This window comes from Halichoerus grypus, chromosome 1 (assembly GCF_964656455.1).
Source record: "Halichoerus grypus chromosome 1, mHalGry1.hap1.1, whole genome shotgun sequence".
Lineage (NCBI taxonomy): Eukaryota > Metazoa > Chordata > Mammalia > Carnivora > Phocidae > Halichoerus > Halichoerus grypus.
Genome location: NC_135712.1, coordinates 177,754,354 through 177,898,532, shown reverse-complemented (window position 1 = coordinate 177,898,532; position 144,179 = coordinate 177,754,354). Strand labels below are relative to the sequence as shown.

The 144,179-nt window shown below is 41.8% G+C and overlaps 1 protein-coding gene across 2 annotated transcripts; it reads right to left on the bottom strand.

The window, feature by feature from the left end:
- Positions 1-34,275: 34,275 nt before the first annotated feature.
- SHQ1 (SHQ1, H/ACA ribonucleoprotein assembly factor) lies at positions 34,276-130,614 on the bottom strand. 2 transcript variants are annotated; one of them, XM_036092960.2, is made up of 11 exons: positions 130,349-130,614; positions 125,525-125,589; positions 122,407-122,529; positions 121,516-121,676; positions 113,378-113,490; positions 107,496-107,623; positions 98,327-98,481; positions 96,493-96,546; positions 93,874-93,997; positions 76,313-76,433; positions 34,276-35,892 (listed from the first exon to the last, which is right to left on the bottom strand). In XM_036092960.2, exons 1-11 carry the CDS (start codon positions 130,489-130,491, stop codon positions 35,391-35,393), a joined length of 1,689 nt encoding a protein of 562 aa, XP_035948853.1. In that variant the 5' UTR covers positions 130,492-130,614; the 3' UTR covers positions 34,276-35,390. The 2 variants fall into 2 exon arrangements, with proteins under 2 accessions (XP_035948853.1, XP_035948854.1); XM_036092961.2 differs by lacking the exon at positions 122,407-122,529.
- Between the last annotated feature and the right edge of the window lie 13,565 nt (positions 130,615-144,179).

Below are 144,179 nucleotides of genomic sequence, written 5' to 3'. Positions count from 1 at the left end.
ATTCCTAGACAGCATCCCATGAAACATCTATATAGTCCTCCATGTCCTGAATATATTGCTATTCATTTAACTGATCCCCTGCTGTTGGACATGTAGGTTGCTTTCATTATTTTTGCAATATTAAAAACAACACTGAAATGAACATTCTTGAAATAAGATATTATGCACTTCCATGGTCTATTTCATTTGGATAAACTCCTAGAAATAGAATTTCTAGGTCAAAAGTTCTACCCATTTTTAAGGTTTTATGTAGGGCCATTGCACCCTTCAGAAAGGGTGCATCTCTCCCCCAGTGATGAATGAATAGTTCTTTCCCCTATATTTACCACCACTGAGCATTCCATGTTCAATTCTTCCAACAATTTTTTATTGAGCACCTACTGTTTTCCAAGCACTGCTGAAAATGACTAGAACAAGTCCTTTTTTTGCTATGCTCACAGATTTTTCCCTATCTTCACAGATTTCATATACACAACTCTGAGGATCTAGTTTCAGTGTGGCCCCTTCATCTCTCTACTTGCCTGTCAGAGAAATGGACAGTCTGGCAAGTGGACCAGGGTTGGGGACAGAGCTTCAGTCTCTGGGACTGTGAAGAGCCCGTTCTTCTGTCCTTCAGCCAGGAACATGCTAGTTCCAACGCCCCTTGTCTCTGCTCTTGTGTCCTCTGTGCCTTGGTCTGCTCTCCTAATCTAAGCCTTCTGCCTATATGTGCGGCAGGAGCTTACAACCCAGACAGGAAGAGGGTTTCAGCGCAAACACCGACTCTGTGTCGGTGAATGAGGCGTGATAACCTGGCTCTCTGACTGAGGATGCTGAGGCTCGGTTTGAGATCCCTTGAAAGAATGCTGTGATCGGCTAGTGATGTCTGCTGCAAACACAGGAACAGAAGAAAATGGTATGTATGCCTATCGATTCTGTTATTTTCTCCATCTCCAGGCTTTGGCTGTCCTTAGCTCAGATTCTGCTGGATTCATGTGCCCTTTTCCTGTACTTCTGCTCTCTTTTGTTCCTTTCTTCTTCAAGCTCTCTTTCTTTGTTTCCGTACTTCACATACATCTCTCATCTCTGTAAATAGTTTCCTACAGACTATATCCTCGTTGTGCTTAGCTTGCCAAGAGAGCTCTCTATTGCTCTCTCTCTCTCACTCCCTTGGTCTTTCTTCCTCTGCCTCTCTGTTCCTACGGATCCTCCACTAAGTTTACCTCTCTGTGTTACCAGAAGCTGTTGGTGGTAAATAATATACCCCAGGCCAACAATACATAACTGATGGACTGACCAGAGGAGGGGCTGTTTCCCTCAGGAAGCCCACTGTTTGGGAAGGAGGGGTCTGGTGTCCTGAGAGAGGAACCAGGAAGCCACCTCACAGGAAACAAAGCACATCATTTATGGTGCTGTGTTCACATTAAAGCATTGCCTGAGTGCCTCACAAGTTCCCAGAGACCAGTAAAATGTCACTTGTAGAATCAACTCCATGCTGCCCCAGGCCTGGGGATAGCGCTGAAACACAGCCCGGTGGGGCTAATGGTCTCTGAGCATAGTAGTACATTCCCATAAATGGTATCCCCTTACTGAGCTCTAACTACGGATCGGACATTGTGCTAAAAGGTCTGCACGCATTATCTTACTGACTCCTGACATTAATCTGGAAGGTAGTTGCCAGTATTATCCCTATTTTACAGATGAGAAAACTCAGGCTCAGGAGTCTAAGTAACTTGCCCCAAATCTCTCTGCCAGGGAGTGGAGGGGCCTCCAACTGGGTCTGTGCAGCTCCACATCATATATTAGTCAATACAATATACACCAATCCCTGGGTGGGGTGGGGGAGTGAAGGAGGGGGAAATGTCCCACCTATCCATCCCAGTGCCCCAAAGAACTGGGAAATAAGGAAGATAGAATCACCATCTGGGAGTTAAACCATATAGTCAGCCCATACGAGATCAGATCAGCAAATGGCAAGGTGGTTCTAAAGGATACTATGGCATCGAGGTCTGTAGGAATGAAAGTATTTGCATATATAAAGAAAAAAAACTGTGTCCCTTTGAAGGAAGCTTAGCTACCACTAGTGGAAGCCTTCAAAAAGAGGATTTAAAAAAAAAGAGGATTTAAAGGATGCCCATCCAAGCACCACCCAGGGGAGGGGTGGGTACACCGAGTCTGCTCTGCCCAGTGGCATACCCTGGTAGGTTACTCGTTCACTAACCCTTTATTCATAGAGCACCTCCTCTGTGCCCACCACCGTGCTGAGCACTGTCCTGGCACTCGCCGAGCTGAGGTCCTCGTCAGGAGGCAGCTTCATTGGGAACTAATGAAGTCGGCGCAGCGGGGCCCTCCAAGAGCCCTTACAGTGCGTTCATGTGACCACACGACTTTGTGACATGTACCAGTGTAAGACATCACAACAGCCATCAGTTAAGGCCACCATCTCCACTTGGATTTCCTCTCTGTATTGAACATAAACATTCCCATTGGTCCCCCGGGAAGCAACCCCCGGGACAAGGACGAGGGCACACTTGGGTTACTTGGGAGGAAACCCTGGCCGGCAAGTGGGAAAGGCGACCAGCGAGGGCAGTCTGCCAACACAGGCCAGCTCCCCAGGTGAGCACTTGGAGCTTAACCCCATGGGGGCCTTTGGGGGACAGGCTGTTTTAAAATAGAGGTTTTATTCTTATTTAGGTATGGGAAGGACAGCAGATCAGCGGACAACTGCCAATGAAAAGACAGATTGTCACCCACGGTCCCAAGAGGATAGGGCATGCCACGCCGTGCTGGGCCACACGAGGAAACACCAGCTTCAGGCAGGAGGCAGAGGATGTGGGAGCTGTGCAGAGCCTCTGTTGTGGTTTCTGCAGGAAAGAATGGGTGAGGCAGGGTGAACAGGCTTATGCCAGGCCGGTTTGAATAGTCCCGGTGGGCTCTGGGACGTAGGGTGGTCCCTAGCTGTCTGGTACCTGGTCCTCAGGGGGTGAGGGCACGTGGATAGTGGATAGTGGCCTGACATGTCAGAACCCAATAAAGGAGGTGGTTGGGGGTATGAGCTCTGGAGCTCTGGACTGGTTGGTCTGCATTTGGATACATCCCAGGGTGAGGGTTTTTGTTTTTTTTGTTTTTTTTTTTAACTATTTGGCTAACCTTGGGAGGGCCAATCCCACCAGGGTCGGCAAGGTCCCAGATGTCAAAACAATGGCAGCACAGAAAATAAAGACACGGCTAATGCACAGGGTACAAACTGGACCGTAGAGCCGTCCCACCTCGGGGGTGAGGAAGCCACTGGCTGAGGGCTTCTGGGGGTGGGGGTGGTGGGAGTTATTTCCCCAGCACTCCTGGTGGGCAAGAGGTTTTGGAGAAAGAAGGAGGTCCTGGTAGCTGAAACGGCTGGAACAATCTGAAATGCCCGGACCTGTGGGATGTGGGCAGGACACCAGCAGCTCTGTTCCCTGCCCCTAATTTTACATTCATAACTGTATATTCTTTGTTATCAAGAAGCCCTCCAACATGGTCTAAACTTTGGACTCTACAAAAGTGGGCCTGTCCCTGTGGGAGACAATCAATATCTGATTGTCATGGGCTGGATTGTGTCCCCACACAAATTTGAATATTGAAGACCTAACCTGCAGCACCTCAGAATGTGATTGTGTTTAGAGAGAGGGTCTTTAAGGAGGTAATCAAGTTAACGTGAGGTCATTAGGGTGGATCTTAATCCAATATGACTGGTGTCCTGATAAGAAGAGATGAGCACCCAGACACATGCAGAAGAAAGGCCACGTGAAGACACAGGGAGGAGGAAGCCATCTGCAAGCCAAACAGAGCCCTCACAAAAAACCAACCCTGCTAGCACCCTGACCTTGGACTTTTAGCACACCCCCAGAACTGAGAAGAAATCCATTTCTACCGTTTAAGTCACCCAGCCTGTGGTAAGTGGTTATGGCAGCCCGAGTAAACTAATATACTCATTAAGATGTGCCAGGCTGGTAACCGTACACGTTGGCATCCAAGAACCTCCCTTTTTACTGGATCTGGTCTTCCGCTGTGGCCGTGGGGTTATTCGACTTCCCACGGGACAGGCCCAGGCGGGGTGCAGGCTACAACACTCTGGAAGGCTCATGTTACTTCTAAAGAGGGCAGCCATCCTCAGCTCCAGCTGCCTGTTCCCACACCTGCTTTAGCAAGAGAAGCCAGAAATCTGCATTCTGTATGAAAACTCCCTATTTCTAAAAGTTGGTCATGAATTCAAACATTAAAAAAAAAAAAAAAAAAATACTCTCCAGGCCAAACAAAACAACTCTGCAGGCTGATTAGATGCGCATCCACAGTTTGCAACTCTAGGCTGTATTTCTTCCTCACGGGGAGCTACCAAGTTCCCATCCGCTGGGCATTTCTATTTCTTGTTGTCACTGAATCACTTGGCATTGGCCCAGGGTTAAAAAATCCCATCTCTGCCACTGACGAGCTGTGGGAGCTTGAGCAGGTCACATCACCTCTTGTGCCTCGGTTTCTCATCTCGAAAGTGCCTGTCCCCAGGGTAGATGAGCAGGGAGGGTCAGAGGCATGGTCCGCTGTCCAGGAAGTGAAAGCTCTTTAGGCCACACTCATCGGTCCGCCTGGTTGGCTGTTGTCGGCCTCCCAGGAATGCTGCCAACAGGCAGGACGGAGTTTCTGAGCCCATGGGGCCGGTGATAACTGAATTTCAAGGTAAACTTCTCCTGGTCATGACCTTGTCAGGCTGCATGCTGTCCTCTCCTGGGGACGACCTGACCTTGAGACACTCTCCTTTCCGGTGTCTGCACGCTGAAATACATCGCTGCTGGCTTGGTCTTAAAGGGTCCATAATGCTGAAGGCTAAAGGCGGGCCCTTGGTCCCTGATAAAATATCACTCTTTAGAACATTCACTTTGATCACTCACTTCCCAGGCATTGGAGCATGATGTCGACGGGCTCCAGAAGGCGTCCGGGTTCTGCTGCTGGACTCACGGCATCACACACATTCATTCTGAATTCCCACCCAGATATGTAAAGAGGGGAAGATACTGCCAAACATCAATCTTGGGAAATGAGACACAAATGAAGCTAATTCTGTCCCCCCAGGCCCACTCCCGCAGGTGGGCTAGAACAGCTGATAGAGCCTGTGTCTACCTTTTTTTGTATTTTTCATAAAGTAAACCCGACACTCGGCCCATGGGTCAATCTGAGAACACAGATAAGAGCGCAGCTTCAACCAGCCAGTTTTTACGTGAATCCACAGAATATTCTTGTTGAGCATTCTGTCTGCAAGAAGGAAGACGGCATAGCCAGGCTTTGGAACTCAGTGGCACCCCTAGCTTGATTATATCCTAGCCAGGTGAGGACTTTCAGCAAGCTACTGAACTCTGAACCTTGGTTTTCTTATCTGTGAAATGGGCCAGCTCTAATGCCTATCTCATCGGTAAGGTAAGAGGAATAAGCAAGGGAATGTGAAATGCTGAACGCAGGGCTGCGCTTAGTTGCTAAAATGCGCCCTGCCGGAGCTAAGCACTTTACATGGATTAAGTCATTTAATCCTCCCAATACCCTGTGCGTATGTACTACCATGGGCTTCATTTTGCCACTGAGAGAATGAAGGCAGCACAGAGAGGTGAGGCAAGTCACACAGCAAGTCGATGGGCGAGCCAGGATTTGCGCCCCAGGGTCGGGTCTCAGTGTGTATACTCTCAACCATAAAGGGAAGGTATTGTTTTCATAAACTACCACAGATTTATTTATTTGTTCAGCAAATAGTAAAATAAGAAATAACTAAAAGTGTGCTGAATATTTTTGTAAAATTCAAGTCCTAGATGTGCTGTGGGCAGAACAAAGAGACCTGACTATGGCCCGAGGGGCAGGAAACACCTTTGTGGTCACAGAACTGGCGAAGCCGAGATGAGAATACAGAGAGTGAGCTAGGACGATGCTGCCACACTGATGTCATCAGCATCCCCCGGAGGGCCTGCTGAACCCCATGCCATTGTGTGCGACTCAGTAGAGCTGGGCTGGGGTCCGTGCCTTTGCATCTCTCCCTCTGCCCCCAACAAGCTCCCTGCTGGTCCGGGGAGCACACTGTGAGAGGAGGAAGCAAAGAAGGGGAGGAAGGTAGAAATGGTTCGGGGAGAGGAGACTGCAAGGCCAGAGGTCTCATCTCCTAAGTGACCCCGACGACGCCTGATAGTGTTCTCCCCATTCTGGCAAGCGAGAAAATCGGGCTTAGAGCAATGAATTCACTTGTCACAAAACTTCACAGTGGGAGAGGCAGGATGCAGAGCCAGGTCCTGGAGGGACAGAGAGGGCCACCCCCAAGAGTCCCCAGGGGCAGCCACGGCGAAGGAGGACCGTGGCACCCTGCTCAGCATCCGGGGCAGTCCACAGCACGAACAGCCTCACGCAGACTTCCCAGGGCCCCTAGAGAGGCAGAGCTGAGGAGAACCCGCTCTGTCCATGTTGCCTCTCCTGCTTGCGGGTGCGGCTCCTGCCCAGGGCTCTCCCCCCGCCGTCCCCCGTGGGGGTGGTGTTTGGAAGCAGGATGCTCTGACCCTTGGGACTCTTTTTCTGCCTCTCTCTGGCTCGTGAAGACAAACAGCTCAGGTTTTTCAGAGCAGGACAGATCCATTAAGAGTGTTCCAGGAGGAACGAAAATCTGGGGAGAGGACAAGGGCACAGACCATATCCCCCTGTGATCCTTGCAGCCTTTTAATTCGAAGCTTCCAGAGAGGAGGCTGGTCTTGCTAAAATCATTACAATAATTCAAAAATTTCAATCTCCTTCAGTAAAAACAACACAAGGCGAAATATTCACATTGTAATCAGACTACTAATGGGTGGTCCGGGGGTTCAAAGTCAGTAACAGTAGTTACTGGACTGGACGGTGGGGGGCTTCCTAAATGCAGTGCCGAATATTTTTTCTTCATTATCTTGCGTAATAACGCAGGGCTGCACTTAGTTGCTAAAATGCACCCCTGCATTCTCGGGGGTAGATGCTTCCTTACCCCATTTTACAGAGGGAGAAACTGAGGCTCCGAGGGATGGGGTACCTTGTTTCAGACACAGTTCACAGTGGCAGAGCCAGGCTCTAGGTTCCCAAAGCTGCAGAATTTTCCCAAGCTGCCATCCTCCTGTATCACACATACCCTTCTTTCTTCTCTCCTCGTCTAGAGCTCAATGGTCAAAAGAGTGGGCACAGTGGACTGAGACCTGGGCTTGAACCCATGCTCCTTGGGCACATATTAGCTGTATGACCTTGAACGTACACCGTCGAATCACACAAAAAAGGGAATTTACAGGTGGTATAACTGAAGAACCCAGGGACAGACCAGCGTTCGATCTGGTCTGATCCAGGGTCTCCGATCTGTTTTCTCCCTCTCCAGCTCTACGGCTCTGCTTCCAGACTGTTGGGTCCATCCTAGATGCAGTTTCCCTTCATGGAGGCAATATGCCTGCTGAAATTCCTACCCCACATCCTCCCAGGTTCCTGTGCATTAGGAAGGTGTCTCAGCCCTAGCAGTCCCAATAGAAGTTGTGTTATGTTTCCGTGGCTCTACTGGGGTGTCTGCTGAACCCTGAGCCAATCCCTGCGGCCAGAGGATCCTGATGAGCTGACTGGCTTGAGCCAAGTCATGAGCTTTAAGTCTCAGCTGGGGATAGAACCACCTCCACAGCACATTTGCTGACAGTGGGGAAAGTGGTGGTTCTTCATGGAAATTAGGGAATAGTTAGCACAAGTCTGAATAGATTCCATATATGCCTGATGAAAGAGCAACTGCTCCATGCCTCAATTTCTCCTTCTGTAAAATGGGAATTATTATAGTGTCTTAACTCAGGCTGTCATAACAGAAGACCACAGACTAGGTAGCTTAAACAACAGAAATTTATTTTCTCACAGTTCTGGAGGCTGGAAGTCCAAGATCAGGGTGTCTGTCAGCCTGGCTGGGTTCTGGTGAGAGCTTACTTCCTGGATCAAAGATGGCTACCTTCTTGCTGTGTCCTCACGTGGCCTTTCCTATGGGCAGGCACGTGGAGTGAAAGATCTCATTTCTTCCTCTTCTTAGAAGGGCACTAATCTCACATGGACACCCCACTCTCATGACCTAATTGAATCCTAATTCCTTCCCACAGGCTCCATTTCCGAATACCAATGGAGGTTACATCAACATAGGAATTTGGGGGGGGGACACAATTCAGTCCATAGCTGTTAGCATCTACCCTATTCAGTTAATGTGAGAATTAAAAGATAATACTGTAAAGTTCTTATAATATTTGGCCCTTAGTAAGTACCAGTTAATAAATAGTAGCTTATAGGTTATACATTTTTTTTTTTATTTAAGTACAATGAAATTCACCTATTTTAAGTATAGCGCTTGATGAATTTTGGTAATTCTGTGCATTGGTGTCACCCCCCCCCCACCACCACCACAATCAGGATAGAGAGAGCACCCTCACCACAGAAGCACCTTCAAGACCCTTTGTAGTTGGGCTGTTCCCATGACTGCCAGGCCCAGGCAACCACTAATCTGCTTCATGTCACTAAAGTTCTGCCTTTTTTAGAATTTCATACAAATGGAATCACGGAGTAGTTTGTCTTTTGTGTTTGACTTCTGGCACTTGGCATAAGGATTTTGAAATCCATTCATGTTGTTATTGTGTATTAATATTTTGTTCCTTTATGTTGACGAGTAATATTCTACTGCATGGGTAGACCACAGTTTGTTTAACCATTTGTAACTGATGGGACTGTTTCTAGTTTTTGGTTATTATGAACCAGCTGCTAAGAGTGATTGTGTACAGTTCTTTATGTGAACATATGTCTTCTCTTTTTTAAAATTTTTTTTAAAGATTTTATTTATCTACTTATTTTAGAGAGAGATTGACAGCAAGCACGGGGAAGTGCAGAGGCAGAGGGAGAAAGAATCTCAAGCAGCTCCGTACTGAGCACAGAGCCCAACACGGGGCTCAATCGCACGACCCTGAGATCATGACCTGAGCCAAAACTGAGAGTCAGACACTCAACCGACCAAGCCACCGGGCGCCCCTGAACATGAGTCTTCTAGACTAAGGTTTATATGGCAGGTTCTCTGGTTTATCTCAGAGTATTCTAAACATGTTTAAAAATTATTTGTACCAATACCTGCTACCACATAAAAACCACAAACTACACGATCCTAATTATGTGGAATGTTGAGAATAGACACACGTATAGAGACAGAAAGTCTGTGAGTGCCTGCCTGGGACTGGAACACGGGGGAAGATGAATGCCTGCTCATAGGTGCTGGGTTTCTTTTCACGGTGATGAAATGTCCTAAAACTGATGGTGGTGATGGATGCACAACTCTGAATATACCAAAAACCACTGAATTGCACACTTTAATGGGTGAATTGTATGCTATGTGAATTCTATTTCAATAAAGCTGTTAAAAATTATTGGTTAAATGAACAAATGATTAAATAATTGGATGATTCCATGTATGAATGAATATTCTTGTTTCTGACTGTTTAATCACTCCAATACCCTTTGGTATTTATTTATAATTCAGCACACGTATTGGATATCTAGTAAGCACCAGATAGGGTGCTAGGGGCAGAGGGATCAAAGACAGACGAGACAGGGATCTAGCCTCTCAAAGATACACACTTGAGAGAGGGAAACGGACTATAATTGCCGCTGTGATTGCTAACCCTGATACAGCACTCACAATGCTATGTTCATTAATAGCTGAAGTCTATATTCTAGTTATAAATATATATCTTTCTTCATCTACTCTTCATAGCCACCCTGGAGGAAGGTACTAGCATTATTTGCACTCTTCAGATGGAAACACTGATATAGAGAGGGTCAGTCACTTGCCCAAGGTTACCCAGCTAGTAAATGGTGCAGCTGGGACTTGAAGCCCAGGAAGGCTGGCTCAGTGTTCATGGCCATGACCGCCGTCCTCCACTGCCCATTCAGGGAGACAGGGCTCCAATGGCAAGCGTCCTAGCCATGGCACAGTGGGAGAGCCAAGGGCACTGTCCCGTCTCCCCTTGGGCTTGTATTCTCAGCCCTGCCTCCGTCTTTACACTCTCTCCCTTCTGGCCAGCCTCTGGCCCTGACCATACCCTGCAGACCCCAAGAAAGGAGCCCCCTAGACCTACCTCTGGCATCAAGGCCTGCCTCATTACCTCTCTGTTTCTATTCCTCTCCCCCAGCAGAATGGAGAGCACCTGTTAGGGACTGAATTGTGTGCCCCACAACTTCATATGTTGAAGCCCTCACCTCCAAGGACACTGTGTTCAGAGATGGGGCCTTTAAAGAGCTAAATTAAGGTTACGTGGGGTCATCAGGGTGGGGTCCCGATCTAACAGGACTGGTGTCCTTACTAGAAGAGGAAGAGACACAGGAGTGTGGTGCACAGGGGAAAGGCCACATACGGACACAACAGGAAGGCAGCCGTCCTGCAAGCCAGGAGGAGAGGCCTCACCAGAAACCAATGCTGCAGACACCTTGATCTTGGACTTCCAGCCTCCAGAACTGAAAAATAAATTTCTGTTGTTTAAGTAACCCAGTCTGTGGTATTGTGTTATGGAAGCCCAAGTAGACTAATACCTCACTACATACCTGCTCCTCTCAGAATGGAAGCAGGCCTGGCCCTGGTGGGGATACACGGTGACTCTGGAGAGGAAAGGTCCGAAACACGGGCCATTCTTGCAAATCTCACCTGAGAGCAGACACTGGATCAGATCTCCTCAGACCAGCGCCGTGCTGCCGGTCTCACACATACCTGAGAGCTGACTGTAAAATGGTCAATAAGCACCATCATTATCAAAAAGTAAATTACATAAGCTTTTATTAAATACATTACATTAAAAATAAAGGCAATAAATACTCAAAACCACCCCTGTCTAAGTATTTTACTATATGTATCTGCACAGTGGATAAACCACAGAATGGTGCACGACTGCACATCTCGTCCCAGATCCCCATTCAGTGACATCACATTGGTAGTGTAAGTTAGGTCAAGGCAGGTGTATTTACACCACAGACGTTGGCAAACACTTTAATTCAGAGCTTGATCTATTGTTGCGTTGATGGTCTAGACTTACGAAAGTGATTGAGAAAATGTCAACAATTAAGTGCATCGTATATATAGATGTTATGTTGTGAATAGCACAAAAATCAAGGGCAAGTTCTTGCAGTATTCAAACACTGCTATCCAGCTCAGCAAAGAAGTCACTCATGCCACTGATGAAAACAAATGTCTTCCCTGTTTTGCTTCCATCTTACTGTTTAACATAAGCAAAATTATCAACCAATATTCATGTTGGAGCTGCATCCGTTTGTCAGTTGCAACTGCTGGTTGGATACTGATATGGGCGTTGGGCAAACATCAACAAAAGCATTTTGTGAAAATCATCTGGCTATGTGGAATGTATAATATTGTCTGTTTAATTTATATTAAATTGTATAGTATGTTTCTACACTATAATTGCATAGAATATTATATTTATTTGTACTAAATGGCTTAGTATACATCACTAATATTAATAAAATGTATAATAAATAGGCAATATGTGTGAGTACATATATACATATCTATGTACTTTGGTGGGGGAGGAGAGGCATTTATTAGGCGTTAAACATTCAGTAGCACATTGTCGTATCAAATCCTCCCTGTTTGAGAAGACTGGGGCCCAAGGAGTGGAGCGTCTGCCCCACATCCCACACCAGGGCTCCCGAGCCCCTACCCGGTGCTGGTGCGTCCACCTCATCACAGCACCCCGTGCAGGTGTGGAAGGGCAATCTAGCGAGACAGGAGTAGTCCCTGGGATTCCATCATTTCTATTTGTTCCTGAAATCCTCTTGGTGCCATACAAAAAGCTAAGCCATAAATCCTAGGAGGTGCATAATTTCATTATTCTTATTATGCTTAATTAAAATAACGCTGAGCCTGGGTTAGTGATTAACTTTCTCTCTACCTCCCTCAGACTCCCATTAGGGTAATTTGTTTCTGAACCCTCTGAACAAACACAGGCCAAGATTTTGATTTTTCCTCTGGCTATTTTGGTTATTCTTTATGATTTCTTTTTTTTTTTTTTAACCCCTCAAGGGCGGCAAATTTATTTGTCAAACTTGTCCATCTTAGTCCTCGAGATGAGACCTACTTGAAAAAATGGAAAGGAAGGAAGGGCAGACAGACTTTAGTTCAAAAACAGTTCTGACACCATTTAGGAAATGAAGAGGCCACGCATACGCTGGAAAAAAAAAAATTCACATTACATATATCTGACAAAAATTAGCATATGAAAAGAATTATTTAATCTCGATAAGACAATCCTTTTTTTTTTTTTTAAAGGTTTTTTTTTTTATTTATTTATTTGACAGAGAGAGACACAGTGAGAGAGGGAACACAAGCAGGGGGAGTGGGAGAGGGAGAAGCAGGCTTCCCGCGGAGCAGGGAGCCCGATGCGGGGCTCGATCCCAGGACCCTGGGATCATGACCTGAGCCGAAGGCAGACGCTTAACGACTGAGCCACCCAGGCGCCCCTCGATAAGACAATCCAATTAAAAATGGGCAAAAGATTTGAACAAACATTTCACCAAAGAAGATGTACTATGGGCCAAAAGGCACATGATAAATGTTCAGTAACATTAGTCATTTGGAAAATGAAAAACCAAGCCACGGTGAGACAATGCTGGACACCCACTTCAATGTTTGAAGTTAAAGAGTTTAATTTCAAGGTAAAATGACCGGCCATACTAAATGTCAGTGAGGGTGAAGAAATCTCCCATACAGCTGGTGGGAATGCAAAGTGGTACAAACACTTTGGGAAACCATGTGGCCGTTTCTCATCACGTTTGGAACAGAGAGCAAGCATACAATGCAGCAATTTCACTTCTAGGTGTGTACCCAAGAGAAATGAAGACATACGTCCACATGAAACTTGTACCTAAACGTTCACAGAAGCTTTATTTCTAAGAGCCAGAACAACCCACGTGTTCATCAACAAGCAAATGGATGAAGACATTGTTGTATAATCATTTAATCAAATACTACTCAGCACTAAGAAAAGGAATAAACTGGGCACCTGGGTGGCTCAGTTGGTTAAGCGACTGCCTTCGGCTCAGGTCATGATCCTGGAGTCCCTGGATCGAGTCCCGCATCGGACTCCCTGCTCGGCAGAGAGTCTGCTTCTCTCTCTGACCCTAACCCCTCTCATGTGCTCTCGCTCATTCTCTCTCTCTCAAATAAATACATAAAATTAAAAAAAAAAAAAAGAAAAAAAAAGAAAAGGAATAAACTGTCAATACAGCAACACGGACGTATCTCTAATACTCAGCATAAAGAAGTACTTGTCGTATGATTCCATTTTATACCACATTCTAGAAGAAGCAAAAGGATAAGGACAGAAAACATCAGGGGCTCCCAGGGGCTGGAGGGAACGGACTAGAGAGCGGCACAAGATAGCTGTACCAGAGGATGGTAAGTTTGCACATCTTGCTTGGGTGATGGGTACATGGGTGTATCCACTTGTCAACTGTATGTCAAATATGGGCATATTTTGTTATATAAAATTTATCCCTCAACAAAATGGATTTTAAAAGTACTAGCTGGGTAACCTTGGGCAAGTTATTTTACTCTTCTGGGCCTCAGTCTCCTCATCTGTAAAATGGTGATAATGACAGTTATAAGAATTAAAGAAAATACATGCAAACACTTAGAACATGGGTGTGCACAACAATATTGGCTTGCTTTCTTTGTTGGTTTTTGATTTTCATTAAACTATAAATGGCCATATAATAGGTATTCATTCATTCATCCATTCAATAAATATTTAATAAGTACCTACTACATTCTAGGTGTTGTTCTAAGCACTAGAAATATGCCAGTAAACAAAACAAAGATCCTTGCCTTCTTGATATTTAAATTCTATTAAGGGAAGACAAATAATAAATAATAAAGATAAAAAATAAATTATATATTAAGTTAGACATTAATAAATGCTGTGGGAAAAAAAGAAAAAATAGAATAGGGTGATAGACAAGACTACTGAGTCAGGGCTCACACAGGTTGCAATATTTTTTTAAGATTTATTTATTTATTTATTTGAGAGAAAGAGAGAGAGAAGGAAAGATAGAGCATGAGCAGGAGGGGCAGAGGGAGAGGAAGAGAGAATCTCAAGCACACTCCGTACTGAGCCCAGAGCCAGACACGGGGCTCGATCTCACGAACCCTGAGATCACAACCTGAGCCAAAATCAAGAGTCAGATGCTTAACCGGCTACACCACCCAGGCGCCCCGCAGGTTGCAATTTTAAGTAGTACAGCCAGAGGAGGTTTTACTGAATAGATGATGTTTGAGCAAAAACTTGAAGGATACATACTTATAAGACAAAGGAAAAAAATACAAGCAGAGAGGCAGGGAAGGAGGAATCATAATTTCCCAATGTAATTATTTGTCAATTGCCTAAAACTGAGGAGCATTCATTCTACAGGGTAGGGTTGGCGGAGGGGGGTGGTCATGCTCTTTCTACTGTACCGGTTTGATCACACTGGAGTATAAACACTGAGAAGGCAACAACGGAAGTGAAGAATGTTTACAAATCACAGGCAGGCCTGTTGACACACTGAATCCCAAACACCTAGATTCAAAAGTCACCTCAACCCCCTACCAGCTACGTGACCTCCGGCTGGGCATTCAACCTCTCAGAGCGATAATGGTCCCCCAGGAGTGCAGGAAGGATTAAAGGAAATACCATAGGTAGGGTCCTAGCATCACTGCGGTGCCTTTCCTCCTGAGAGCCCCTCTGGATCTGTGTTGCTGCCCCACCTTGCACGCACCCCGCCCCCCGTCTGACCACCAACGCTCCAGAAACAACAATTACTGTTCGGCTTTCTCCAGCACCAACACCACTTCCCCGACTTGCCAATTAGCATGTGTAATTTCAACACTTCTCCAACTAGATGATTTTAAATTCATATTCAATAATTTATGGAAATGAATGCTGGTATTTTTCCCCTCCCTTTTTTTTTTTTTAAAGCACTTTAAAGAGATGGCCCCATCTTCTGACACTTGACACAGTTGATGAGCAATCTGCCTGGTGGCAGAGTGGTTCCACATTTGCCGGCGCTCGGCCTCCTGGGGAGACCCAGGAGAAAAGAAAGCTTTCTAAAACATTTCAATTTTAAGTGGAGTTCATTAGTTTAGATCCCATTACAATAAATTATTATCCACAGCTTTAAATCTTAACAAAATGGACACCACAATGATTAGCGTCTTCTCTGTTCGTAGAGGGACCCTATAATAAACCTACACTTGATGATAACAACAGCAGACTAGTCCTCAACCAAACTAGTTATTTGTCCCAAAAGGGAAAGCACCCCCATCTGACAAAAAAAATAGGAGCCGGATCTCTTCATTTCTCAGATGAACATTAGCACTACGTCCACAGGTAATTGTGATCATGGCAGAAGCCGGCTTAAAATCCTCCAGTTTCTCATCACTCTTAGGAGAAAGTTCTGTCAAAGAATAATGTTCCAATGAGAAAAACCCAATTCTTTTTTTTTTTTCCAGTTTTATTGAGAAGTAGTTGACATAGGACACTGTATTAGCTTAAGGTGTACAACATAATGATTGGATATCTGTCTATGTTACAAAATCGTCACCATGGTAAGTTTACTTAACATCATCCAGAGCTTATGCATCTTATAACTGAGAGTTTGTGCCTTCTCATGACCTTCACCCATCTCACCACCCTCCATCTCCTGCCCTGGCAACCATCAGTCTGGTCACTGCTTCTGTAAGTTTGCTTCTTTTAGATTCCACATATAAGTGAGGTCATACAGTATTTGTCTTTCTCTGTCTGGATTGTTTCATTTAGTGTAATGCCCTCAAGGTCCATCCATGTTGTCACAGATGGGAGCATTTTCTTTTATATGGCTGCACCATATTCCATTGTGTGTGTGTATTACACACAATGTATATATACAATTGTGTGTGTGTGTGTGTGTGTATTCTCTTTATCTCTTTATCCATCTCTCTTTATATTCTCTTTATCCATCCATTGGTAAATGGACACTTAGGGTTCATGTCTCGGCTACCAGAAATAATGCTGCAATGAACATGGGGGTGCCTTCAAGAGAGTGATTTCGGAAAACCCAACTGTTACACTGACAAAGAATAAATATGTGTCAAACATTTATTTAACTCATTAATGAGAGAATGAGGGATATGGTAGAGTTGGTTCAAACAGCATTTGATAACGGGGGGTTACGGAAAAGGTATACAGAAGTAAGTTTTAATTTACTTGCTCATCTTTCAAGTTAGAAACAACACTGACTCAAGTCCTTCAGGGTGATGAAGTGATAACCGCTCGGCTTACCTTCTCCACCAGACAGAAACCACTGGATTCTCTGCAGGGCGACAGCCACCTACACACATACACGTCACCTCCCAGAGACCAGCCCAAATGGGTACACAGCAAAATCAGACAAAGACACGGTCCCATAGAGAATTAAGTCCTCCTTGGGTGGGCCTGGTAGATAATGCTCCAGCCTGACACTGAAAGAATCTATAGTCTTCCTTTTTGCTGTGTTTCTATGTTTTGGACAATTTTTCTTAGCAGTTCTAAGTCTTCAACATGGCAGATGAAGTTAGCTTCTTCCTCTTCCTCCAGCCGCATCTGGTCATGCTACCCTCCGGAGACCAGTTCCTTCCCATGGCTGGGCCACACAGCTGCTTCCTTTGATGGACTCACAAACCTCCCCTCTCCCACCTCTACTTAAGGTCTCAGTTAAGTCATTTCCTCGGGGCATCTTCCTAACTCCCCTGGTCAGATCGCCTGTAAATCCTCGAAGGCAACCTTCCATAGGCCTCCCTCTTGGCACTTTTAACAGCTTTGGTTAACCGCTTCATCATGTAGCTGGTGGTTGAAAGTCAGGCTCCCTGACTGGACTAGAAATCCCCTGAAGGTAAGGGTGGGTCTGCTTTACCCATCACTGGACACCTGGGGCAGAGCCTGAGCCGGAGAGACTAAGGCAGAGGGTAAAGGGGGCGGAGGCACCCTTGGCTCCTAGGCCTATGGCTCTGCTCAGGACCCAGAGGCTCCACCCGTGGGGGTCTCATTGTGCCCAGTTCTGCCCAAAGCCTGGCTGAGCCCCCGGTGTTCCAGAAAGTTCATGTGAGGGCAGGCTAACAGGTCACAGGCAGACATGGGACCTCTCGGCCAGGCTGCCTCCCGGGCAAATGGGAGGACCGTGACTCACCTCCGTGGGCCCATCTCTCGATCTGACCTGTGGGCTCTTGAGCGGAACCCAGGAAAGCAGTGTATTCTTCCCGGCACTAAGTCAGGGTGAAGCTCATGTGATTAGGCTGACAGATTGCGACGAGACACCACAGGATGATTGAGGGCTTCCTCTAATCACACCAATTGATATAAATTACTACGTCGGCCGCCCCGAGCGGCATCTGTGGGATTTACACCTCATTAGACCGGCGGTGCCAAGGGAAGCAACAGGGTGAGCCCGGCCCTCCGTAGGAGCCGTGTCTGTTCCAGGCCAACGTGGTAAATGGTGACTGGAGAGTAACATCAAAACCCCCTAGGCACCCCCCAGGTAGTGAACAACGAGCGGCAACGGAGCTGGAGGAGACAGAAACGGAAACAGTCACAGTTCTGTGTTGGGGGGTTTCTGATTTGAATCAACTCTTTACACTTCTGCCAGCCTCCGGCTTCTGTGCTTCCTGAGGTCACGCCGGAGCCCCGAGAACAAGCGGATCGCAGAACCAGGTGGCCTGGGGACAGTGCTGACAAGGACGCGAGGTCTGCAGAAGCAGCGGAGGCAAGAATTCAGCTTTGCTGGGGGCCGTGCCAAGCGTGGCTTGAACCTCCCAGCCTTTCCATCGGCCACCTCAGTAAATAAGCCAGGGAAGAGAGAGCACAGCTGTGTGACAGACACGGCTCCCAGACGAGCCCCCCGCCCCCCAGCCGAGCCCCGGCCCCCCTGGCAAGCCTCCCTCCGGAGCCCAGAGACGTTCCGGGCGGCCACCTCCCGCTCCTGCCAGCCCTCCGGAGGTCCGTAGGATAAAAACAGGAAGGCGGGAAGCCAGGAAACCTGGATTTCCTTATGGGCTTCCAGAGGCGGAGGGGAGGCAGAGAAAGAGGCAGAAAATGAAGCCAGGCCACGGGAAGAGGCACACACAGCAGAGCCAGGAACAGATCCCAGACTTGATGATAAAGTCGGGAGGCTTTGTGTCATGATTATGTTTTAGCAATGCTGGGTGTTTTGGGTTTTTTTTCTGGAAGCAATCCCAGTTTAGACTGTGGGAGGACATGGTCACAGGCGGATGCCTCAGTTGATGGATGGGGACTAGGTCACAGACACTGGCTCAGCGGATTAGATCCAGCAGGACAGAAGTCAGGCTCACCTGGAGGGTGCCTAGGGAGGACGCTACCTCCACCCTGCCCGGATGCCCTCTGCACACAGCTACCACCACGGCAGCTCATCAGAAACACCCGTGACCCTAAAGGAGGGCCCCTGCCACCTGGGACACACAGCCCGCCTGCAGGGCCGGTGCAGGAGCCCCGGGAAGCAGGCCTCATGATAACCGATGGGGCACCGGGATGACTTCCGGCAATGTTCTCTACTGTTCCCCAACTGCACTATAGTGACAACTGTCGTGATGCGCACCTGAACGGTTGGCACCCCTTGCCTGTCTTCTTTACTCCCTCCCAGTGCGTCCTAGGATCACCTCCCAGGAGACTTGCTTGCATGCCAGCATCTCTCTCCAGGTCTGCCTCCAGGAAAACCCAAACCAAAGCAGTGCCTCTGTGCAACTTAGAAAGGGGCCCCCATCGGGTGGATGGAGTCTCAGGGGTGCAGGGCCCTTCTCTGGTCTGATGAAGTCCAACACCAGGGGACCGACAGGCAGGTGACCCGAGGGCTGGCTTTCAACCCCCACCTGACCCCTCTGATGTGCAGCTTCGCCCGACAAAGAAGCCATTGGCGCATCCACCATTTCTCTCTTCCGGGCTTCAGGAAGGAACAATTTACCTGGAACGGACAGCTAATCTACTTTTGAGGCATGCTGGAAATTCTACCAACATACTCTTGAGAGTCTGAACATCGCTAGGAATTCGGGGAGCAAGCATGGTGTGGAAGAAACAGAACAGGGCTTGGGTGTGAGTGCTCTGAGCTCAAATCCTGCCTCTGCCACTCTGGGCAGATCATTTCAACTCTCTGGAGTTTCCATTTCTGCGGCTGAAGAGAGCACATGATTGCTTGAGGCATAAGGTCAGGAAGCCAACAGCAAACACATGTGTGGTGTCTGGCAAGCTGTGTGACAGACACGGCTTTCAGACGAGCCCCCAGCCCCCCAGCCGAGCCCTAGAAAATATCCTTTCAGACTCAGTCCTCCTCATCCCTCCTGTGCCCCCAGTAACATGCTGGACTCCCAAAGTGGTCAGGGCCTGACTGAGACCCATGGGCACGATTCTCTGGGGCCCCTGACATTCACAACCCGCTCAGCCCCACGCTAGTGTTGAATGCTCGCTGCTGTTGAGAGCCAAGAGGTAATCATGTTAACGGAGAGGAGGCTACCGACAAGGTGATGATGACAAACCTAATATCCCTTCTGTACTGACCTCCCCCCACTTCTGGTTGGGCATAGAAAACAGCTCCTTACTCTTCCTTCGCTGAGTAAAGTGATGCATGAACCAAGGCCAGGGGAGAGTACCGAGCCTTCCCTCTTTATTTCTTCACTACTGTGCCCTGAGGCTAACATCCACAGGTGTCGCTGGACTTCTCAGCAGGGCCTAGTGGCTTTGGTTCTGCCCCAGGTCTTCCTCACCTACACGTGCTGATTTGCGGCAGACCTCCTTACCTAAGCACAGACCCTGCCAAGCTTATTTCTGCAATCAAGAGAAACAGCCAATAAGACCTGTGAGAAATAAGACTCTGGAAGCCTGGAGTCCTTGACAGCAGGAAAACACCCTTGTTTTCCTTGACAGCAGGAAAACATCACAGAGGCACTGCTTTGGTTTGGGTTTTCCTGGAGGCAGACCTGGAGAGAGATGCTGGCATGCAAGCAAGTCTCCTGGGAGATGATCCTAGGAAGCACTGGGAGGGAGTAAAGAAGACAGGCAAGGGGTGCCAACCGTTCAGGTGCGCATCACGACGGTTGTCACTATAGTGCAGTTGGGGAACAGTAGAGAACATTGCCGGAAGTCATCCCGGTGCACCCACCCAGGCAAGGGTGTTTTATTCACTAGGACACACACACACACACACACACACCACATGGTCACACAGTCCAGGCCTCATAAACATGTTAGAGACCAGGAAAGAATAAAAGGTATCAGCTTGAAATATTTAGAAAAATATGCAAAATCAAAATGAATAAATGTTTAATTAAATGTCTACAAACATTAGGTCCACTTTGTTCACTGTCGAGTTTAGAATTCATAAAGATTTTATTACATCTGATAAGAATTTGTGATTTGGTTACTTTGTTTTGTGTGAACTTCTAAGTATGCATGATGACTGCTTATAAAATGGAACCAATAATAAATTAAATGAGTTACTATTCATAGCCAAGTAAGTTCAAAAGCAAATTCTAAAAATTATTTTTTAAAAATATATAAATATAAATATATATATATATATATCTCTCTCCCTACATATGACATGGGTACATTGTGATATATAATAAATATAATATACAATATATATATGTATATTATATACTATATATAAATATATATACACATATGATAATGATACACTATAATGTTTGATATGATATATACTGTAGGGTCAGGTTCTAAAACCAAGAGTAACTAGGGCCAATGAAGATCTTAAAATGATTTGCTACATGGCAATAGTCACAACTGTTATTAGTTCACGGGGAACTCTTTACTATGGTATACAGCCTCCGATGAGGACCCCATTTTTTTTTAACCCTGGATATGCAGATTTGAAAGTCAGTCGCTGGTCACTAAAGATGCACACAAATAATTCCCGGTTTATTATTTCAATGGAGGAAAAAGCCATTTTGCCCCTTAGAATTAAGGGATTTGATGACCACCAACCCATATGCCTTCCTCCAGCCTCTTGTCCTACAGATGAGCTGTCACCTATTTCCTCCAGAGATTTCAGGAAGCTGGCTGGGTTCGTCGGCAACTTCAACTCTTTTTAAAAATCTCTGCAAGCTTACTGCGTCCCCCCCTGGGGGAGCCCCTGGAGTCTCCTCTGAGCAGCCAGCTCAGCCATCGTGGCCACCCCGTCCTCCAGCCTCGATTCCCTGAGGGTGAAGCCACCACCGCAAGGCCCATATTCTCCACAAAGCCACTTCCACCCCATCACGGGTCCTGCCAACCTCTTCAGAGCAGCAAAAGATGCGAGGGGCCATTAAACCCAGGCCATTAACAGAGACTGAGGAGAGTGGCACCAGGGAAATCCCCTCACAGCAGGCATCTCTTCGACTTTGGTTTTCATGCCACTTCAAGGAGCAAATTGATTTCAAATGCACACTTTAGAGCCTCTTGCTCACCCCATCGTCTCTCCAATTAAGGCAAAAGCCTCAGGGCAGCTGAATCTTCATTATGAGGAACCCACCAGCAGGCCTGGGTTGGAGGTACCCTGGGCAACTTCTGAGCCCTGGGAGATGCCAGCAGCATGACTGGAGACAGATGGGTGCTGGGTTTGTCGATGAATAATTCACACCCTCTGAGAGCCCTGCTGATACTTGGCATCAAAGAAGGATTCTTTCCAAGCCTGGCCACTGTGCAGATGGGTGGGGGCTCCCGGGCAGAGGCCAGGACAAGCTTGTGAGGGGGTGGTAGGGGGAGGGGGTGAGGAAGCTGCATCCACTGATTGCCCTTAGGATCCCCTTCCAGCATCATGAGCAACAAACAAGCTGCTTTCCCAGGCTGGATGGCAAGGAGTCCTTATCAACTCTGCAAGCCACTCAGCCTGGCTCCTGGAGGGCTGTTGAATGAGACAAGACTGGATCTGCCCACACCCCCCACCCCACCCCCCACTTCCTTGCAAAGCTCTGCTCCTGGATTCCCTCCACCTCCTGGTCCCAACCAGCCCTTAGGAAGTCACTGCCGGTCACATCTCATAGAATCACAGACTCGTAGAAATACAGAGCTCAATTCAAGAAGCATTGGGGGCCTATGACACGCCTGGCACTGTTTGGTGCAGCGGATACAGTGTAAACAAAATAACAAAAAAAAACACATTCTCATGGAGTTTACATTCTTTTGGACAGAATCACTGTGAATCAGTATGATCTAGTCTCCTCTGCTGGAAGAAAAAGGAAAAGGGATCGAGGTCCAACTGTGGGCCTAATGCTGTGCTAGGAGCTTTATATTTCTCATTTAATTCTTTCCCCCAACCACCTGGAAAGGTGAGATTATGATTTCCATTCTACAGAAGAAGAAACAGAGGCCCGAGTAAGTTTAGTAAGATGCCCACGGTGAGAGAGCTAGTAGGGGATAAATCCTGATCTGTCTTCAAAGCAGGTGAAGTGTGTCCCCCAGGAAGCCTCCCCATTTCTCTAGCCCGTACTGTCTCCCTTGAGTTGTGACACCAACATTTAAGAACTGTGTGTGCTTGAGCAAGGGACGCAGTTTTCCCATCTGTAAAATGGGATGGACAGCACCTATCCCCCTGGGTTGCAGGGAAGATGAGAGGTGGTTAGGCCTCTAGAGCCCTTTGCCCTGCGCATGATGCTGGTAAGTGTTCAGTAAATGCAAGCCATCCCTAGCAGTCGTAGCAGTATTTCAATATTTGATGTGAGCTATCTCATAGAAGGAGAAAATGAAAAATTCTATCTAGCAAATCAACCTTAATAAAAGAACAAAAGTCCCCTAAGTCAGAGAGGCTTACTACCAGCATACGGAGTCAGGCCTATAGAAGAAAAATATGGCTACTGTGTTATGAATCCTGTAGATGTCCAACAAGCCACTACCTTCCGACTCTTCCTATCAGAGCTATAGTACCCGACTAGGAGGACCTGTGAATTGTAAGGTGTGCATGTGATCCCCAGTCCTGTGCTGGCCTTGGTGACTGCAGTGAGTCCTGCCCAGAATGGCTTTGGGTGACAGTGCCAGGCACGGACTTCCCAGACTACAAGGGTGGCTCGGCTCAGATTCAGTAAGTGCCATGGGTTCCTTGCTAAAGTATGGGTGGTCGAGAGCCAGGGTTGGTTTAAACTCCATATCACAGCCCCTAGTTTTCCTTAGCCAGGAAAAGGCCACTTTTTTAGCATCTTGCAAATATCTTTTCCACCTTTTGTTGTGTATCAGCTTTTGTTGCCTAAGGACCCACGTTAAAACTGAAGTGTTTTAAAACCTCTATCATTTCTTGAGTTCACGATTCCTCAGGCTGGAAGTCTGGGCTGGGCTCAGCTGGGTGGTTCTTGGGCCAGCCTCATTCTTATGGCTACTGTCAGTTTCCAGAGCAGCTCGGGCTGGCTGGTCGATGGGGCCTCAGCTGGGACAGCTTGCCTGGGCTTTATGTATCATCATCCCACGGGCTACATTGGGTTTGTTCCTATGATGGCAGAAGGGCTCCAAAAGCTGCAAAAGAGATGACAAGCCCCACTGTGCCTGCATCACATGTGCAAACATCCCCAGGGACCAAAGCAGCTTGCTCAAAGTCCAGAGTCAGAGCATAAGGGCACTGAAAATTACATGACAAAGAGCCGAGGGGTTGCTAAGGGGCAGCATCCAACGTCCCAAGAGACCTGGTAAAACCCCTACATTGCTCAGGAAGTATTTGGATACAAGTAAAAGAATCCTACCCATGTCAGCTTAATTAAAAAAAAAAAAAAGGGCAATTTACTGGCTTGGGTAATTGAATGATCCAGGAATGAACTAGCTTCAGGAACGGCTGGACGCTGAGTTTGAAAGGATGTCAGATCTGTCTCTCCATCTCTTTCTCTGTCTTTCCCATCTCCTTCCTTCTCTCCATCTCTGCTTTCTCGTATATGATATTCCTTTTCCAGGAAGGTTTTATCCACGTGATTACAAAGATACTCATCAACAGCTCAAAAATAGCTTTCTTCCTGTACACCGATTGAGAAGAAAAAGTATCATTTCTAATAGCTCTGGCCCAAGTTCTGAAGAGGAATTTCATTGGCTGGCCTTGGGACATCTGCCCATCCCTGAACTAATCACTGTGGCCAGAGAGAGGAACAGGATATTCTGATTGGCCAGACCTGGGCCATGGGTCCAACTCTACCGTGCGATTACACTGTAATTTCAGCCTTTGAGATAGGCAGGGAATAAGCAGCATTATTACAGAGGTCAGGAATGGTTTCCCTAAGAGGATGCCAGGCAGACAAAAAGGTGGCCCAGGTGATTACGGAAAGATGCTTAGGATGACAAGGTTTTTAAAACGCTCAAAGGAAAAAAAATAAAATAAAAAATCAGGAGAAGGTCTCCCAAGATAAGAGGCAATAAGAGTGTATTCATGGTATATAGAAAGAGACCCAACAGTGGGAGAAGACTGTGTTCTATGGTTATATATGTTACATTTTCTGGGAAGGCATCTCTGGTAGGCTATTCACCTCTTGGTGGAAAATAACCCACTGAGACATGCTTGACCTGCCAGGTTATCCATCTCTTGAATATGAAATCTCTCAGGTGATTGGACGCTGGGTTGGCCTCCATCTTTACTGCGGGACCACAAAAAGGGCCACAGCTTTTGGAAAGAGAACCTTGAAGCGGAACTCTACCATTCCTAGTCCTAGGAATGATCAGGGAAATGGAAGGCACTCCCCAGCCTGAAAAAACAATTATGGCCCTGGCTGGCCCCTGTGATAGTTGCGGATGGGTTTCCTTCAAAAGCCGGCTTTGTCCCCTTCCCGTAAGTTTTCCCTCTCCGCAGACTGCCATGCAGGAGCCTCATCCCTCTCATCCCACCTTCCTGCAAAACCTCCCCCAGGAGGGCTTGGAAAAGCGCAGATGCTGTAGGCCTGGTATCCAAGATGCTCCTGGAGAAGTATGCATATCCCATTTCTCCTAACCTGAGAGGTTGGCAAACTTGTTTTGATAAAAGGCAAATTGTAAAATATTTTAGCCTTTGTAGGCCAAGAGGACAACTCACAGCTATTATGTAGGTACTTACATAACAAGAGAGAGAACAAATTTCTACAAGTTCTTTTCAATTGCTTCAAATATATGTATTTTTTAAAAAAACATAGTCCATTTGCAGGCTGCACAAAAACAAGTAACAGGATGGACTTGGCCCTTGAGTGCTAGTTTGTCAACTCTGAAGGAGCCACAAGGCAAGTGGAATTCCTACTGGAAGGGAAGACAGGTACTGTAGGATCTAAATCACAGCCACTGAAAGCAAGAAGGAGGGAGGGATGGTGGGAGAGATGCTGTGAGGGTAGAGTCTGAAAGAGACTGAGGAAGTCTGGAGGGAGAAAGGTGACTCTTTCGGGGCAGCGAGCACAATAAAAGAGTGACAGAGAGCAAGAGAGTGAGGTTATGCAAGAAAGAACAGGAGAAGACTTTACAATATTTGCTCTGCTTTATGATAAAATTCACAAAGGACTGCAGTAAATATTCAATTGCTTTTCAGTTATTGTGGTACTGGGTTTTCTTCCCCTCCTTCTCTTTATGTGATCCACATTTGAGTTTGGGTCCACAACTTTAATGTGGCATTCTATAAGCTACTTCCCAATCCTATAGGGCTAACCCTACCCCTCTGTCCCAATCATCCCAAGCAATCTGGTTGCCATCACATCCTCCCACCTGGGATACACCCCACCCCAATTTCCCTCCACTCGACCAACCTCCTGTTCATCCTTTCTTGGGAGATCTTTCATGACTCCTGGGGCCCCAGTGCCCTGAGTGCCCACCCCGCAAAAGCCTGCGTGCCTCTCAGGTTCCTCGCTTTAAAATGGGACCACCCCTGCCTGTCCCTGTTGAAAGGGAGGCAAGGCAGAAGGAAGCACTTTGCAAACTGTAAAGGACTAGGCACATGGAAGCCGATGGTGGCATTTGGTTCCAATGAGAGCCTATTTTTGGTCATCTTCTCTCTGCCATCCTCTGCAGGTGATACTTCCATGGACACTTAGAGCCAGATCCCGCACACACAGCGTTACTGGGAGGGGAATGATATGCTTGTGATTTGGGGATCTGCTTCGCCAAAGAACAATTTAGTCCCCTTGGGAGGAAGGTGGAGGACGGGAGCGTGCTGACTTCTCTCCTAGAGCCTCCCCGTATTCCAGGTGATTGTTTTTACATATCAGGCAATTCTGAGCGTGCCAGTCTCAATTAAAGACGCAGGTGTCTCCCCTCCCCAGCAGCTTCCAGCCTGCCACCTCCTCGAGCTCGGCTCAGAACTCCATCTGAACCTGTCTCCTATAATTCTTAAATAAAACAGCCCCCTCAGTCGACAGTAATTAAACAGAGACTCCGCCGCGGCGAGCTTGGCATCCGCACCTGCCACCGGGATCCCCTTTCTCCAGGCACCTGCGCTCGGCGGCCATCCGGCCCCGCCCCGGCCCCGCCCCGCCCGCGCGCACGCGCAGTCCGCCCGCGCCCGCCCGCCGCCTCCCGTGGGCGCCTGAGGAACAGATGGAGCAATCATGCTCCTCATTCCGCCAGAAGGGCCCCGCTGCTCTGGGGGGAGTTCTGTGGTTGTAAGACACATAATTAGACACGTCAGTGGACAATGCGGCGGATTAGAGGGGGTGGGCTCGCATAACGGAGAACAGGCCTCCTCATTGATCTGCGGCGCGCCGAAACGCCCGGCGCTCCCACCCACGCCCGGCCCCGAGGGAGCAGGGGCACCGCGATCGCCGCGGGGTGGGGGGCCCGCCTGCTGCCGCCGCGCTCCGGCTCTCCCGGCCCGCTCCGCTCGAGCAGCGTGGGCCGTTGCTCTTCCTTGTTAAACACCGCGCCCGGCTGATTTATGTGCAAAGGATGCCACTTCTGTGGACATGTCACCTGTCAAGTGTCCAAGCACGACAAGGTGGCGGTGGATCCCGCAGTCTGCGCGGTCGAAAAGACAGTGATGGTTTCAGCCCATCCACCCACAGTCCCCACCCCTGCCCCCGAGGTGTGAATGCTTCAAGAAAAGCCCACTAGAGGGGACACACGCTGGAATTCACCCTCCCCCACCCCAAGAGGAGCCAGATGAACTTGAGCAACTCAGGCCACCTCAGTAGGCTCTACAAGGGGCAGCACCTAGTGTTGGGAAAGAGCTGGGGCTGCAAAGGGGAAGTTGGGGTTTGCACGCAAGGCTGCCCCTTGCTGCGTGGGTGACTGGCAAAGTTACTTGGCCTGGAACCTGGTCTCCTGTTTCATGGGAATAATCACCCCACAGACACTTGTGGGGCAAAGTATGTCCGAGCTGAGCTTCTTTGTGAAAATCAGGCTCGTTCAGAGTAGTTGGGATAACTAGGGTGTCTCAGGTGGGTCCTGGGGGAAGCAAAAGCCAAGAAAGTATTATAAGTGCAACCTCAGAGAAAGAGAAGAAAGGAGAGGAGGGCCCAAGGCAGCGAGGAGGACTAGCACTTGTGGAGGGAGGGAGAGAAGGAAGGAGGGAAGGAGGGAAGGAAGGAAGGAAGGAAGGAAGGAATGAAGGAAGAAAGACTGGGCAGGGAGACCCCACACGGCCAGCCATGCAACCTCAGAAAGTCTGGAAGGACAACAGGGAGCCTAGAGCAAAGAGCTTATGGAAGGATCCCACGTTGGGCAGGAATGGCCCAGGTCTAGCACCTGGTTGTGCCCATCAGTGGCTAGGAGAACAGCCTGGAGAGAGTGTGGCCTTCAAGTGAACACCGCATCCCCTTCATGAAGCTGTCAGCTCACCTTGAAGAGAGCTAAGTAGGGCACTGCCACGGCTACCCCCAGCATCATGCGTGGCCACGTGACTGAGACAAAACCAACCACCAGTACATTCCATTTTATTGGCCAGCTGTGAATGCTTCTGAATTTACCTACACAGATCCAATCAGACTGAGTCTGAGGACACTTGCTGGAGACGCTGAGACACAGATAATCTCTTTTCTGACGGATGTTAACAAGAAAGGAGGTAGCTGCAGGGGCTGCTGGAAGCCACCTCGGGATATGGGAAGTGTCAAAATTGGGATGAAATCAACACTTGAGGATGGGAGAGCGGAGAAACTACAAGAAGCAGGGCTTTGGTCCCATCATTGGGCAGCTGGGGTAAGCCTCTCCTAAAATCCATTCTGTGGCTGGACTTCTCAGTTCATGAGCTAATAAACCCTCATTATTGTTTGAAGCAGTTTGGTCAGTTTTCCTGTTATCTATAAGAAAGGCCTCCAATTTGATCAGCAATATGGGACACGGATGCCCTCTGAACTCCACGAGTAAGAACAATCATAGCGTCAAGTTGCAAGGAATTGAGATTCATGAAATGGTGATACGGGGACCCCAGGCTGCTCTGGGACCTCAGGGCAGATATGTTTGAATCTTCATTTCAGAGAGGAATGTGACTTAACTCCATGTGTCTGCATCCTTGGGCGCCCAGCCACTCGCATTTCCTTGACCAGCTGGTGTCTTCATCCTCTCCTTGGTATTTCCTCTGCTACATAGATTCTTCTAGTTCATATTTCTTCTCCTTCCTGAGTTTGTAGGACTGACTCCAGCTCTGCTTTGTGACTTTTCTCAATGCATTTCTCACCCTCAGCAACCACTGCCAAGGGCCTATTATGCTCTGCACTTGCCAGTGCAGATTTCTGAGAACACAATTCTGATTATCCCAGCTCTTGCTTGTTTAGACACCAAAGAGATCCCGATTCCACTGCCTGCAGAGGAGGCTGTTTCTTTAAAACTTCTCAGATGGCCGAAGTATGCTGCCAGAAGCACAGAAGCACCCCTGGTTTAGTCAAGCTTTCCAGGCCAGGAGAAGCCCCAGCCTGCCCTTGGGGCAAGTTCACCCCTGAGGCAGGAGCAGAGCCTCCTCCGGTGGCGGGTCTGTGCCTAGAGAAGAACCGAATGCAGACACAGTCCCTGCTTGACGTGCTTAAAACAAGAGAGGCCTCACATAGACTTTGGCACAAGGCGGAGGCTCACCATGTGACGGCTCTTAGTAAAGTCTAGTCTCATCCCTAATTCAAAGGTGTACTGTCTTTAAAATACTGCCTTTAAAACAGAGCAGCCGCTCCAGAGCTGAGGAAGAGCTGTGAGGAGGCACCTGGACAGGCCAGACGTCCGTGCTGGGCAAACGCACTGCACGACAGGAAAAGTCCGATGATTCCAACTCTGGTTCTCAAGGAAAAGAGTTTCTCTTGAAGCTAAATATGTTCAGTTTAGAGGACAGACTTCGATTCTGAAATGTCCTTTTACTTTTTTGATGTTAACGTGCTTTTATGAAAGAGCGTTTCGGTGGCTGGGTGAGTATACCTATCCAGGTGACTCTTCAACATGGGTTTGAAGTGGGCGTTTCCACTAATACATACAGATTTTTTTTTCAATTAATACAGTACTGTAAATATACTTTCTCTTCCTTATGATTTTTAAATAAAAAGATTTTACTTAGAGAAAGAGCACACGCACGCACATGGGAGTGGGGGGGAAGGGCAGAATGAGAGAGAGAACCTCAAGCAGACTCTGCACTGAGTACCGAGCTGGACCCTGAGATCATGATCTGAGCTGAGATCGAGTCGGATGCTTAACCAACTGAGCCACCTGGCACCCCTCTCTTCCTTACGATTTTAGTAACATTTTCTCTAGCTTACTTTATCATAAGAACACATTCTATAATACGTGTAACATACAAAATACGTGTTCACTGTTATTGTAAGGCTTCTGGTCAACAGTAGGCTAATAGTAAAGTTTTGGGGAGTAAAAAGTTATATGTGGATTTTCAACCCCTAATCTCTGTGTCGTTCAAGGGTCAACCGTATATGCAAAATCAAGTGTTGGCGGCTTTATGTCGGCAGCCCTCTGCATTCCACGGTGTTTTTTTTTTCCTAATTTTAATTTTACAGAATTCCGAACACAAGAATTCTGGAACCCGATGCTCTGTGGCGTAGGAGTTCAGAGGAGGGAAATAATTTCCAGCCAGGAAGAATGAAGGACGACCTTCTAGAGGAGGTGACATTTGAATAGGGCCATGAACGATGGGTGAAATGTCCACCTATGCAAAAAGAGAAAGCAGTGCATGAGCGAACATGTCGAGGTGAGAGTTTAACACAAAGCAAAAATACCGTAAATATTTAACTATGTACTGTGGGAGAGGCGCCCTGAGAGGCACTGGATTGCCAGAGGGCTACTGCATTCAGGAGGGCGAGGGTTCTAGACTGGTGGTCAAACAAATTCTGTAAGCAGGGCTGTCGAGTCACTCTGCCATTCCTGCTTTTTCCCGACTGCTCACTCGAAGAGAGCCTTTGGGAAATGTCTCCCTGGGAAGAACGTGGACCACAGCATACCACTGCCATCACTTAGGGTCCCAGAGACAGAGCCTTGAGCACGCGGGCCTGGCTGGAGTGGGGCTGGCATGGCCAACTCACAGCCCGCAGCACCCCTGAGGCCAAAGGAGAGGACTGAGCAGAGCCTCCTAGCAAGATCCTTCCCGGAGGTAAATCCTTTCTGTTCGGGGTTTTTTTCCCAAGGGCTCAGGCATCCAATTCCACATTCATCCTTTTTCTCTGGCTTATCTTTTCATGACTTTGGAGAGCAGTCTTCCTTATCTAGGAAAACAAATGGGCTCCACAGAGAGCTCAAAACAGCGAAGTCATTTATCTGTCTGACATGTTTCCCTGTTTGTTTTCTCCAGCCTTGAGACAAGAGTTGTGTCAACTGTGGATGGCTGTGCCCCAGTCACTTGAGAGGCATGAATCAATTTCCAGCTGCATTTATCACTTGCTGCCTTAAATCAAGTCTAATCAATGCTTCCTTCATTTGGTATGGATTGCAACTATATATAATGTGCTTGAAGAACGGCCGGGAAAGAGAGCAGATCACAAACAGGAATGCCGTCGGGGATTCCGACAGAATGATGTTAAGGAAACATTTGCAGTTTTTGACTCGCTTTAATGGAGATGCCTGACCAGATTTGTTTATGAAGTTTCACTTCAATCCACCTGACGTGCAGCATCATTACACGACCGATCAGTTGATTCGAGGGGACTTTTGCATATTCAAGTATTTTGTAATACGTTATGAAGATTCGGTATACTTTTGAGTAAGGTTTAATTCCTATATTGTCTTTAACTCATTTCTATTTCCTTTTAGAGGTATCTTTGTCACCACTGACTACAGAGGGCAATTTCTAGTTATAATAAAAATCTCTTTGTAACAAAATAGATATCCAGGGGCCCCTCTGATAAAAACAATTTTTTATGAAGTCTTACAGCGGAGAAAACTTGACCCTCTCTCTCCTCCCTGAAGTTCTTCGTCATAGAATTTGATACCTACAACCAAAGTGGATTTTCCACCAGCAGGTGTGAAAACAGCCCCCCAGCTGTTCAACCAACTCAGAAAGTGGTAGGGAGCAGCCCTGTCTCATTTGTAAATTAATCTTGTGCCAGTGACAGCTGATATGGGCAGAGTTACTAGCACCTAAAACATCATGCCCATGGCAAGGCCCTGGATTATTCTTCAAGGATAATGGGAGAGGAGAGACAGAACGCAGAAAAACAGGTCAACGATAATGCAAACCCAGAAGATGAGGCAGTGCTGTGATTCATTGACATAATTAATATTTCTCTCTCATCTGCTGAACTGTGTAGACTTTTACCACAGGCATGCCTCGGGAGCGATTAACAGGGCTGACTCATTTTCACAGTGCCGGCCCCCCCAGTGACCTGTTGGCAGGTAGCTGAACAGAGCCCTGTTCAGCTCTGGGAAGTCAGAGGAGAGTAATAAACCCTCATGCTGGTTTAATACTGTACAGTTCATCAAGTGTTTTGAATATACAGTCTCATCACCCTTTAAGATAAGCAGGAAAATAGCTCTATTCCCAGATTCAAAAGGAAGGAGGTGGTTCGGAGGTGGGTGTTCCCCCTTGTGGGCTGGCCATCCTTGAGCTCTAGCTCTGGAACTCACCTCCTCACCTCATCAACCCCAAAGCCTTAGTTGCTTCCACTGAGCTCCGACCAGTGGCTGAGTCCTCTCCTGCTCTTTCCCCAACATATTTGTTTCTCCCATCACCCAGGGTTCTTGGGAAGCTCATATGGTTACAGGAGATCCCTAGAGTTGCATGGCAGGTTGTCAAGTTAAAAAAAAAAAAAAAGAATCAAATAAAAGGCAGCACCTTTGGACTTGTTTTGGGTTACAGACGTGGTGTAGTGTTCTTAACTCATCTTAAACAAAGACAGGGTAATGTGATATCACAAAGCTTTAACCCTCTGTGAACATAGGTATAGGTAAAAGAAACATGGCAGACACAGAGTCGAAAATTAAGGCGCCCACTCGTATCCTCTTTGATACTCAGGAGAGTTGTTTAATGAGCTCCTCTGCTCTGAGGATGTCTGGGAAGGATGTTTGCTCATTCGTTGAGAAAGAAAGTAACAGGTTTTTCTACCCATGGCAAACTTCACAGAAGTAGATCCTGTGTAGATAACTAAGTAAGGACAGAGTTGGTAGAAGGAAGAATTTCCATGGCTTTAAACTTTTAGACAAAAGTGGCTCTGCTCAACTTGACGTTAGTAGAAGTGAACGAGGGGAGTAACAGTGCATTTTCAAACTGGCTTCAGGTAATGTGCCACCGAGAAGAAATGCATTTTCAATGGTCATAGGGATTTTGAAGCTCTCCAGGGAGCCCGAGGAAAGTCTTGAACACATTCCGACAAAGCTGCTAGAGTGTTCAGGAGTTAACATGCGTGTCAAATGGCACAGTCACCCCAACTATCCTGTTAATACAACCTGAAATTTATATTGGAAATACAAATACTCGCAACCTATATAAACCTAGAGTGAAAAGGAGCAGACCCTTTCTTGAAATAAAAATGCTACTGAGATTAATACAGATCAGATTTCATTTCATTTCCTCCCTAGAGCAAATTGATTTATTTCATTTGTTCATTCATTCAGCAAATATTTATGGAGCTCTGAGAATATGGGCACTGATGATTCAGTGGTAACCAGACACGACACAGAACCCGCTCCCTGGGAGCTTACACTCAAGTGGGAAAATTCACATTGAAAACATTAATGGAGACTTATACTTCCAATCAAGATGGAATAATAAACACCAGATTTACTCTCCCACCCAACATAACAAAAAAGAAAAACAGGAATAGTACATGTAACAACCGTTTTCAAGACACTGGATGTCAGGCAATGAGAGACAGTGATCCTGAGGGATGAGAAACCAACACAGTGAGCTGCGTTATCGAGCTGACACTGTCCAGGCTGCACGAGCAGGGACTCCAGTGGACTCCCGAGGTGAGGAGACAGAGCTGAGGACGAGCAGAGACCGAGGCAGCCAGCATTTGCAGGACAGAGGACCAGAGAAGAGAGAGCTGCAGAGAAGGACGGATATCTGGAGAGGGCCCCTCTAATACTCACAAGAGTACTTATTGCTGAGACCGTGTCATCCTGGGAAAGCACCGTCTGAAAGCATTAGAGGCAACAGTGCTCAGCATTCACCCAGGTGCCTATTTCCATCACCCAGACTGGAAAATCTGTAGTTCCAGGGGCATGGGAAAATCTTTCCTTCGTACCAGGCAATAGTTCATCCTAGACTGAACACTGTTCCAGACCTGCCTAACAAATTACACAAGCAAGACGTGCAAAGATCAAACTATTGTCGAGTAACTTAACTGCATCCCCAAACAAAGCTGAAGAAGATAAGGCTACATATTCAGCAAGGTGAAATTTACAATGTGTGGCACCCAATTGAAGGTTACAAGGTGTGCAAAGATGACTCATAATGAGGATCTGTATCCAGAATTTATAAAGAACTCTCAAAAGTCAAAAATAAGAAAACAAGCAACCCAGCTTTAAAAAAAAAAAAAAAAAGGGCAAGAGATTTGAACAGACACTTCACCAAAGATTTGTGGATGACAAATAAGCATCTGAAAAGAGGCTCACCAACAGAAGTCTTAAAAAAATGAAAATTAAAACCACTGTGAGATACCATCTCACTCCTATTAAAATGATAAAAATGGTAAAAACAGATCACACTCAGTGATGACAAGAATGTGCAGGACCTGGAAGTCTACTTTACTGGTGGAAACATGAACTGGTACCACCATGTTGGGACACAGTCTGTTAAACATACACCTACCATACGGCTCAGCCATTCCACCACTGGATATTTACCTAAGAGAAATGCATGCATATGTCCGCACAAAGACTTGTACACAAATGTTCGTAACGGCTTTATTTGTAATAGCCAAAAGCTGAAAACAACCCAAATGTCCATCAGTAGGTGAATGGAAAAATCTATCCAATGAAATACTACTCAGATACGGGAAAAAACAAAAACCTTTTTAAAAAATGCCTCTTGAATACATGCTACGTTGACAAATCTGAAAATAATTATAGTGAGTGAAATAAGCCTAATTTTTACAAGAGTACATATTACTATAATTCAATTTACATTAAATCCTAAGAGATGCAAACTAATGTTCAGTGTCAGAGCAAATCAGTGCTTGCTGGGGAATGGAGGGGTGGTGGTACGAGGGGATAGGGGAGAGGGGTAACAAAGGGGGATGAGGACACTTGGGAATGATGGGTAAGAAGAGACTCTTGGCTGCAGTGATGATTTCATTTCGTGCATATATATGTCAACACTAACCAGAGTGTACATTTTAAATACATGCAGTTTATTGTATGTCAAGTATCCCTTGGTGAGGCTACTAAAAATATTAATGGGGGCGCCTGGCTGGCTGATAGAGCTTGTGACTTTTTTTTTTTTTAGATTTTATTTATTTATTTGACAGAGAGAGACACAGCGAGAGAGGGAACACAAGCAGGGGGAGTGGGAGAGGGAGAAGCAGGCTTCTCCCTCCCACCGAGCAGGGAGCCCGATGTAGGGCTCGATCCCAGGACCCTGAGATCACGACCCGAGCCGAAGGCAGACGCCTAACGGCTGAGCCACCCAGGCGCCCCAGAGCTTGTGACTTTTGATCTCAGCGTTGTGAGTTCGAGCCCCATATTGGGTGTAGAGGTTACTTAAAAATAAAATCTTGAAGAAAACCATATGAATGGGCTCTACATTCTAGAGATTCTGGCCGAACTGTTAGTTCATCTTCAATATTAATTATACTTTGGCAAAAATACTTTAAAACTTTATTTTTAAAGTTGTACCAAGGAAACCAACAGGTATCAATATCAGCTCGCTGAAAAACAGTGTTGTATACACTAAGAAAAAGGACAAAGTGAAAATGAAGAATTACCATTCAGTAAAGGAAACCAAATCTGACATAATTCTCAATGGTGGGGAAAACCACTCGGAGTCAATCACTTGGTGTTTGCCAGTCACCTTCCAGCAGCCGAGTCCTTGAGTTCAGAAACTTGAACGGTCGAGTTCAGGTGCTCTCCAAGCTCCTCTATCAGCGGCCCGGACCCTCCAAGAGCCCGGGAGGAGGCAGGCGGCTTTCCGGGACTGCCATCTGAGGTCTCGGTGGCTGAGTTTCTGCACACCCCACCGTCGACAATAAGCAGGGCGCTGCCTCCCTCCAGGGAGGGGCCTCGCAAGGGATCTGCTGTCTCAGATTCACTCCCTGTGAGCTCCCCTTGTTCTGAGTCTGAGCCCTCAGTCTCAGAGGACGTGGTGCTGTCTGCTTCCTCGGAATCACTTGCCTCGGAACTGGAGGAAGGGGTCTGCCGCCTGGAAACGGAACGGGCTGCTTCTACTGCCGTTTCCTCCTCCTGCACAAGAAGAGCTGCGGCTTCCAGCGCTTCCAGGTCTAGTCCCAGCTGGGCCTTTGTCAGCGACACTTCCTTTAAGGCTTCTGCAAGAGCTGCCAACTTTTTGGACCTTGAAAGCCATTTGAATAAGAAATATTAGGACTATTCATTAATTGGCCCAGGAACAACAAAATAAAGTTGGAGCCATACTTCATGTGACACACCAAGATAAATCCAAAAACAGATCAAAGAGATAAATGTAAAAAAAAAAAAAAAATGAAGCAAATAAAGTATTACAAGGAAATGGAGGAGATCCCCTTTATGCCTCTAGAATGAGGAAGCCCTTTCTAACTATGACTTAAAATCCAGAAGCCACAGGGCACCTGGGTGACTCAGTCAGTTAAGCGCGTCATGATCCAGGGTCCTGGGATTGAGCCCCGCATCGGGCTCCCTGCTCAGCGGGGAGCCTGCTTTTCCCTCTCCTTCTGCCACTCCCTCTGCTTGTGCTGTCCTTCTCTGTCAAATAAATAAATAAAATTAAAAAAAAAAAAAATCCAGAAGCCAAAAAAGAAAAGATTGACAAATACAATTAAAAAAAAAAAACTTATTTAAGACAACAACAAAAACCAACAAAACAAAACATCATAAAGTCAAAAGGCTAAAACAAAATTGAGAAAAATAGGCAGCTCAACTCATGTCAAAGAGCAGGGCCTAATCTCCCCAACAGAGTTTTTAAAAATGGATATAACAATTCATCAGAAAAATGGACAAAAGACATAAGGAGACAATTCCCACAAAAGGAAATATAAATTCCTCTTAAACATATGAAAAGATGTTCAACTCCAGTCAAATAAGAGAAGTACAAACTAAAGTCACTCTGAGATACATTTTTCATTTATCACAGTGGCAAAAATCCAAACATTAGATAGCACGACGAGCAAGGCTGTGGGGGAAACGGCACCTCCCTACACTGCTGGTAAGAAATTAAACAGGTCTGACCCCTTGTGAAGGAGAAGTTGGCAATAACTTACAAAATTGAAAATGTACATCCCCTTGACCCAGCAATACCACATCTGGAAATTAAACACATATGCTACAGGACAGAGGCCCAAGGTTATTAATCCAGCATTGTTTTTAATACTCCAAAATGGGAAACAACCAAATGCCCCGATTATGGGACTGGTTAAGTTACGGACACTCCATGCAAAGGAAGGGTCCATGGCTGCATAAGCACGAGTCTGTTCATGGGCTAACCCAGATAAACCGTTTCACAGCAACAACAAAAGGCATGCCATATGTATATGCTACCTTTTATGTTAAAAAATGAGAAAGAAATATAAACACATCTATTTGCTTGTATACTTATCAATAAACCTGGAAAGCTATAGAAAATACTAGCTTACATGGGGGGGAAGAGTGGGGACTAGAAAGGTGGAGGAGGATGATGGTGAGAGGGAGGCTTTTCACTACAAATTATTTTTAAACCTCTGTGAATGTTAATACCTATTCAAAAATTTTAAATATACAAAAAAATAAAATGCAGTACTATAGAGAGCAGCACGAAGTGCTTTTTATTTTTATCAGAACACCATTTCATGTTATGTCAGAGGGTATTTTTCTAAATTTGTAATGTTACATTATACTAAACTTTTTAATTAACTTGGATGAATTAGTTGTTTTCCTTTTGTTATGAAAGAAGTAACGAAAAGTATACCATAGGTGTCCAAAAACCCGTCTTTCCCCAAGAGGAAAATCGGAAGTGATAATGGAAATGGGTGGCAGTGAGTTAAAGTGGTCAGCATGCTGACGTGGCTTCTATGTGTCTCTAAGTTCAAAGGTGAAATGAGCATACAGAACATTTAGTGGCTTTGAGGCACATTGGAGGAGGGTGAGTTCACAAGATAAGGTCACTTCTGGAAGAGTAGTCCATCCCATAGTATTGAGAAAGTGAAGCCTCGTTACACTGCAGCTGAAATAATAACTGGTGGGGCAATGGGAACGAGTGAACAAAGGTGGTATTTTTCACCTACGTGCCTAGATGAGCCCTTTGGTCTCAGAATATGTGGCGTAATAATGACTTTGTGCAGGGAAGCTCTGTCCCCGCTGCGGCCCCTCCATGAGAGCAGTCAGGGCCCCGAAGCTTCACTGCAGTCAGCGTTCTAGGGCAGGTGCAAGGTGCAGCGAGCGGGGGGAACGGCCACGGGCAACAGCCCTCACTGAGGGCAACTTTCTCATATGCAAGGAAACCCCTGAGTGTCAGTGGTAGAATTCCCAGAGCTTAGAAAAAGGAAGGTGGATAGGGTAAAGAGAAAAACTAGGATAAGATCACCTTAAGTCAACTTATGATTCACCTAAGGGTTATAAACTCTGGATGCTCTCACCAGCTTGAGATACCTTGAGGAGCACAGTTATGGAGTAAGATGGTTACATCCATGTCCAAGGCAGGTGTCAATGGTGTCCACCCACCATATATTGTGAAACCTTGATGACCACTGGTAAAGAATTTGGTCTGAGTTAGTAGACCAGTCTGAAACATCTCTGCCCTAAGGCCCTGTCAGCCCAGGAGCTAGTTCACTGCCATCTTTTTCACTGAAGCAGGTCCTCTCGGGGTAGTAACCTGCAGCTTTAAGAGATAAAAAGCAAGGAATCTGGGAAATAAGACCATGCCTCTTACTAAATCATAATATTGGAAACAAAATTTTAAAATAAAAGCTCTTACTTCAGTGACCCTTACATCTCATTCTTATTAGCCACAACAAATACTTCTGACAATATATGGAAGATGATGTTCCACAAACACTTGCTCCAAATGACAACCTAGTGGGTCAGTTTCATCTCTGTCCACATTACAGATGACACAACACAAGCCTGGAGGGGTAAGAGAGCTGATGAAATCTACCCAGCTAAGCAGGCACAGTCAAGACCGGAAACCCACGCCTGAGAGCTCTAGTGTGCTCACTCCTCCACCACAGAGCCTCCCACGAACATCCAGGCTCTGAAAGGTTTCCCATCCTAAGACCACATTCTTCACTTCTCCTCATTTGGAGCTCTATTCAACATCTTCCAAATGAGCAAGTTCTGACAGGCACAGAAGTCTGCAAACACTGATGGCTTCAGCTTAGCAAGCTTCAATGACGTGCACATCTGAGCCTGAACAACAGAGGCTTAGAGCTGGAAGAAAACATCTGGATTATTTTTGTGGATACAGTGAAGAGAGTAGATGTGTCAACTCTCAAGCTGAAACTACCTGGATCTTTGTTATTGTCTACTATACTGTATCTGTCATGTATAACAGAATAAATCTGGATTTCAAAGCCTCTCACCTGTAATCCTGGCTCTTTTCAGACCCGGCATATCCCACATATGTGAGACTAAAAAGGATCTACTCTGACAGGCAGGGAAGTAGCCCAGATGAGCCATGTGACCCTAACAGGACTTGTGCCTGTTACCAGGTAATGTGAATTTTCATCCTTCATTTGTTTCTCACTTTAACTGCTGTATTACGTTTAAAGTAACCCATTTATATAAAATATGTAAAAAAAAAAATCGAGGCACCTCGGTGGCACAGTCAGTTAAGCGTCCAACTTTTGTTTTCAACTCAGGTCATGATCTCAGTGTCATGAAATCGAGCCCCACGTTAGGCTCCACGCTCAGCATGGAGTCTGCTCGAGATACTCTCTCTCCCTCTGCCCCTCCCACTCATGCTCTTTCTCTCTTTCTGAAATAAATACATCTTTTTAAAAAAAATTATGTAAAAAAAGAATTCTATGTTCATTTATGATTCTTCACCATGCTGATTCATCTCTATTTCTTATTAATCCCACTTTTACTACTACCTCAAGCTGGCTAGTTTCCTAAATTATTAAAGTTGTGATAGAAACCTTAAGTTTACGGAAGAAGCATTCTGAATTCTCCACTTAAAGAATGCTAGAATAAAAAGGAATTAAAAATTTCAAAACATCATTGATGTAGAATGTGACCTAATGGTCCAAGGAATGAAAGTTGGGTTTCTTTCTATTCAATTATTTCATGCAGATTACTTAGCAATCATTGTTTGCAAAAAAAAAAAAAAAAAAAAACTATTCATTTGGAGAAAAAAAATTAAGTCATGAAAGAGGAGCTTTTTATTCTTTCAACCACTGGTACAATTAGAGTTGGTTCTAAGTCTGCCACTCCTTGTAAATTCTAGAACCTAACTCTGCAATGGCCCTTTCCATTTCAGAAAGCACCTCATTTAATGTAGTTAGTGGTTTTTCACTGTCACACTCAAAACAGACCAGCTAGTTCATGTCAAAGCTTTGTCGAGTGACATTATTAGTTAACCAGAATGCTTACAAAAACCAGGTACAATCAGATATAAAGTAATGAATACACTGAGTTAGTAGTTGTACTTATGGTGTATATTTTATATCTAAGTCAAGAGCACCTACTTGTTAAGAATGTATTCAATCAGGAGTGAAGAGATTCATCCTTTAAAAAGAGACATGACAAGTGGATCACAGTAATGTCATATTTTAAACAGATACTCAAAACAGGTTTTCCTTAGAAAGTTTTTGGAAATGTAATCCTACCACATAACTTTTAAAAAAGCTTTTATTCTGTTTGTATATGTGAAATAATAACCTATTTGGAGGATTTTTTAAAAATTAAAAACGGCTCTCTGACAAGTTCCAGTAAATACAACTACCAGGAAAGAGTAACAGTAACAGCTGGGAATACGTGCCTTTATCATGGCTAAGCTAACAGAAAATTTCCTCCGTTATTTTATATTTTGGTGATTGAGTTAAAGGGTGAGGGACTGCATGGCCTATGAAAGAGCCAAAACCAAGTGCAAAAGGAGCCCTAAAATGTAGGAAAACCTGGGTATAAATAGAAAGCATACATCCTGTTCTTGTCGTAGAGTTTTGTCTCCAACTATCAATCAACTTTTCACCACTTCCTGCAATAGCAGATCTACTATAAATCTCATAGTAACTGACTAGGTTTCATTTCCTCTGCCAAAACCCACTAACCTGCCAGGCATGACACACTGACACTAGAGCCAGTAACTGATAATGTAAGACAGGGCTCCAGTCAGGCAATTCCACAAACACTTCACACCGGATGATGGAATACACTGACTTGGCCTTTTAATTTCAAAGGACACACACATACACACACCCCCAGTTCCGTCTGGGACAAACAGTACATCAGCTTTCTTTTTAAAGGGTATTGATGATAATGGCATATAATCATGTAACTCCTGTCTACTGAAAAGAACCAGTTCCAAACTTCAGAATCCCCTGCCCAAAACACATATATGGAGCCTGATGTAAAAGATAATGCATTGGTTTTAAGTAGAAGTTGCTAGGGACAGTCTTCTTTTGAAAGCTGCCATGAAACACAAGTACTGACTGATGCACAGATGAACAGAAAATTGTGTGCTGATACACTATACTAGTGAAACCTGCCTCCAGCTCAGTTATTAACAGAAACGATCCATTTCTTTAAACAAGAAGCTACTTATTTAATACAGAAAATACTGCAAGTTATTTAAGCCATACTGAGTTTGGGCCAGTGAAATCACTTTTCACCTTATTTCCAACTTGATGTAATACCTCTCTGGGCCTGGGCTCTGAAAATTAACATGTAGTCTATGGACCAGCAGAATAATTTTCTGAAAATTCCTTGTATTAGTTTCCTAGGGCATAACAAACTACCACAAACTGGTGGCTTAAAACAACAGAAATTTCTTTTCTTACAATTCTAGAGGCTAGAAGTCCCTTCTGAGGCTCCAAGGAAGAACCTCTCCCACACTTCTTTGCTTCTCATGTTGCTGGCAACCCCGGGTGTTCCTTGGCTTGTAGACCCATCACTCCAAATTCTGCCTCTGTCATCACACGGCACTCTTCCCGTGTGTCTGTTTCTTCACGTGCTATCTTCCCTCTGGAAGTGTCTCTGTGTCTCTTCTCCTCTCCTTACAAGGATACCAGTCATAGTGGATTAAGGGCCCACCTTACTCCAGCATGACCTCATCTTAACAATCAATTACTATCTGAAATAACCCTATTTCCAAATAAGGTCATATTCTCAGGTTCTGGGAATTTTGAGGGGATACTCCAACATACTACACCACTTATAGCTGAAACAAATAGACAGTGGAGATGCTCATTAATGGAAGATAAATTAAGACCAAAAAAGGTCACACTTAAGGTAAATCAACATAAAAGGTCAAAATTTAATAGTAAATAGTAACAAAAAAAAGGTTAAGATTTCACCTTCAAAAAAATTACAAACTCACAAGTTCATAAAATATTTAATGACTTAATTTGTAGGTTATAACTGCAACTAAGGTACCATTTCTCCAAATGAACAAAGAATGAACCAAATATTGTTTTGTAACTGTTCTAACAAAATTACAATACAGCGCTGTATGACATTCATCACTTTAAGTCAGTCTTTTACAGCAAATCAAAGAACAAATAATCACCAAGGCAACAACAGTTTTCTCAAGTGTCTTCCAATCATGCGATACTCAAATGATTCCTTTGGCATTTAAAGACTTTCCACTGATGTCACTGTTATTGTAGAGTTTTCTTCTTCAACTATTAGCTAATCCTACGCTTCCAAGCCTCATTGTCAGTGGTTTTGTGTTTCCCTCAAGCACTTTCACTGCCCTTGTGAAGTCCTTGATCTTTTGCCCAATCTGCAATTTATTTGCACTGTACAGTATCGGCGATCAACAAAAAGTCAAACAACAAAAACACTGGCCGGATGGGTGGGTAGGATGCTAGGAAGGAAATGATATGCTAGAATGGGGACTAGATTTATTAAGTGGTTTGATCACTAGTGAATATTCTGTGTTTTGACTATCATCACTTCTCTTTGTAACTCCGTTAAGTACAGAAATTTGAATGAATATTCAGAAATAAGGATCCCCCCGCCCTGGCATGACACACATAAGTAGCTGCACTAGATACACAAACACGCACATATTTTTAGAGCAAAGTAAATGACTTCATATTAAAAAAAAAAAAATTGCTATGGTAATCCCACATACGTTAGAGCATGCCTCAGGTAGGTGAATGAAGGTTTACCCAAATCCAGAGAGGCTACTATTTTTACTTCTTCACTGATTACCCATCTAAGAAATGGAAGGGTGAAGGTGATAAACAGATTTAGAAAGGCACAATGTTCATAAAGAACTGTTTGAAAGAAATGGACTCAATCCCTCCCTGAAATGGTTTTGCATTTATGCCAGATCGAATCAGATTAGCAGAGATGGAAATGTGAGTCCCATCAACTTGCCACCTTTCCCTCTACTCCCCCCGCCCCCAGCAGAACTGCTTTTGCTGAAATATGCTTCACTTTAATCCTCCAAACTGGTGTGCAGAGATGATTTCAAAACCGGCCCCACAAAACTCTGGGCAGTGTGAAACTTGCAGGCCTCCCTTTCCATCCTGGCTTTTAGGAAAGTAAAATCTGTGACCCGCCTGGCATGATGGAATGTACCCAAAGCTCCGACTTGCCTCCCTTTTCATTTTGTTGCTTTTTTCCTTCTTTGACCCCACCTTTAATTAACACCATGTTGTTTTATGCGTGCGCGCGCGCACACACACACACACACACACACACACACACACACACACACACAGAAATCCTTTAAATAATTTCTGGTACAAGGCAAAGAATAAATATGTGATTTTAATGAAACCAAATAGCTGGTTAAGTAAAAAATACACAAAAATGAAAACAAAACAAACAACAAAAAAAAACCCACTTCTGTTGGATAGAAAAGGATATGTGGAAGTGAGGATTATGGGTCCAAGGCTGAGACAGATATATTCTTCTCTAAAATGATTCCGTGAAGCACGACATTTTGGGTATGTCAGATTTGAACAATTCTGACAATATTTCTACATTTCATCTATGTGAAAAGGGCACCCAGTGTTGTTTAGTAACAGAGGTGTAGTATTTTGACCTCTTAGCTGTTCAGATGAAATGGCTGTTCGGATTCCATTAAACTAAGTGGAGGTCAATCAACAAGATGGAGAAGGCATTACTATGAAGGTGGTGGAAGAAAGGTATTATGGGTGGAAATGTGCCCCCCACAAAGATATATTCAAAGTTAGCCCCCAGAACCTGTCAATATGACCTTAATTAGAAATAGGATCTTTGCAGATATAATCAAATCAAGATGAGGTCATACTGGGTTCGGGCAGGCCTGCAATCCAATGACTCCAGGGGACAGGTGTCCTTACAATAGTACCGTATGAGGATACAGAGACAGAGAAGGCCATGTGATAATGGTGGCAGAGACAGGAGTGATGTATCTACAAGCCAGGGTATGTCAAGGATTGCTCACTACCACCAGAAGCTAGGAAAGAGGCATGGAACAGATACCCCCCTAAAGCCTCCAGAAGGAACCAACCCTGTGGAAAACACCTTGATCTTGGACTTCTGGCCTCCAGAATTTTGAGAGAATAGCTTTTTGTTGTTTTAAGCCATCCAGTTTGTGGTCATTTGTTACAGTGGTCCTAGGACACTAATACAGAGGGGTATATAGGGATCGAGACCTTTAGAGCTGAACGGAAATCAGAAAGCATCACATACAACCTCTTGGTTTTACAGATGAAAAAATGACACAAAAAATATCAGCAGCAAGGCACAGAACAGTTTCCTTCACCAATAAAATGCAGAGAATGGATCAGTCTGTTTCTAATTCCCCTCTGAATCTAAACACCATGGTTCTACATTTCTATGTTATGAGCATGATGTTTCCCTGTATAAAAACCTGCAATGGCTTCCCAAAACAGAATAAAATACAAACTCCCCAGTGAGGACAAAGGCCCAGAGATCTGGCCCTTGGGTCCTGCCTGCCTCTCAGTGAGGTCGCCCACCATTCGTGTCCAGGTCACTGTTCCACTGCCCTCTCTCCGTCCCAAGGACACACTAATGCATTCGTGCCTCAAGGCCCTTGACACTTGTTGTACCCTCCTTCTGGAACATTCTTCCCCTAAGTCTTCCCATGAGGGGTCTTACTCATTCAGTACTCAGCTAAAATCCCACCTCAGTCTTAGAAAAGCAGTCTATGTAAAGCAGTGCTCCGGAAGCGATTTCATGTCATGGAACACACAGAAGATGCCATTTGCCTGGCATGACACGGGGTCTGCATCCACCTGCCAGCCTGAATGCTGAGGGGCCTGTATCTTCATTCCCCCAACACCCATTCATGATGCCACGGACCGCCAGCTGGTATGCCCTGCCCTCTGCCCTCCAACTTCTTATGCCCAGACCTACTATTAGGAACTTGGTGAAACAGGACAAGTTTTGAGGTCTACAGAAGTAGAGGTTCTGGATGAATTTTTCAAAAATGTCCTTTTTGTCTCCACTTTCCCATCTTGAAAGCAGAATGAAAATGACTGCTTCCAAATTTCCTGGCATGCTCTGAGAAGGAAAGACCGGGTTAAGCGATTTAATGTGTTTATTTCTTTGTGTGCTTGTTCTAAATGCTAAAATTTTCCTTGGTTACAAAATATAAAGTTAGTGGGCTCTGCTGCTTTCACAATACTGAGACAGGAAAATACTTAAGTGCTGGTATGTTTACCACACGCACAGGCTGAAGCATGCAGCTCTCCAAATTATGATAGGAGTCAAAAACTTTGAAAATTCAAAATATTTATCCACTCACTGGTATGATATACTGTGGAATGTCTTCTTAAACACACATCACCACGGCATGAAGCAGTTCATCCTGAACCATTCTGTGGGTTCTTAGTGACAATCTTGTTCTATAAAATTATTAATTGTCTGACGTATCACATAAGCGCGGCCTCTTCCCATTCACTGGGAACCACGGTTTAACAGGCTCTCTGAAGGAAGTGTGGAACCTTTGCTTTCCTCGGGAGAAAACAGGAACAGCATGATAGGACACAGCTCCGGGACAGGCCGCGCCTCCCCAGGGCCAGGCACAGCACGAAGAGGCCAGCTCCGGGGCAGGCCTGCTGCACCCTCCTCTGCTCTTACATTCCATGCTGTGCCCATCAGGACGACTCACTGACAGAATAAGGGCAGCGACTGAACTTGCCTCCCTTCTGCAGGGAAGACAGAGCTGAAGCACTGAGCTCCTTCCTGAATGTAGACTCACTAGGTTTGTTCCTTGTTGGGCCTGGAAAGCTGTACCCTGCAGGGAAGGAGTCCCGCTGGCGTGTCTTAGCACTGGTCAGCAAAGGCAAGGAGGAAAGTGCTCAGAAATACACCACCTATAGTCTACTCGACACCCAACCTCCCCAGTTCCCCTGCATCACACTCCTTACACAACTACAGGACTAGCTGTGCACCTTCTTAATGTCCTCAGACCAACCTGCTAGATTTTTTTAAAGTTGCCCCAAAGAGACCTTTAAGATTAATGTTGACTTAGAACACTCACAAAAATAACGTTGAAAGAGGGGCGCCTGAGTGGCGCAGTTGTTTAAGCGTCTGACTCTTGGTTTCGGCTCAGGTCCTGATCTCAGGGTCGTGAGATCGAGCTCCGAGTCAGGCTCCACACTCAGTGTGGAGTCTGCTTAGGACTCTTCTTCCTATCCGTCTGACTCTCCCCACCACTCTCTCCCCGCTCCCTCTCTCTAAAATAAATAAATTAAAAAAAAAAAAAAAAAGCTTTATGAAGGAATGAAGCCACACACAGAAGAGTATACACTGTATTATTTCACTTCCACCAAGTTCTAAAACAGGCAAAACCAACAGATGATGACAGAAGTCAGGAGGACGGTGGTTACAGGGTAGGGGTCAGAGAATGACAGTGCACTAAGGGGCACCTGAGGGCCTCTCAAGCATGATTCTTGATTTGGGTGCTGGTTACACAGGTATTTTACCACAACAGAGTTCATTCTTTGTCTACTTATAATCTGTGTGTACTTTGACAAAAATTAGCTTAAAACAACAACCAACAAACACGTGTCCTGGAAAAGAAGTCACAGGCTTCTGACATTTGCTCTGGAAAAGCGGTTGGAGCCTCCTCAAGGAGGAGTGTGTCCTAATGGGGGGGATGCGGGGGACAGGATCACGGAGCCGGCTCCCATTTCCTCTGGGCAAACTGGTAGGACCTCTAATGCAACACTCCTCACTGTAAATGTTTTTTTTAAAAAGGCATGGTGCGTTCTACCAAATACAAAGAGAATCTCAAAGTATGCCTAGAGAAAGATCCATTAGTCATCTCTTTCAATGTGCGAACTATACACAAAAAGATGTTCTCTGCAGAAGTACATAGCTCACTCCTATGGAGGTTATCCCCCAGGTAGTGGTGAAAGCCAGTCTGTGGGGCATTTCAAATAACATTTTTAAAGGCATTTCCCCCCATCCCTCCTCCCCGGACATTTGATCTACAGACCAATCCTAGTACTTTCTGAAATACAAAATAATAATTTCTACTAATTTTCCTTCTACTACTGCTTCCAAAACCCTAAAACAGCTTCATACCTATCAAAAACCTGAAGATGAACCCCCCAAAAGTCTTTATACCGGTTGAATGAATATTTTACTCAAAGTGAGCAATTTTATCTAATTTGTGTAGTATAGAATAAAGCTTACTTTCTTAAAACAGATAAGTTTTTTAAAAAATGAGCATAAAAGGTTTAGAAGACTTCATTCTGTAACTGTAATCCCAATTAAAATTTACACAGCAACTAGAGAAAACTTCCCACCTGGGGTGGGGGGAAACAACAAGACCAAGTCTTTAGATGCTTCGTTTATTATTATTATGATTAGGAAACGGAACAGGTTTTTTGGCTGACCTCAGTCACTTGAGGGTCTTCTGCCTCAATGCCGACATTTTTTTGCCAGGAGAGTATGTTTACCAACACATTTCTCTGTGAAATAATAGAACTGGACATCATGGTCAGATTTTTCAAATCATTTCTCAAAGTCAAGGGATTTCTTTTTCTAATAAACTCCGCCGATGTGTAGATTACATGCATGCATAGATTAACACTCAATGTAAATATTTCTTGTATTGATGATAAAGTCTTAAGAGGAATCAACTCCTCCGCTTTCATTCCGTAAGCTTCCTCTTGACAAAAAGAACTACTTAGCACTCTTCAAACTAACCCTGGGGCTTTACTTTACATTACATGCTGTCCCCTCAGGAGTTACACCATCAGATTGTGGCACTTAATTCTCCTCTCATCAGCCAGAGACTAACCATTTATGCCTCTGGCTAATTTGCTTCTATATAAATGATCCATTTCCTCAAATAAAACTTCTACAGAAAATCCCTAAATTCTACCACAGGTCCACAATGCCATCCCTGAAACCGCTGGACCTGTATGAGTTTTAAAACTTCCATTTGTTTGTTTTACACTTCAGAAAAGTAATTCTGGATCTACACTACTATGCCATATATGACCTAACACCCCCGGCAACAACCTGTAATCAAATACACTAATATTTTTCTGCAGCAAAATGTACTATTAGTCTCTCCAAGTGGACTAAATAAAGATCATAAATAGCCTCATATCAGGTGAGTTCAGGTCAGTCAGGTTTTGCTGCCAATTGCCCTGAACATAAATGTACTTTCAGAACTTTCTGGGTTTCAGAATTGTGCACAAGGGGTTGAGGACCAGAACCAGAAGCGAGGAGACTGGGCTGCAGTTTTTCAGCTCAACTGCCCGGGTCCAAGGTCAGTCTTTTGACAAATATTTATTGAGCACCTGCTATCTGCCAGGTTTGGTGCATATAATGGTGAATGTAAATGCAGTCTCTGATCTGAATATCAGATCATCTCAGTCTGTGGAAGGCAAGAAACAAGTCATCATAGCATGAAGTGAAGTAAGTTTATGAGAATGATTAGCACAGGGTGCCCTGGGAATGTCCAGCTCAGGGGCTTTGAGAGTCTTAGCCACGGAGGAGACAGTCTCTTCCCACAAGAGAATTCTATGCAAAAACCGTTCTGTATTTTAAAATAGGGGCAAGAAGTCCACCAAAGTCCTAATTCTAAGCCCAGATTGATGACTTCAATGCTTTTCTTGAAATTTCAAATACTAAATTCTTTGAGGAAAGAAACATGTATTTCTTCTTCTCTGTCTCTTACTGTGCTGTTCCCTCTACCAATGTTTATAAAGTCTGTCTACAAGGTATAGTAGATTCCCATTATTCACGGATTCTCTACTTGCGAATTTGCCTACTCACTAAAATTTATTTGTAACCTCAAAGTCAATACCCTCAAGCACTTTTATGCTCATTCACAGACATGCACAGAGAGGTGAATGTTTTAGTTGCCAAAGAGCACGTTCCCAGACTTCTTATTTCAGCTCTCAGACTGTGAAAAAACTTTCCTTTTCAAGGTCTAGTGAGTGCCACATTGTTTGCATTTTGGGCTTTTTGATGGTAATTTCACTGTTTAAAATGGTCCCGAACTTACTGTCAAATTACTTTCTAGTATTCTGTTTTAAGATTTACTTATTTGAAAGAGCGAGGGAGAGAGAGAAGGAGCAAGCATGGGTGGCGGGCAGAAGGAGAGGGAGTCTCAAGATGTGTGGCTCGATTTCATGACCCTGAGATCGGGACGTGAGCCAAAACCAAGAGTCGGATGCTCAACCAACTGAGCCACCTAGGCACCCCTTTAGTATTCTTAAGTGCTTGAAGGCTATAATGTGTCTTATGAAAGAAAGTATTTGTGTTAGATAAGCTTTGTTCAGGCTTGAGTTACCATGCTGTTGGCCATGAGGGTCACTGTTAATGAATCAACAATATATAAGGTGCCTTTAAACAGAAACACAGATAGAACAAAGGTACATACTGTTTGATGAAAATGTTGTGACCAGAGACCCACAGGAACCTAACCCTGTATTTCCCCTAGGAGCAAAGGTTGAGTTTGCGAAATCAGAGTTTGTAGCAACTTTATAGAACATAACTACTGTGAATAATGAGAATCGACTATGATTCAGTACTAGCCATGAGACCACAGAGGAAGGACAGCCATTTCGGGGTGAAACGGTAAAGAGAAGGGGGGCAAGAGCAGAGAAGGTTTCCTACAAAAAGGGTAATGTACACACAAACATTCTTAAGGCCCATGAGAGTAGTCCAAGTAAGAAAAGTGGGATGGTTCTGGTGACATGGGAACCAGAGAATCATAGCACAAGACCAACAGCACCATTAGGTCCATGGCTACATCCCTGGACCGCAGGACAGAAAGACAACATTCTACAAGGACTAAACACAACGGACTCTTGAATAACACCGACTTTGAACTGCGCTGGGCACCAACATGCAGATTTTTCTCAATAAATACAATACAGTGCTGTGAGGGTATTTTCTCATCATTTTCTTAGTAACATTTTCTTTTCTCTAGCTTACTTTATTGTAAGAATACAGTGTATAATACATATAACATACAAAATATGTTTAATTGACTGCTTATGTTAGGAGTAAGGCTTCTGGTCAACAGTAGGCTATTTGTAATTAAGTTTTGGTAGAGTCAAAAGTTGTATGTAGATTTTTGACTACATGGAGATGGAGGCAAGGGGTGGGGAAGGGGAAGGTTCAGCAGCCCTACCCCCCCCCCCCCGCCCATGTTGTTCAAAAGCCAACTGTACTCTACCTTGGAATGTGGCAGGAAAGAGAGATGCACGTAAGATCATCTATTTACAAGGGAGCTTGACTCTCAAACTCAGATTCTGAAATATCCATGGTTCTGGATGCTCCTTTTAGCCCTCATTAAATCTTCCAGGACAGAGCTCAGTCAGTTAAGCATCTGACTCTTGATTTCGGCTCAGGTCACGTACTCAGGGTCCTGGGACGGAGCCCCAAGCTGGGCTCCACACTCAGCAGGGAGTCTGCTTGAGGATTTCTCTCCTTCCCCCTCCGCCCCTCCCCTCACCTTTCTTCCTAAAATAGATAAATAAATCTTAAAAAACAAAATCTTCCAGGACAGTAGTTCTTATAAAGACATAGTGAGCCTTCAGAGAGAGTCAGGTGCTGTACCATAAAAACAGACTTCTCCTAATTCCTATCCAGGCCCGTCTGGGACCAGCTTGATCTGGGGGCTTAGCACACACACACAACCCTACTGGGTGCAACCACAGCTCACATGTAAGGAATCAATGTAAAAGTCTGCTAAGACTTAGGGTATTCAACAACTGCCTTAAGAAGCCTTGGAATTGAAAGCCATTCCTGACAAGAGTGCTGACAAGTGTTCAACTACAGAAAATCAAAACTGGGAATGGCTGGTTTTCTTGATGCTTGCTTATGCTATCTCAACAACTACTTGAACTAAAGTGAAAAGTATCTATCAGAACATTCTGAAATGACGGTCCCTAGCCTGTTCAAGGGGAATTTAAAAATATATTTAATAAAGGCAACTGATAACAATGACTAATACCTAATTTCTCTCCTCAATAAAACCTTGCTACTTCAGGGGTAATCCCTGGACCAGCAGAGCAGTGGTATTCGGCACTTGTTACAACTGGAGGATCTCAGGCCCCACCACAGACTTCTTCATCAGAATCTGCATTTTAACAAGCTCCACAGGGGATTTGGATACACAAAAGTTTGATGAGCACTATTCCAGAGAGTTGTGACGGTGTCGAAGTGATAATTATTATCACCACTTTACACTTTCCCATGTAAGAAAATTGCTGACTCACTCTGATCAAACACCTAAAAGGGATGGGAATAGTGTGAGATTGTCTTGTTCCTGGGTCAGTTCTGGAGGGCTAAGCATTTGCTATCACTTCACACATTCTAGAAAGGGCAGCCTGACTATGAGCCAGCCCTCTGTCACTCAAAGCACAAATATAACCTCCAAACCGCATTCATTCACCAACGCTGGTGCCAGGTAAAACAGTGCAAGGAGCCCTACTCCAATGGTCCTTTTGGCTCAAGAGTCATCACCTTGGCCTCTCCTGATCATAAGGCTCATTCTCAGAAACGTTTTCTTTCTCATTCTGCTCTTTTCATTCATTCATTCATTCATTCATTCAGTATTCACTGAAAGTACTAATGTGCCCAAGCACTGAACAAAACAGACAAGAATCCTTGTGCTCATGGAACTTATACTCTTTCATAGGAAAAGACAGACAATAAACACAAAGTAAATAAAATACAGAATGTGCCAGAGAGTATAAGTGCCATGGAAAAGGACAGCTAAAAAGGTGGCTCAGGAGTACTAGGGGCAGGGGATGTTCCAATTTTTATGAGTGCTTCAGGAAGGCCTCACTGAAAGGTGACAAAAGGGACAGCCTGAACCATGGGACCTAGCTTTATTCTTGCTTTTTACCTATTTCATTTTTTCTGGGCTTGAATCTCTAGTCTATTAAGCTCACTACAACACTCACACATAGCCCCTGGCCCCTAGTCCTGAAAGCTACCTGGAATTGCCACACGGCTACTTCTAATCTCCAGATCATGTATGCATGCCTCAGCTACTCCTTCTCGTACCTTTTACCCACCTGAGCCTGAGACCCAACCTACGCTGTCCCAAGTTCAGGGGAAATTACAACAGCTCACCTTGTTTCTAAAAAGAAGACCCATAGGTTTAGCAAAAAAGAAGAAAAATTCTGGCTTAGCCATAATTTATAATACTGCATATTACAAATTTAAACTAGATGTAACTATCTGACAGCTCAAAAACCTATCATTCTACAGCTAACTTATCTCATCTAAGAAAATGTAAAAGATGCCACAGGAAGGCCTCCTGCTCAGCCACCAGGGCAACAAGGAATAGATTCCAGCATTTCAGCCCCTGCTACGTACGGGTGGCAGGGATGACGTTAAAGGCACAATTCTTTCTCCTTTAAGGACCAAGCAAGCCACTTTGTTGAAATCCCCACAATCTCAGATCGGAAGATATCTGAAAGATAATAGAGTCCAGGGCTGTCCAGGACAGCTTTACATAGTGACGGAAAAGCTCTCCATCTGTGCTTTCCAACACGGTAGCCACTAGCCACACGTGGCTACTGAGCATTTGAAATGTTGCCAGTGTGACTGAGAAACTGGATCTTAAATTTTATTTAATTTTAATTAATTAAATTAAAATAGCCTCATGTGGCTTACACAAAATTGGGCCACACAGATCTAATCTAAAGCCCTTATTTTCTTTGACAAAGATGAGGCCCAGACACAGCTCAGGCCACAAGGCTAACCACAGCCTTGAGTACTAATATTCCACACTGGCACCAGGCTGGAGGGTTTTCAAATGGCTTTCAGATGCAGGAGTCCGTCTGATCCTCTCCTCAGCCACATGAGCTAAACACGTCTGTCCACTGTCCCTATTTTCACCGGCGCTCAAAAGCAAACATGTGCCTCATGACAGAGGGTTAACCCCAGGGAAGGCCAGAGCCTCTGCGGTGCAGACCCACTATGTCCTGGCTCACACTGAGGCAGTGATACCATCTGGGTAATTAGAGCTTATTTATGACATGAAACAAGATGCTAGAAGAGGACACTTGCCAGTAAAACCGCTGGAGAATCTTTCCTATGGTGTGGGATCCAATCCTTGTCAAGACAGTTATGCAAATTAGGTCTCCTGGGGTAGTTTTATCAGGCCAGGAACTGTAATTTGTTCCACATTTTAAGGTGGTAGCCAGGATTCTCAAAAATTAGGACTCAACTAGTTTGTTGGCCAGCTCTTTAAAATCCTATGTTCACTTTATCATCAAGACATATAAGCAAAAAGTCTTCTATAATTAGAACTGAAGAGTTGCCAAAGAGTCCCAATCAGACCCAAATTACTACCTAGAAAAATTACTGATTACTAAAAATAAGAATGAAAAAGTGGCTCAAAGATATTATTTGACTAAATATAGGGATACACAGTACAACTTAAACCTCCAGTTAGACGGTTGTTAGAACGAAACCTGTTGGCTGAACAGCGTTTCATGTTCCTACACGAACTGGTTGCAAAAGCCTAATTATGGTTTGATTCAAATGATGTTATCAAATGCTCCCTGCATGGGGCAAGATAGAAATGCTTCTCTCCTTCCATTCCTTCCCAGGGCATCTGCGCTGGTTTTTCTTGGAGCCACCCCACTCCACAGAGACAAATCCCGCCCCACCACAGCAGTTTACAGAAAAGTAGGGACTGCTGTCGGCAGGAGCCCCCCGACACTGGGCTTTGATCCCAGCTGCAGGTCCCACCTGCTGAAAAAGGCAGCTCTTCATTCCCCTGCTCAAAAACACCAGAAATCAGCAGAGATAAGCTGACAGGGAAAACATTACACAAATCGCTGACCCTGCTGCAGGCAGCGAAGAGCTGCCTGGGCTTGGCTTTGATTTTTCCGGAGCTGGAGCCCGAGGGGAGAGGTAGTTTGACTTTCTTCTTTCCCAGTGCAAGGTGCACTCCCGCGGAGCCCCAAGGAATACCAAGTGCAGAAGAAAGGCAAGCAAATAAATAAACAAAACAAGAACACAGGCTAAACCACGGCGAGGGGTACTATGAGCGGCGAGGAAGAAAGATCATATCCCTGGTTAAAAGCAATTCGGTTTTACCGGTTTTTACAAAAAGCTCTGGCTGTGATTTCCGTCGTGCTGTGGTCCTGCCGAGTGAGGCGACCGACTACATGCCGCAAGCCTTCCTTACGCGTTCCTATTGTTCCCTGGGTGTCGGCAGAAGAAAACAACAGGGTAGCTGTCCACGTGCGGGAGAGGCGCTGGACACAGAGCACCTCATGACCAGCAGTTCTTTCCCAGACACGAGCACAGACGACGCTCTTTTTCTAAGCCGCCTATTTGCTGCTTCATGGTCACCCGCGGTTTGCCTTAAGCACGGGGCTCAAAATGAACCATACGGTCTGTTTCCTCCCGTTTCCTCCCCAGCAATTTGAGAGGCTGCGGCAGCTTCCAGAACCGATCCCACTCTAACGTGGTCACTGCTGCCATCCAGGTGCCACAGTTATTGAGTGCCTGGCACTGGCTGTGCATTTCTCGAGTCCTCGCAGTAAAGCAGGGCACGAGCAAAGCAAGGTTCCCGCTTGCGTGGAGCTTGCAATTTGGCAGGAGGCAAGTGCAAGGAACTTCTGATCCAGTATCAGACCCCTTGTCCGTTCAGCCGAGGTCACCAGCTCTGCGGCCTTCCCGAGCCACGCAGATGGGAGTCTAGGGGGGAGGGCGGGGTTCTGTGCCACGGCAGAGAGCACTTGTCCCACATAATGGAGACAGCTGGCCTCAGCTCTAGCCAATTGTTACCATGTGGGGATGAGGGCCCAGCAACTGCCAGAACTTCCGGTATTTCCAGAGCAGCTGTAAATCCAGACTTTTACATCAAATCTTCCCATTTTTAAGTGCTGACAACCAATTCAAAGTTTTTAAAAACTCACTGAGAGCCACTGGCGTGAACGTTCCCATTCTGCAGACTTATTCTCTAACGTATTCTGTATACCCCACCCGTACCTGCCACACCAGTGTGACTGACCAGTTTCTCTCTACTCCCACACCCAGCACACTACTGTGACTTTGGGGATCTGCCACCAGTTGGGCCCCTGCCTTGTACATCCCCTCCTTTCTCTCTGTGCCCCACCAGGCTCCACCTGTCCATCCTTAGTTCCCAGCGCAATCCTCTACGTCCCGAGCCCTATAGACCACAACCAAGTGCCCCGTCCCCAAATCTCGATCTTTCTTCTGAGCACACCGCCGGCAGTGGAACTTCGTCAACAGCGTGTGGAGTGTTATGGGGGGTAGGGTGGTGTCACACGCTCCGGAAAATGACAGGGAACTGACTGACCACAGCAAGGTGGCTACGGGCCCAGGCTCTGAAGACAAACAGGCCCGGGTTATCTCATCTCTCTGAGCCTCAGTTTCCATGTAACCTGGGGCTATCATAAAATGGGGACATAACCCAAATTCACATGACCCATGAAATGAAGAGAGATGAGGATTGTAAAGCACTCGGCACAATGCCTGACATGCAGCCAGCTACTATTATTACAGACTGATTGCCTAATTCAGCCCGTGTTATTGGTAAGCAAGCATTGCATCACCGGCACTTCGTTGTTTACAAACCATTTACTGTGTTAACATGCTCTAATCACACTGCACGCGTCTCCTCATCTAACTCACCCCATTCCGTGAACAGCTGAAGCAGAGTTTAAATGAGTTGTCCAAGGCCATACAGACACAGCCAGCTGGCTCCCATACTCTTAATCCTGATACTCCATGGTCTCTCTACATTCCTAATGGCCAGGGACAACTTTGTGACCTCAACCTTCTCAAATTAAAGGCAGGATTTGGCTCTGTGGACTGTGGCTTAAGATGATCAGGGCCTGGCTTGGGCCAGACTGTATCTGAGAAGTTCCAAGAAGTTCACTTCTCTGTCCGTCTGACCAAGGGCTGTCGGTCTGTTCAACAAACTGAGAATGAAGAGAAGAGAAAAATGCCCAGGAAGAACTGTAAAATGACAGCTGTTATTATGGAAGGCAAAACCTGGGACAGTGGTTACAAGAATAGAAAAGACAGTTTGCTGATCACAGAAAAAATAAGTGGTGACGGAATCAGAATGATGTTTCTAGCCTTCAGCATCCACAGAAAAGACAGAAAAGAGGCAACTATATCCTGCTTGACTTTCAAAAGGTGGAAAAGGAAAGTGATGAATCCAAAGACAGTGAACCCCAAATCCACGAATGGCAGGCAGTCAAGAGGTGACATGGTAGGCTCAGGAGCTGGCGTGGGTGCACGAGAACTGACACCATCCCCCCGACTGGCCTGAGCCGGAGAGTCGTGGGCAGAGAAGGCGCCTGCATTTCAGGACTGCATATCACAATCTCCTGTGGCTTCTCCTTGGGCAGAACACAGAACACGGGGCAGATGATTAAAAAGCTGACTGGATTTACATCTGACCTTACAGGGGAGATCAATTTCAAGCTGAAGGAAAGTAGCTGGTGGAAGAGCACACAAAGTTGTGATGACAGACTTCCTCGCTGAGCATTTCATTCACTGTCACAGGTGAAAGCAGAGAATGTTCGTTCTAATTCCTTAAGGGCAGAAGCCTTATCTAAGGCCTCTTCAATCCCCCAGGGCCTTGCCTTGTGTGTGGCACACAGTAAGTGCTCCGAAAAGGATTACTGAAGGGATTTTAAGAGTCAAGTTTACAAACAGCATTACAGCAGATGGCGGATTCCAGTTCCGAAAAGACTGAACAGGTGGACAGAATAAACCAAATCCAAAAAGGTGCAAATGAACAAGGACAAATGCAAAGTTCTTCAACCACTACCACAGAAGCAGAATTACAGTTAAACAACATCTGTGGCTAAAATGTTAAGGGTTTTGGCTAATGACAAACTAAGAATAGTGTGTTGAGGTTTCCAGCAATGAGTAGATGCGCTCCCAGACTACAGGAACACAGTAATGTTCACAAAAAACCCCGAAAACAACAGCTCAAAGGCTCCTCTCTACTTTCTGGCCAAACCTGGAGTATTTTGTCTAGCTTGAAGGATACTTAAAAAGGACACTGACCTGGGACGCCTGGGTGGCTCAGTCGGTTAAGCATCTGCCTTCGGCTCAGGTCATGATCCCAGGGTCCTGGGATCAAGGCCCACGTCGGGCTCCCTGCTCAGAGAGCCTGCTTCTCCCTCTGCCCCTCCCCCTGCTCACGCTCTCTCTCCCTCTTTCTCTCTCTCAAATAAATAAAATCTTCAAAAAAAAATAAAAAATAAAAAAGGGGCATTGACCAAAAAAAGGGGGGGGGGGCGAGGGCAATATTGAAAAGTAGAGTTTGCCTAAAAAGAGACCAGGAAGGCCGAAGATTTGAAGTTTGGACCTATACGAGCAAATGCAAGACAAAAAAGTTGATCTGGAAGCCTCAGAAGGGATAGAGCAGTGATGCTCTAGATAGCTGAAGACACATTTAAAGAGAGAATGGGACTTATTCTATATGGGTTCAGAATTAAAACTAGTGGGAAGGAAGCCGATGCCAGTCCAAATTAAAGGAGAACTTTTAACCAAGCTAAGGTGCTTCAGAATAGAACAGGCTCCCTCACTCGTTAGTGGGTTTCTAGGCACTAGAGCTCTTTGTGATGAGGCTAAGCAATCACACAGTGGCAACAGTGCAGGGGGAATCAATCCCCAAATAAAGCCTTGCAAATGAGAAGACTGTGCCGGGAATTTCAATTCTGTAAGTGACAGAATTAAAGATGATCATCATCAAGAAAAGTCTTCCAGTGGAGAGATGACTTTGTTGGGGTCAGGAGAAAAAGTTTCAGGCAAAATGTAATATTTCTAATAGAGAAAATGGAATACACAAAAGCAAGGAAAAGCTGAAGTTTATGGCAAACTTGGGAAATGATGAGTTTATCTGTTTGGCAGGAGAGAGACAGGGAGCCCAGTCAACAGAAGTAAGGAATGAAGCATAAAAGATGAGGAAGAGGATAGACAGCTGGGGCTCTGAACCCAGCTCAGGCATTCAGGCTTTTCTCCTGTTGGCAAGGGGAAATCAGCGAGAACTTCTGAGGACAGCCATGATCAAAACGGCATTTCAGAATGATCAGACTGGCATGACTGCAGGAAAAAACAAGAGGGGGAATGAGATTCTGGTGGCAAGGAGAACAGACAGAACACTCTGGCAACAATGAGAAAATATAGGCCTGAGTTAAAGGAAAGGAAGAACAAAAAGAGGAATTTAAATGAAAGACATTGTATAGGAAGAATTAAAAGGACTTCGTGACTCATTCAGTGTGGAGTGGGGAGTCAGACAGACACACTTGAATCAGGGAACCCAGACATGTCAACATGCCTAACAAAAAGACCAAAACCCCCAAAACATCTGAAGTCACAACTGGTTCCCAAATTACTGATCCATCACAGGTTTATGTCAGATGTTCAGAGTATATTTTTCACAAACAAAAAATACAAGATTTCATAATTATCTCTGAATTTGAAACTAGTCACCAAAAGTTTATTGAAGCATGTCTAGAAAAATTAACTCCTCCAAGGACAGAAAGGAGATAGGCCAGGACAATACTAACCAAAACAAAGTTGGGATCTCCATATTAATATCAGACAAAATAAACAAAGGCAAAAAAAAAATACATTATTAGTGATAAAGAAGGCCACTACATAATAAACATTTCAATTCGCCAGGAAGATATAACAATTATAAACTAATAACAATGAATAATATGACTCAAAATATAAAGTAAAAACTGACTATCAGTCTACAGAAAGAAAATGACATGATCACCAATGCAGTAGGAGACTTTGACACAACTCTTCCAGTGCAAAAACTGATACATGAAACAGACAAAACAAATCAACAAGGATATAAAAAGTTTAAATACCTCAACTGACAAGTTTCATCCAATGGACAGAGAACACAGCCGCTAACAATTGGGAGGATACACATTATTTTCAAGCTTTAAAATTTATGAAAATACGAGACATAGAATTAATCTCAACAAATTTCAAAAGAATGGTAAAATTCTCTAACAAATACAAGGACGTTAGAAATCAGTAACAAAGATATCACTATAGGGGCGCCTGGGTGGCTCAGTTCTTGGGCGTATGCCTTTGGCTAGGGTCATGATCCCAGGGTCCTGGGATCGAGGCCCACGTCGGGCTTCCTGCTCAGCGGGAAGCCTGCTTCTCCCTCTCCCACTCCCCCTGCTTGTGTTCTCTCTCTCACTGTCTCTCTGTCAAATAAATAAATAAAATCTTAAAAAAAAAAAAGATATCACTATAAAAAACCCATACACATGGAAAGGAGAAACACACACTTCTCCACATTTCATGAGTAAAATCAGAAAATATCTGAAATGGAATAATAATGAAAATTCAGTTTATTTCAAAACTTGTGAGATGCACACAAAGTAGACACCTGTAGGAAAATGTATAGGCTTAAATGAAGGCTCAAAGTTAATGAATTAAGCATCCAGATAAGACGTCAGGGGGAAAAAAAAGCCTAATAAATGCCCCCAAAATAGAAGGAATGAAATGATAGATAAAAGTAAAAAGTAATGCAAAAGAAGACAAACAAAACTAAAATATCAAAAGAGCAAATATTGGTTCTTTGATTAATCAAATACACTCTCTTTAATAAAAAAGAGTGAAAAGACAAATATTACAATAAGACAATAAGACACAATAATACAATTATTACAATAAGACAATGTACAGACACTGTAGAGAAAACAGGAGAGATAAAATAAGTCAGATAGTTTTCAAAATTTAGATGAACTGGACAAAGTTCTAGAAAAACACAAACCTATTAAAACCAACTCAAGAAGAAACAGAGAACCAGAACAGTTCTAAAACAACTGGAAATTTTGATTGAATAGTTAGAAATCTTCTCAAAAAGAAAAAGTCAAGATGGCTTTTTTGGTGAATTTTATTGAAGAATCAAGGAAGAGATCAATACAATTTATAGAAATTATTTCAGAGAACAAAAAAGGAAAGGAGAGTGCAAAAATGGAAAATTATGAGCCAGATTCTTCTCTCCTCCTTCCATCCTCTTCCTTACTCCCCCATCTCTCCTCTCTCCATCCCTATGTTTCTTGGTGTGCACAATACACAAACATAGTCAGCAAATCAAATCCAGAATCATATTTAAATAATACATCACAATCAAGATGGGTTTATCTCAGGAATGCAAGGCCTAACTTAAGTTAGAAATTTTATAAATGCCATTCATTACATTAACAAATTAAAGAAGAAAAACCTTAAGATGCATCTCAAAAGAGGAGGGAAAATATGCAATGAAATTCACTGACCATTTAGGATCAAAAACTCTTTGCAAACTAAGAATAATGGGAACTTTCCTTACCTTGATAAAGGCTACCTACAAAAGCCTGCAGCAAATATCAAAAGCATTTTCTTAAAGATAAAGAACAAGATAGGGAAGTACATTACCACCATTACCTATTCAGCATTGTGCTGGAGGGTGTGACCAATACCATAAAATGAAGAATAAAGAAAAAGAAAGAATATAAAGATTGGAAAAGAAGGGGCACCTGGGTGGCTCAGTGGGTTGGGTGTCTACCTTCAGCTCAGGTCATGATCCCAGGGTCCTGGGATCCAGTCCTGCATCGGGCTCCCTGCTCCAAAGGGAGTCTGCTTCTCCCTCTCCCTCTCTCTCTCTCTCATGAATAGACAAAATCTTAAAAAAAGAAAGAAAAAAAGATTGGAAAAGAGGAAACCAAACTGTCATGATTTGCACTGCTATTTCCTGTATAGAAAACTGGAGAGCACCTATACATAATAGATAATAGCACAGTTTAGTGAGGTAGCAGGATACAGAAATCAATATAAAAATGTGAAATTAACATTTCTGTATGCCTTAAACAGTTTGAAAGTCATTTAAAAAAAATTATCATTTACATGCAATAATCCCAAAGATGTACAGAGATTTTAAGGAAAATATGATAAAATTTCACTGAAAGACACCAAAGACAACTTAAATACAGAGTCATACCATGTTATGGAAGGAGACTAAATGTTTTGGTCTCCCCAAACAGATTAATGGATTTCAAAGCAATTCCAATCAAAATGTTTTTCATGGAACTTGACAAGCTGATTCTAAGATATAAAGCCATAGTAATTAAGAATGTATGGTATCCGCACTTGACAGACAAGTCAAGCACTGGAACTGAATAGACAACCCAGAAACAGATCCACGTGTATATGTAAACTTGATGTATGGCAGAATGAGCGCTGCAGGATGCATGAAGCAAGGATGGACTATTTAATAAATGAAGCTGGAGTAAGGTGATCCATATGAGAAAAAATGAAACTGGATCCCCTGTCTCATAAAACACACCAAATCAGTTCCAGGTGGACTAAAGACTTAGATGCTAGATGCAAAAGAATAAAAATTTTAGAAGATACTGTATGAGAATATCTTTATGACATCCACATCATAAAGAGTTTCTTAAATGAGAAACAAAAAGCCTGCCTCTAAAGGAATATGCTGATAAATTCTACAACATTAAAATTAAAAACTTCTGTTTATGAAGACACTACAAGGAACCTAAAAGATAAACTACAAACCAGGAGAAAATGTTTGCAACATATTTAACCAATAAAGGACTAGTATCCAGAATACCAGAAGAATCCTAAAAATCAAAAAGAAAAAGAGAGCACTAATGAGCAAGAGGCAATACCACAGACTGACGTCTCACAGAAGGAACATGAATGGCTCATAAACACATGAAAAGATGCTCAGCTTCATTAGTTATCAAAAAATTGAAAATGGAAATGACAAAAGGAACTCTTTCAACACCCTTGCAGATGGTCAAATCTTAAAATCTGAACAAGTATTGGCATTAAGGTTGAACTAGGGAAGTTCTCATACACTGCTGGGTGGGTGAATAAATTGAAATAAATTGGTACCACCACTTTGGAAAACAGTTTGACATCACCCAGTCAAGTCTCACCTACAACCATCCCCTAAATGCTAGCAATTCCATTCCCAGGTATAGAGGTTACTAAAAAAGTGTACACAAGTACACCCCAAAGCATTCACAAAGATGCTCAGAGCAGGGTTTTCCTAACACCCCAAACCGGGAAGGAACCATTCACCAACAAACAATCTAGAGAATAGAAAAACAAACTGCAGTGTATCCAGACAATGAGAAAGTACACAGTAGGAAAAAAAATAAACTATACCACTGTACATCATCATGTAAAAATCTAAGAAAAAGAAAAAAACGTTATGTCAAAAAGGCAAGTAACAGAAAAACACACACACAGTAGGATTCCATTTACATAGTTGAGAAGCAAGCAAAACTAAAACTAAACTGGGGTACATCCAGAGATGGTAAAACCTTAAGGAAAAGCAAGGTAATGATTAACACAAAATTCAGGGTGTGGTTACCAGAGGTGGGGGGGAACATGATTGGGATTGGTCCCACAGGAAGCTCTGGGCAACTGGTCAGGTCATCTATTTCTTTTCTTTTTTTTTAAGCTTATTTATTTTAGGGGCACCTAGGTGGCTCAGTTGGTTAAGCGTCTTCCTTTAGCTCGGGTCATGATCCCAGGGTCCTGGGATCAAGCCCCACATGAGGCTCCCTGCTCATCGGAGAGTCTGCTTCTCCCTCGCTCTGCTTCTCCCCCTGCTTGTGCTCTCTCTGTGTCAAATAAATAAATAGACAGCTTTTTTTTTTTTTTTTAGTAATCTCTACACTCAACATGGGACTCAAACTCACAACCTCGAGATCAAGAGTCGCATGCTCCTTTGACTGAGGCAACCAGGCGCCCCTAGTAATCTATTTCTTAAGGTCAGTGGTGAGTACATGCATGTTCAGTTTCTTATTCTTCTTTAGAGTGTACATACTTTATGTGTTCTTGTATTACTTTATATATCATTAGAAAATATTTTAAGAAAATAACTAAACTCTATAAACACACGAAAAGGCATACAAAAGGTAACCTTCAACAGATACCTGAGCCCAATAGTTCCTTTAAATAATAAAGGAAACAACAGAGACAAAGAAAAAAAAAAAACTAACCTTTATTCTGAATTAGTAACTAATGTACAGATCACCCACAAAGAGGCTAAGTTCTGTACCTGGAAGAACCTCTCTAAGGAAAGCCAAGAATTTCCTTGAGAATTACTTTATGCTAGCCGGGCTCTTCATCCATTCAGCTGTGCAGGCCATAAACCCAGGCATCATGCTCCCCATTGTCCTCTCCATCTCTCCCCAGACCCATTCTAGTTCCTCATGTTACTTCCCTGGTCAGGCCACACTCAGGCCCACAAGCAATTCACACTACTACCCCAGGCATCCTCCCCCACCATCTGCCCCACATCCCTCTCTGGCTGCCCAATGCTCCAAAGATAGAAATTACATTTCCAAACACTACCTAGAAGGGACTGTATGGTCTAAGCTGTGACCTCCCCCACCCCACCTCCCACACATACACCCTTTGTTTTAGCCACCATCTTTTCTTTTGCAGCACTTTCCAAGGTTCTGATTTCACTTTTTGCACAGGTGATTATTTGATTAACAATTCTCTTCCCTTAGACCGTAAGCTCCTCAAGGGCAGGGGCCATGTCTGGTTTTTGCTTACCATCCTAGGCTCAGAATCTTGGCAGGGAATGTTGCACATAGTAGGACCTCATAACTATATGTTGAACGAATGGATGGAAGAACAGATACACAGGCCTAAAGCAGTCACAACCGCCCTAGCCAGCACTGTAGGATAACAGGATCCCAAAAGATGTGAAACAAAGTAGATTCGTGGCCTCACCTCTCATTCCCAAGCCTCAAAGGGACAGCCCATCTTAGATTGGTAGGGGATTCTTGAAAAAATATGATCTGTGGAACAATGTTACACTGTCCTACACAGAGGATGAGAAGCGTTTGTTTAAAAATAAAAACAAATGTTCTCTTACAAACCTGGAGCAAGACTGTATCTTTCTGATAAAAGGTAAGATAAACCCAGTATTTATCTTCTGAACATTTCAGATTTGGAATTTCACCTGAAATCATGGATTATAATAAAGCTTCTGAAAGCTAAGTATGTGTAGTGCTGCTGTGTTCAGAATACAAGCTTTGCAACTTCTTCAGTTTTTAAAGCTTGGTTTTTATAATTAATCCAGTATTTAATAGAGTGGAGAGCCTTTGCCAATAGTTCTATTCAGATAGCTTTAGCTTACACAGCTCATAACTGAAATCCTTTTAACTGCTGTGTCCATTAAAACAAGAATATAGGACATATGCTGACAACTATAATTTTAAACATCAAGTTGAAAATGAAGGCAATTTCTCCCAATAAGAACAAAACCCTTGTTTTCCTGAAGCATTAGGATACTCTAAGGATAGAAATAAAATCTAAATTGGCTGGTGAGCTTACTTGGAATGGCACAAGGGTACTTAATACTACACGTGCAAAGGTGTTTTATTCTTTGCTCCAAAGAGTATCTCTGGGTTCTAGTAAGGTATCAAAAAATGACATACCCAAAGAACAACTCTGGGTATTTATGTGGCCTGGGGTTATAGGCAAGAACGAGTCTGGAGAAAATAAGATGATCAGAGCAGACATCACTTTTCACACTGCACTCTTGTCTTTTAAAGCACACCACAGAATTTTAAATCTGTGATGCAACATATCCACCATAAGACTAACAAAAGTTTAACTAAACAAAGGGCAAATATGTTATAATAGAAGTGTATTCTATTGCTTGATGTGTTCTTATAAGACTAAGAACACATGCATAGTAGACTTCTAACGGTGGTCTTTTTTCTGCTGTGTAATTTCATATAAATAATAAAATGGCACAAGGAAACATTGAAACTCCACATTTGAAAATAATGTCAAATTACCACTTGAGTTAAATGCAAAGTTTATATTTGAGAGATCTCAAACCAGCACTGATGGATTATCTAATTATTCTGTTTATTTCATTTCATTCAGGGCATGAGGGCTTTCTTTTATCATTCCTTTATTTAGTTGAGACTTGCATGCAGACCACTGATGTATGTTTTAATGTGATTGCACCACTTCAGCATATACAGCTTTATATATATGCTGCTTTTTTCCATTTAGCTTTCCAGTTATAATTTTTCATGATAGTAGAACATCATTAACCCTCCTAGACAGTGGGCTCCTTGATGCAGAAATCTTGACCTTAATCTTACCTCCAGCACAGAGTACAATGCTGGCCATAGCCAGGTGCTCAATAAATTTTGGGTTCAATCGGACTCTAAACTCATTTAAAACAAATGAGCCACAGAGAAGAGAAATATTTATAATTATAAATAATTATATTAAATAACTGATAATTATAAATAAAGTATTGATAATTAATAAAGACGTATAAATACTTTAGATGTAGTTTGATCTACAAAACTCTGTTTTCACAGGTGTATCTGCCCATGAAAAAAGGAATAAATCGAATGGCTATACCTGTTTCCTTCAGTCACATCACAGATCACTCAATATGTCTCCTGGTCATGTGCGTAATTTGGGGATGACAGTCTGGAGAACGTCTTGGAACTGATGGTTGAAATACCTTCTTCCTTCTCAACCAGCTTACACACTGTCTCCAGACTTGTGGACAATAGGTGGGTACAGATCCTGGGATGGTCAGTTCTTGAGCCTGACTCCTCGGGGAAGGTGCATGGCATTCCCAACACCACACTCTGGGCCAATACTGCACACCAACAAATAGTTGGCATGCAGGAGATCTAAACGTCCATCCACCTGCCCATCCAAACACCCACACATCCTCTCTCATAACCTCCAACTCACTTGGACTTCCATGTACATAAGTAAACAAGCATGAAGTTATAGGTTTCCTTCATCATTTATCCCCATACATTAACATCTCTGTAAGTAAGAGCATATATCCTTGTTTTATGCTAGGATATGAAGAACAGAACACACACTGCAGGTCTTACGACAGGTTTAGTACTGTGTAAAGAGAAGGTAAAGCTGCTTCTTTTCATTGAAGCTTTTAACTGAATTAGAAAGGAAATTTTCAGTTCAATGACCATTTACTGAATGTCATTAATAAGCGGCATACATTTGGCTAAGGTGCTGGGGTACCAAGTTGAATATGACCTTTGCCCTTTAGAACATTCACAGTCCATATTTCTCTGGGCCCTTTGTCCCTGAGTCAGTAATTAACAACCAAAGCACAAAATCATTCCTCATGGAATCATACATCTTGAGAATAAACCTCTATCACACCCCACTCCTAGACACATGATCGTCTGTTTCAAATTTCATTCTTTTTTTCCTCAAAATGGTAGTTGGGTTTTTGTTCTTCACTGTTTTAAATTAACACAAGAATCCCAAAAGCAAAGACTACATAAGGCCCAGTCGTTTTTGCTTAGGGAAATATGTGCTGCCATCCTGACAAAGGTTCTGCATTCAGAAGTTAGGCTTCCTTTTCTTCCCCAGGCAAACAGAACAGACAACTGAAGCAGGGAGTGAACACTTCACATCTGGCATAAACATCTCAAGCTCCAGTACCTGAGTTTCTATGTCTTCAACTCAGTTCAAGCAGATGGCACAGACCAACTCCCAATTGCCTAGGCAAGACAACCCTCCCCCGCCACGATTCAGAAGAAACGTATGTGCTTCTCTCTGGAAATAAGGATGATCATTCCTCTAAACTTCGGATCAAGTATCCCATCACTAAAAAATGTTTGGTACCCATCAAACATGAGTTTTGCCAGCAATCCATATGTTAAATATTAATGACCTTAATTTCTTTCCTTTAAAATAAACAGATATGCCTATTACAGTCTTCCTCCACTACGAAAAGATGGTTCTCTGTGCTCCATGGGGTAAGTGCACTTCACTTTGGAGGCCAATGCAATAAAAGATTTGGAGAATGTATATATTAAAATCACAATTTTACAACATAACTCTCCAGGAAAAGGAGGTAAGACAAACATAAAATAAAAACAGAAGGGACACCTGAGTGGCTCAGTGGGTTAAGCGTCTGCATTTAGCTCAGGTCATGATCCTGGAGTCCCAGATCGAGCCCTGCATCAGGCTCCCTGCTCAGTGGAGAGCCTGCTTCTCCCTCTGCCCCTCACCCCACTTGTGCTCTCTCTCTCACTCTCACTCTTTCTCTCAAATAAATAAATCTTTTAAAACAATAAAACAAAAACAGAAAACATGATGTGCTTTATGACAGTACCAATTAATCATTAAGTTTAAGAAAAGCACAGAGCTTCTATAAGGAAAAGACAATGCAAATATTTAACAGCTAACATTTTCTTCAGTTTAAACCTTTCAAAAGCCCACACTAAGTAAAAACATTTAAAAATGAATCAGAAATTTGTTGATATCCACCCATTTAAAATACAGTCTGTCAAATTCTTTCAACATTCTGTTGATATCTATTTTTTAAAGATAAAAACCATTTCCTGGAAAGCTGTTTAAATTGAGAATAGTTAGCAAATAATCTGATAAAATTATCTAAAATAAGTATCATGTATCACTTAAAATCTGGAACCATACCTCAAGCAGGCCCGTTCCCCACCCCAGTCCCGACAATATGCTCTGTAGCTCTATTTATTATTTTCCCAGCTTCTATTTATTCAGAAAAGTAGTCAGAGCAGGAAATGGGACAAGTCAAATGATCACAATCAATCTCATCACCTTCACAACATGCTGTGAGTGTAATTAATCCTCTGTTTATTTAGGGGACTTCACACCCCTTACATTAAGGCAGCGACTCCCTGCTGGCTTCGGTGGAGATAATTATGTTATAACAAGGATTGGGTTTCAATCATAATAGGCAGAAGAAAAAGGAAATTGTACTTGAAGTTGACAGTTTTTTTAAAAAGCCTTCTTGTGACTCCATTCAAAGGACGCTCTTGACAAAGCTCTCCTTAAACAGAGCACTTTCCAAGTGCGATAACCACACGTACGCCACATTAATCAACGTAAGCCTCTTCTCTGAATGACACGTGAAGACAATCCAAGCACTGTCACAATTCTACATGAAGCAGAGAGTACTGGTTTACAAAACCAGACTAAATCAAGCCCACCCGAACTCACTTGATCCTGTGAGCATCCTCCAAAGACCTCAGATGGGTGAGCAGGCCTCAGAACAAGGAGGTGAAGGAAAATACCAATTTGCTCACACGGTAGCTAATTATACGCTGTAAAAAGCCCTGGCTCCAGCAAGCCAAAACCAAGGATTTGAGAAGTCTGGAGCCAAGTACCCAGGACCAAAAATGAGTAAGGAGAGAGACAAACCTAATGCCACCACCTAGTCACGGCTCTAAAATGGGCCTGACGCAGGCAAACCTCCTTGTACCAATAATGCTGTGCGTTCTCCAGTTCGGGGCGTGCCAATTTCACCTCTGAAACGCTCCATCTTTTTTTTACAACAACTCACAGGTACACTTTCTCCTCTAATCTCTACCTTAAGAAAATTAATGGGAAAAGATAAAGCCTTGCCAACTCTACATTTACACACCTCTATTTTTTTTATTAAAAGATCATAATGATGATGCCCACAGTACATGCGCAAGTAAAAATGATGTACGAGCTATGTTTCCAAATTTCTAAAAATCCTCAAATATGCCAAACCTTTAGTTTTCAAGGTCTGGATTCTTGATGATTCGAGTATCTGTATGTATTAAGCTCCTGAGGTAGCTTTAGCATCTCAGTAATATTTCACTACCTTTCGAAACCTTTTAAGCTCTTGGATAATCAAAACATGAGAGACACTGAACATTAATGATATGAGTTCCAGTTCTTAGTAAAAACACAACAAAACAAAACATGGTATCCTGGAATAGGAAAAGCCGTTAGGTAAAAATTAAGAAAACCTAAATAAACTATGGACTTCCGTTTCTAAGAATGTATCAATAATGGCTCATTAATGGTGACAAATACACCTACCAATGTAAGATGTTAATCACAGGAGAACTGCGTGTGGGTTATTTGGGAACTCTTTACCATATTTATAATTTTTTAGAAATAATAAAACGATCCTAAAATAAAAAGTTTACCTTTAAAAAAACAGTAGGAGAAAAATTACAAATTAGGAAAACATAATAAGCAAAAAAAAACCCAAAACAACAATAAAACCCCCCCACAAAATTTTTAACATTCAGATATAGAATTCTTTTGTTAGTTTTCTCAATACACATAGTTACAGGTAGCATTCATATCTTTACAGAGTTATTTTAGCCTGAAATCTGTAGGAACATTCATAATCCTATGATTTATTGGCATATTTCTTGTAAGAGAAGTCTAATGAAGAGCGACAGTCCCCAGTGGGCACCGCTGAACTACTGGTGATAAGGTAAAGAACCATTAAGTAAATCCTTTCTATATGAAACCCCATGGAAGGGATACAAGTGAATGAATATTGGCATGCACTAATCTTTTCTTATGGAGATAAAACCCACTGCCATCCAGGATGAATTTGTGGATTTAATTAAAAATAAACAGTAAAACCAAAGAGCAACTTGACATGCCAGAATAAGCATCTTACCAAGAATGATTTCAATTCAAGAGAGGTTTAACTTGCTTGAAATTATGCACAATTGTTCCCTGAAATTTCTATATGCTAATCATTAGCAACTAATGTAGCACTTAACATTTTACCATTTGTTGCAGAAGTAACTTCCGATACAAAAGTAAAACCACACAGTGAGTGCCTGGTTATCATCTGGTATGCCTGAATTCCACAGAGCCATGAAATCAATTTTCTTATCTTTACTCTAAGTATCAGTGACATGGGTGACGGTAAAGTGTCAGGGTTCTTCCTCAGCTATAGCTCAAAATAGCATCATGGACTTACAGCGGTGTCCTCTTAAAGTGTCTGCATGCCCTACATGCCCCCTTCTCGAAGAATGCCACTCACTCGTGACAGAGTGGGCCCTGGCACCATGTGTGTACCACCTCAGAGAGCATCCCCACCCCTCTCCTACTGTGACCAAGGCAACTGGACCAGGAAAAGACACGGACCCATGGCCAGGCCAATCACATTCTTCCTTCCTGGGAATTGCAAGCAAGGAAGGGGACTTCGTAGTTTCTTCTCCTGAAATCAGATACATGTGAACTCAGCTGCGGGACAGCCATTCCCCACGTGCATCAAGAGAGAAGGCTGGCAGGAACTTGCGTGAAGGAGCAACACAAGAGACCACATGTTACCAGACAGTAAGCTGACTGCCGCACTTCTTCAGGACTTGAGCTCATGAGACCCAGCTGCACTCCCTGCACCTGGCTTCCAGAAGATAACCTGTGGGCTCCTAACTAAACTCCTGTTTTTTACTACAAAAGTCTGAGTGCATTTGTCTTGTGTAACCAAATGGAGAAATAAGGATTTCAAATGCAGTCCTCTTACCAAAACACCACCACCCCAAGCTGTGTACTCCCTTATTCATAATAAAGGGACACGACAAGGATAGATAAAACTGATCTAAATGCAGAAAAGCCTCATATCCGTTCTCCCCCTTCCAACACACCATGTCTACAACCAGGAAATCTGTTCATCATGATGCTTCCTGATCATTATGATTATTATGATATTCATATGTGTAACAGTACTATGCAACCAGATGCCATTGTTTATGTTTTGCTATTAATTTATGTCCCTTCTTTGTCCAAACTCTCTTCCATACATCTTTTCCAGCTGTGATCCAAATGTTCTTGACTACTTCTTTATGGATATTCCTTAGAGACCTCAAATCGACATTTCTAAAACTCATCTTCCCTCTGTCTTCTCTTCCTACCTACACCCTCTCTCCGTCTTCTCTTCCTACCTACACCCTCTCTCCACTCTTGTTTAATTTCAGCAAGTACACCTCCAAATGGCCCCATTAACTGGCCAAGGAAAATGTGGATCTCCTCTTTGACGCTTCCCCTTCTCACTCTCCCCAACATCCCGTCATTACTAAGTTCTGGTTCATCCACCTCTCAAATCTGACCAGTCTCCTTCCCTGCTCACTCCCCTGGCTCAGTCTATGCCTTCTGCCCACATCACCTGCAAGCTAGTGAGCCTTTCAGTGTTAAGTCTGAGCTCCACCCCACTCAATTTATTCCCTGTAAGGGGACCTGATGGCTCTTCGCAGAATCTGAATCTCATCACATCACTCACCCAGATACTGCATGGCTTAACCTCTTCAGTTGCTCCATACTCTCCCAGGACAAAGTCCAAGCATCTTTAAGTGGCCAAGGCTCCACATGAACACCTTGGCCTCATTTCTTTCTTCCATGCCTATACCTATGATCCATCCATCCTGAGCTTTTGAGCACTTTAAAAGAACTCTTTAAAAGAACCTACTGTGAAATACTCTTCGCCCCTGCTTCCTCATCTGCACCTGATCTACTCTTACTCATCTTTCGATTCTCAGCTTCAAACTATTCCTTCCAGAAGCTGTTTCCTCTACCCCAAGGCTAGACAATGTGGCTTCCTAAGTGCTTCCACAGCATCCACGCTTCCCTACTGTAACCGCTCGCAGGCTAGAGCACTGAGCTCCCCTCCCATCTGTACTCCCCACCACGAGAGCAGCTGTAACATGGCGTGTCTCTCGTCCACCCGAGCATCCCCATCGCCAACCTCAGTACCTAGCATATATAGTAGGGCTCCATAATCAGCAGTTGAAAAAATAAGTAATTCTCCTTTTACACTCAATGCTGCTGTTCTACCTTGGGATTTGAGTTACCCCCACCCCCATGACTTTTGGCAGATAAATCAAGAACAAGAGAGGGCCCAATCGAAGAGATTTATGCTATTTCCAGGAGCATAACCCTATCCCCTACAAAAGCACATACACAGAAGAAGCAACGGAAACAGTATAAAGCAATGATGAGGTCCTAAGTTTTCTAGAACTTTAAGATTACAGTGCTGAAATGGCTTTATGTTCACTCACACCTGAGGAAACTAAGGTGCAGGATTTAACAAATGAGACAGAATTATTCAGTGATAGAATGATTTCCCTACACAGACTTTGCACCTTTGAGTCCAAAGGACCACCAATAAGATTTGGTGGAGCAAAGTATGCTAAAAAGCAGTGAAAATAATAAATGCACCAAATGTATTTGTCAGGGTAAACTATCAGTTCAATGTAAAATGGCTCAGCACATCAAAGACATTTTTGTTCTTTTCCCCATAACCAACTACCTTAAAAAAACTATATTAGAGAGAAAAGGTGTGATTTAACACCCTCATGACTAGCTCAAACTTAGACTAAAGACAGCCAGGATTTTAGATTTTAATTTCATTTTTTTAAAAAGAACAAACAACCAAAATTTTTCCCATGTAGCTAAAACAAAATAATACCCAATTTGATCTCTCATGTTTCAATATACACCATGCATTAAAACCGTAAGGTATCAAATTTTCTTCAGTGGGCATATACTTCTTTTATAATGAGAAAAAAATTAGTTATTTTTTAAAAAAAACACCATGCTATAGATATTATGTTATAAAGGAAAATGATTTATAGGATACTATTATAAGACAAGTTACAAAATGGTAAGTGCAGTATTATTTTCACTGGTTTAAAAAATGCACTGGAAAATAAGTAGAGAAAATATTAAAATACTAACGCTGGCTGCATTAGATAAAGTGATGAAGTGACCTGCTAAAGTCTTAGAGGCCAATGAGGGAAAACTGGAACATATTTTACAGCTCATGCTTTTCTCTCCCCACTTACATAAAAGGGTGTGAACTTTCAGAGGGTTAGAACTATCCCTGCTACTGATAAATGCAGCTCACCAGGAAAATCAGGGAAGGGCAAAATGTACTGAATGTAGCTGAAAATGTCAATTAAGAGGAAAAAAAAAAGTAAGAGCCAATGCATAGTTTTTAAAGTTTATGCTTTTTTTCTTTTTTTAATGATGAAAAATGCTCTTTTAATTGGCTCTACTAGGTACCTTTCAATTTAATGAAAACTGTGCTCCTAAGGGACTGTGATGGGCCCCAAATAGGTGCTCATTCACAGGGACTTTAAAATTTTAGAGCGGGAAAGAGATAAGCACTTAAATTACTACAAAATGAGGCAGGCATGAGACGTGCCCATACGTTCTTAAACCAAGTGCTATGGGAGCATCCAGGAGGAAGACAAGTGAGTCATTAATTCCTCCTTCTATAGAAAAAGCTCCCTAAAGGGATGGCTTTTTTCTTGTTTTTTTGGTGTTTTTTCCCACATGCCATGGGTAAAGAAAACTGGTTGTCTAGGTGGCCTATCTGGGAAAACATAAAATCCAGACCCAGAAAACCCTGAGACTATCAGACACCTATCTCTTAGAGGCTGCATGACCTCAAGCAAATCACTTCCTCATGCTGCCACCCAGGGAGCATCTGCAGCCGTGACCACTACACTCGAAATTTCCAGGGAAGCTTGTGGTGAAGGATGACAGGGAGCGTTCCTTTTTCTTCTTTTTTTTTAATTTTTTTTTTATTATGTTAGTCACCATACAGGACATCATTAGTTTTTGATGTAGTGTTCCATGATTCATTGTTTGCGTATAATACCCAGTGCTCCATGCAATACGTGCCCTCCTTAATACCCATCACCGGGCTCCAGAAAAATAATTTGCCATCTGTCACTCAGAATAAGAACACAGGACCTTCCGTTTTGAAAATCTGTGAGTATACTCTATGAGACACAGATATCACAAGGAAAAATAACTACACAGTATAGAGCACAACTTAGGATTTAACTGTTGACCGAACTCCATTAATTCAATGTAAGAATGACTTTGCTACCCACATTCCAGCAAGTTTTTGCCAAAGTGAATGTCTGACTGTAAAAATGAAATGCTGTTCTTTGTGCTCATTATAATTTAGCACTTATCTGCTATTTTAAATACAATTTCAGTCTTTATTATTATAATCAAAAACATCAAATAGGGATTAAGGAAAATACAGAACTATTTTAAAATATAAAAATAAGGAGCTAGATTTCACTGGTAAACTAACTATATGGGAAAGAAAGAAACCAGAAGGTGAAAGGTGAGGAAGAAATTCATTATGAAAATCATGAACATTCACTGCAGTATAATTATTTTAGAGCCAAGACAATTCACAGTAAAAATGATATTGGAAAGCTCAATTTTGTTGTGTTTGAAAAATTAAGGATTAAATTAGAAAATGTAATAAAAATCAGGTAAATGAACAAATGTGTTATTTCAAGGGAGAAAAAAATAGGCTCAACTAGAGTTAAAATATAAGATACAAAGTGAGGGGCGCCTGGGTGGCTCAGTCATTCAGTGTCTGCCTTCGTCTCAGGTCATGATCCCAGGGTCCTGGGATCGAGCCCCGCATCGGGCTCCCTGCTCCGCAGGAAGCCTGCTTCTCCCTCTCCCACTCCCCCAGCTTGTGTTCCCTCTCTCGCTGTGTCTCTCTCTGTCAAATGAATAAATAAAATCTCCAAAGTAATCTGAAGAGTTCCTGCTGGTTTCCCTCTCCTGTCTCGCTTCCCAATACATTGTATCTCTTTGAAAAAATTACTGTTATCATAACAATTATTAGGGACCTAAGAATTTCATCTCATTTCCTGCAACTTAAAACCAAGGGAAAAGGAATTTTTTTTAAGCGCAAGGAGGTGTGCTAATCCCCACACGGACATGAGGGCACACACCCTTCCACTTTAATGAAACATGATCTCCTCTCTAGTTAATAAGGAATGCCACAGAGAAAAGAGGCGCTCATAGAAATGGGATCCTCACACAAACCTCAATGCTCATTACATGTTTATAAAATCCTCACCCTGAAGGGAACAAGAAAAACCTAAACCCACACAAATAGACTATTTCAATTTAATTTTATTATGAAAACAACAGGAAGTGGCAGCAGGGTACTTGATAAGCTCAATTAGCAGGAGGATGAAATGAAGTGATGACATGCCATGATGACCTCAGGGGTTAAAGATGCAATTTTCCATCTGGCGAAACCGAGATTTCCACCACAAACACTGCCGCCACCTGCTGTATGGTAGTAGACCTTATGAGAGCAGACCAAACGTTTCTCCTTACAACACACAGAGCCTCGAGTTTTGTCTTATTTCACTCTGCATATAATTGCTTCCCCATGAACAGAGGCCAAAAATAAATTCTATATAGTGGCTCACTCCGAACAGGCACTAAAGGTATACTAAGGCACTCACTGACCAATCACAGCGGTGGGACAACTATCATGATTGTTTTTCTTCTAAGTCAAGAATGATACTGTGGGGGGTGCCTGGGTGGCTCAGTCATTAAGCGTCTGCCTTCGGCTCAGGTCATGATCCCAGGGTCCTGGGATCGAGCCCCGCATCCGGCTCCCTGCTCCACGGGAGGCCTGCTTCTCCCTCTCCCACCCACCCTGCTTGTGTTCCCTCTCTAGCTGTCTCTCTCTCTCTCAAATAAATAAATAAAATCTTAAAAAAAAAAAAAAAAAAAAAAGAATGATACTGGGCCATCATTTTCCAGAGCACCTAAGAAGCCCTCCCATCAAGAGCTCTATTTGTGTGCTCTCAATTAATCGTCTTCTGCTACTGAAATGGATAATTTGGGTATAGCTGTTGAACCTCTTCACAAAATAAAAGTTCACTGCCTTTTTAAACTTCATAGGGTTACCGAGGGAGGCAATGGTAAACACTTTGGGCAAATCTTATATATACCACGTTGGTGAGTGTTCGGTCCCTTAGATGCATGTGTTAGTTACCAAGAATCATGTTATGAAGCTTTGAAGGTTGTCTTTTTTATACTCTGAAGAATGGATTCTGTAAGAAGTGGTTAGCCAGTGGGATGATAGCTGATGAGGTCTGTGCCCTGTGATGTTTACACAGGTGTCCAACATGGCACACACACACACTCACTCACTTACACCCCCCAATGTAAGTAATCTGCAGACACAAGTTTGGATACTCAAGGATGGAACTTTGAGATTTTACATTGGACAGTCAATAACGTAGCAATGAATACTCACAACTGTCTGTCTGCACGCCTATTTGCTAGACTAGAACCATGCTTCCCAGCAAAATGAACTTTTCACCATCTGCACCTCCTCCCGAAGCAAATTTGCCAAGCTCCCCATGTTGATCTTCTTTAAAGCGTTTGGTAGCTAGATGCGGTTTCTTTTTCATTACAACTTACCTCCCAGGCTATTTCATTTGTTTCCTCCTAGGTCAGGAGGCATTCCAGAAATGGGAGCATGTAAAATTCATAAGTAACTCAAAACTTACTTGGCTTTCTGAATCCACACACAGTAGTCTGAGATGTAGAGATCATTCAGAATATAAGCGGGATCATTTTCCTGAAAAATTTTGTGAACATCCAGTAGACACTTTAAAACTGCACTTTTACCTAAAGAAAATTTTTTAAAAAATCAAATCATTCTTAAGAAAAACACATCTGTTTATCTTAAACTGAGAAATTCAGATACTGTAATATATTTATAGCAGTTCAGAACCTTAACCATGTTTTTAGAATATTTTTAACATTCCTTTATTGCATGAAATCTTATCAGTACTATAAAGCCCAAAGCTCTTTATTTATTTCATTAAGAATTATGAGTAAACCTTATGCTCTATTTCTATATCTGAGTAATTGTGGTTACTATAAAAACATATGAAACACAACTAAGTACATTAAGCAAAAAAGAGGAAAGTTTTCCTCACTAAATGAATATTTAAATGCACCACAGAATTATAAAATATTCTTCTAATTCAAGCTTTCAAAACACCATGAAAAAATTATATTCTGTTTTTTAAACTTTTTTATTCTTTATGTCAACATTTTTTGTTAAGGAATTATCTGGTACTAACTTAAGTTCTTGCACCTTAAAGAACTGAAGAAAACACAGACTGAAAACTAAAATATCACAGCACTCATTCAAAAATAAGCTGACAAAATCACTTGGAAAAAAGCCATCAAGTACTAAAGTCTTGTTCAATCTAATTACTTCCGCCTGATTGTTAAATGAACCTAATTTTAATCCCAACGAAAGCCTACAAAAGGAACCTTTGACAACTCAACAACAATTCCCTAGGTGTCCCGAACTTTATAACATTCCCTGAAATGTATTGACTATAAGGCAAATTACTAAATCTATAGTAGCACCACTTCCTTTGATCAGTAAAACACAGCATTTTCAGGTTAACAGTTTCATTCTTATCTTCACAGTCCCAAAACATAAAAATACTGTATATCGATTCCTGAAGATATTGGATGTGCTTTTATCGACATTTCCCTCTTGACTTTTAGACAGGATAAAAGAATCATGAGCTAGCTAATGACATCTCAAGGTGCCAAAACTGTTGCCACTAAAATTTTAACACAATTAACACTAGAAAATACATTTCAAAAGAGCAGGGACTTCTGTTTTAGTGATTTCTTTTTTTTTAAAGATTTTATTTATTTATTTGAGAGAGAGAGCACAGAGGAAGAATGAGAGGGAGAAGCAGACTCCCCGCCGAGCAGACCGCCTGACACTGGACTTGATCCCAGGACCCTGGGATCATGACCTGAGCCAAAGGCAGACGCTTAACTGACTGAGCCACGCAGGTGCCCCATGTTTTATTTAGTGATTAATCCCCACTACCTAGAACAGAACCTTGCAGCATCAGATTTTCAATTTCAATATTTTAAGAATGAATGAATGACACAGTGATCGCGTGCCTTACACCCTCGCAATTCCTCTCATCCCAGGGCCTCATACTGCAGCCCTGAGGATTCTTCCTGGAAACGCCCCTCGCAGCTGCCCTTTCCCCACCACTCCTGGTGCAACTATCCTCACCTGTACTCTCATCGTCTCACACCTGGATTGTAAGATCTCCCTCCTCCCTCACATTGCAGACTCTCTCCTAGTCCTCTGACACACTTCTCCATGCACTTCTTTCCTCATCCCCGCCCCTGCACATGCTTTCAAGGTCCTCTGCTCAAATGGCTCCCACACCCGGATTGCCTTTTTTCTCCACTCCACTTAACGGCATCTTAGCCTGCTTTCACGGCCTAGCCTAAGACTTCACCCTTCAGGAAGCCTGAGCTCACCTCCTAGTCTTCGGAGCTCTTTACTGAACGCTGCAAAGGAACGTGGAAAGGAAACAGTTGATCGTCCCCAGAACCTTCCCTGCTCATTTCACAGAAGCAGAACCTGAAGTTCAAGGTCGTAAGATACTCACAGGATCCAAATTCTGAACCGAATGGCTTGTGGCTAGCCACTGTACTACATTACCCACACGTTCTTGGCCCATTCTGTCGCCAACACATTTTATTATTCTGGAGTTAGAAATTAAGTTCAAAGCAGGGGCCAAGCCTTTTTCAGAAGTTTTAACTATGTGGCTTCCTCACATGCAGATGGGAAGAATGCCAATAAAAACCCCATTGCTCAATTGGTTAAGAGAAACAAATACTTAGAAGGCCTAAAACTACATTTGGTTAAGTCAAGACCAGAACTGTGACTATCAGAGTGGCCCGGGTTAACTATATCATATGACTAGTGTGGACCCCCCACAGCAAGCCTATTTTCATTACAAAGTATGTAATGTTGAAGGCAGAGTTTGATGACAGGAGGCAGGAAATACAATCAAAACTCACAGAAGTGATGAAACCAAGTTAGCCATGTTATCTCAAGAGAAAAAAATCAACAGAGAACTAACTAATGTGTAAGAATTTCTTGAACAGTTTTAATTGCCACAGAGAAGAAAATGTCAGGGCAAGCATATGCCAATTTCTTACTTTCTCTCTCTCCCTCTCTCTTTTTTGGAGGGGAAGCGTCCAGAGAGAAGGAGTTTACTTTTATAACTACCAACTTAAAGTTTTAAAAGTTAAACCATAGGTCTTTACAAAACAAACAAACAACAACAACAACAAAAAAAAGCAAAAGGAAAAAAACACAAAAAACTATTTACTTGAAACTTACACAAGCCCCTCTATAGTGTGACACCCCAGAATCCTGCCCCTCGAGGTCCCATACCTTACTAATATAAGCCGGTTAATAGAAAATGCAGGATTTGGAGCAAGACCTCACAGCAAATAAGTGAGTGAAGAAAAAGGGGCAATATGCTGGCTTGAAGGATAGTGGGAAAAGGAGACTTTAAATGGGGTGGGTTCAGGGAACGACAGGAAAAGATCATTTGGTTGGAGCAGGTGGTTCAAGTGGGGAAATGGGGAGGAGTAAGCAGGTGAGTTGGGAAGGAGTCAGAGTGTGTCACGGGCTGGGGAGACAGGTGTAAGAAGGATGAGGTATGAAGGCCTAAAAGCAGCTGTGGACAGCAGGGATAAGAGGCCCAACTCCAGGGATATTTATTAAGAAGGGTATGGAAGTAAGGTCACATGTTTAATGGAAATCCAAGGCAATCATTACCCTAATGAAATTATATAGCTTCATTTAGCAGACATGCCTCAAGTAAGGTTGTCCCCTTGCTAAGGACCACAAGCAAATTCACATCTTCACTACCACCAAAGAATAATAATAATATAAGAAATGTCAAAAATATTTTTTTTTAATTTAAAGAAAAGTTACATTGTATTTGTACATTTTGACTCCTATTTTTTTTTAAAAAAGACAAATACACATAGGAAAAAAACCTTAAGTGTATTTACACCCAAAGGGTATTAACGTGTCTCTCTGCATGCACTGAAAAAGTATCTAAGTGCCTGACATGTGTCCAGCACTGTTTTACATGCAGGACTACAGTGGCTTACTCTTCTTTGTACTTGCCCCTCTTTTCAAGATTTCCCCACAATAAACATTTATTTGTTTAACAAAAAGTTAGACACACTCAGCTACACAGCCAACCCCTGAAATATTGGCAAAGAATGCTAAAAAATTTTAATTCATATTTAAATTTTCTGTAAATTGTAATTTTGAACTGAGAAGCAATATTTAGATCAGGTAATTTTAGAAAATCACATGCAAGGCAGTTTTGAAAGGGAAAGTTGCGCGCTCTTGGAAAGCTGTGTTTTCACCGTATGTCTCATTCAAACTATTTTCACAGTATGCTATGTGACAAAAAAGGTAAAAGATAACTCAGCCACTGGCAGTTGACAATCTAGAACAATGTAAGTACATTTAAATCATCCTTTCCCCAGCAATGTGGACTGTTACCCCAAGGTCATACTTGGGTCTCTTTTGTTCCCACTCAGCCAGGAGACTTGTGCAGCACGCAGGTTTTTTTACTCCCCTTTGTACTGACTGCTCTTTCTCTCAGGTTGTTAACCACTTCTCTAACAGCTATCAGCAAAGAAAAAAAAAACTGGCCTTGCTCCAAGCTGTCATGCGGCCAGTGGCCAGAAGCCTTCAGGGACTCAAAGCACCTGGCTCCTGGGGGGCTTTATCCAGTTGTGGGCTCGGCACATAGCAGATAGGTATAAACTGCTCAGGCCTAAATCTGAGGACATTTTTCCTGCTCAAAGGCACTAGAGGAAAGTAACCGTTTTCAGCCAGTTCGCCGCCTGGTCCAAAGCAGGAAAAGAGAAGGTGCCTTGCACAGTAACCACGGTAACTGTTTTCACTACAGCAATGCACCAACAGACCTCTCCAAGATGTTAAGTCTCCAGAGTTAGGGATTCTCCAGATTGACACGGTCTTTACTTAAGCCAACCATAACCATGGAAGAAAGGCTTCTGGGACCCAGATCTCTTGTTCACTCGTGAAGGCAGTTTAAAATTAGTATCCTGGTATTATAAATGACAAGTGCCATGAATGTTTTACCTCAGGGAAAAATGACTGTACAATAACAACACAGAGAAACATAATGACAACATAAAGAAAAATATGCATGCCAGTAACAAGCAGGTGGGCAGTAAACAGTACTTAACACATTCTCTGGCTACCCCCTTCACCAGCTTTTCTTTAAAGAGAAGGCAAACTGGGGCACCTGAGTGGCTCACTTGGTTAACCGTCTGACTTCTGATCTCAGCTCAGGTCTTGATCTCAGGGTTGTGAGTTCAAGCCCCACGTTTGGTGCCATGCTGGGCGTGGAGCCCACTTAAAAAAAGAGAGACAGAGAAGGTAAACTAAGAGCAGTGTTTTCCTGTTCTGTACAGATGTGGCATTTCAGGCTAATAGATCTCAAAACAGAGACAAGATTGAGCTATTTTAAATCAGAATCCACTGGCTATTTGAAATTTTCCTGTAGCAGATCAGGTATGGCAATAATGTCTGACAGACAGACCAGCTCATGGTTGGAAGCACTTAAGAAATGGCTCCCATCACTAAGAGATGATCAGAATAGTGGATTTTTTTTTTTTTTTTTGGCTGGCTTTTAGCCAGCGAAAGAAAAATAATGTAAATTGCTAACTCTACATAATAAAAGCTAAATTTCTTTTCAACTCCTGATACGTTATAGCTGCTATGTGGCTGTGGTTTTCTGGGTATCTAGTTCTACCCTTTAAAGTTTTGAGCTATGTAAGACAAGGAGCCAAAAAGAGTAAAGGAAAAAGAAGTGGTTATTTAGAATACCTGAAGGAAAGCACTGCTTGGTCTTTATTTATAAAAATCAACTAAAAATAAAAGCCAACACTGCTATCGTTTTAAGATGGTAAGATATCATTAGATTCCTGGGATTTTGATGAGACCACATTATCAGAAGGGATAACTTAGGAATTACTTGTAACATTAATTTTCATAGATTATTAACCATAAAAACACATGATAGGGTAATTGTGTCAAATTAACCAAAATTACGAGAATCGAAGTGTGGTAATTTGCTTCAATGCCAGGCCCTGTTAGGAAGTAGCTTAAAGTCAAGTTCCTAACAATTAACACAAACATACATTAAATTCAGCTTTATGAATGCTTCTCACACCATTTGACTGTTTTATCCTAAAATTCCTCATATGGTTATTTAGGCTCTTACATTTCAGAGTTGTAATAAGAAACACACAGGAAGCAATAAGAGTTACTATGTTGAGCACAAATTTATGATCCCGTATCGATTTTTTGAACATTTTTAGTTATTAGAAATACATTATTATTATTATAGCCACAAACAAAAGTAACACAAAGCAAACATATACTTTGTAGATGTTCCCTTTGCCTGGAATGCATAACTCCCAAGTCCAACCCTAATTCACCATCAAGTCTCAAATCAGGCAGTACTGCTTCTAGAAATGGGGTCCCAACTCTCCCTCCAGCTGATCTGGGCTCTTTCATAATGCCTGGCACACCCGTCTAATATGGGAGTTAGGAGCTACCCACTTGCTCTGCACCGAGTACTTTACACACATTAAATCATTTAACCCCACCAATTAGGTACTTCCTTGCTCATTTCATAAATGAGAAAGGAGACTCAAGGATATGGAGTTGGCTAAGATTACAGTTATGAAGCAACAGTCAGGGCTTGAAAGTAAGTCCATCTGCCTCCCAGCCACTACGCAATAAATACTGTGTCAATATTTATCACCTGGACAGGTAAAGAACACGGCGGCTCTTCACCTTTCTTCCCTCATCTAGAACAATGTCTAACAAACTGTAGGATCCTGTTCAATAAGGCTGGTTGTTAATATAGTCTGGAGTACATAAAGCCTAAGTTCAGAAACCCTTGGTCAAACTGCTCAGTTAGTGTCTAGTTATAATACCTGTGTGATCTATAGATTAACTTTGTGCCGTGACAAATGTGGAATTCCAATTTGTTCGTGCCTTCCCTTATTATGTCTATTCCCTAACACGAAAGAATGTAACTATGCCAACTTTCTTACATCACTACACCATCAAAAGTTCAAATAATGGATTTAACCCAAGGCTGCCTTTTGCCTTTTCTGCTCTAACAATTCCTGCAAGGTTTGCTGCTTTAGAAGGACAGCCTTGACATTAACTCCATTTGCCTTAAAGTCACCTGTCAAAGCGGTGGTTGTTTCAGTCTAGAAGCATCCAAATTCAAGACAGAACATTAAAAAAAAAAAAAAACCCACCTATATAGTAAGCACAAAGGTAGAAGGTTAAGAAGCTGAAGATTCAAGGAAAAAGGCTCTGGAAACAGTTGCAATCTAAACCTAGATTTAAAAAAAAGAAAAAAAAACAAGGGGCGCCTGGGTGACTCAGTCGGTTAAGCACCCAACTCTTGATCTCAGGTCAGGTCTTGATCTGAAGGTTGTAAATTCAAGCCCCGAATTGGGCTCTATGCTGGGTATGGAGCCTACTTTTAAAAATAATAAATAAATAAATAAATAAATAAATAAATACATAAAATAGTGTTTATAATTTTGTAATTCTGCAGGTAAAATTTTACTTTAACTGTTCCTCCTTATGAATACAGAATGTATCTCAATACCTGGTAGCTCAACTTCAAATAAATTCATCTTGATGTTGTTTTAATTAAAACTATGAGACTGTTTTTCAATAGATATTACTTAATATTCACAGTTCTCTTTCTTTGGATTTAGCTTAGGTTCAAACTGGGAAAACTAAAATTGTACATGAAGTCAGAAAGAAGAAATATATAAGAAGAAAGACAACTGGATCCCTCAAATGGCTCATAAAAGGAAAAAACCAACCCAGTCCTACCAGCCTTATGAGCCCCTTCTGGTGCTTTGATATACTGATGAGTACGTCAAGGGAGAAAGAACTAGCCCTTTTAAAACCCTCCCTGTATTACAGTGAGTGTATGTTCACTGCTAAATGATGTGCACATTGATAATACAGAGTTACGCTTCTTTACATTTTAATCAATGTACAGTAAATATAATTTAGTAAAAATGACCAGGCATCCGTATCTACACGGAAGCTTATTGCGCATTAAAAGGTTACATGAGAATTCTGATTATGAAATTAAGATTTTAGAATTCTGGTCCCAAATTAGAAAAGGCTAAAGAAAGATCATTAAAAAGCCACATATACATAATTTTTGTGCAGTTCTAGCTAATGTCTCTGCAATGTAAAAATGGTAACAATTATAACTGTTCTGTGTGGAACAGTTACGCAGCCCATGGTCGGTCACGGGGGTTGGTCATGGGGGTTGTGGGTCCCCTTGCTCCTGGTGTTTGATCCTTAATCTGAATCTGTTTCCACATATCAACAGAGGGCAGACTTCTTAAGAACTGCTATGGGAAGGAAATGAGACAATGACCATGCAAACACATTACAGATGACAAGGGAAGAAGGACAACAGGTCAGATGGGATCGAGGGCCCCACCTGCTTCTCCCTCGCTACCTGAGAAGCATCTGCCCCCATATTCCTTCCTCCTCCACGCCACCGCAGGCACTCCAGTTCAGACCCTATTACCTGTGCCTAAACTACCTGGCTTCAGGTAAGAATTGTGGTCTCCTCTCTTGTGTGTACCACTAATCTCACCCCCTTCGATGACTGGATCCTCGGTGTTACTGCTGGATGAATCCAACTTTGTGAGCCTGTCACAGACCAACACCACACTCTGCAGTGGTACCTCAGTGAGTAAGGCCCAGTCTCTTCAGCAAGGTACTGCAGACTACCCACAATCCTGGCCCAACACACCATTCACACCTCTTCCCCACAATTCCCCTTCACAACCCAAGCCTCCAGACAAACTAGAGTACTGGCCATTTCTTGGACCTAACTCTTATTTTCCTCAACCTGCTTTTCCTTACCTTCTACTTTCTCAGGGAATACCTTCCTTCATTTCTTTTGTAAATTCCACACATTCTTTAAGTAATAACTACCACTAAGCCTACCTCATTAGACCTATGCTGTTTGCTTCTTCCTTATCAAGCCCTCACTTCTACTCAAAAGCCCACTACTGGGGTCACAGGTCCTGGAATCCTGTGATTCATGCCCTCCATCCTGAGCAGGTTCTGGCTGACAAAGCAACACAAAGTAAGTGGAAAGAAAAGTAAGGGTTCGGGCGCCTGGGTGGCTCAGTCGTTAAGCGTCTGCCTTCGGCTCAGGTCATGATCCCAGGGTCCTGGGATCGAGCCCCGCATCGGGCTCCCTGCTCGGCGGGAAGCCTGCTTCTCTCTCTCCCACTTACCCTGCTTGTGTTCTCTCTTTGGCTGTCTCTCCCTGTCAAATAAATAAATAAAATCTTAAAAAAAAAAAAAAAAAGAAAAGTAAGGGTTCTACCTTGTTTTTGTTTTTTGCTTTTTAAGGTTTCTGGGCATAGTTACTTAGGTAATGCAAGCTATGTCCTAACTCCTTCTGCAATCTACTCCTGAAACACACAAGGTTGAGACTCAACCTCAAACTGGGACTGAAAGAGCAGGGGTTTGGTGCAAGCCCTCAATGCAGCTGGAAACTGGCAGGGGCAAGAAGGTGTGAGAAAAACAGGTCAGCACTAGGAATGCTTGGAGTCGGAATGAAAAACCTAGGGCCCACACAGGTGGACCTGGGCACTCAGCCATGCAATGGCTCTGAGCATATTATTTAGAACCTCTACTTCATCATTAATACTTTCACTTTTGAAAATTTTTATCTTAAAGATCATTGCTTTCTAATTCTTTTGAAGTCCCCCAAACTGGCAATGTTACAGATCCACATGGCAACAACAGGCTACAAATGGGGCATGTATGTTGCCAGCTCACACAGGCCTCATTACTCCCGACTGTCTTAAACCCTGCCATGTCACTCACTCACCCGTCTGGACAAGCAGACATCTCAATTCACTTCCCCTAATGTTGAGGGACCTACTCTTATGGGAACTAGCTAGATCAGCTACATCTCACCCTATGGGCAGGAGAGAAAAAGCTGAAATGATCCCCTTCAACACTAACCAGTATTTGGGACGGAAGGCAGCCAAAGACCTCTGCTCACTCGTGAAAGTCTCCCTTTCAACCTTCTAGATACATATATCTGGAGCAAGGGTAGGATCATTTTTTCTGTAAAGACCCAGAGAGTAAATATTTAGGCTCTGCAGGCCACATAATGTTTCAACTGCTCAACTCTGCCATCATATCCCAAAAGTAGCCATAAACAATATGTAAGTGAACTAGCATGAATGTATTCCAATAAAGCTTTATTTATGGGCATTAAAATTTGAATTTCATATAATTTACATTGTGTCATCAAACATTATTTTGATTTTTCTGTTCAACATTTAAAAATATAAAAAGCATTTTTGGCTCATAGGTCATACAAGATGCATTTGGATTTGGCCTTTGAGTCCAGTTAAGTTATTTTCCTAAGGGACTTTCTCCTTTGCATCTGGTAAATACTCATATTTTGTATCTTTCCTTTGTCTTACCATTACTGTTACATAATAAACTCCTTAAAAGCTAAGGCCAACTCATATATATATTCCTATAACTCTTTGCTGATTCTGTTATGATGCCTTGCACAAAGAAGGAATTTGATTTATATATGTTGCATAAATGTCTCCATTTTTCAGTATTAATTCCTATTTAAAGGAACTCGAAATTGCAAGAATATAATTCTTCCATGTTTTCCAGATAACATATGAAGTACTATTTAATGAACTTCACCTAGGCCTGTTGCTATTACTCTGCAACAGGAATGTGATTCATTAGGGTCAAATAAAATTTTTCCTCTTTGTTCTTCCAAATTTGTCTTAAATATATACAATTTTCTGCCTTTATTCTCTTAAAAAAAAAGTAAACTTAAAGTTACTTCCTTAAAAATTCAGATCAATAAAAACAATCTCAAAACTGACTTTAGATTTATTAAACGAGGCACGAACTATAGAAAAAAATTTTAAGCCATAATATCAAACCACATAACTAACCTGGTTTTCCACATTGCTCAGCTCCAAAACTGCAGAAATGAACAAAACTTATCTTAAATAGTATTGGAAATATAATGCAGATTTCAATTATTTATTGATTTCAATATAGTATTCAATAGTATTGAATAGTATTCAAACAGTATTGGATATATAATGCAGATTTCAATAATTATTTAAGACATCAGCTGATTTTGAGCTATACCCACCAGTAAGCATTACTATGTAAATCAAATTTCCAAAGCACACTAACACAATATTTGAAGTGATTTTTTTGGTAGCAGAATAACCATAAGCTCTTAATCATCTGTGGCAATTAAAAGGCAATTTATTATTTGTAAACCATACAGGAAATGCTGCCCCCTGCAGAGTATTTTAAAAGAACAAAGAATGTTTTATATAAATGTAACCCAGAAATTATCATGAGAGCAACTTTTTAAAATTCTAGTGATCCACAGGATTATTAGAGGAAAAGGAATTCTATGGAGATGACTGGAATTTTACTTTCCTCGCCTTAATGTTTATGCTCATATACAATATCCTTCTATACAGCAGTGTATGTATAAACCTACAAAGGCTCCAATGACGAATAATATAGATAATTAGGAAGAATGTGCCAATTTAAGAGACTGTAAGACACAGATTTTGGCTCTGAGGAAGAGAAGGGAGTAGAAGGAATTTGCTTCGCCACATGGCAGGACAATCCAGGGAGAGAGAGGCCAAGGACCGGCTCAGTCATGACCACACAGCAGAGCCCTGTCCTCCTCTTACTCATTTCAGCTGCAGCGCACATGCTCTGGGGCTCGGAAGCCCTCCTTTCCTGGATTAGTCGGTATGTAAGTGATTAGCAGAAACAGGCACAAATGGCACTTCAATATTTTATTTGAATTCCATGCTATTTAAATTTCCTGAAAGCACTAGGATTGCTCCATTCTTAGAAACATTTTAATTGCAATGGGGAATTGGCGAGGAAATAAAAGCTCAAGAACAATTCAGGAGAGGAAGAGTACAGAGAGTAAGAATTTCCTCCGGATAGGGAGCAGGGAATTAAGCGATAATAATAAAGGAGAGAAACCAATTCTGGTGAACCAGTTAACTCACACAGGAAAGGGAACTAGATATAGAGGCTGTAGGGCAAGTCTCAGGATCAGTCTATCAACTCGAAACTGTCACTGATGAAACCACACTAGTCTAGGAACTTCTTCACACTGTTCACTCATAGTATTTAGAATACTTCCCCCCATCCTTCTGTGCCTAAATACCACTCATCCTTCAAGTCCCAATTCAAATCTCATGCCTTAAATGAAGCTTTCTCTGATTCCTAGTGAAACAGCACCTCTCCTTTTTTGAACTATTTTGTCCACATTTCATGTACTGTACTTATCACCGTCTACTGTGTTTTGTTTTTGACGGACATCTTAGCTCCCCTAGGAGCACATACACTCCCCAAATACAGTACACAAGTCTAATGGATCTTTCCGCAGCGCTCTGTATTTACAGGATACTCTGCACATAATAAATCGCAGTGGGTACTGACAAAATACCGTTGAATGGATAAATACATGAACTCATCAACCAATTAACAAGTACTTTAGAATGACAGGAAACTAGAATAGGAACTGAGAATCAAAAGTCAAATAAGGTAGAGGCTCCCCTCTGTAGAAGGTTACATGTTTTAAATGACAACTTAAAGGCTAGTCCATTACCCTGACTTTATATTTTCATCCAATATATTTCTCCTCTGAACTTATTACAAATGCAGTTTTTAAAAAACCTAAGAGTTGTATAATTCCACGCCCTGCACGAGAATTTAAGCTCCGAGTGTGTGAGTCGCACTTCCCCTGTTCACGAGTATACCTCCAGACCCAGCTCAGCACCTTGACACCGTAACTGCTCAACATTACTGAGTAACTTGCAAAATAATTTCACATAATGTATTTAAGGAGTAAAAATTAGAAGGTCTAACAGTTCTTTAAAATGTCCGTAACAGGGAACTCATAAAAATTAAATACAGATGGGGCACCTGGGTGGCTCAGTCGGTTGAGCATCTGACTCTTGATTTCAGCTCAGGTTAGGATCTCAGAACGTGAGACTGAACCTTGGATTGGACTCTGCGCTGGGCATGGAGCCTGCTTGAGATTCTCTCCCCCACCCCCACCCCCCCCCCGCAACCCTCTCTGGTGCAGGAGATCACACACTCTCTCTCAATAAATAAATAAATAAATAAATAAATAAATAAATAAATAAAGATAAATATCAACACTGGAAAATCCTAGTGATTTCATCTTTTGGTTTTCAAATTGGGGGTAATTTCTACAAGTCAATACAAAGAACTTGCTAAACTGACTTTGGGCTAACCAAAATTCAAATGCTAAAAACCAATTCATCTCCAAGGTTGCAAGAGAACTCAAAATTCACATAATACACCTGCCATACCCCTATTTCTTGGACATTCTTCTTAAAGAAAAAGAGCAGCCCCAAGCCTGTGCTACGGCTCTTCTTGTCTTCCACATTGATTGTGCTATTATATCTATCTATAGAAGAGCCAAGGCAGTCCTTTCTGAAAAATTGATTATTAAGCCCAATAATGACTAATATGTTAGGACTATTAATTATATGAAGCAAAACCAGCTTTTAGTTGGTAACAAGAACTAATCTCGTGAAGGCTATTCCTTGGGTTACAGCCCGCCATGTAACTACTAGTCATCAGACCTCAAACGTTTATACAAAGGTAGGTTTCTGTTGGACTTAAAAACAAAACAGAACCCAGAGCGCCTGGCTGGCTCAGTCGGTAGAGCATGCGACTCTTGATCTCAGGGGTTTGAAATCGAACCCCATGTTGGGTGGAGAGATTGCTTAAAAATAAAATCTTTGAAAAACAAAACAAAACATACACAACCAAAAAAACTAATTTCAAACATATGTTTTCATTAGCCAAAAAAATTTATACAACTGTCTGAACAAGAATTATAATGTTTTCCACAAAATGGTCAATAAACTTAAATTTAAAACACTGAATTATAGTGGTTAAGAGCCCACACTTAAGAAACCAAAAAACTTTTTTATGAAGGAAAATCATGCGCAAAAAGAGACCGCAGGATGGTGAAGTGCCACATACGCATCACCCAACTTCAAGCAGGTACCAACGTGTGGTCAACCTCGTTTCATCTGCACCTGGCCCACTTTCCCCCAAACCTCTGTGGATTATTCCAAAATAAACCCCAGGCTTCACATAATTTCATTTATAACCATTTCAACACTTCAAAAGGCACAGACTTTGAGTCAGATAGACCTGGTGTCAAATCCAGGCTCTACCAACTAATGGCTTTGTGAGCCTGGGCAAGTGACTGAACTTCTCTGAGCCTGTCTTCTACCTGCAAAATGGGGATAGTAATCCTGACTTCGCAGGAGTACAGTACGGACGAAATGAGATAAGCTATCTGAAGAATGGAGCCTAGCGCTGGCCCGCAGGAAACAGTGAATATGATAGATGCAGTTATTATGACTGTACTAGCAAAGTAAGACAGGACTCTTTCTGCCTCATTTCCAAGGAGCCTCACAAAGGACAAAGCAAAGAGCAAGTATATGCATATTTTAAAAAGAGATGCTAACCTCTCTATGCTAAACTTATAGAGACTAACAAAAAAACTGATGATTTATGACCCTCTCAGCCCAACAATGACCTCTAGGAGTTTAAGGAAAAGAGGTCCAGAAGAGCTCTTTGGATAAAACTGTAGTGCTATGGGGTTTCAAGCACCCTCCACAGGGAAGGGGGGGCCGGGACGGGACTATTTTCCTGTCACCCTAAACCAAGAGAAAGGGAGTTTTAAGAGGGGCCCCTAGAGAGTGTAAGTGACCACCCCTAGAAATTGTAGGGGACAGAGACTGGTGTCTGACCCACACCTGATAAAAGCCCCGCATGGAGAAGCAGGAAGGGGCAGCCTGGGGTGGCTGTGTGGAAGGCCTGCCCTGGACGCAAGCAGTACTTCCTGCAATGGCAAAGAGGAGCCCCCTCTCCCCAGGGCTGGCTTCCCAACCTAAGGCAGGCCTGAGATGGGGAAGGGAAGATTTACTTTTTTAATCAAGTTCAAAGGGGACATTTTAAGTACTTAAAAGAAACTCTTGTAACTTAAAGTGATATAAAAATTTACAGAATATCTATATATAAGATAGGTGTGTATGTGATATGATATTTATAGGATATATATTTCATCCAGAAACAATAAAAGAACAGACAAAATGAGTTCAAAGAACTGAGAGAAAAAAACTAAGTTTCCCATGATGTTCAGCACCTTCAATATAATAGTTACATTATATGTTCAAAAGCTGAGCAACAGCAGAGTGAGGAATGCCATCATAAAGATTAATGAAATGCAGATATTAGTACAAATAATAAACTGTATGAAGTGTATATCAAATATTAAACTATGTCACTTCTAAACAGAATAAAATTTCAAGGCATATAAGAAAAGCTGCTCTTTTCATCTCTTTTTTCATTTATAACCACAGCTAAGCGATGCTTCCATCAAGGATTCTACCCACTTCTTCCCAAAAGAATGGAACGGGGGAAGAAGTGAAAGGTGCTCAAGACATAGGACAGAAACAAAAAGTGGAGAGATGATCATGTGGCCCAAGATTACCGATCCAGGGACAGAAACTCCATGCACAAGGTACTGTGTTAAGCACTAGAATAGTACTTAAAGGGGCAAAGCAGGTTTTCTGCCCTTAAAGGAATTTGGATTAGACACGTAGCAACAGCGAGAAATGAATGTACACAGTCTTTAGGGGGTGGGAGAAGAAACACAACGCTGAGACTAGCCCAAGGCCCAGTAAAGAATTCCTGTGAAGGCTACTGTGAAGTCAGGAAAAGCTAATTCATGGTTCTTTTAAAAACTCAAATCTTAAAATAAAATAAAAACTTACATCTTAGTCAACCCACTGTAATGAGATATTCTATAGATTCTGAAGCCTTGCTACACTGGTTTTGAAACCTCATTCCAGTTAAGATCAATATTTCTTAAGGGGGAGAGTTATTCGTTACTTTCAAAAAATGGAAACACTAAACTGACCTTTCTAATAAAAAGTGTGATCGCTGTGATCGCATCTTGAATTATAAGCAGGCACAAATTCATTCTTGGAAAATAGTAAATGCCACAGAAGAGCTACCCCTGCGTCAGTTACAGAGTATCCAAACAAATGAGATTCTTCAATGGCAATAATGACATCCTCGTGCCATCCACATGTACAAACATAGGTTACAACCCTCTTCGCCACAGCTTATGGCATGTATTCTAGACAACCCAGCTCTGTTTCAGCACTAACTAACCATGACCCAAATTAGCCACAGAAGATGCTGTGTACAGTTAACAGAGGCTTCAGATTCATTTTCAGCAGACACACATCCAGTGTGTTACCTAAGGTTTGCTGGGGCTCTCAAGACACAACTGATAAGACTATTTCTTGTCAGATTGATAATGATGAAAAGTTAAGTCTCAATTTCAGTTCTCACCTACAAAAACCGTTTGAGTAATTGATTACCATGTAAGTCAACACAATCAAATTTATTTCTGGTTATGCAATCACAGAACTGATTACTTTTCAAATAAAAATGCAGAGAACCAGATTACTTCCCAGAGTAAAAAGTAGCAACTGTGTGTGTGTGTGTGTGTGTGTGCACGCACACACACACAAACACACAAACACACACACATACACACAGACACGGGGGTTTTGCCAGTTTTCCATCTGGAAACCATGATGTAACAGGATAATCGCAAACTCATTCTCACTGCTTAAATCTGTGAATAATGCGCAGATCATCTAACGTGACTTAAGTAAGAAATTATGACGGCATGTAACTCAAGTTCAACAACCAGTCATTTATAGTAGGTTGATTTTTCAAGGTAATCTTTTGGGATTCAAGAAATATCTTAGAAGGCAAGGAAGAAATAACATGAGAAAAAAACAAAGCAGTTTCTTTCCCACCAAAAAGTTAAGAAAGATCGATTTTTCAAAGGTAGTAGCTCTACAGTCTTATGAACAACAATCCTTCAAAATAAAATACAGCTACCCTAATCCAAGTGGATTGATAAAAAGGTATCTTTCATTTAACTATAATTCATTTTTAGAATTAGAATTATTACTTACCTTAAAAGAATCTACTTCAAACATGATTTTTCCCCCCAGGATAAGAAGGCAACAGGTTACACAGAAGTCAAAGAAAAACATAGGTATACCTCTAGGAGGGACAAAACATTAGAGATGGGATTCTTCCTTTTAAGCCAATGATGTTACCTGGGTGGTAAAGGGAAGAGCTTCCTTACTTTCCCCTTCTTATCCTAAAGTCTGGAAACTAAGCCCCAGAAGTATCTTTATCTAAGGACAAAGGAATGACCAGACTCCCAGAAAAGAATATAAGAAATGACCATAAAGGATGGAAAGCTACTTCTAAATAAATGTGCCAGAACTAGGATGCTATTACCTTCAAAGTCATTACCTTGGAAATTATATACTTAATCCAATGACGCTGTGATAGTCATTCTGGAATTTGGTTCAGAGCTCAGAATGTTCCACACCCTTAAAACTAGTTAATCTTTGTCTTTTCGGGTTAGATTTGGCAATAGTCAAAAGTCCTCAGAGTAGCTGTGCTTTTCTTTGGAAAGTCTTTCCTGACCTCCCAAGTCCAGGTTCTGTGTCCCCTACCCAGGGATCACTTCGTCCCCTGGCAGAGCACCTTTCACTCTACAATGGAATTGCTTACTTGTCAACAGTCCCCCGGGAAAACAGTAAACTGCACAGAAACAGGGAATATATCTTATTATTTATTATTACACCCACAATCCTAGCATAGTGCCCAGAAAACTGCAGGCCTCCAATACTGAATGATGCGATCCACTATCATACAAAATGGTTTGGAATACAGTGTCTATCTTCTCTACTGATCCTTCCAGCATCTCTCTGGAAAGAGTACCATACCTCACTGTGTGACTATCTACCTACAGAGAAGAACTATTACTTTATATACCTGGGGGGAGAAGTGATTGCATTTGATGATTTTCATTACTCATTTATGCACAGAAAAGCAAAAATCACGACATCCTCACAGACTAGTAACTTTTCCACTCTCAAATGTGCAAGCACAAGAATATCTTACCTAGTTGCAATATCTTTATAGTGTCTCTGTAGGCTTTCATCACCAACTTGAAGTGGCGATAAAGTGGGTAGCACAAAACTCGTCTTCCAAAAGACACCAGGATTTCATGAACATTAGTCCAAGTCTGTGAAGTAGAGTTTAAATAAGTAATCATTTCCATATTACATAAACAAAAGGACACAACAAAATATGAAACTACTCTCAATTAAAAACTCTAAGCTTGGATCACCATGAAGCCACGCAAGAAATACAAAACCATGAAATGAGATTCTTTTTATATACCTTACAATAAAATACTTAATTGACGTCTTTGTCATTTCTCATACTTTATCAAGATATCACAAATGCTCCTTAAAAATCACATATGCAGCAGGAAAGTTTTAAAAAGTCTTTTAAGAATTACAAATATGAATCTAAAACACATGGCACTAACAAAATGCAGATGCACATAAAAGACATTGTTAAATGATATATGTTTCATGTTTTTGTCCTTTAGGACCATTCAAGATACTGTAGATGAAAGATGTGGAACTTGTCAGTGAAGTGTGTTCACAGTCTCCCTCTTCTTCTTCTTTTTTTAGTCCTTTGGGCGTGAGTAATACATGGTAAATACATGGTATTTACTTCAGTAATTTGCTTTCACTTACCAAAGAGAAAAGTGATTTCTTGAAAAAAAAGTGTTTTATCTTGAAAAGTATCAAACAGAAACCATCAGCAATTCAAAACTTACACCGCTAGACAAAGGCAGTTTTGTGCAAAATTGTTTTTTAATTGGATTTTGGTTAAAACTGTATTAAAAATGTAACCCATATATAAAACTTAAAATATAACAAGTAAAACTAAGGGAGCAGAATAATTTCCATGTGTATTAATCCTTAATGAATGAGAGATCTGATTAAGAATATCGAGTATCTGACAAAGAACAGCTTCTATCTAAAAATAGAATTATAAACTTTCTAAAAACTCTACCAAAAACTAAATACTTTAAAAAGTTTCACATAGCTCTTAACATCTCTGGCGATTCTAAAGTTATCTCAAAAACAATGAAAATTTCAAATTAAAATCATAAATAGGTGAACTTATTCACGTAGATTTTAATAACTTGAACTATGAAATTATTTAGTCACCAACTACTTTGTTTTCAACCTAAGTAACCAACGCAATCATTACAAAAACCAGTTTCTCCATTATATGCTGATCATGGCAATAAGGAGAACCCAAGTGAAGTCTAGAGAACAGTGATCCTCCATCTTTAATATGCATATGAATCCCTGGAGACCTTGCTACAGTTTCTGCTTCAGTGGGTCTGGACTGAGATTCTGTCCTTCTAACAAGCTCCCAGCCCAGGATGCTGGTCAAGCCGCTGGTTCATGGAACATTCTTTGGAGTAGCAAAATTCTCTGACAAAGCTGAATGTCTCAATTCCTTTTCACATCTATTGTTTGAACAAAGTGATGCCATGAAACAACTCTGATTTAAAACTTAACCATTTACTGTATTTAGGATTTAAACTGGGAAAAAAACCCAAAAACCTAGTTGACTAAATTAATGATACAATTACCAGCTATTTAAATTGACACTTTTTTTTAATGCTAGCTTTTCTTTCTTTCTTTCTCTCTCTCTCTTTTTTTTTAAAGATTTTATTTATTTATTTGACAGAGAGACACAGCGAGAGAGGGAACACAAGCAGGGGGAGTGGGAGAAGCAGGCTTCCCGATGAGCAGGGAGCCCGATGTGGGGCTCGATCCCAGGACCCTGGGATCATGACCTGAGCCGAAGACAGACGCTTAACAACTGAGCCACCCAGGCGCCCCCCCGCCTTTTTTTTTAAGGTAATCTCTACATCCACCGTGGAGCTTGAAGGGATGACCACAAGATCAGGAGTCATATGCTCCACCAAATGAGCCAGCCAGGTGCCCCTAAAATGACACATTCTTCAAGTTTCTAATTACTGTTGTGATGTTCAACAATTTGTTCAGAGCTAGTATATTTTAAAATAGCATCCTTTGATAAGACTTACACAACTATTTTCTATGAAACAGATATAAAAACAATGATTACTATACTAGAAGGGTTATCAGCTCTGACCATACTAATTGTAGGACCTAAAATAAGTTATTTAAACTATATAATCTGAGTTTCCTCATCTGTAAAATAGCAATAATACTTCTCTCACAGACTTACTGGAAGGAACAGGGGAGGTAATATATATAAAAGGCTTAACACGGTCCTTGATGGTCAGGAAATGGCAGCTAGCAGAATTATCACCTAGGTTTGCTGCCCAACTTTGAGCTCTGAGCCCCAATATATGCCAACTTACAAACAGGCTCTAACTCCACCCTACCTGCTCCCCCAACAGACCATGTGTGGTTCTTCCTCCAAAGTGTGTTCTCCTTCTCCCAAATTCCACAACACCCTACCTAGCTTCATTCGTATACTATGATTAGCAGAAGAGTTACAAATGCAATCAAAATTTTATTAAAAAGATGGAAAAAACACTTGTATAACAAAGTTTCCACTTTTAAAAAGTCAAGTAATTACTTGAATTAACCAAAATGAATGGCAACAGAAACATCACTTTTTAAACAAAATCTAAAAAATTGGAACTGAAAATCATACCTCAAACCAGCACAGTGTGGGACTCAGTTTTCTAATATTCCATGCAGATTCGACCTTTATTTGTTTTGGAGAAAAGAGTATTGTCATTTTAGAGGTAAAGTCATTCCAAAATAAAGCAAATATACCCATTTATTCAACTCGTATCTCAGTAGCATTGACATATAGAACTAAGAAGCATCATGACTGAGGAAAAATAACTGCTTTGCAGAAGCTATCAAAGGCAAGTTTCTGCCTACTTTCCTTGGGATTTCACAAAGTAAAGCTCTTCCACTGATTAAGAGTAGCAGAACATAAGAGCAAATAAGCAGGGGCTTTGAAACTAAAAATTAAAGCAAAGCGATGCTTCCTCAATTTCTGTCCCTTCTCAACTAAGTTACTTCCCAAACATTCTGTGAATAATCTGCCAAAGGATTCAAAGATAATGCTGAAGTGCTGACTGGGGCACTTAAAAAGCTGCTCAAGAATTTGGCCTTTCAGAAAATGCTTGTGAGAGAATAAGTACATTCTAGAGGTCTTGAAGTTGCAAGACTTCATGATGTCAAATATGCGAAGAATCAAAAATGGTAAATTTTATCGAGCATAACTAAACACCCTCACTCATCTCCTTAAGCAATTCTTTGTCAAAGAAAATATTTTCTCCAATTATGATATCCTTAAAAGATGAGTGGAAACAAAAACCATCTCCAGCTATATTATACCCCTGATACACTCGTTAATATTCATTTTAGAGTCAAATGCAAATCTCAAGAGTCACCTTTGAAATTTTCAGAATCATAAAACAGAAAATTTGGCACATACCAAATAATAATCCTAATACTATGCTAATGCTACGATGTTGAGAAAAGCAGATTAAATAATATACATCATGACCCAATTTAAATACACATACACACAAGTACACAATGAAAGACTGGAAGAGATGTATCTCCTCATAACACTAGCTATTTCTGATTGGCTGAGATTACAGGAAGTTTTAATTATTTTCTTCATATGTGTATTTTTCCATTTATACTGATATGAATTATCTGTGCAATTTGTAAAAAAGGAAAGCATATGCTCAGCTGGAAAATAACCCTTGAGCAAGTACAATTATAAACAGCTGCAGGGGCACATTAACTGGGAAGACTTTTTTTGGCTTTGCAGCCTTTTTTAAATATACGATCACTGATATAGGTAAGAAAGCAGCTTAGCTCTTCATTTACAAAATCAAATGTGGGCTAAGAAGAGATACAACAAATTTTATATTATTAAAAAAAGATCATTTAAGAAATAATGTACTTTATAAAAGGCTTTACTTTTATAGGATTTCTTTCAATAGCAAAAAAAGATATGACTTAAGTTTTTAAAAATGTGATTTACATATAATTTTTTCAGAAGCATACCTACTGTATAAATTAAGGGACACCTACGGATAAATGCTCAGATTCCCTTTCTCTGTAAAAAGCTTGCATCTGCTAATGGACAGCTTGGACAGAGGATATAAATGGGAATGGTAAAGTTTACCTCTTGTCAATGTCAAGTGGAAACAGCTCTCTTCTTTGGCCAACTCATCTCCTAAAGAGATGAGAGCTCAGGATAACCTTTCTCTACCCTCAGCTTTATTGCCTCGCTCCGCTACTTGGTAGACACTGACGCCCAGAGAGAAGAGAAAAGATCAAGTAAGCATTATGCGTTCACGTTGGGACTCCCCACCGACACACATGTGCAGCTCTGCCAGGAGCACCCCCTGAATAACTAATCACAACAGCTCTTCCTCTCGACAGGAGGAGTGATGCCTTACAGTTTATTTAGTCCGGTCACTTATGCCAACATGCAGAGACATACAGGCACTTACATTCTTCTCTCCTTCAGTGACACGAGTTTCATAGCAATACGCCAGAAGGATATCAATCAAACTGTAGTACACTTGGCGATGAGCTCTCTTGTCCAGTAGGTAAGATTTATTGACAAATTTTCGTAGCTGGTATTTCTCTTCTTCAGAAAAAGACACTACGGAAAAAAATGCATTTAAAAATTAAACGTTCCATTCAGTTTTGTAAAACCCCCAGTGTGGAGGATTTGTCAAAATTAGAACTTCGATTATAGAAACTGAAATAGGAGTTATTTAATTCTGAATATAGAAAGAACTTTTAAACTAGACTTCACAGTTTTACTAAGGGCTGTGCATCTGCTCAAACCCTAGTAGAGCTAAATAAAGGAGAAATGTCTAAACAATATCTCTTATTTCCAAGATGCCCCTTTTTTGCTACACTGTCCTGTATTCAAGGCATCTAAATGCTGGAGCTACTAACTTTAAAATAAAGATAAGACAGTTCAAGAACAGAAAACATAATAGCTAAGTAAAGCACTCTGTAGATATTCATTATCCACTTTGAAAGTTCTACACAAAGAAATAAGAATATTCCCATATAATAGTCAACGTAAGGGCAAAGTATACTGATATTCTTTATACACAGAAACAAAGTGTTACATCACACATATTTAACTTGAGGGAAGAGGATGGTTCCTTGCAACAGTGTGTCTTTTCTTCTTTGGCTTGTCACCGTTTCTCCATCTTCATTGACAGCCTTCCCCACATTAAAAATCTAGTATATATCATTTCATATTTCTATTATCATATAACGTTATACAGACACACAAACATATACAAGGGAATTTAGACCTCACCCCCCCCAACCCCTGCCAAGGAATTAGATCATTTTTCTCCATCTAGCCTACCTTACTCGGGATCTCTGGCAAATCTCTCCAAGTCAATTGGTACTTAGCTAATTTTTGTAAAGGAGTAGAATATTCCATGGTGTAGTATGCTCTATCCAACCACTCCCCCTACTGATGGGCATCCACTATGCTTCCAGTTTTCTGCACTGTTAATAATGCTGCATAAATGTCCTTACCCCATGTCCTTGGATACTGAAGCTTTATTTCTATAAAATAGATTCCCAAGAGTAGATTCACTGGGTTAAAAAGTGCATCTGTTTTAAAAAAATACTTCATTTAGAGGGTACAACTCTCCTTCTTTTTAACGGTCATGGACACAAGTTCTCTTTCCTACACACATCCCTCACACCCAGCTATAAATTTAAGAGCTTCTCCTACTCGTTTCCAGTTTAACAGATAGGAAGTGACTGTGGTAGAAAGAATTCTAAGATGAGACCCACTGAATCACATCATTTGAATGTGGGCAGAACCTGTGACTTGCTTCTATCCAAAAGAATATGGTAATGGTGATACGACAGTCACTACCATGATTATGTCCCAGTAAGATTAGACTGGAGCCAGAGACTCATCGCTGGTTTTAAAGAAATATGATGCCATGTTGTAAGAGGGCTGTGTGGCAGCAAGCTGTGGGGGGCTCTGAGATCAGACAGTGGCCCCCAGCTGACAGTCAGCAAGGACATGGGGACCTCAGTTCAACAGCCGCAGGAATCGAATTCTGCCAGCTATCACGTGAGCCTGGAAAAAGACCGTGAGCTCCAGAAAGGAACTTAGCTACCAAAACATACTAAAAAAGAAAAGAGAAGAATAGCCAAATTTATCTACAGCCAGATAAGATCCTGATCAAAGACCCAGCTAAGCAAGCCCGAGTCCTGAGCCAAGGAAACTGAGTCAAATTAGAACAGTTTCTAATTTGTGGTAATTTGTTATACAGCAAGAGAAATCTAATACAATGATAGATCACTGTTACTGCAGCTAGTATTTTTCTAAATGCTAAACTTCGAGCATTACTTTATAGGTTTGTTGGCAACCTGTGAATGAACCATTTAAATGTGTTTTGCCCATTTTTTTCTATTGGATGGCTTGTCTTGTCAAATTTTTAAGAACTCACAGTTATAGAAAGACACCTTGTCATATCTCCAAATCTACAACATCCTCATTGACTTTGTCTGTGGGATCTTTTGCCAATGAATTATTTTTTGTGTAGCCAAATATGTGCATCTTTTTTAAAAAAACAGATTATGAATTTACAGCCTTTGATAAGATTTCCCCAACCCCTAAATTGTACACGAAGCCTCTCAGCTTTTCTTTGTGTGTGTGTGTGTTTTTTTTTTATTTACTTGAGAGAGAGACAAAGAGAAAGAGTGGGCACATGCACAAGAGCAGGGAGAGTGGCAAAGGGAGAGAGAAAAGCAGACTCTCCACTAAGCAAGGAGTCTGATGTGGGCTCGATTCCAGGACCGAGATCATGACCTGAGCTGAAGACAGACACTTAACCGACTGAGCCACCCAGGTGCCCCTCTCATTTAAGATTTACGGTTTCCTTTTTAAAATGTAAGTCTTTAATCCATCTGAAAGTTACTTTTTCATGTTTTAAGATTTTGGCTAATTCCAGATGAATAGTTAATGGTGCCACCACAGTCTGGTCAGTAATCCATCTTTTCTCACTGTACTGAACCACCAACTTTATGAAATAGATGTGCTGCTTTTCTTGCTAAAAATTACTTCCAAGCATTTTCAGCTTTTGTGACTTGTAAATACAACATTTTCCCCCATTTCCAGTAAGTTACCGAGAGGAGAGAGAAAATCTATTTCTTTTCACATACCATCTTGACCAATGTTTGGCCACCCAGACCAAAAAATTAAAGTACTGAATAAACGCTAATGATAAAAAAAAAAAAGTTATGTCTACACTGGTAAGGTAAGCAAGTGTAAGACTGAAGTTCCTTCTAAGTTTCCTTTGATGTCTACAATACAGGTAAGCCAACAAGTATCTATTTTCTCACATTAAAACGAGCATTACCATACATACGAAGTAAAATACATCTTGTCTTAAAGCAAGATTTACAGAAAGAGTTAACAGATAACTACATACATGTACTCAGTTCCTAGCTAGTGTAAGTAAAACATGGCCTACTACTTGTCTTCAAGTGACTTCTACAGAAACTCAACCATCTAGTATTTTTAAGTTACTTCCAAATAAAAATTTTATCCATCTCTTATTTTGAAAAGTAATCCTTAATTTCCCTTCCATGCCCTATCAGACAATCACCTTCAAATTCACTTAAAAAGTTTTTAAGCCTGATAAAGAGGAGCATCCAGCTTCCAGTTCCAGGGCTTCCTATCAACCTAATCCCAAAATAACTTTAAAAGGCTCTTTCTCCAGGGTTTAGAATTGCCCATTATATTCAGGTAAGGACAGGCTAAACTGCTAACCAAAAAGAACCCAAAATACAGTGACTTATATAAGATAGATATTTCTCTCCCACGCTATTCTGAGTGAATGATCCAGGACTGGTGAAGCATCAGCATCCCATCATATGACTTCCATCTATGCATCTAAGAAAGCTGCTCCAGGTTTTTACCATTTTCTAAGCAATGGGAAAGCAGAGTAAGATGGCAATCACCTTCTTTCTAAAGACCTGATCCAGCGCACATAGCACTTCCACTCATTTCCCATCACCCAGGACTTAGTCACATGACTACACCCAGTGGCAAAGAAGGAAAAGAAAAGGTAGTCTCTACGGCAGTCACTACCTGAGCACTCCTATGCCCAGCTCCAACTCAAGAAGCCTCTCAGGGGAGGAGGACCAACCAAAAACACCTGGCTGGCTGTGATGCTAACTTTTAGGAGTCCAAAAATTATTAAATCGCCTTTTTTTTTTTTTTTTTAATTTTAAGTAGGCTCCACGCCCAACGTGGGGCTCAAACTCATGACCCCGGGATCAAGAATCACACACTCTACCAATGGAGCCAACCAGGCGCCCCTAAATTGCCTTTTTAATATTCCCAGATCACCCTCTCGATAGCTAGCTACCCCATCCCTTTCTATCTCTGCTCAGCAAAAACTGCCCTTCTGCTCCTCACAACTGGGTAAAAGCCAGAAGAGACAGAATATGATTACTGACACATGCTGGCCCCTTCTCACAGAGTTCCCTAACCCACTTCAGTCCTCTCTTAGGAGCCTTCCCCTTAACACGGCTTCTTTTTGTTTAAAGGCTTCCTTCCAGCAGTTTTACAGTCTATCCTCTGGGGGAAAGAATCTTAAATACAGTTATTGGAAATTACAAGAAGCAATACTCCTTTAACTCATTAAAATTTACTTAATGCAAAAATACAGGTCTTGAAATATATATATGTAATCATTTTTTCAATGATATTAGAAATCTTATGATTAAAAAGTTGAAGATAAAGGAAATAAATCTGCACAAGTGTTGCTTACATAAATGACAAATAACTATGAGAATGCATTTACGTAATTTGCTGGCCATAAAGAAATGTGTATGTACTTTTTTTTTTTTTTTGAGAGGGAGAATGCGGGGAGGGGGAGAGGGAGAGAGAGAATCTCAGGCAGGCTCCATGCCCAGCACAGAGGCCGATGCCGGGCTCCATCTCAGGACTCTGAGATCATGACCTGAGCCGAAATCAGGAGTTAGGACACAATCGACTGAGCCACCCAGACGCCCCAGAAATGTGGATACTTTCAAACTTAATGCAGGCAGGTGTCCGGTAAAGCCTTTTTTAAAGACTGACATTTGGAAACAAAATTAATTAAGACAGATAAAATAGGTATTGAATGTCTCATTAAAGGGCTCATATGAAGATCCTTTAATTTAAATAGAAGCTCTCCGTTCAATTAAAGCAATCTGATGTAAGGAAAATTTAAGAAGGCACATACTCACTGCCGAAGAAAGAACACCTAACAAAGTATTTTAAGTCCCCTAGTATTTCATAAGGTTTGAGACAATATTCCCCAAGGTGTCGTTTTTGAGATGTTCATTACTTTAGCTAATAAGAAAGTGCCAGGTGTTCATGATGATATTATCACACCTGAGAAAAGCCTTTATCCTAGTTGACTAATAAGGACTTCTGCTTCCAGATAATTCTAAATCAGAAGGTAAGCATGCCCAGAACCACTTAATAACACATTAACTCATCTAAATGTTCACTCCTTCATTCTTAAGTAATCACATCTGTATATATGCTGAATAATTTGTAAAGGCTGACCTGGGAACTACAGGTTCTCATGTTCCATCACCCAGAAGTAAGGGCTTTCCCATATTACAGGTCACCGTCGGGGACTGTATCTGTAAGAAAAGCCTACTGGAATGTCCTCTTCTGAATTCTTGGAGCTAGGTGCCCCTAGCCTTTCCTTAAAATATACCACCTTTCTCTTATTGTTTTCAAGTCCCATTTTGGCCTGAAAAGTTCATTGATAAATACACAGATATAAATTCTGAAATTCAAGCAAAGAAACCAGAGATGATAAATAACAATATCAACAAAATAGGAAATCACTACAGAAACCAAAAGTCTGAGCTCCCCAAGGCCTTTTTTTATTGGAGCTGTAAATCGTATCAGCCAAAGGGGAACTTGGGGAGGTTTGCACACAATCAGGTCTAACCAAGCAGCAGCAATGGGAAGAAGTACAGATGCAGTGCCAACAATAGTTGGATGATTGCCACCATGAGTAACATTTGTCAAGCATTTGTATGACTTCGCTACACTACAAAGCAGCTCTGCTATATAGTTCACAACATTTCGGTTAATTATACTTCTATAAATAATCTACAGTCAAACAAAGGCAGCTGAAAGCTCAATTCATTTGGGGAAGAAACTGGTGCCCAAGCATGATGCAAATGGCCCAGGACCACCTCCCAACATTAAAAACCCCAATCAATATGTCTGACGACTGCAAAGGGGCTCCCATCAAAATGGGAAGTGACCTTCTTACTTCACTTAGAACATTTTCTAGTTTTGTTACTTTTAAATTGTTCCTTCTCTCTTAATCCCCCTCCCAAATATCTCTGTCTTCCATGGGTCAACAATTAAACAATCTCTGATCTGGCTCCTCTCAGAGGAATGCTAATCTGTCGATTGTATTGTATACTTTCTGGAAACCGATCAAGGGAACCAGAAGAAAATGTGTTGCATTCAAACCTTTCGCCTAAATGGGTAGCCCTGCAGGGCTACAACTTTCAAAGCTGACACTGACAGCTCTACAAACACTGACGGCCTCACTGGTGCCAAACAGGATGTCCCTGCTAGGAAGTTCACGGACTAAAAATGTTATGTGGTGTCACAGCAAGCAACCATGTGCCAAGATTCTTGGGCTGAGATTAACCGCTGAAAGACAACATGGGAAATGTGGTAAGTCCGTCCTCATGAAACCAGAGCTCACGGGGAGCACAGCGTTTTAACACTTCCATTTACAAGCCTTCGGGGGAGGAAGACTGGGATCATTACTGAAGATGTTAATAAAAGTCTCCATGTTATAACTCAGGGCTACAATGAAAATGACAGGAATCACAACCGAGGCAGAGACAGGGAGCGAAGTTCACCATCGAAGCCTTATCTGGAATTCGAAACAATCCAGCTTACTATTTTATGACGAGGATGAATCAAAGGGAAGCCCTCACCTGCCCTGTTCTATCTGCCTGGCAACGGCTGATGAGGGAGCACAAAAGAGAAACACCCCAATGGCGTGACACAGAAAGGAAGGAGACCTGGGAGGCACAGAACAAAGAGGAAGTGGAGGGGAAAATCCAGCAGTAGCATGCTCCCTGAGTAGGCTGAGGACTTCAAGGTTTATTTCTTCGCTGATTCCCTTTCTCCCATATTGTAATCTGGTTTGACACACTTCAACTTATTTTCCCAATTCTAGGTGTCTCAAATACTTGAATGGGGTGGGGCAGGGGGAAGGAAGAAAAATCTCATTAACAAAAAACCTTCCCCTCAAAGTTTTATAAATGTACAACAATCTTAATTTCACAGAGAAGCCATTCAATTCCTGGATCTCCTGCCAATGATTTTACTCTACAATAATAATCTTTAACATTTCCAATCTAGGGATTTTAAGTATATCATCTCATTCAGTCATCAAGACAACTCTATGAGGTAGGCAGCAACCCAGCAAAGATGCAAGATCACACAACTAGCCTGTGGCGGAGCAAGGCATTAACGCCTGAGCCCCATCTTTAGCTTCTATCCCATCCTTAACCCTATACTTGGCACATGTGGAAAAGGTACTCTCTGTACAACAACACAGAGCTCAAGTTCTTCTACTTTACATCACATGTCCTTGGTATTTTAAAAGGTGATTTTTAAAATGAATCACCATACTAGCTTAGTAGACTATGACTGTTCCTTAAGCACCAGTTGGGGTACATGCCTTGGGTTGGATGTAGATGAAGGGATAGAAGGGGCAGTGGTTAAAGCAATGACCTGGCTTAATCTTCTGTTAAAATTATACACAGAGAACTAACCTAACTCAAAGGCTGGCTCTCACAGGAAACAGGACCTAGAACAAGCTACAATTGATCAAAGAAGAGCGAGTTAGAATTTAAATCAAAGGGAATGCCTTTTCTTGATTTTTAGGGCAACTAGCTCACCCTTGTGGACAGAAAACTGCACAACCACCAATTTCCACCCACACCACCTCATTAAAATACTGCACTGAAATTGGGGAAACTGATTCAGACCACTAGATAACCTTGATGATTTCAGAGTGAGCAAGCTTTCCAAACAGATCTACATTGCATAGATAATTACCTATCTAAATTGTGTTAGCAATCCTCTACCTGAAAATTTGTCAATATAATGTGGGAAGTCCCTGAAAGAGTCTTAAACTCAAATCAAATATAAAACCAAGGATTTGTTGAAAACAATGTAACAAGAGTCATTATTTATAAATGAGTTTCTCTTCTGCAGTAGAGTCAATTATAAAAGATTAAAGTAGCAATTTTTCAATCTGGTAGAAATCACCTAAACTCTTAACAAAACTGAACTACAGAAGTATTGACAGCAGTATTTATTTATTCCATAAATATTTACTGAGTACTTATAACAGGCACTATGCTAGACAATGGAAACACAGCAAATGACAGACTACTGCATTACTACACAAAGAATCAAAATACTGTTCTGCAACAGACCTGTAGCTACTTTAGACTGAGTGGCCAAAGAAGGCCATTGCAGAAGTCTGTAAACAATCCAAAGATCCATCGGTAGTAAAGAGCCCAAATGTGCACTTGTATATACAACAGTATACTAGGTAGGCACTGAAGCTCAGGTAGAGCCCTAAGTACCAATATGGAAGATGTACAACATAGACTACAAACTGGAGAAAGCAAGGAAGAATAGAGTGCGTAGGAGTCTGTGCGTATAAATTTCTTACAGCAAATATTCAGATGTGGGTAAATGCACTGCAAACACCCCAAAATTGTTAACAGTGATTACTTTCAGGAAGAGGAATTTGGAGTGAGGAGATTCTATATTCCACTTCATGTATGTATATGTATGTGTACTCCTTTCATTTAAACATTGAAATTTCATTTTTAATACAGAAAGAAAAGCCAAATCAGTAATGACAGAACACATGGGCCTTCTATTCTTGATCTATCCAAAACTTAAAATTCTAACATACAGAATTAATATTCTGAAAAAATTGGGAAGGACATATCAAATTCATTCAACAAAGGGAATGAAAACTAGATCTTTTCCACCATTATTAATACTCAGATGTCCTTACCAGAGAGGAATGTTCAGATCTTTTTTAAGATTTATTTATTTATTTGAGAGTGTGTGTGTGCACACATGCCCAAGCATGCAAGTGGGAGGAGGGGCAGAGGGGAGAATCCCCAAGCAGACTCCCTGCTGAACACGGGGCCAGAAGAGGAAGCTCTATCCTACGACCCATGAGATCATGACCTGAGCCTACGCGAAGAGTCAGATGCTCAACCAACTGAGCCACCCAGGTGCCCCTAAATGTTCAGATCTTTCAAGCAGATTACTTAACTACTACAAATGTCCTGTGTGTTCATGTCCCTGTATTTACTTAAAAAATAAAAATTTTAAAAAGGACCTCAATGACTCAAAAGTAAAGCATACTTCAAAAGACTGTTCCAAGACAAGTCTAATCACTGAGTGGCATTTTCCAGTCGGGGATAAAGACTACATTTCCAAAATTAACAAACCAAAATAGTATCTTCCCTCTATGAGGCAGTTAGAATCGTATGCTTATAACAGGGAAGATGGTCAACAAATGAACCTAATTTTGAGTTTCTTACCTAATGCAGCATGATTTTCTTGCTCCTGACTCTTTCCCAAAGAGGCCATCATTTCTGAATATACATCAATCCACCAAGGATTATACTTCAAAACCTGTTCAACAGCCTCATCTTCAAAAAAGTCAGCTCTGGAAAGAAAACAGTGAATGAGCATGTTACATAGAACTGGGCTGGTTTTGGTTTTTTTAAATTTTATCTTAACTCATCACATTTGTACTAGAAATACAGATTATTAACTCAAAGTACAGATCAAGGAAACGAGCACTGTATTTACTTTTTTGTGGTTACTAATCACCATAAAGTGAAAACTACACATCTGACTAAAGGGATAGTTTCTGCTCTCTTCAGAAACAAGGTACAGAAAAGACCAGTCCTCCCCTGAAAGCCCATCCCATGTATGGCAGTGGCATGGGGTAAAGCAAATCTGAACACACAATGGACTGAAGCATGGAACCTGGGCTAGGTTTATAAGTACCACCTATTTTGGTAAGGTTACAATAAAGGAAAGAAACTTTTAACTCCACCAAGCAAAGAAAAGTAAACATATCAACAGAAAACACAGGATACTACATACCCACAAAAAGGCTACACATAAACACACATACACATTTTTTAGCATGTGCCTTCATACTTTCTACCAAGATGCAATTTCTTTCATAGCTCTGTTAACTTTAATAGTTCCTTTGTTTAAAACTATTGAAAAAGAAAAAAGCAACCTTTGTAAAGAACAGAAAATTAATTTTCCTGCACTTTATTTTCTCAGGTTTTTTTAAAAACATTTTATTTGTCTGAGAGCGAGCGAGCAAGAGAGAAAGCATGAGCGGGGGGGGGGGCAGAGGGAGAAGCAGACATCCCCCCCCCCCCCCCCCGAGCAGGGAGCCCAACACAGGGCTCGATCCTGCACTTTATTTTCTCAAGGTTTTTTAAAACATTTTATTTATTTGAGAGAGAGAGAGCGAGCAAGAGAGCACAAGCGGGGGGTGGGGGGGGGAGAGGGGCAGAGGGAGAAGCAGACACCCCCCTGAGCAGGGAGCCCGACACAGGGCTCAATCCTGCACTTTATTTCCTCAGGTTTTTTTTAAACATTTTATTTATTTGAGAGAGAGAGAGAGCGAGCAAGAGAGAGAGCATGAGCGAGGGGAGATGGGGAGAGGGGCATAGGGAGAAGCAGACTCCCCCGTGAGCAGGGAGCCCGAGATAGGGCTCGATCCCAGGACGCTGGGATCGTGACCTGAGTCAAAGGCAGACGCTTAACCGACTGAGCCACCCAGGTGCCCCTACTTACTTAGTTTTAACTTGAAAAATAACTGTTACATTTAAATTATACTCCTGGAGGACATTCATTCAGAAATTACAACCCTGCATTCAAAGTTGAAAACTCTGTATTCATAGGAAGAGAGTGACAAAAACTCTGGGTGAAAAATTCATTTATATTTCAGTTAATTAGAAACTCAAGGAATTGGTTGATTTCATAAATTGATTTTCTAGCTGAAAGTTTTATGATCTGAAATATTTTTTCCTTCAACTGAGATAGTGAAATCTTTCTAAAAAGAAGTATCACAGATAACTCACAGAATTCTCCATATGTGCCAAGCACTGCACTGAATGGTTTTCACCCATTATTTCCTTGAATCCTCACACCACCCCCAGGGGTAGGGGGAACTATTAATACTCCCATTTTACATCAGTAGAAACTCAGGGTCAGAAAATTTGTATAACATGGCCAAAGTCAAAGAACTGATAAGAAGTATGGCCAGGATCTGGACCCAATTAAGTCTTACTCCAGAATCCAAGCTATTAACCAATATAAACATTCCATTTTTATGCCTGAGGATATAAAAGTACATATTGGACAAAATTGAATAGCAATGATCTTGAAATAGTAATTCTCAATATCAATTTTGTCACATGCATGAGAGATATTTCAAAAAGATAAGTAATAGGAGTAAATGGCTAAAATGCTAACTAAGTCAACAAAAAGCACTATACTCTTCGCCCCGCTCCAACTCCATTTTGGGCAGTGGGATTACACGGCTGACAAGACAGAGGCGGTCATGGTCCGTACGGAACTTACAGCGCCATGGGAGAGTCCAACAATCACAATACAAGTGCTATGTAATTGCTATGACCTAACAGTACAAGCATCTATGGCAACGTGAAACTGGGACAGCAGGGAAGGTGCCTGGAGAAAAGACTATCTAAGCCAATAGCCGATGATAATTAACAGTTAACTGGACTAAGAAGGGTGGGAGAAAGCATTCTGAGCTGAAAGAATAGTTAGCAAAGGCGAGGAAACAAGAAGTCACAATTAAGGGGGGAAAAAAAGCTGAGAACAGCTGAAAATATTATGTTGTAGTGACAACAACATTGTAAGCCATGTCAAAAAATCCTAGTGGATTTTTATCCCTAAAAACAACTGAACACTTAAAATCTTTTACATATGGGTCTGACATTGGTGTGTCTTGGAATACCAGTGTCACTGCAGTCTGGAAAATGGTCTAAAGGAACAAGCCTCAAGGCACAGGAATCATGGAGGCCTAGAAGAGGGTAGCAGCCAAGGACATAGAGTGAAGTGGATGGATCTGACCTATAGCTAGAAGCTAGAATCCTTAGGATGCAGTGGTAAAAGGAGGACCAGAAAGAGACTGAGTAAAGCAAACAGTAAAGAGATAAATGGAAATTTTAATCACTTCAGGATAGATTAGAAGTGTGGGGTAAGAAAGAAGTCAAAGATAAATCCCAGGTTTCTACTCTGGGTGACTGGCATGAAAAATGGTACACTCTGCCAAAGAGAAAATTCAGAAAAGACTTTGCAGGTAAAAACGATGAGCTCGATTTTGGACATGTTGCAATAGAGGAGTCGGTGAATACCCTGTCACTCTCCAAACCCTTAACAATGTGGCTTTTCTTCAGAGCACTTCTCAACAATCACAATATTGTCTGTTTCCCCACTAGAACAGGAGCCCCATGAGCGCAGGGACCTTGTCATATTCACTCTAATCCTCAGTGTCTGTGACACTACCTGGCATGCAGTTCATCCAAACAAGTATTTGTTGAACAAGCAAGGGACATGTGAAAGAATGAATAGATGAAATTTTAATGCTTTTTCCTAAGCTTGCCATTTTGAATAAAGAGCCATGTTGGGAGCAGGTGACCCTCTTCCCCTACTTACAGTCTTCAGGTTCCTCAATCAATCAATCCAAAAGCCTAATCAGTATACCAAACTAACAAATGTACAGTTACTGAAAAGTTACAATTTAAAACAGCACCCCAAATGCTACTGATCATTTTTGTACCTTATCTCACAGTATTTAGAGTGTTGACTAAATTCTTCTATTTTTCTCCCAAAGAAGGAAACAGGCAGATTTTATGAATTGGTTAAGGCAAAAGATATGCCAACAATTAAAAAACAATTTACCTGGGGAAGGAGAAAAAAAAAAACACACTCTCGGCAAGAGAAATACGAAAACTTTGCTATGATAAGCAAAACAGGAAGGCCTATTAAACAATGTTTCAGGATGCCTTCGACAAACTGTAGTATAAAAATAATAATATCCAAGAGGAGTTAGTTACAAATAGAGAAAAAAAGATAATCAAAAACAATACGTGTTTATGGATTATCTGTTATATGCCCAGTATTCTGCTGGGCTGCAAAACACACAGTGGGGAAAAACATCACAGGATGGCATCTAGAATTTACAACAAAAGATTTAAAAAATAGTAATTATCCTAAGTCATTTATATGTGCCTTTGAAATGTATGAATTTTTCTGTATGATGAATTAACCTCACTGTGTTCTGCCTTGGGATGGATTTAAAATTGGTTTTCTCCAAGCTCCCCAAAAACCTGACACTATAAGGAAACATCATGACCAGTAAGGATTAAATCAAACAACTTGAAAGTGTCATATAGTACACACTAGCATATGTTATGCATTAATCATGTACATTACATTTATGTACATAAATGTATAATATAATACATGCAATGCATTGCCTGCAAGGTAGGTAAAAAGTGAAGTAAACTTTTTCTTCCACTGTATTAACCAATAAGAACAATTAAAAAAGCACTGAGCCAAAAAAAATTTTAATTGAAAATTTAAAAGAATTTTACTTACACTTCATTTATTATTAGCACATTTGGGTGAGTCAGTCAGCTAATATAAATGAGTAAGAAATAACACAAAAATGACAATTAACCCAAGTCCCACTGCTACTGGAAAAGTCACAAAGAACCTTTACCTCACGGCTTCCACTCTCCGACCTGCCCATGACTAAATTTAAACCACTCCTTGAGAAATGGAAAGAACAGTTCATGCATACTATGAAAGAAAATGAGCTTCTGGATAAAGAAACACAGAAGATGGAGAAAAATAAGGATTGCATATAATATCGCACTGCTAAGTATAAATTCCAATTTCCTAATTCTCTCAGGCCATAGTTATTCTTCCAGTTTGAGAAGAGAAGAGATAGGCAGTTCTTCTAATTAAGCTCCCTCCCACTTGAAATTTTAGTCTTGTAAAGCTCATTCTGTTTTCATGCTGGCCCGAGAAATTTGCTGACAATGAAATTTCCCACTTTAAATATTCGGCATGATTTTAAATAGGTTTCTTCAAATTACTCTTCAGTGGACCTTTAAAACCACAATTGGGGAGATAAAGGTAATTAGAAATGGCAATGTAAATGGAGCTGAATCTCTCAGATGTCCTCCAAAATATAACATACCCTGCTCTTACCCAGTTCCCCCCAGGACGTTGAATGGTTCAACCATTTATCACTATACATCACTCAATGCATTTGCACATCACAAGATATATTTCTGCCATTCTAATTAGTCTCCCACTGTGTCACAGGAGATAGAATGTTAATCACAAGAGCAACAGCAGTTAAACTGAAATAGTGTACATGAAAAGGAAATACAAAATAACAAATGGAAGGACTCTTTTCAAGTCCCAACCGAGCCACTTAGTAGTGGTATGACCTTGGGCAAGTCCCTTAACCTTCTTTCCCCAAATGTTGTGAACTGATTTAAATAATCACTTGAGAGTACTTGGTAAGCTGAAAGCACTATATAAAATAAGGGACTATGATGATTATAGCTGCACATATAACAGTTTAGAAATTGTTGGCCCAGAGCTTGGGAAGAATAATAATTGAGGCCTATAACATACAACTCACATCCTAAGACAGTCTAGCAACCACAGAGGCCAGGTGACAATCCCTTACTTAGAAGAAGTGTTACTATCATGGCCAATGAGAGACATCACAATGTCTCAAGTGATTATTTACCTATCCATTAACTAGATAAGTCTGTTAGGCAAATACAAGCCTGATAGAGATGCATTATGTCGAAAGACACAATTAAAGCAGATGGGAAATACAGCAAAACTTTAAAATTAGAATTTACTTATACCCTACCACAATGAATAATTATTTGTTAATTAGACTCAGATCTTCAATTACAGGTGCTCGCAGATCAAGTGTTGGAAAAACCCTGGATCAGCCAAGAAATGCAGTACATGTAGATTCAAATTCTTAAAGAAATTGAAACATCTTTTCATTTACATATACTGTTAATTACAACAAAAAGTCTACTGAAAAAGAACTAAAAATATTCTCATGAATGCGGTGTTCTACTTTTAAGCCTGGCAAAGAAGTACATTAAGAGTTCTCCGTTGCCAGAATGACCTACTGAGAAGCACATCTTACAAAGATCACAGAGGCATAAGTCTGTAGGTTAATTCAAATGTCAATTAAGGTTCTAAGCCCTCACTAATTTCTAGAATCCTAAAACCACATGCCTAGCATACTTAAAAAGACATCCAAAAATTTTCAAATCAATGTCAAGTCAATTATTTAATCCTCAAAAAACTCAATACTCACAGATAATGATCAGGATCAAATTTGGCCAGCTCAGCAGCCAGGCGTTTCTGCCTTCGTTCAGCTGCAGGAGTGAAATCTGGATCCTTAATATCAATAACATCACTCAATTCATCCTAAGAACACCCAGGAAAAAAAGAATAATTGATATCTCCCATTTCATCACTGAAAAATCTAATTTTACACAAAAGGCCAAAACAAAGGAACCATCTGATCATACTACCTGTGACATTTCGATTCAAATCCAGCAAATGTTTGTTAAACACCTATTGCTTGCCAGGCCCTGCTGGAAGCTTTCACATAAATTATCTCATTTAATCCTTACAATAAAGCAATATGAGAACTATAAAAGTTCATCATAAAAAAAAAACACAATAAACCCCGTGCAAGCAAGCAGGAACATTGAATTCATCTCTTCCCCATTTACTCATAGAAATTTGCAAGGTATTAACAGCATATTCAAATAATTTCTAGACAGTAAGATGGGAGGTGCTCCTGCCACATCAGCAAACAGAAATGTAGATAACTTTTACGTGCCTGTAAATCTCTGCTTGACCAGAAATGTACTATATCCAGTCAGCCAATCTCCAGAGGCCAAGCTAACCTTGGGCGCTATACTTTCTTCCTTGTTCTCTCTCACCCAAGACAAGGTGGATGATCTGGCCAATCAGATATTTCCTATCTTTCTCTCCCTTGTTCTTTATTCTTTATCCTATAAAAGCTTTCTGCCTTTGGTCCCATTTTGTAATTCTCTGAATGGAGACTGTTCACTTCCTGAAGTGTTAAATAAAAGTCTGTATCACTGAAAATTGTCTTTTTTTTTCTTTTTTTTAAGATTTTATTTATTCATTTGAGAGAGAGACAGAGCACGAGCAGGGGCGAGAGGCAGAGAGAGAAGCAGACTCCCCGCTGAGCAGGGAGGCCAACATGGGGCTCGATCCCAAGACCTGGAGACCATGACCTGAGCTGAAGGCAGTCACTTAACCATCTGAGCCACCCAGGCACCCCGAAAATTGTCTTCTTTTAACAGGCAAAATGGTTTGAGTATCAATGGTTTGAACATCTACACATAAAGTTTCCTTTTGTTTCTTCCTAAGGTCTAACTCAGCTGGTCTCAATAAGGATTACCAAATAAAACTTATATACAAAACTGTGTGCATTCTACTTTATAAGCAGATTTAAGATTTTTAAGGGCAATTTTAATGTATATGACTTTCCATTTTCAAATTTAAAAATCTAATCCTAAGTAATAGTCAACTTTACTATAAAAATCTTCACCTGGATGTACACAAACTGATTGTAGCATGTGTCCTAGGCCAACTCCTACAGAAAACAGGTAGAGTAGGAAAACTGTCTGGGATACCATACAGCTTTTTTCTTTTGGTTGGAATTATGAAGCCAAGAAATCTCACACAATGCATAATATTCCTAAAGCTACACCTTTTGTTTTCTTCAACCTCCCCATTCCAGTTACTGACCACAATTGAGAAGTATGGAATTAGAACCTTTCAACAGTATTAACTAAAAGAAATCAAGGGAAATAACTTGACAGAGTGAAGTCAAACTGAAAACAAGATTTGTAAATGGAACAGACAGGTTAGTGCCTAATAATTGGGCTTAGAGTTGAGAGCTTTAAGGTAAACTCCCTATAAGGAAATGAGCTAAACTGAAGGAGCCAAGGACACTAGGATACACACTCCCCCCCTTCCCGCAACACACACACAATCAAAATTTGTGCCTCAAGGAAAAAAAAAAAAAAAACTCTCTTGTTCCTACCACAATCCACTTAGCTCAAGTAGTATCAACGCTTAATCTAAGTACATTCTAATACTGCGAAAGGGTCCACAGAACTTTGTAGAGGTCACATCCAGGACATGTTAATACTTCTAACTACAAACATTCTAGGCAGAAACCTGATTACTGGTGGTCCCCAAATAAAATTTTACATTCCAAAAGCTCCTTTACAATCACTTTTGGGAAATTAAGAACGTATTTTCCTATAGAAATACTATTATAAATAGTAGTTACATGCTCATGGTAACCCACAAGTTTATTCAATTCATAATAAACTTTAAATAGAGTACTCTTAATACAAAGAGTTTAACAACCCCGCGGCAATGTTTCCGTGGGAAAATGCTTTCAGAGTTCCACTTTAATCTGCCAGAAACATCTCTTCCCCAAGCAGGACAACCTGGACTCTTCCTCTCCTCCTTACTCTCGCCCGCCTGAAATTACCTCCTCCAGGCACATAGCTGTGTGCTGACGTAGGCCCTTGGGGAAGAAGTCGAGTTGTACAGTATGCACAGGACTCACCTCAGCTAGATGACTACTACAGTCGTTTCCTGCCCACGGACCCCAAGTCATTCTCCCCAGCACCCGAGTCACCCACTTCCTTTCCTCCTTGCCCCAAGGAGTTCTCTGCATGTACATACGTGTACACACACACACACACACACACACACACATATTTCTGAAAGCAGCGTGATGCAGCAGAGAAACTGTGACTGTGCAGTCAAAGACTGCTCCAGTCTAACTGCGCAGCCTCCCTGAACCTCAGCTTCCTTTCTGTGAACGTGTTTGGTCACACCTCCATCATGGGGCTGGGTACTACTCTCCTCTTGCTGCTGTAACAAGTTACTACAAATTTAGTGGCTTAACAACACAAACGTATCCTCTTCTAATTCTGGTGCTCCGAGGTCCAGAGCCAGTGTCACTAGGCTAAAATGAGGGGAAGGCAGCGCTGGTTCCTTCTCAAGGTTCTAGGAAAGAATCCCTTGCTTTGCTTCTTCCATCTTGGAGGGTGGCTGCCTCATTCCTTGGCTGGTAGCCCCCCATGACAATGCCGTTCCTCCCTCGGCTTCCATCATCACACGGACTTCTCTTTTTCCACTCTGACTCTCTTACCTCCTCCTTATAAGAACCCTGTGATTGGACAAGACCCACCAGGATCATGCTGGATCATCTTCCCATCACATGATCCTTAAGTTAATCACACGTGCAAAGTCCCTTCTGCCATGTAACGTGACATGTTCCCATGCTCCAGGGACTGGCACACAGACATCTTGGGGAATGGGGTGGAAAGGAGCAAATTCATTCTGTCTACCACAGGCTATGATGAGGATTAAATGAAATAATATATGAGTAAGGCATCAAGTACAGGGCTTGATACATTCAATAAAGTTAGCTGCTGTTCCCTGTTACTCACTGGCCGCCTTCCTACTGAGAATACCTATCCTCCCTCCCCTGCCATTTCCTTACTTGCCCACAACAATAAAAAGAAAAAAATAGGGATTAAAATGTGCCGCTTCATTATTTCACCCGGATCAGCTATAAGGTCACAAGTGGGATATAATCTGGGAGTTTCTATAGGTATCTCTATATTTCAAAGGATAAATGGACTAAAAGAACCACAGGCATTTCAAAATACTAACTGCACTGAGAAAAAACCCAGACTTTTCCCACAGCTCACAGCTCTGCACAATCCGGCCCCTGTCTTGCACTTCACCTTCACCTCCTACCTTCCCGTTCTGGCTCAAATCCCCCAAGCCACACAGCAGACTTCTTTCCATTTCTAGAACTCTGAGTCTTTGCATTTACAGTACACTTCTCACCATTCAACACTCTGCAAATGTCACCTCCTCCAAGGGGCCTTCTCTGGGCATCCTCACCAAAGTAATACCGCCCTCCCCTGGCTCTCGTGTCATCCTATCCTTTCCTTCACTTGTCACTATCTGAAATTATCTTATTTATTGTTTACATGGTTACTGTCTATCCCCCCACTAGAAGATTTCAGGAGGATAGGAGTCTGGTCAATCTTCTCCTCACTGTATCCCCAGCACTGTTCCTGGCCTTCAGTATTAAATCATTCATTCAGCAAATACTGTGCAAGGGCCTGCTCAGGGTACTAGAGATCCAGAAATGAACACAAAGACAAGGTTCCAGCTCTCAGGGGAATGGGAATTAGACAGTAAGAATGCAGCTATCCTTCCTCTCTCCCTCCTCTTCCCTCTTGCTTCCAGATTCAGGGCCTCCACATGTAGCTATGTAGCCTGTACCCCAAAGAACATTAATGTCCACAGCAGTACAAGCCCCGCCAGACTCATCCTATGCACAGTCATACACAGTGGCCCTGTTCCAACTGGACCCTCGAGAGGCACTGGAACAAACTACAAAGCAAAGTTAGCCTGGGGTAGAGAAATCTGTCTACGGCATCCATCAACCAAAGGTAGAAAGATAAGAGGTTGGGAAATGTTCTGATTCTCTCTCTTTTCTAAAGCACTGCTATGGCCCCTGTTACGAGAGCCCTTTAAAGAGGAGTATTGCCAAGAAAAGGTCGTGTAGGATTTAAATCAGGCTTATGTTAAGTTTTGGCACAGCTGGGGCAGAGATTCTCCAGAGAGAAAATGAAGAGCTGTGTGCACATCTGGCCAGTAGATCTCCTGGAAACAAGATCTCGGGGCCCTGGGGGAAGGAAAGGGCCAGCAAGCCAGCGTCCTGTGGCTGCCGGCAGCAGTGGTCCCAGGAGCTTGCTGGGCTGGCGCCCGGAGACTCTAGGATTGTTGCTCCTGGCAGCCACCACCACCCTAAAGCTTGCTGTGAAGGCCTGACTCTGAGCAGCCAGGGCAGTCTTCCAAAGGCGCCTGGCGGCTGGCAGCAATTTCAGAAAGGAAAGGAAAAAGGGCAGCAGGAGGCAGGAGATACGTTAAAAAGAATTTGTTTCAGTGAGAGAGAAAAAAAAAAAACACTTTAATTTTCTTCTCATTACCAGTATGAAATACAGAAGTTTCCAAGCAAATGTAAATGGGAGGAGAAAAAAAAATATGAAAGACTAAACCTCCCCATAAAGGGTTAAATTATTCAATTAAGAGAAGATACCTGGGTCTCGGAATTATGGATGTTTCCCTTTCTTTGTTATATTTTCATAATGAATTTATACGGCTTTTATCATCAGAGAAAATAAACTATGTTTTCACGTAAGGGGGGGAAAACAGGCTGTAAAAAAAATGAGCAAAATATGAGCCATCAACAAAACTTCATGGATATTTTCTCACCCAAAAGCAGAACGAGAGAAACTCTAAACTTGTGAGAAAACAGTACTTGAGAAAATGGTGACGTTTCTTAAATACGTCATTTGAAAATAGAGGAGATGTTCTCAAATTTCTTAGTGCAGCAATCGTTTCAGTTTCTTCCAGTAGCTCCACTAGCAGAAAGAGAGTCATACCACTCAGTTTTTAACCACATGAGCACTCAGTTTCTAACCACACGGTGTGACTGTCACAAATAGAGCAGTGATAAATGCAGAAGAATTCTGTGAGGAATACCAAGTATATGATATTTTTGTGCCACTATCTCATAAAACACATCTAACTGAATACCCCAGAGAAGGTGCACTCTGGTTCACATGAGTTTTGAAACGTCTCGTATTTCCTAATGTCACGGGGGGAGTGAGGGAGAGCCTGGATGGCTCAGTCTGTTAAGCGGCCAGCTCTGATTTCGGCTCCTGGTCTCCCGCCCCGCCCCATGTCCAGCTCTGTGCTCAACGGGGAGTCTGCTTGAGATTCTCTCTCTCCCTGTACCTCTGCCCCTGCCCCCCTCCCCCGCACACGCACACACGCACTCTCTCTCACTCTCTCTCAAAAATAAAAATAAATCTTTCCTAGTATCAGGAAGGACACCATAGTCCTCTAATTTTATTCATGTAAGAAAATAGACTATTCTTTAAAGCCTACAGGTGTCTACTGGCTTGTCCACTGGTAAAAGGTACATATATAACAGCAACAATACCAGGATGGAAGAGTCACGTGGAGCCCAGCACAGTGCCTGGCACAGGGATGTAGTCAGTAGCTGTTAGCTGACAATGCACGGACACTGGAGGTCCACATCTCTTACCCAGATCCCCTGGAGAGGGGTGAACTTCAGGATTCAGACTCTTTGAAGAGTATCAAAGAATAACATGGTATACATACATTCCACATTTTATTTAACCCCCTCTAAATCTGGGGCAGCCCCCCGTATTCAAATACATTACTATTTCTATGGCAAAATTTGTGAATATGCACACCAAGTGGATTTAAAAAACTACTGAAAGATACTGGTTCCGATCAGGTTTTGCCACCAAACTGAATACAAAAAAAAGTTTATTTCCAGAACTTTCTGTGATCCCAATACTACAGACATGGGTTATGAACCTGTACTAGTAGCAGTATTACTAGTTACATCATCCCTCAGAGTGTTCTCACATGCGCAGATCTCTTTTTTTCCTATGTTGAGGAAAATACGCTTTCAAACTGTTTAGAATAGCAATGTTATTTCAATTAAAATTTGAACAGTTTAAAGATTTTAGATAATCAAGTTAAATGCTGGGGAATAATAAACATCAAATTCAGTGGTTCACTTCTGAGGGGGAAACAATGACACAGTCAGGGGCTCCAACTACGGAGATGTTTTACTTTTTAAGCTGGGTGATAGGTGTCTAGAGATTTGGTGCCTTGGTTAAGACATTCAGAAAGACAAAGAGTATTTCAAAATATTTTTTTTTAAATAAACCTAAATTACTTATTGAACACCTTCAACAGATGTAAGAACTTGTGACTTAAAGGACTTGGCCTAGGCTCACATTCTGGCATTCCGGTAACTTCTCATCAAACTGGCAGAAATCCCTTGAAAGGATCTTTCCTCAATGGCAGTGGCAAGAATTAAAGTTCCCTGGCCTCAGAAATGACATTCCATCTGAATGTACAATCTGTACTTAGCCTGCATGACTTGAATTATCATTAATTTAGAGCTTCAGACAGGTAAGCCCACAACTGACTGACCACAGGGTGGCTCTCGGCTAACCAACTGAGGTCCATTCACTGTAGTTTCTGCCGTAGACAAAACTGACTCTATTCTTACTACCTCAGAGATGACCAGCAAATGCGATTAGGAAGAGAGAATACGGAGAGACCATAATTCAGCAGAAAAGCAAAAAAAAAAAAAAAGGTTCTGAAGGGAATATCTAATCGGCATTATTTGCTCAAGTAAATCCCAATTTTGTTCTCTTTAAGGAGTCTCGAGCGCATTTATATTTTTCAAGGGCAGAAGTCTTTCTAGCATCCTATTCTTTTTTTTTCAGAGTTTTCACAATGTAGTATCTCCTTAAGTTTTCTCAATGGCCTTACAAAGTAGGTAGGCAAATTTTCCCCTATTTGACAAAGAGGAAACAAAACTTGTTTGTAGTCAAATAATTGTCCTGTCATCCCAAATCTAAACAACAGTAGAAGTGGGACTAAAACATAGGTAAACCGTTCCTTAGTAAATTCAAATATGTCTTACAATAAGCCACACTCTAGACAGATTTAACATCTCCCCAGGCAGGGATAAAGTAAAAAAAAAAAAAAAAAAAAGCTGTTTGTTGTGGTTTCTTTCACTTAAAAGCAAACAAAAAACCCAAGTTAATGGTTCACACTTTCATTATATTAAACATTCTAAGGATGCATTTTCTATAACATAGGGACAAAACAGTTCAAAATCTCTTCTCTCCATTTCATTCTCCCCACATAGCCTAAAACAAAGTAGAATTTCCTATGTGTTTTGAGGAAGAGAGAGTGATGTCATTCCTTTTTAGCCTAACTGACAAATGATCGGGTTTTAACAAGAGATTACATTCAACCCCCATCAAAAGTAAATAGACAAAAGTGCCTACTGTAAACCAAGAACTAAACAATTTGATCAAAAGACACAAATTCACCCTCACCACGAACATGCTGTCTCATTTATATTTATAAAACAGGAGAGACATCATGTAATAATTTTCATTTTTTAGAAGTATAAAACAAAGATTTCCAGGAAGTATGAGGAGAGAGGAGTTCCATTTTGTATTTTGGAAACTTCATGTCTAGAATACTGAATGAAGTGGAGAAAAAAGAAAGTAACAGGACATCTGACATCTGTAAGCGCAGTATGACCGGGCAGAACAGCCTAAGCAATGGAAAGGAACAAACATCTGTGTCACCACTGCATACAAGAAGCTGTGATTTGTGCTCTAAATACGTCACCTCCTACACTCGTCATAAAAAACCTCCAAATAGGAACAGAAATGAAATTAAAATATCCGAATGGTAAAACCCTATGCACCAGGGTGTTTTAGAAAGACAACATACCTGTAACCGCTGAAACACTCCGGATCGCAAGTTTCCAAAGCCATAGTGGTACTGAGGATTCAGAGCACCTTCAGATGCCTCTTCATAGGGGGACTGTTCAATTTCCCAGTCGAATTCTCCATCCTCATCTTCTACTCCTCCCTCAGAAACCTCAGATGCACCTGAATGTGTTAAATATTAATTTGTTCAAGTACTGGATTCCCTAGATACAATTTGGGAAAAAAAAGTATAGAGAAAAAATGCCTGCCCACGTGTACCAAAAGGGGTATGTAAGAATATGCGGAGCCCCACTATTTTTAATAGCCAAAAGAAAAAACAGAACCCAAAGGCCCATCAATAGTAAGATGCAAAAATGACAAATGCAATGAAAGCAAATAAACCTCAGCTATAGATGGATAAATCTCACAAAAATATGAAGTGAAAGAAGCCAGACAAAAAAAGAACACATACCATCTGAATTACAGACACAATTTAAAAGTAGGCAAAGCCAAAGGTAGTGGCAACCTTGAGGAGAGGGAGGGAGAAGTGACCAGGAGGAGGCTCAGGGTAGGATTCAAGGGTATCGGAAATGTTCCATTTCTTGACCTAGGTGGTGTTCATTTTATGTAACTCATTGAATTATAAACTTCTGATCTAAGCTCGAGAGGCCATGATTTTGCAAAACACTGAGATGCTATTTTGATTGGTCCAAAAACATGACTGACATACTGGTTCTTTTTGTCTTTAAATTATATGTCACCAAATAAGCTATTTTTGCATTTTCATGTGATGTCCTTGTCACTGAAGGATTTTCCTCCAATTTCCTATCTGCTATGTCCCTTTTCCCTAGAAACACACAGCATTCCAAATATTCTATTTATCTTTATTTCTTCTTAACTGCAATAAACATACCTATTTCTTCCACAAGTGCTTTTGCAGTCCTGGATTTTCTTGGTGCCAGAAGAGCAGTTAACATGTTCAGCCCCTCAAAATGCTGGCCAGGAGTTTCTTTGGGCAATCGAATGGTAAAAATTCCTTAAAGATAAATTGATTTTATACTTAGCTCTATTAAAAAATTCAAAGACTTCACAAATATATCTAAGAAATATGTATCTTAGTAAATTATAATTCTATTTCATAAGGCTCCAAAATTATGCCCTTATGAATAAAAACCAGGATAGTAAAAGGCTCAAATAGGGTTTTTCAGAATCATTGATTCAGCTGTCACCTCTATACGAAATTAATCTGCTAAAGCTACAGAATGCTTTAGTCTTACACAGTATCCCTTTAACCTACTGGTAATATTAAAAGTCCATGTCAAAACCTCTAAAACTCAATGGACTGAGAAGGTAGTAGCTTAGAATTAGCCCATAGCCACTTATAAGATTTACTTCTGGACTAGAAGGGAAAAAAATCAGGATATCTAATCCAATGAATACCAGCAGTTTCAAAAACACACAAATTCTTAAAGCAATTATAGCTTAATTAAGTTCTCTGAGATCTCCAGAGACATATCCCCAAAGTCTAAGGTATACTCAAATTCTACCTATGTACTTCTTTTCTTTCCCTGATTGGGCTTATCAACTTCATCCAGACTCCCCCCATGAACTTCCATTATTTACTACTCTGAATTTTAAAACATTTTACCCTTTTCATTGTACTTAACCATACTCCAATACAGTTGACCCTTGAACAACATGGGACTTAGGGCCTGTCCCCCTGTACAGTCAAAAATCTGTATATAACCTGACTCCCCAAAAAGTTAACATCTAATAGCCTACCGTTAACTGGAAGCCTTATCAATAACACAAACAGTTAACACATATTTTGTATGCTATATGTATTACATACTATGCTCTTATTATAATAAAGAGAAAAGATGAGATACCACCTCACACCTGTCAGAATGGCTAAAATTAACCACTCAGGAAACGGCAGAAGTTGGCGAGGATGTGGAGAAAGGGGAACCCTCTTACCCTGTTGTGAGGAATGCAAGCTGATACAGCCACTCTGGAAAACAGTATGGAGGTTCCTCAAAAAGTTAAAAATAGGGGTGCCTGGGTGGCTCAGTCGTTAGGCGTCTGCCTTCTGCTCAGGTCATGATCCCAGGCTCCTGGGATCGAGCCCCGCATCGGGCTCCCTGCTCTGCGGGAGGTCTGCTTCTCCCTCTCCCACTCCCCCTGCTTGTGTTCCCTCTCTCGCTGTGTCTCTCTCTGTCAAATAAATAAATAAAATCTTTAAAAAAAAAAAAAAAGTTAAAAATAGAGCTACCCTATGACCCAGCAACTGCACTACTAGGTATTTACCCAAAGGATACAAATGTAGTGATTCGAAGGGGCACCTGCATGCCAATGTTTATAGCAGCAATGTCCACAACAGCCAAACTATGGAAAAAAGCCCACATGTCCATCAACAGATAAATGGATAAAGAAGATGTGGTATATATATGCAATGGAATATTACTCAGACATCAAAAAAATGAAATCTTACTATTTGCAACAACCTGGATGGAACTAGAGGGTATTATGCTAAGTGAGATAAGTCAATCAGAGAAAGACAATGATCATATGGTTTCACTCATATGTGAAATTTAAGAAACAAAACAGAGAAGCATAGGGGAAGGGAGGAAAAAATAAAATAAGATAAAAACAGAGAGGGAGACAGACCATAAGAGACTCTTAACCATAGGAAACAAACTGAGGGTTGCTGGAGGGGAGGTGGGTGATGGGGTAGGGTAACTGGATGATGGGCATTAAGGAGGGCACGTGATGTAATGAGCACTGGATGTTATATGCAACTGACAAATCACTGAACTCTACATCTGAAACTAATGATACACTGTATGTTGATTAATTGAATTTAAATAAAATAAAATTTAAAAATAATAAAGAAAAGATAATGCTATTAAGAAAATCCTAAGAGAAAATACATTTACAGTATGGTACTATATTTATTGAAAAAAATCTGCATATAAGCGGACCTGCATAGTTCAAACCCATGTTATTTAGGGGTCAAGTGTAAATACAACCTTCCTAAACCCCTGGGTACTTTTAAAATTTAATAAATTTGTTTCAATATGCAACTTACCTGCAATTAAAAGCAGATTTACTACCTAGAAAGGCAATTTCATTATATTTCACTATCACATTATTCACTGTGTTATGGGTTATAACTTTGTCATTTAACTCTTTCATGCCATCCTTCCTCCCTTACCCTAGTTTACTGACGTCAATAAATATTCACTTGATTAATTACTCAAGAGTATACGAGGTGTTCTTATTCCAGATCCATGGATAAAGGAAAATCCAGTGACTTCTCCAAAAGCAAAACAAATGATTTCAAGGCTAGCTGAAATGAAGAGCTTATCAATCATGAAAAGAAAATTCAGTCGGCCTTTAAATGCCACCTTTGGACAGTTTCTCTCCCACATACATGTTATTAGATTTTAAGTTTGAAAAGCACACAAGAAAAATTCCATTCAGAGCTTAAAAATCACCCACATCTTTTGTAATCAATCACCTCACATAATCTGACTTTTAAATGCTTACTAAAAGTAGTGGAATGGGGCGCCTGGGTGGCTCAGTCTGTTAAACCTCTGCCTTCAGCTCAGGTCATGATCTCAGGGTCCTGGGATCAAGCCCCGCATCCAGCTCCTTGCTCAGTGGGGAGCCTGCTTCTCCCTGTGCCCCTCCTCCTGCTTGTGCGCTCTCTCTCTCTGACAAATAAACAAATAAAATACTTAAATAAAATAAAATAAAATAGGGGAAGTAGAAAATAAACTTAAGAAACAGAGTATTTAAGTAACTTTTAAAAATACTGTGAAGTACTTTAAAGGACTGAGAAAATTGTACCTGTTAAGAAATCCATGAATAATAGGCACTGGGCTTGTTAAGAAACAATAAAGTGTGACCAGGACAGACTGTATCTGCAAAACATCTAAAGGTCGCCATCATATCTTGAAGGATTATGACATAGTTATTCTAACATGAAGAATCCAAAGAAAAAACTAACAAAATTCCAAAAGCAATACCTTTATCTGTATCATAAGATCCTTGTTCGCTTCCATTTTCCACAATTCTTCCAGGAAGGGTTAATCTGCAGATTGAAATTAAGATTTCATTCAGTCCTTAAAGCACAAAGTATAAGTGACCATCAGTGATAGTATACATTAACCACTGAAATCTATCAACCATTTTAGAAGGCAATTCTCCTCAGCATTTCTTTAACATTTTACAAACTAAATAACTTACATCTCTTCCCTAGCTGAGAAACAAGAAATCACAGATGACTCATCATTCTGTTTGAAACTCCCTAGTCACCAATAAAAGCAATACTGAAAAAAAAGTGATACTTAAGAAAAAGCCACAATAAATATTAGTTATCACTATTGTTACAGTACTTTCATCTTCCTAATGAATAGAGACTTATTAACATAAATGTGCCTGACACAGCAGGGGCTCTAAGGTGTGCTAATTGGCTCCTCCCCCCCCCCCATAAAAAGAATTTTAAAAATGGAAAACAATAAAGAACAACAAGGCCAACTGTTTATTTTGGGCAAACTACTACTTAAAAAAAAAAAAAAAGCAAAAGTGTTTTTCTCAAGTCTCATTATTACTATACAGAGATTTCCCCTTCTTTCATACTAAAGGAACTGATTTCCCTGTTTCCAGTTTTACTTTGGTTCAGTCAGTCTTCCACTGAGGGCCCAAAAGAATTTTTCTAAAAAAGAAACCAGACCATCACTTCTCTTTTGAAAAAACTTCTATGGCTGCCTGACACCAAGTATATAAACTCATTGGTACCACCTATCAGACCAGCTCCCATTCCATTCCAAACTTAAAATGTGAGGCTCCTTTCCTCCTGTAACCCCCACCCCTCTGCTTCCTATTCTATCATCATCATCATCACCACCATCACCATCAAAACTTGGCAGGTCCCAAAGACCCAGGGCTTCACAACCTAGGTACCTTTGATCTTGAAGCTTTCTGCATTTCCAAACCAAAATCCCTCTAAGCCCAACAGAAGGAGTCAGTTTAATGCATAAAGTTGTTTGTTATAATGATGACAAACACTAACTTTACTATCAGAATCTGAATTGAGTCCCAGCTCTGCCATTTACCACCTCTGCAACTTTCTTTGTACAAGTTAATCAGCTTCAAAGCTCCTATTCCTCATTTGTAAAAAGGGAAAAATAACAGACTCTACCCCAGGGTTACTGTGAGAAGGAAAGGATAATGCAAAGGGCTCAGTGGCTGGTGAAGTAGGTAAATCCCAAAGATGTAAGCTATTAATACCAACTTTCTTTTCCTAAACTCTTTGTAAGTAGAGAGATAAATTCTTACGCATAAGAGTGAAATCCTATTTGTTCACAGATCTGCCACCCAATTCCTCAAGGAGATGAGTGAGGTTTTATTCGCCTCTGGTATACTGTAGTGAACTGTATTTTCAAAGATGGCCTGTCTCACATCACTCCTCCCAACTGTGGGGTCTATGTCCTCTCCCCTTAAAACTGAGTGAGCTTGCAAGTGTCCATCAATAAATGAATGGATAAAGAAGATGTGGTGTGTATATATACAGTGGAATATTACTCAGCCATAGAAAAGAATGAAATCTTGCCACATGCAACAACATGGATGGATCTAGAGTATTATGCTAAGTGAAGTAAGTCAGAGAAAGACAAAGAGCGTATTTCACTCATATGTGGAATTTAAGAAACAAAACAAAGAGGGGGGAAAAGAGACAAATCAAAGAACAGACTTTTTTTTTAAGATTTATTTATTTGAGAGAGAGAGCACAAGCGAGAGAGCAAGGGCAAGGTAGGGCAGAGGGAGACGGAGACAAGCAGACTCCCCAAAGAGCAGGGAGCCAGACTCAGGGCTTGATCCCAGAACCCTGAGAGCATGACCTGAGCCCAAATCATGAGCCGGCCAACCAACGGATTGAGCCACTCAGGCGCCCCTAAAGAAAAGACTCTTAACTACAGAGAACAAACTGATGGTTACCAGAGGGGAGGTGGGTGGGGGGATGGATGACATAGGTGATGGGGATTAAAGAGTACATTTATCATGATGAGCACTAAGTAATGTACAGAATTGGTGAATCACATATACTGTAAACCTGAAATTAATATAACACTATATATTAAACATACTGGAATTAAAATAAAAATTAATTACTTTTTTAAAAAAATTGAGTGGTCTTGTGGAACTGTTTTAACCAATACAATAAAGTAGAAGTGACCGTATGATTTCTGAGGTTAGGTCATAAAAGGTGATATGAACCTGCCTTTCCCCCTGGAATACCTGGCTTTGAAACCTTCAGCTCCACCTGGGATTCCCAAAGGAATCACAACTAGAACATGCAAAGACACCACATAGGGAGGTCCTTAGAGTACACGAAAAGAGACGCCCTCCCCCAGCCACTCCACCATCTGATGGCCTGTCTCACATCACTCCTCCCAGCCACCATATGACTACAAGTGATTTAAAGATCTCAAGTCAGAACAGACGAGCCCAGCCCAGCCCTTACCAAATTCCCGACACACAACCAGGATGAGGGAGTTAAATAATTGTTGTTTTATAACATTAAGTTCGATTGGTTATGCAGCAACAGATAACTGGAACAGTAGGCCCTTCTAATAAATATCTGTTTATTGAACAAGCAATCACCAGGCATGGTAATAAAAATTATGCATGCATTATCTCAATCCTCACATCAACTCTTTAGGATCCCTAATATCAGTCCCATTTTACAAATTAGGAAACTGAGACTGAATAACTTGCCCTAAGTCCCAGAACTATTAAGTGTGCTGAGACCCAGGTGTGCCCAACTACCAAGCCCCTGCTACCCATGGATGAGTCCATGTGAAGAATACTCTTTAAATTGTTCCACACATAACCTCTTATTTGGTCTTCATCAAAACCCCCAAAATTAAGCAAAGTGGTTTTTACTTTGAAATTTCTGTTACTGTATTTTTTATTTTACAGTCCTATCTCATTTAAGATCTTTTCTCTGAAATAGAGCTACCCTATGACCCAGCAATTGCACTACTGGGTATTTACCCCAAAGACACAGATGTAGTGAAAAGAAGGGCCAAATGCACCCCAATGTTCATAGCAGCAATGTCCACAATAGCCAAACTGTGGAAAGAGCCGAGATGCCCTTCAACAGATGAATGGATAAAGAAGATGTGGTCCATATATACAATGGAATATCACTCAGCCATCAGAAAGGATGAATACCCAACTTTTACATCAACATGGATGGGCCTGGAGGAGATTATGCTAAGTGAAATAAGTCAAGCAGAGAAAGTCAATTATATGGTTTCACTTATTTGTGGAACATAAGGAATAGCATGGAGGATGTTAGGAGAAGGAAGGGAAAAATGGGGGGGGAGACTGGAGGGAGAGATGAACCATGAGAGACTATGGACTCTGAGAAACAAACAGGGTTTTAGAGGGGAGGGGAGGGGGGGATTGGTTAGCCCCGTGATGGGCATTAAGGAGGGCACCTACTCCATGGAGCACTGGGTGTATACGAAAACAATGGATCGTGGATCACCACATCAAAAACCAATGATGTATTGTATGGTGACTAACATAACATAATAAAATTAAAAAAAAAAAAAAAAAGTCATGGAAACAATCACTCCATGAACTGAAATAAAAAATTCCAAGCTAAAAAAAAAAAAATCTTTTCTCTGAGCCTCTGATCCCTCATCTGTAACATTAACAGAAACTATTTTGTAGTACTGTCCTAAAATCAAATGAGATAATCCAGGTTTAAAGTATAAACCTGAAGTAAAAATTAAGTAAATGTTCGCTACCACCCACACCATCTTCCTCCCACTCTTCCTGTCTTGCCTTAAATATCACCTTCTTCAGAAAGTCTTTCCCAGGCCACCTTACGTTTAAACAGGTTCCCTTTTATTTTCTATCAGTGCACTTGACTCCCCTTAAGAGCACTTACCACAATTGTAGTTATATGTTTACTTGTTAATTTATTGTTCTCTCCCCACTAAAATGTAAACTACACGAGACACCACCACATCCCCGATACCAAAAACCCAGCCCCATATAAATAAAGTAAAAAAATGAATTTAAAAAAATAGGAAAGTGCAGTATATGCAAGTAGGTGCATTAAGTCAAGGGCCTAATGGAAATCTGAGCAAAACTGGTCCAGGCCCAGTGAAGGAACCAGCTTGACTCAAGAGGCAGCTTTTATTAGGAAAGCACATGGACAACCACCACAATTAAAGGGCAAAATGAGAGAAGTAGCAGACGAGGAAAAGATAGGAGAACAAGGCTAATTTGGTGTCAACGAGGCAAAGGAAGGAGAGAATATCAAGAAGTAGGGAGCGGTCGGCCAAGAGGTCGACACAACTCTAAAAAGAACGGGGAATGAGAAAAGTCAAACGGACGGGTCGGCTGGGAAGTCGGTGCGCACCGTCCCAGGGCAGCGGAGAGGCTGGGAGAACTAACGCGGGACGAAAACAACAGAAAAAAGGTACGGGAACTAGGCTGACGGGGCAGAAACTGCAAAGGTTACAAGGTCCCAACCGCCACGTTTTACAGTGGCTCGAAATCTCTTTACGGTGGGGATTTAACAAAGTTTAAGCCGGAAACGAGCTTCCTGCAGCATCTGGAACGCAGGCCTGTCGAGGTCGCTTCCTCAGCACCGAAAGCACCTGCGGCCATCTCGGAAAAAAGCAATCGTTAAATCGAGAAGTGCTCCCTCGCTCTTTCCTCCTTCCTCGGTAAGCAGCTATCTAATGAGTAAGTGAAAAATGAATGAACCAATCAACTAATCAATCCCCTAAATTCGCTCTTTCCAAGGCCGGACAGCGGGAACTCGCCTGAGAAAGTACGGCTTGGCGTAGAACTTGAAGTCGACCCCCTCGAAATAAACGTCGAACTCAGAGACCCGGGCGTAGGGCACGCGTATGGCGACGGTCAGGAAGTCGGGGTCCTGGCTGAGGTCGAACGCGGGGGTCAGCATGGCTGCGCTGGACTCGGGTGCCCGCGCCGCTCACGCTCACAGCCGCCGCGGTCCCGCCACTCAAACTCTACAGCAAGTCCCCACGCGCCGGGACTCAGCCGGGTAGCCAGGGCGCTTCCGGCTCGAGACGGAAGTGCTCCTGCGTGGGGCAGGAAGTCCCGCCCCACGCCGATCTCCATGGAGACTAGACGCTGTTAGTGGAGAAAGGGCGTGGAGCGTGGGGCTCCGACCACAGGAGTTGAACCAAGGGCATAACTTGGAAAAACCCGGACAAGAATCCTCTTTAGACCCATCAAGTCTGTTTAGAGATCCTAAGAGATGATTTTGAACAAGCATTGGCTTTGCAGGTAGAAAACCTACGTTGGAATCCCTTCTCGGCCACCTCTCAGCTGGGAAAATTACAAAACCTCTCTATGTTTCGGATAACTCTTCTTTAAAATGACAATAATTCGGGGCGCCTGGGTGGCTCAGTTGGTTAAGCGACTGCCTTCGGCTCAGGTCATGATCCCGGAGTCCTGGGATGAGTCCCGCATAGGGCTCCCTGCTCAGCGAGGAGCCTGCTTTTCCTTCTGACCCTCCCCCCACCCCATGTACTCTCTCTCTCTCTCTCTCATTCTCGCTCTCTCAAATAAATAATAAATCTTAAAAAAATAAAATAAAATAAAATGACAATAATACTAGCCCCATAGAGATGTGAAGATAACATGAAATGCAAGTAAAGCTCTAACAACGTACCTGGCAAGTTGTCAAGGCTCCACGTGTGGAAGCAGTCACCGCAGTAGCCACAGCAGCGTCGTTACTGTGGTTTTCCTTAGTTCTCACCTGCCTTGTCGCAAATCCCCTTTCTCCCTCACTTCTGTCTTTCTCTGCCTTTTTCTCTTCCCCTCCTTTTCCCTCTCCCTCTCTTTTTCTGTTACTTTCTCTCCCCTCCCGAATTCCTTATTTGAGTATTCTCATTTACAGAGCGTCCAGTCCACTAACCTTATTTAATCTGCACTATGAACTCCGAAGAACACAACTCAGAGAGGTTAAGTATTATATCTTATAATCATGCATCTTAAAATTATCAGAACCCAGAACGTCTGATCTTTAAACTCTGTTAGTGCCTGCATTGACAAATTGCCGTCCCTCTGTACCCCTTCTTGCCTTTTCTCACATTTCTCCATACACTTTAGTCTATGCTCCTCAGATTTTCCCAGTGCCGGTCCCACTCATCTCCCTCTTTCCCTACATATTCCCTTAGCCTTCCTTCCTCTCATTGTGTTTCCTGTTACTCCACCAGAAACTAGAGTAATCAGGAAATACTATTTACCTCCTGGTTTAAAATGTCAATGGAAAAAGGGTGAGAGTTATCTCTGGGGTAGTGAGTGGACCAGATCACTTCAAAAGCCTTATCAACCTCCAATTTTTATGAATCTTGAAAATTAGTTAGGACTCAGGCAAACATCAGCAGGAGCAAGTAAAACAAAAATTTCAAAATAAAAAGCAATCTGCTTAACTCTGGGAGCTCTGATAAACACAAAATAAGAGGTTATGGGTGAAACAATTGAAAGAGTACTCCTTAAACGTTCATCTATTTCCTGGGTAGCAGAAGGATTAATTGAATTAATTGAATGGTTACTATGTGCCAGCACTGTGCCAAATCCTTTATAATGATTTCCTTTTTCCCTCCTGACAGCTCTTTGAAGTAGGCATTCTCTATCCCCAGGATCGCACAGGATCACAACAGCTGTGAGTTGCGCAATGGGAATTGAAACCTGACTGAGTCTGATTCCTGGGCCCAGGCTCTAAAATACTATAGAGTTCACTCCTTCCAATATTACCACCGACCCAACTGTTCCACGTTCTGAGTCCAAGCCATCCTGCTTTAGACCGTACTGAGCCTTACAAATAATAGATGTTCAAAATTGAAAATGAATTGGTGCAAACTTGGAATTAGCAAAGCTCTCAAGAGGTCCCTTGAGATAGGCCTTTGGCTGGATCATTTCAAATTAGCTTGTCTAGAAGGAATCTTTACTTCTACCAGGGGACCTCATTCCTGTAGGTCACAAGCATTAATATTTTTAAATTATTAATGCCAAAGAAATAACTGAGACTGAAGCTATGCCAGCCATGAGGATACTGTAAGTGAAAGCACTTTGCAAAGTAGAGCTGTGTACTTCCTAGATATTTTACTCTGTAATTGGCCACACGCACACACACAGGATTGCAATACAGATAAACAGACTATAGGGTTCACTGCTGCTATTTGTAAGAAACATACATTGCATCTGCTATATCACAAAATATTGACCGTTGCAACTATATAACAGGGATCTGTTGTTTTATTTTAGGCAATAGTTCATTTTATTTTTGTGTTTCTAATTAGTGGCAAATTACACAAGTTCAATACATTTTTTTTTTAAGAAAACAGAATATTACAGATAAGTTTCCCTCGACTGCCATCTAACTTTTGTCCCCTCTTCCACTTCCCCAAAGTTAATCCCCCTAGATACACTTTCATATGGTTTTTATTTAACATATTAATAATAGCGATTTTATTTTTTTATTTAAAGTCAATTAATTAACATATAGGGTATTATTAGTTTCAGAGGAACATTTTATATTTCTACATACATTTCTAGGTGCCCTGTTACTTCATGTCTGTGTGTGGATGGGCACATTATCACACTATAGATGTAAATCTACAACATTATTTTATTTTTTTACTTTGGTAATTTTTTAGACCTATGTATACTGACTCATGGATCATGTTGAGTTGAGTCAGTTGAGTTTCATGTCTAGATATAGACATTGCTTGAAAATACATTATTTCAACATTTCATGTTAACTCTGTTGCAGAGGAAAATCAAACAGGAATGAATTTTTTCATCATTTTTTGAGCCATTCAAAGGCTACAGTATTTGTTTGTTTTCATTTTTCTTTTTCCTTCAGGCTTATTTTTGGATGCCCTTTCAGTGTTTTAAAAATAGTTTTCTCCTTGGCCACCTTATTGAGGCCATGTATATAATCTGCCATCTCTGATCATATTAAATAAGCCCATCCTCTAACAAACTTGATTGTGATCTGCAAGGTTCAAAATTAAGTGTTAAAATAAATTTAAAAATATATTTTCTATAAACAGTTCCAATTTCAGCCTTATGACAAAATTCTATTGTTACAGCATTCTTTTAGTGCTGAAATGCTCCTTGTTTCCAGAAGGTGGCATTCATATAGGCGATTAAGACAATGTTACCGAAATAGCTTCCTTAAAAAGCTACTTATAGCTCTAGTTCATTATCTGAGCCATTTTTGGGAAGTGGTGGGATCTTACACAGAACTTGCAAACTACACCTTAACCACTGTTATTATTTTGGTGTACCTATTTTCAGACTCTTACTCTATTCAAAAAGTATAGAAAGATTTTTAAACAAAAATGGTATCATATTCTATATTTTTACTTTTTTCACCTAACATAGCATTACAATATTTCCATTTGGCTAATTTTTTGGTCAAGAATATTGTACTGTAACTGTACCCTTCTTATTTATCTGTGTTAGTATTGTAACACTTAAAAAATGAACAAAGATGGGGCACCTGGGTGGCTCAGTCGGTTAAGCGGCTGCCTTCGGCTCAGGTCATGATCCTGGGGTCCTGGGATCGAGCCCCACATCCGGCTCCCTGCTCAGCAGAGAGCCTCCTTCTCCCTCTCCCTCTGCCTGCCACTCTGCCTACTTGTACTCTCTCTCTCTCTGTCAAATAAATAAATAAAATCTTTAAAAAAAAAAAAAAATGAACAAAGGGATGATTGGTTTTGAGAGAGGAAAAAAAGATGAACCCAATAGTAGAATCATAAACATAGATCACAACCCTAGAATAAAAATACAAAAGTTAGAATACAAACCAGATAAAACATTTTGAAGTTTGAAAAAAAATTATCCTTTTATATAACAATAGTAAATACAATAGACATCCTAAGTTTCGCAATTCCCAGTTATAAACCGCTTCCAAGAGGGCTTGGATGAATACTTGGATAACTTAAAAATGAATACTGGATTGTAAAAGAGGCTTAAGGGATGGGCCCAACAGGATATAGACAGAGTAGACCATGAGTCTCCAATGTTTTTTAAACTCCTTTATAGTTAAGCACAACTCTTTCTGATCCTTGCACCAATCCTAGAGCCCATTCAAGTTACGTTGTTAAAAGAGCATAGCACTGGCAATAACCTAGCATGGTAATGGGTATTTCAGGTAGGATTTAGGCCAATTCCAATTTTCTACAAGCCCGGGAAAGCTCTGAAGAAAATCTAAAATGCCTGCAGCTGACACCAGTAAACTTCTTGCAACATTTTTGTGCTTTGTGCGGCGTGTAGCTAAGGGCTTAGCAACATATATTTCAAGATACTAGTCCCATCCCATTAGATGAAATGCAGATCACATAGGAATTCTAACCAAAGAGCAGTTCAAGCTTCCTTCATTGTTTAACATCATATATCTGAAAGACGTCTACAGAAGGTGTTGTTATGATGCCCTACCCGGGTGCCCTTTATGGAAACAGGGAACCCATCTGTCACTAGCAGCAAGTGTTGTTAATGGCTTGCCCTTGACCCCTTCAAAGAATTGCCCTAGTCCATTGTTTCTCCATCCCAAGTATTTCTGAGAGATAATTCTTTGTTGTGAGGGGCTGTCTTATGCATTGTAAGATGTTTAGCAGCATCCTGGCCTCCAACTTCCCAACACCAGTACCAGCCCTGCTGTTGTGACAACCACAAATATCTCCCCAGACTTTTCCAAATGTTTCTTAGGGCACAGAATTGCCCACAGTTTAAAATGACTGCCCTAGATTGATTGGAGGCTCCAGGAAGTAATTACCACCACCACCACCCTGCCATCCAGTCCCACAACCGTAAAAACTGATCTGGGGTAGAGAGACTGCCTTAAAGGAGCAGATGACTCCAAGATGGCTTATGCTCCAGAGTTCCTTATGGGATCAGGCCAAGAGTACTTTCCCCCAAGCCCACACCCTTGCTCAGTTCTTTCCCTTTCCCTGTCCTTCTTCACTTCCTTCCTTACAGGTTTCTCTTATAAATGCCCCCTGGATAAATCACATGCATTCAAATCCTTGTCTCAGGCTCTGCTTCAGGAAATAAATCTAGGGCACCTGACCCATGAGCTCATCTTGAGAAACTCCTTCCTTCCCATTCTTTGTACTTCTGCAGAATTGCTGGAGGAAAGTATCTACAATGTCTACCAAAAATACATGACAAGTTTTTAACGTTACTTTTTTTTTAGTTCTCATAATCTAGTTATGATTAACCTAACTAATATTTTCTTTGATTCAGAGTGAATGTATTTTTAGTCCTTTGTGCAGAAATGATCTAAATGCACCTCTTTTGGCATCAAAGATTGTGGTGGGATTGTACATTGGCACAACCACCTTTAAAAATTGTTTGGCAGTATATACTAATAAAGTTAAACATGTGTATGTCCTAACACCCTGCAATTCCTCTCTTTGATATATAACAGAAATGAGTGGTAATCGTCCATCAAAAGACATGTACTGGAATGTTCATAAATGCATTATTCATAATAGCCCAAACTGGATACAATTCAAGTGCCCATCAAGAGTACAAGAGACAGGGGCGCCTGAGTGGCTCAGTCGTTAAGCGTCTGCCTTCAGCTCAGGTCATGATCCCAGGGTCCTGGGATCGAGCCCCACATCGGGCTCCCTGCTCAGCGGGAAGCCTGCTTCTCCCTTTCACACTCCCCCTGCTTGTGTTCCCTCTCTCGCTGTGTCTCTCTCTGTCAAATAAATAAATAAAATCTTTAAAAAAAAAAAAAAAAAAAAAAAGAGTACAAGAGACAGATTGTGGTATATTCACTCAGGAGTGCTGCACAGCAATAAGAATATAAGCTATACACAACATGCAAAAATCACATAGGCACGTTAAGTCAAAAAGGCCAGATCCCAAAGAGTTCGTACAATATATTCACATTTTTATGAAGTTCAAAAGGGGCAAAACTATTGTATGGCCATAGATGTGAAAATAGTGATTACCTTTGTGAAGGTGATTATTGACTGGGAGGAGGTATGAGAAAACCTGCTGGGTGATGAACATGTAGTCTGTATGTGGATTTGGGTGGGGATTACATGAATATACACCTACGTAAAAATTCATAGAGCCATACATTTGAGATTTGTGTGCTTTATTGTATGTAATATCTCAATTATAAAGGGATTCCGTGCATGACTAGAAAACAATCAGAAGATTTGGATCACCCGTGGATGCTGGGAATCTAAGCTGCTGATGGCTCACAGCTGTGTCCCTCACAGGGGCCTGCCTTTGACAGCAGAGAAGTGCCTTGTACAAAGTTACCCCTTTCCAGAAGGCTAATTCCTGATACATCCTGCCTTATATGGGACAACTTTGAAAGCCATCCCCACTCCAGAACTACCCACAGAACTGACAGGGGCCTTGGTTGCAATTGCACTGTTGGCCTCTGTCCAGTCCCACCTTCCCCTTCTTACAAGTGTAGCTCCCAAGAGCATCCCCCCAAAACCATCTGCACTCAACTGTCCTTCTGAAAACTCTGTTTCCTAGAGCCCCAATTTAAGATGCCATTTGTGCTACAGGTCTATCCTTCCAAATAGATTGGAATGCCCACTTTCCTCTCAATACTGAAATCCCCAAAATGAACTCAATGACCTCTTTCTTGATTTTTCTGCAGGGTCATTTCTTGGCATGTCTTCACTGAGGGGTCTTACCACCTTGATTTTGCCTGTCTTTAAAAAAAAAAAAAAAAACTGTTGCTGGGGCTCTCTGTCTTCCTGAATGCCTTTTGATTATTGCAGCCACTCGAAGAAAACCAATCTTGTGAAGAAAATGGTCAATAAAACTATGAGCTCTAAGCAAGAGAAAAATAGTTTCCCCTGCAATTTGAAACAATTTCTGTTGATTATATGTATTGTAAACTCATTACAGACACTTCTCTATAAAGTTAAAATGACATAACTGGATTGTTTTATATTGTTTTCCCAGAAGAGTTCACATTAGTCACTTTTCTTCCTGAATAAGGATAAATCCTTTCAACAAGATGCCCTAGTGTTTAAAATGCGGGTAGTAATTATGTTATTGTCATTGGTACATAATCAAGACATAGCCTTGGATCCTTCTTCCAATCGTCTCCTTTTGCTTTCCTTCATTCTGTTCTCTGGTTGTGTATATTCTCTGTTAAGCGTTCCTTCACCCCTCAATTGATTTACACTTCTTTTCCTACATCGACATTTTTTTGTTTCACATCATTTTTTTCCCTTTATGGGTTTTGTTTATTTATACTTGTTTTTCTTGATCATTTCAATATTTAGCAACCATTTATTGTGATTTTTAAAATCATAATTTATAGCCAACTAGATCTATTCTCTCTTTAGATAAGACATAAAGAAACAAAAAGAAACAAGCAAACGTCAACCTAGGTCTTCATGGCATCCAGCCAATGGTAAAGAATCTGAATAGACATGGTAGAGCCAGTTGCCTCCATTATCATAGTTAATGTAATTTTTTTTCATTCTGGAAAATAATGCTTGAGTTCTTCCCTTTTCCCCTGGGCAACACTGTTCCCAATTATCATAAGTTGGTGGTCTACATTTAGTCAACAGTAATAGCTGGTATTTATTGGTTGCTTATTGTATACTCTCCATTTTTCCAAGTGATTTCATCCCCCTTATCAGCTCTATGAGGAAAAAAGCTTTTCTATCACCAACAATATTTTATAGATGAGGAAACTTGGACTTGGAGAGGTTGAGTGATCGTCCAAGTCCCATGGCTTGTAAGTGACAGAGCCAGGATTGGGCCCCTTGACCTTGTCCTGCCTCCAGCCCACTGTCTATAAACCACATGTTTCTGTTCTTGATGCTCTGGGAAGAGGGACAAAGTGAGTGGAGATAATAAAAGGTGAAAGACGTGATTCCTAACTTCAAATAATTTAGACTTTAGTTAAGAAAATAAAAAACACAGAAGGATTAGCAATTGTGGTAGCCAGTTTTCAAAGATGCCTCCTCCCACAATGAACCACCACTCCCAATAATTACGCCCTTGTTTGATACTTTCCCACAGTAAATCAGGGTTGGCCCTCGGTAGCCAAGAGAATGCAGCAGAGGTGACACTATGTGACTTCTTAAGGCCCAGTCATAAAAGGCCTTGCCACTTCTACCTTGCACTCTTGCAACACAGGCTCTGTGGAAAGCTAGCCACAGTGTAAGAAATCCAACTACCCTGAGACCACCATGCTGTGGGGAATCCCAGCCTAGCCACATGGAGAGGCTGTGTGGCCAGCCCCAGCTGCCTCAGCCATCCCAGCCCAGGCACCGTTCACAGGAGTGAAGATGCCACCATCTTGGACATTGGACCCCCAACAGACTCCATATGGAAACCAGGGGAATCTAGCCATCTGCCAGAAACAAGGCGCCAGGCTTATGGCCCCATCCCAGCCACCTCCAATCCTCTGAGCAACCCCAGCTGATGCCGCTGTGCCCGTGGCCATGTGAGAGAAGAGATAAGCCATCCCCAGGGTACCTACCCTCATTCCTAATTCACACAACCATTAGCATAATAAAATAGTTGCTATTTTAAGTCATTAGGTTTTGGGGAGGTTTGCAATGCAGTGACTGATACATGGAACAGCAGTGAAAGACAACAAAGAGTGTACAGATTAAGTCAGGGAGATCCAGAGACAGAGAAATGCTTGGGGTTGGAACAATTAGAAACATCTCATTTCTGATAACGAAGTCTGGGGCCTGAGCAAAGGCTCCAGGGAGAAAAAGTGCAGATAAATAGTGTAGAACCAGGTCACCTTATCTGATATGAAGACTGCAAGAATTGAAGCAACTAAGAGTTAGGCTTGGAAAAGAGTCTAGGGCCATTTGGTGAGGGTGGTAAGTGCCAAGGAAAACAACTTCCCAGCTGAACAGGGCTATGAAAACCATCTAGTACAACTCAATTCTTTTTTTTTCTTTTCTTTCTTACAATCAGGAAACTTAAACCTAGAGATTTCAGGAGGGTCACGTAGCTGGGTGGTACAGGAGTTCATTCCAAGGCTAGGGTGTGGTCTCTTTCCTCCAGGAACCCACAGTTGGTTAGGGAAATGGGAGCCCTGCTTTGCGTCTAAATCCAGATAAGCTTTCTGCCCTGGCATCAGAAGTACCACAGGAAATCCATCCTAACAGATCCCGACAGCCTCGGTAGCGTTTCAAGCCAGCTGCTTTAATTTGTAGTTGTAAGGCATCTAACATTCTTACCTCATTTCCTTCCTTCACATTAGAAACCAAACCGGACAGACTCTCTACACCTTTCTGTCTCTGAGCTTTCACCAAATTCTCCATCAGGTTTTTTTAAACAACTTTATGGGGGTCTAATTTACATTTCATAATACCCACTCTGTCTTAGGTGTGATCTTCAGTGATTTTTACAATTGAGTTGTGCAATCCTCACCATCGTCCAGTGGCAGAATATTTCCATGGTCCCGGTAAAATCTCCCTGCACATTCACGGTTAACCCTTGTTCCCACTGGGAGTTGCAAACAACAGACAATTTACTTTGTCTCACAAGATTTGCCTTTTGTGCACATTTCGGATAAATGGGACCAGACAATAAGTAGTCTTTCATGGCTGGCTTCTTTTGCGTGGCCTGTTTTGGGGGTTCCTTCCTGCTATAACATGCATCAGTACTCATTCCCTTTTGCTGATGAATAGTATCCCGCTGTATGGATGTACCGCATTTTGTTTATCCATTTACCAGTTAATGGACATTTGAGTTGTTTCCACTTTTTGGCCATCATGAATAAGGCTGCTTCTATTAAGTTTTAAAAGAAGCAAGGATTGCTTAATACAGAGAAATCACTTACAGAAGTTTTGAGGGTTTTGAGGGGATTGCTTATTAAAATAAAAAAACACAGGAAAACATGAAGATGAAAATAAATTCATCATTCAGATACACCTGCACTATTAATATTCTACATTTTTTGCTAAACATATATATGATTTTTTGTTTATAATAGTAAATCATACATATTTTTAAAACATTATTTTATTTTATTTTATTTTATTTTATTTTATTTTATTTTATTTTATTTTATTTTATTGTTTAGGTAGGCTCCATGCCCAATGGGAGGCTTGAATTCATAACCCTGAGATCAAGAGTCTCATGTTCTACTGACTGAGCCAGCCAGGTACCCCGGTACATACTTTTTGATAGCACACGAGCAGGGGGAGAGGGAGAGAGAGAAGCAGGCTCCCCACTGAGCAGAGAGCCCCACATGGGGCTCATGGGATCATGACCTGAGCCGAAGGCAGACGCTTAACCAACTGAACCACCAGGTGCCCCATAGCAGGGTTAGTCTTTTGTGAACATTGTCTTGTTTCATAGTGTCCTGGGAAGTCCAATTTTTGTTAATGTCTATGGCCTGGAAATTTTGAAATAACATATACATTTTAATAACAAAATCATCTTCTGATGATTCTGAGAACTCCTGGGTTGAAGGCATCCTTTGGGTGAGCTATTTGTAATGCAGTCACAGTCCCCTCTCTCCCTCCCTCGCTCTCCATCTTCCTCCAATCGCCCACCGGCCCACGTTCTACTTAGACCAGAGTTCTGAACTTCCTCCCCTGTCCCAGTGATGAGATGAGCATGCACTGTGTCAAGGTATTCTAAAAAATAGATGGATCTTGAAACCATAGTGTCCCTAAGCAGCACTATTATGATCTGTATTAGGTATGAATTTTTCAGTGCACAAGACTCAGATGTGCAAAAAAAAAAAAAGTAACTTTGACTTTCCATACCTGAACTTAATTTCTCTTTCCAGCTGTGGTTTGCCAATCAAATCTTGGTAAACCCAGTCACCTCAGAGTTTTTCCTCAGTTTCTTTGGGGTAAATTCAAGGGGTCAATGTTCTTCTCTTCCTCCCTAGTCCTTGCTAAGGTGTCATTTCATTTCTAGGAAGTTTTCAAAGAATCATGGCATAGAGTAGAATGGGGTGAGCTGAGGGAAGAGCTGATCCTTGGAGTCATTTCTCTTGTACAGACACACAAGCATCTACAGAAGCGTCCCGAGTCCTATCTCATAGTCATACAGTCCATTCCGACTTCTGCTGAGGCCTTCCCTCATCCACAGAAGGACCTGTTCTGTCCTTACACCCTAGCATGTTCTAGAGCCCTGCTCCCGCCCCCTCAGGCAGTGCCCATTCAGAGCTCCAGCCCCTCCCTCTTCTAGGATACACTCTCCGTAGCCAAGACCACATATGTCCCCATCTAAATGCTCCTGAGTCCATTACCTGAGTGCAGGCTTCTTATCCAAGTGACTCTCCTAAAGAAAGGCAAACTGCCTCTGGTGTACTCAGCCTGACGCCTGAGGGTGGCCAAGGGATGGCTGTTGGCAGGGCCATGGACAAAGCTTGGACGTGTGGGCAAGGTGTCCATGTATGTGCTGGGGGTGGAGGAAGGGGGTGGGCCAGAGGCCGGGACTTGGGACTTGGGCTCCACCACCTCCTTGTATAAGTGTAGAACTCTTAAAGTTCATCCTGGCCTTCTAGGTTGTTATAAAAGCATATTTGTCAAGCACAAGCATAGATCATATGTTATTTGACAGTGGGTAGTTTGACTTCTGACTTCCAAATATTTCAGTAGGTAGGTTTCCGTTTATGCCCTTGTCCCAGACCCTGCGATTACTAGGGGTGGGCCTGATAGGTCTCTATTGCCCAACTTAGTGCCCTCTTTAGGACATAGAACTTTTGGCCATGTTGTGACTCATTCCAGGGCCATGGAAACATACCTCTGCCTCTCTGTTCTGAAGATCTCAGCCATGCACTCCACCTTCCTGTTCTCAGTCTGTGGGGCACAGGTAACACCTCTGATGAGGCCATTTTCCAAGGCTCTCTTCCCATGTCCTCTCAACTCAGTTCCCTCCAAATAACTGAAAGATCTTTCATCCCACCTTGAGTATTGATCCTAGTGTGTCTTTAGAAATTACTAGCAATTACCTTGAAATTTTTAAAACAATAATTTTTTTTTAGTTTAGAAAACACATCAAGTGCACAGCTTGATGAATTATCAGAAAGCAAGCATGCCCATGCCTACCACTCAGATCAATAACTAGAGCATGACCACTCCCCCAAAGGTCTCCTTCAGTCCCTTTTCTAATCACTACCTCTCTCTCCTAACCAGAGGAAACCAATATCCTGACTTTTAATACCAAAGATTAGTTTGGCTTATTTTTGAACTTCATCAATAAGTTTGTTTTCTTTCATGTCTGGCTACTTTCCTTCAATATTAGGTTAATGAGATTCACTCATATAGTTGCATGTAGTAGTAGCTTATTTAATTTCATTGACATGTAGTATTCTAGCACATAAATATATACCACCACGTATCCATACTCCTTTTTTGAGAATTTGGATAATTTGTAGCTTTTAGCAATTATAAATGAAACTACCATGAACTCTCTTTTACATAGCTTTTGGTGCCCATAAATATGATTTCTATTAAATATATAAGATACCTAGGAATGAGATTTCTAGGGCATAGAGTTTGCATATGTTTAGCTTTAGTAGATTCTGTAATTTTCCTAAAGTATTTGGCCCTTTTACACTCCTATTACTAAGGTATGAGCTTTGGTTGCTTCATAATCTCACCAGCGCTGGATACTGTCAGACTTTTTAATTTTAGCTATTCTGGTAGAAATCTCATTGTGGGTTTTCCCCTTCTAACATTTTACTATGAAATTTTTCAAGCATACAAAAAAGTCAAAAGAAACATTACAGTGAATACTTTCTATTCACCTATACCCTGATTTTTTATATGTACATTTTAAGATTTTATTTATTTATTTGACAGAGAGAGACACAGCGAGAGAGGGAACACAAGCAGGGGGAGTGGGAAAAGGAGAAGCAGGCTTCCCGCCGAGCAGGGAGCCCGATTGGGGGCTCGATCCTGGGCCCCTGGGATCATGACCTGAGCTGAAGGCAGACGCTTAACGATTGAGCCACCCAGGCGCCCCTATATGTACATTTTTAATGTTAACTTTCGATTCCATACATGAAGAACTCTAAATTTAGTCTTTATTAGGAAACATATAAGCAATATTTCTATCTTCTTTCTAAACAGAGCAAGGATCTTAATCTTTTAACTTGCCTCTGAACTATCTGCATTAATCTTTCATGCTTTTATTTATGGATGTTAGTCACACCCTGATTATAAAACTCCTCCAAAATACTATTTTTTTAAAGATTTGCCCATATGGTTTACCTATTTCTTTTTTTGTTGTTGTTTTTTGTTGTTTTTATTTTTTTTTTATCATGTTATGTTAATCACCATACAGGACATCATTAGTTTTTGATGTAGTGTTCCATGATTCATTGTTTGCGTATAACACCCAGTGCTCCATGCAGAATGTGCCCTCCTTAATTGAGCTTATCAAACTCAATACCCCCAAAATAAAAAATCCAGTTAAGAAATGGACAGAAGACGTGAACAGATATTTCTCAAAAAAAAAAAAACATACAAATGCCTAACAGACACATGAAAAAATGCTCAACATCACTCATCATCAGGGAAACACAAATCAAAACAACGATAAGATATTACCTCACACCCGTCAGAATGGCTAAAATTAACAACTCAGGAAATAACAGATGTTGGCAAGGATGCAGAGATAGGGGAA

What these genes read in the sequence shown, in the direction of transcription:
- SHQ1 (XM_036092960.2), bottom strand. Translation starts at nt 130,491, where the DNA reads ATGCTGACCCCCGCGTTCGACCTCAGCCAGGACCCCGACTTCCTGACC. An exon ending in TCACTGAAGGAGAGAAGAAT is followed by an intron (nt 96,547 to 98,326) that starts GTAAGTGCCTGT and finishes AAACAAATAAAG; the next exon opens with GTCGAATCTGCATGGAATAT. An exon ending in GTGTGGATTCAGAAAGCCAA is followed by an intron (nt 35,893 to 76,312) that starts GTAAGTTTTGAG and finishes ATGGCTTTCAAG; the next exon opens with GTCCAAAAAGTTGGCAGCTC.